We start from the raw sequence: 117,624 nt of genomic DNA on the forward strand, positions 1-117,624 counted from the left end.
TGTTATGCACAGTGTGCTAATGGCTAGCTGAATGTCGGTTTGGTTGCTTCTTGGTTTAATTTTCCAATTGAACTTGAAAGCTTGCAGTGGCTAAAATGCTAGCCTCATGACAAAGTATTGAGCTTCAGGGTTAATGAGATCCCTTATCAGTGTTGTATGAGCGGATACCCCTTGAATGATGGATGAATAATAATATTTTGCAAATGTTCATAGCATAATGAACATTATCTCATATCAAGCCATATGAATGTGGCTATTTCATAAAAACATTCCATAATGCTAAACATTTTATATAATACCTATATCAAGTATTTTCACAGTGCATTTTTCTGCAACAAAAAAATTGCAAAGTATAAACTTATTTTGCCTTGCACACCTTGTGTTAGCCATCTGACTTGTAAGACAAACTGAAATTTAGAGACTATTTTTTTGTAAATAAGATCATGTTAAACTAAAAAATGCACTTAATTGCTATAAAGAAACATTTTAAAAAATCCTGTAGCATTAAACAAGCTCAGTCTTACACTTTTGTATTCAATAAATAAACCAGGATATGTGCCAAAGACAACTGAAAAGAAATCACAGATAGCATAGATTTTGATAAATTCAACTTTAATTGAATGGGAGACATAATAATGTATTTAATGTATAAATCCAGTCTGGATACAAGTGCAAGTGTTGATATGTTTATACAAAATAAAGGAGTGTACAGTGTAAATTGGTTCTTTATCATGTGCACAGTTATTTTTTAAAAACATTTGTACAGCTTTGTTATTGCTAGAGAAGAAAAATGTCCATAATCAAATATGCTTAGTCTTATGTTTGCAGCTTTCTTTTTGAAGCTAGTCCCTTTGTACATGTTTCCTTTCTTTCATTCCAATAAATGTCTTGTTCATCCAGTCCTCAACCAATGCCTGTTCCACATCTGTATGTAGGTTTGTGCCCAAGAACAGTTATACCATGTGGGCATTTAGTGCATCCCTTTAAGCTCTGAAGATAGAACAGCCTAGTGAACGGCTGAAATCCATGATCCAGTTTTGCCAGACTTGTCCTACTAATGTTGTTGGACTACTCCAGAGTAATTAGCTTATGGTTGCAACTTGAATTGCCTTTTATCATGATTTATTATTAAGTCCATTAAACACAGCAGACTCACCTATATTACGGCAAATGCTTATCTCCAAAGGTTCCATGATTGACCAGTTCTGAGGCTTGTGACAAAAACCTGAAGAGAGACCTGTTTTGAACAGGAGGGGGGTTGCTCAGGCAAATTATTGTACTATCCAAAATTTGCTTTGATTGTAGCAAACGCAAGCAATCGGCCTATAGCTAGCGCTGCTAAGTATACAAGGGACAGCAGCATTAGCCATGTAATATGTGTATTGCAATCTAAGTGGATTGATTTTTTTTAAATTGTACTTAGTTTATGTGAAATGCTTTGAGGATCAAAAGGCAAGATAGAAATTAATAATGCTGCTATATCTGTTATTCTTCTAGATTTCTCATTGTTTTGTCCATGTGAAATAAATCATATACAGATTCATCAAGTGTGACCGGCATGTGTATTTTCATTATTCCTGCTAATTGCAGCACACATAATGGGTGGCACATATAGTCATTGGTCCTGTGATAAAGAAGCATGCAGCAAAATCGACATGACCAGTAGAACTTTTAGGGTCCGCTTTTATCCTAGGTTGTATGCCAGCGTATTGTGAGGTCTGCTGCTGCAGTGGCCACTCTGCCTATCTGTACAGTGTTCCCACTAGTGCAAGGACCAGGAGCCCGCTGGCAGAATTCTACAGGCGGGGTGGTGCAGATCTTGAAGGCACTAATGCCTGCCGTTTTTCCAAACCTTCATCCTGGGCCTGGCACACCCCCCTCAAGCTCAGATCTACACCAGCAAAAGAGCTAGCAAAGATCTGAAAAGTCCTTTAGGGGAGCAGGCAGCAGCCGGGTAGATAAGCAAGGTAAGTTTTCCTTTTCTTATCTCAAAGTCCATCATATTGAATTTTCCTTCTGCATTTGGATGCAACAATAACTAATAAAGTAAAGTTAATTTTGCTGTTCAAGGACTATCATACAGAAATTAGTGTCAACAATGGAACCCTTCCAGAGGAAGTTCTCCAGTGATATCTCCATGTTCTGGTTAGTCCTCCAGAGGGGTAGCTCCTTACTCTCAGGTAGGCAGGTCAGAGTTTAAACTTCCTGACAGGGAGGGGCTGCCTGGACTTCCCCCAGTCTGGCCTAGCCTTTCAGCCAAGCAGGACAGAGTTGGGTCAGCTCCACTGACTCCCCACTGGAGAATGCAGAGGGGGCAAATTTTCTGCTTTGCCTTCCTTCCTCCCCCCCCCCTTCGCCTCCAGCCAGCACCCAGGCTGCTCACTGCCTGGTCTTCTAGCAGGCTCCTGCCTGCCTGGAACAATCTTGCTTCCTGGCTGCCTGCTCATCAGGGCAAGGCAGCCACCATTAGAATTAGGCGCTCTTCCACGCCTGAGCCCACGATTCCTCTGACCAGCAGAGGACTGGGCCCCAGGGCTGCCTTCCCCGACCTTAGGGGAACTCCAGGTAGCCCTTCTCCGCAGCGGGGCAGCTGCGCCTCCAGCCTCACACCTGCGCGCCTCAGCTGCTTACCCCCCTCCCCTGGCAGGGGGATACACAGTAAATACAAATCTCCCCATTTTAATGACTGGATCTTGAGAAGTGACTTATATGCCAAGATTAACTCTCAAAACCTCCAAGGCAAACATCCTCCTAACATTCCATTGCCCGGTCATTCTAATGCCTCCCCTGCTACGCACTTTCTGTTTCATATTTCAAGAACCATTTCCTATGGACTTCTAAGTGGATGGTATATACTGTAAAAGCCTGCACATGATGGCCCCCTCAGAGTGTGGTGCACCATTCATGTGCAACCATCAGCATGTGCAAAAGGAACTGTTGGCATGCCACTGAGCAAGCATTGTTTTTAAAGCACTCCCCATGCTAAATCTTATGTCTGACAACAGATGTTCCTGACTTGTTATGGCATTTCAAGTACTTTTCCCATGATGACCACAAATTCACAGGTTGTAAGAACAAACGCTTGAAAGCTCATCCTCTCCTTATTCTGCAGTGTGGCCTGCCAAGCCCGTATCAGTATGTGGAGTATTCCAGCACAATCCATGGAGCATCTGGAGCTACAACTGCACTCATAAATGGATCAGCTTGGATCTTGTAGAGAAGATCACAGAAAAAGCTATAGCACTGCACGTACCTTTGCACGTACTTTAAGAAAAAAATAAAATTCAGAGTATTTATGCCTCTATACCCCCTACATTTGATAGCATTCAAACCTGCAAATTTCAGAAAAGTCCATATTTTTAAAGCATTATGAGCAGTTAGTAGTCATGTTCCTTTCTTTTTTGCTTTCTTTTACATCTATGACGTTTTCCCCCAACATGGTGATAAGAAATATTGGTACATTATGCTTGAAGGAGCACATAAGTGTTAATTGGTCATAAGTACATATTTCAAGTTTGGCATAAATAGAATGGAAAAGTCTATAGCAGAGATGTCAAACTTGTGTCATACAAAGCCAAAATTTGCATTTATGGCACCTGCTGAGGGCCGGAAGTGACATTAAGCAGAAAGTTACATTGTTCAGCAGATGGTCAGAAAAAAGCGCTTTGTTCTCGTATAGATCACATTAGCTGCAAACGATAAGAGAAAATGTGCAAATCTTGTTCATACTTTCAAGACATGAGAGAGTCCAATGACCAAGCTGGGAGAGCCCAGTTATAATGGGGGCCAGATAAATTGCTTCCAGGGGCCACATTCGACCTGCGGGCCTCATGTTTGACACCCCTGGTCTATAGGGTTTTTGTTGCAGTACTCCCCCCCCCCTCCTTTTTTAATATGGAAGAAAAACGCATGGCACATTTACGCCAACAAACTAAGCTCCCTTGAAATATAAATAAATGCATCTTCTTGGAGAACTAGAGTAACATTCACATGTTACAGAATATACCAGGAGCATTGTTACAAGTTAACCTCAGTAATAAAAGCAGACTTCTGATTGATGGATTCTATTTATTTCCTGGCATTACTGTTTGCAATCAATAAACCATGAAATCACAGCGTCACATCCCACAGTTTTCAGAGACAAGCTAAAGAACAAAGACAGTAGCCTGATTCAATCACAGGTTTCCTTCCATACAGTTTTGCTCACAATTAATAACTCCCTAAACAAGAACACAAGCTTCTGTGATATCTGTATGTTTCCAGATGACTTGTTTTAAAAGGATAAATAATGATGTCCTATGCTGTTTTTTTTAAAGATTTTTAAAACATATTTTCTGCAAAGCTTTCATTTCTTTGCAGCTATTTTAAATCTCTGCAAATCAATGATAAAACTTATAGGACTATATTAATATATTTCAAAAACTCTTGTTACAACACAGTAACTATGAAGAAACATTGAAGTTGCAATCCTACACACACTTGCCCAGGAGTAAGCCACACTGAATACAGTGGAACTTCTGAGTAAATTTGCATAGGATTGTGCTGTAGGTTTGTTATGGCATAACTTACCATTCATTGTTGGAACATCATCACACAAAAGGGTTTTTTTTGCTTGTGGGTTCAGATGGGGGGGCTCGGCTGAAATGCTTGGGTGAATCTCTTGGAAATCTGCTTAGGTTATATCCAATAATACAGGCATGGAAGAGAGATAATATCTAATTGAATTATTACAGAGTGAATTGAACTGAAGATAAATGTGAATGGCTTTAACATATGACTGACTAGAAGTGTCTGGAATACAAAGATGAAGCAGACTAATTTAGGCTGTATTCCCATCCTCACTTTCCTGGGAGTAAGCCACTTTGACTATTATGGGGATTACTTCTGAGTAGACACGCACAGCATTGGGCACAAAATTACATATAGGAAATGAAGAGATCAATGGGTTTATTTTGGTAAAAGTGAATCATCATCAATATTTATGTACCACTTTTCAAGAAAAAGTTCACAAAGAGAAACCTATTATTTGTGAAACCATAGATGTAACCAAAAGAATTGTTTTTTAACTGCAGTTCGAACAGTTATATTCTTCATGCATATGTGATATTGAAATATGCTCAACAAACTTGAGGGGGGGATATGGAAAGGTGACTATAAAGGAAGATGCAGTAGAGTGGGTGACTTTACCTTCCCTTGCTGTATCTTCTCTGGCCCCTGCTTCATCCTGGGGACCTTCATCCCATTTCCCTGCTTTCATAGTTCTCCACTGCCATTCAAGGTCAAATTAGACGCGCACACAAATGCACGCTAAAGAGGTGTGCTGAGCTGAAAGTGCTTCTTCTTCCACAATATATAGCCATGGAGGTCCTGGTCTTGTTTGGGACCATGACACACAAGGAGGATAAACTCTTTCCCCCTGTGTTGTTTTCTTGCTGTAATGTTCTTCCAAGTGACTTTTTGCACCAAAAGTGGCCATTTCCTAAAGACAGTGACTCCTATGGCAAACAGCTGTTTGGGGGGAAGCGTGGAAGTGATCGGATCTTTCTGACTACTGTATAAGTGTGGTGGCAGCTACCATAAATCTGCACCAGCACATAAGTATTTGATAGAGGCTCCAGCAGCTAGAACAGACTGGCTTGGTTTGCTAGTCATTGGATCCTGCGTTAACTGCAGCAGTGCACATTGATCAGGTCAAGGCTATAGTAGCAAAATGGATGGAGTCACATAATGCCACCTAAGGAATGCTATAGAGACAAATCATCTATGGGGGGGGGAGTAGTATGAAATCACACAAATTTATGAACTGTTTTACAAGAGGACTGAAAACTCTCTACAACCAATGACTCCAAAGTAACGCCAAATATCTGTTAGCAATAATTCACTGATGGCATGGTTTTTATGCCCCTAGAATTGTCTTTTGTTGCTTTTCTAAACCAAGAGGTTGCTTCCGTTTTGCACATTCCGAGACACAAGAGGCAAGATAATTAGAAACTTTGATTTACTTGTTGCTGTTCGCTAACATTAAACAATCAGTAGCACCAGGGTAGAGAAAACAGATTTGTTTTTCAAATTTCATAGTGCTTATCCTGCTGTAATCCACCTTTGATGCAGAGAACCTTAAACAAAATGGAATACTCATGCAGTCCTACCTTACACATGTTTACTCAGAAGTAAGTCCACTGTAGGAATTGGGTTCTCTCCCAGATAAATCACACAAGACTACAACTTTAGTCATTTCAGTTGGCCTTGGAGAATATTTACTTGAAGGCAATTCCAACTAAGTTCAGTAAGGCTCACTTACTTATACGTAAAAATAAGATTGCGGCTTTAAATATGTTAAACTCCCTCTGAACCACAGAGTTACAGACTCTTTGCACTTGATGCCTGCAGACAGAAATGAGGTGTGTGTACATGAGTAGGATGACTGAACTAGAGCTATAACAAATCCAAAACCCACATCTTTTTGTGCTCTCCTTCCATCTTCAAAGTGTAGCAAGTAGGGGGCACACTTTGGTGGCCTGCTAAAGCAAAAAAAAAAACAAAAAAAACTTGCTTCCTCCCACTGCAAAGCTGGCAAAACAGGCAATTGGGTCAGGGTTAGATCTCTATCCAGATGGCTCAAGATGGGTCTTTTTCAGACACTGAATGAGAGATAACAACTAGCTAACAAAGAAGCTGCATCTTGTTGAAATGCCACCTTGAATATTTTCCTTTTTATTCTGTTGCAGTGCCCAAAGCAGACAAATGTGTCTTCAATTCATGGCCCCAGTGATAAAATTTGTCCTACCCTATTTAAAATTGTACCCTGCAGATGGGATAGTTAAAGCTGCTGCTCAGCTAGATGAAGCCTTGCCAGAGGAATGCCAATTCTTTACATTTGTGCTACCCTCAACCTGTGCACAGTTTTCTCAGTGGTTTACTGCTCCTGTTGCTGACATCTATTTCCAGGACAAAAATCTTACACTGGCAGGTAAGCAGGTAGGAAAAGATTTCAGATTTTTCTCTGAGCGGACTCTAGAAACCTAGGAGTGGCTCAAGAGCACCGCTGTGCTGTGTGGAATTTTACTTCTTCCAAGGTTAAATCACTTGACTGATTGAAATGAATGGGAAACTACAGCCCAATGTCTGTGCACTGTGGAGTATCCAAGCGGAAATAAAGAGCTCTGCCATTCGTTGCATTAAGGCTTCCATTTCTATAAATCACTTCCTACAAGGTGCTAAGGGTGGACAATCATTTAAAGTAGCAATTTTAAGAGAAAATTGCTTTGATCCTCTTCCAACTGTTGAGACATTACTTTGACTTAGCACATTGCAGTAAAGAATGCATAGAAGCAGCCCAAGGTCATCTTTTTTTTTTTCCCCTGAGCAAAAGCACCCAAAAGGTGCAAAATCAAGGTTAATTGTATCTTCTCATTAAAATATCACACTTCCTTTCCAGGAAGAATGTATGTTTATTTACTAAAACAGGATATACCAAACATTAACCCTTCCTGGAAGTTACACTTTCTGAATCTAGAAGCACTGTCATAGAATCCTGTCACAGAATCCCATAATGTGGGGCAGGTTGAAGTTAAAGGCAAGAAGGGAAATGCACTCTGAGCTTGCTCAGAGACACCATTGTTTACATGCTCAGAGACACTGTTCCTCTAAACAGTGTCCAGGTCTGAGTTTGGATCAGTTTCAACTCGGAGTCTAACCCTGCAACAGTTATGAAATTATCAGTTCTTGCCTCTGTCCTAGCAGACAATGAAGGTTGTTACTAGCCGGTTGCTGAAATTGAGGCCCCACGTAAGACAGAAGTGCAAGTTGGCTTGGAACGTGCATAATAAAAACTCTACAGGACACAGAGCATCTACAAATCTGAGATGGCAAGAAAACTAAGAAAACTAATTGTGGCAAGAAACCATTTCGTGACCTATCAAGCTTGTAACTTATGGGAAGGGATCATAGTTCAGTTGTTTACATGCTTTGCATGCATATGGTCTTAATTCTTAGCATCTCAGGCTTAAAAGATCTCAAGTAGCAAGGCTTGGCAAGACCACAGTCCAAGCCCTTGGAGAGGGCCCAGCAAAAATAACACTGGCCTAAGTAGACTAATGGTCTGAGTATATGGCAACTCCAGACAGTTATATGTGTTCACACTGAATGCAGATCACCAGCCACAGATGCAAGCCAGCCCATAGGAAATGGCACCAGAAGCCTGTGCCACCTCTGCATGGGGGAGCATGCACACACATGTGTACACCACCTTCCCCATTTCCATTTAGAAACAGAAGAGAAAAATGGCAGCAATTGTGTCGGCGGCAGCCCCCTGAGCTGAGCTACGTGCCTCCTCAAGGAGGAGGAGAGAAGACCAAGAAGTCAGCAGCGGGGAAAGCAGAACTGACATGGTGCTGTTCTCAGCTTCCTTGTTCTGCCTTCTGCCACTCCTGCTCTTGGAGTAGGTGCTGAAGGAAATTTGCTAGTACCTGTAGTGATGTGATGTCATCTTTAGTGTTCTCCGCTAGATGGCCACCAGCCTGCTGGTTAGAGGACTGCCACAGGAGAGATGCTACCCTGCGACTCTTGTGACTCAAGCCAGAGGGAGCCAAACAAGCAGCAGCTACTTTTTTAAAAACTTCATTTTCGTTTCCAAATAAATCAGATTCTTTTTTAGTAACTGAGGGGTTTTCAGAGATTTCTTGCAGGTGCAACAAACACATTCCCTTTTTTTCTGGATAGAGTTTCCATGACTTTAATCGTTGAAAGGCAAATCTTCAGCAGGTTAAGGTCTTCCTTGCACTGCATTTTCATGCTGCCCCTATTCAATTTCTAGCCTGTTGTGTAGCAGGGAAAGATAGTATAACCACGACAGAAAAAAGGTTTCACCTGGGATGAAAATAATTTTCCTAACTCAAAAGGAAATTTTCAGAGAGCACTTATTACAGTAGATTGGAAAGCAGCCAGCGTAAAGCCAACTTTTAAAAAGTGAATTAGGATAGAGTTAAGAAATTACAGTCTAATGCCTGTCCTGGATGAAGTGGTGGGAAGCATGATTAAGGTTAGAATTATTAAACATAAAAAGAACAAACCTTGTTGTTCTTGTTCTTCAAATAATTATGACTTCAGTAAAGGGAAGTTCTTAATTCACCAACCTTTAGGAGTTCTCAGAGAGTGTCAACAAGCAGGTAGAAAGGCATGACTCATCATGAATTATGTACTTGAACGTCTTTTGACAAAGCTTTTGACTTGAAGCTTTTGACAAAGTACCTTATGAAAGGCTCCTAAGAAAACTTAGCAGTCATGGGATTAGAAGACAGGTTCTCTTATGGATCTAAAACTGGTTAAGGAACAGGAAATAGATAAAAGGAATAGCTCTTGCAACAGAGGGAAATAAATCCTGGGGTGCCCCAAAAGGTTCCGCATTGGGAACAGTGCTATTTAACATTCATAAATAATCTAGAATCAAGAGTGAGTGGAGCATAGTCAAATTTATGGGCATCAGCAAATATTTCGTATGGAACCTAAACAGAACTCCAAAAGGACCCCTCCTAAATGGGTGAGTTGGCAGTCATACTGCAATTAGGTTCAAACTACGTGTAAAGCAATGTGCACAGGGGCAGATATTATTACTTTCCATGTTCACTGATCTGTGGGTAGTGGTGTATAGTTCGATGAAAGCTGGTGGATAATTCAGTGAGAGATAGCTGTGAAAAATGCAAATTCCATACCAGGAATTAGTAGGAATGGGGCTGAAAACAAAATAGCCAGTATCACAATGCTTTTATATAAATTACAACCACACTTGGATTTCTGTGTACAATTCCATGGAGTTGAAGCAAATTCCCAGTGAGCAAAGCTGAAAGTGTTTGGGGGTATTTTAGCATTTTAGCTTTTTAGCTTAGAGAAAAAAAAAACTAAGGGGGTACTTTATAGCACTTTATAGCAGTTTAAAAAACTGTGCATAGTGTAGAAGAGGATCATGTTTTTCTCTCTCATTACACCAGAACTTGGGGCTGCTAATGAAACTGATTAGCAGGAGATTTAGGAGTCACAAGGAAAACCTCCACTCACACAACAAGAGTAATTAACTTACGGAATTTAGGGCACAATCCTAACCAGGTCTACTCAGAAGTAAGTCCTATTTTTTCAATGTGGTTTACTCTCAGGAAAGTGTGGTTAGGATTGCAGCCTTACTTCTCACAGTGTGGTGATGATATCTGGTGGCTAAGGCAGCTTTAAGAAGGCATTAGACAAATTCATGGCAAAGTAGTCTATCAATAACTACTGACCACGAAATGAAAGTAAATGAAAATGAAACCTCCAGGTTTAGAGAAAGTATACCTCTGAACATTAGTTGCTGGACAGTGGGCAATAGCAGAAGAAAGCTCTTGCCTTCATGCCCAGCTTGAAGAGGCTTCTGATTGGCCACTGGAGGAACCTTTCATCTGGTCAACCAGAGCTGATCTTACATTCTTGGAGAGAAAATGAAGCAGGCAAAAAAAAAATCACATATGTCAACTCAACCATTTCAGCTTTGCCAATATACCTGATTTGAGAATGAGAGAGAGAGAGAGAGATCAATAAATGAAACTGGACTCACTGTCAGGGCAACACTCACATGGTTGAAACCTTGGACTGCCTGTGGGTTCCACTCTTTCCATGTGACCAATTCATAGTAATGACTTATCTTTAAATCCCCCCCCCCCCCACTGCATGAATTGGCCCCAGTTCTAGTGCATTTGCACAGCAGCATCTGCTACCCCCGGGAATATGTGGCTCTGGTGTGTGAACACTGCATGTATGCACTGGCACATACAATGAAGGCATTTAAACTCCCCAACCAGGTGCTTTGCTGGTACGTGTCAGTGCTTTTGAGCAAGAACCACAGGGAGTAAGGTACACTTAAACTGGCCTTTTCTGCACGGTTAAAACAAACATTCCTATTTCAAATTGTTCAGTATGTCTGAGGAAAGAGCTGGATGTCAATTACTACTAGCAGATGTCAAGTGGTAATGAGCTCATGGCAACAGAAAAAAAGATTGCTCTGACTTTTGAGTAACTCTTGAGTAACTTACGAATTGCTTTTCAAATTACTGAGTTTTTTTATGACTTCTGTGTTTTCTTTTGTTTTTGAAAGAAAAGGCCCTATAAAACAAAGGGAGATCAGAAATGTCTCTTTTAGAGAACTAGCATACCTACAAGTGACCTAGAGATGAAGGCACACAATTTTAAATCCTCCAGTGGCAGAATGCCTTTACCTTGCCAGTCTGAAATTACGGCTGGCACCATTTCAACAAGACAGGGACTGTGTTTTTATCAGCTGCAAGTTGGACACAAATTCAGCAGGTGCAGCTTTCCTTGGAAAAGAGAAGCTGTTTAATAAACACTTCTGTTTATTAAATAGGAATCCAGGTTTAAAAAGCCTTCACACTGCTTATATCATAACACATGAGATCCCACAAACACTTATCTGAACAAGATTAACTATCATATTAGTACTCTTCCACAAAGCATGAGGGTTGTCATATATTTAGTTTTACTACACTGAGCAGATATTTAGGGGGGCTGGGGCAGGGAGAAGGTTGATTTCATGGGTTATTTCAAAGTCATGTGTTATTGACTTCATGCATTATTTTAAAAGAGCACCTATGTATATGCCCAGCCCTCTAGTTCTACATATTGGTTATTGTTGCCATAACTAAGTAAACGGGTGTGTGTGCCAGTTATGCATACCAAAAAGTACCCCCAAAATAAATGGGTTAACTGTCTTGTATTGATAGCTGCATTACAGTTATAAGTAACCACAACAACTGCTTTAAAATGCACTTATTTTTGCAGTTTAATCTTGAATATAAAGAGTGGGCTTGTGAAACTTGTCGTCTCCCCCACATACGGCTGAAATTTTCCAGCTTCACTAAAATTCAAAATGGCGCCCTTGATTGTGAGCCACTCCATTCACTGCAAAGTTGCTTAAACTAAGCACCGTCATAAGACTTTGCAAAGCAAAAACCTTAAGAAAAAGAGAATTTCAAGTTGATTTTTTTAGCAAAAAGCATTTTCAGCCATCAAAGTCCAGGATATACAGCACCACCAGCATTATTATTGCTTCAGTCCTTATTGAACTGACATGCTTGCACTCCTATGAAAATATATAAATCAGCCATTTAATCAAGATCTCTTTCTCAGCACAAACATAAAATACCAAGATTTGTTTTCAAACCAGTTTAGAGATAACATCACACAGAAAATGAACTATCCATGAGTCTACTCTAGAATGGAGATGTCGCCAGTAATGGTTCTCTGAGCCTATTTCCCAAGGCATTACCTCTGCAATTGTATCAGCTGTCAGAAGAGAAAGGAAAAAAACGGACTAACTACTTTTTATATTTGTTGAAATCCTGCATTCAAACAAATCTACAGATCTTTGTAAGAGTAAAGACTGCATGGCAAAACCCATTATCATTCTAGCTGCCTAATATACTATTTCAGCCTAACATCTTTGGGTAGAAGAAGCTGGATCTGGCATATTTTCTCTTAATCCTCACATTTTCTAGGAATGGAAGCACCATCAGGATCTAGAGAAGAAAACAACCTTAATGATCCACCCCGGTTGACATTTTAATTTTATGTTGGTCTTGAAGAGCTGATAATAGCAGAATGATAAATAAGAATCCCATGGTTGAAGTCCCTGACAGAAGAGAAAACACACAAGTCTTGACCATATTTTCAAGATATGGGAGAGCCCAATTACCATGCAGACTGCCCTTTCAGCAGCACTGCTTCTGCTGAGGCAGCTCAGCAGCTGAGATGTGCTCTGCAAAGTTATGCTTTGGCAGAAGCAGTTCTGCTGAACGGGTGGCCCATGTGATAATTGGCTATCCTAGCACCTCAGCAGCATCTCCTTTCTCCCTCTCTTGTCCCTCTTGGTCTGCCTCCTCCCCCTGTTCCATTCCCAACTTCTGAGACCTCCTTCTGAGTGGGCTCTCCCAGCACTACCCTTCCAGCAGAGCTGCGTCTGCTGTGGTGTAATTTTGAAGCCCAGCATATGAAAGCAGCTGAGGGTGGTGCTGGAAGAGCCCAATTATCACAGGGGGTGGAAAAAGAGATTCTGCAGGCCGCATCCACCCCATGGGTCTTATGTTTGACACCCCTGTTCTAGGTGATTGAAAAACTTCTTGGGTCTTTTTTATTTTATTTTAACCTTGTGAGCTATACTGTTCCAGTAAGTTGAAAGACAGAGAGAGAGAGAGAGAGAGAAGGAGTCAAGCAGCATACCTTGCCAATGACAGCTATGAACAGTATCTTTCTTCCAGTGAGTCACACAGTGGGGAACTCCTCAAAGAGATGGACCTTCTTTCAAGGACATCATCAATTTCAAAATCAGTGGGTCCCTACAAAATACTTGTCCTATTAACCTGGACTATTTATTATCATCAGCAATACCAAATGTACTCAAGTAAAAACAAATATATCAGCTGCTCTAGGAGAATTAAAACAGCTTATTACTACACATCCAGGAACAACTTGATGTATGATCCTGTCCCCTGTTCTTTCCACCTTTGTCTGTCACAGTCCCTTTCTATTAAAGTTCATTAGAAGAACGTATCATTTTCGAGAGACAACAGCAAGTCACGTTTGAGTTAACTTGCATGGATCTGTGTCTCCATCACAGGTTTTTTTAAATTAGTAAGCAAAAGCAGTTTCTGGTTTAAACAAAAACAAAAGTCAGAAAAAATGTATGAGCAGAAAACAGCCTTTCAAAGAGCCTAAGTTAAGAGTTAAAGGGATAATGCACTCAAATGGGGAAAAGTATATCTCTCATCCTACATAAGGCTTTCCAGGCTTATGGTTTATCTTGACTCTGTTGTTACTTGGGGAAGGAAGCCCCACTGAATGACTAGTTGCAGTGGGACTACTTCTGAGTAGACCTGCAAGGATCAGGTCAGTGGCGTAGCTAATGATTGCGTAGCCCAGTGCAAAGCTCAAAATGATGCCCCAGAAGTGATGTCACAACCAGAAGTGATGTCACACTCAGGCTTTTTAAAAAGTGAAAATCAGAAAAAAACCCTGACTCCTCCTCCCAGAAGCTCCCCGCCTACTTGCTCTGCTGCTTCCCCCCAGCCAGTGGCATAGCTAAGGCATCTATCTGCTACCTGAGGTCAAAGAAGATTTTGTAGCCCCCCACAACAAAATCAAAGTTAATTAAGTAAATAAAAGTGTGCCCATTATTGGTTAGAGACACTGTGCTGTGCTGAAGAGGGACAGTTATTCTCCCCCTGCTAAATATAAGAGGAGCACCACTTGAAAAAGTACCTCTTTACTCATTTAGCGGGGTAACTGTATTATGATACATAGAAATGATAGGTGACTCATATTAACACCCTATTGGTTCCATGTTGTATTATAACATCTCATTGGTTCTCAGAAAAATCAGTTTCATAGGTCAGCTTTAACTTAAGAAAATCCACTTTTTGTTCTATAAGGCAGTTGTGTTTTCATTCTCTGGTTAATTGGCCATAACATTTGATAGAATACAGATATTCCATGAGGTTTGTTTCATTGAATTCTGCATTAAATTACCTTTCCAATGATATATAACATGATGGTATTATTCCTACATACCAATTTTTTCACAATTTTAGTCACTAGTGTTAAGCTCGGCTTGTTGCCCCCCTAAAGCTTGTTGCCCGGTGCAACTGCTACCCCCTGCACCCCCTTAGCTATGCCACTGGATCGGGTTGTCCTGGTAAGCCTCCCAGCTGCTGGGGTCCTTGTATATTTCCCCCCATGTGGGAAAAAAGCAGCATGGAGCACTTTAATTAGAAATATGGCCTGCAGAATAAAGTTAAACAGCAACACAACAGCAACAAAATTTGTACGCACACACATACATCCTGGGACTGCATTTCCAGCTGAAAGATAAATGTATCAAGAGACCACTCACACATCTCCCACACCCAGCCTAGGTGGGTTCTAACAACTAGGTTTTAGTTCTGTAAAAGTGTTCCATGCCTTTTCTTTACCACACAGATTGCTTGCTAAGGAACACTGAAAACCCTTCTGGAATATAAGAACATAAGAACAGCCCCACTGGATCAGGTCATAGGCCCATCTAGTCCAGCTTCCTGTATCTCACAGCGGCCCACCAAATGCCCCAGGGAGCATACCAGATAACAAGAGACCTCATCCTGGTGCCCTCCCTTGCATCTGGCATTCTGACATAACCCATTTCTAAAATCAGGAGGTTGCGCATACACATCATGGCTTGTACCCCGTAATGGATTTTTCCTCCAGAAACTTGTCCAATCCCCTTTTAAAGGCATCCAGGCCAGATGCCGTCACATCCTGTGGTAAGGAGTTCCACAGACCGACCACACGCTGAGTAAAGAATTGGCCTTCTTTACTGCCGCCACACATTGGGTTGACATTTCCATCGACCTGTCCACCACCACCCCAAGATCTCTCTCCTGATCTGTCACAGACAGCTCAGAACCCATTAGTCTATATGTGAAGTTTTGATTTTTTGCCCCAATGTGCATGACTTTACACTTACTGACATTGAACATTTGTGGACAGTTAGAAATAAGTGCGAGAAGAAAGGTCAGTTCATTGAAAGCGTTCAACAAAACTTCTGTCAACAACAACTCTTGAAATGGATCATACTCACATTGGAAAGTCTTTGCCTGGCCTCATCTGAGGTTAGCAGATTTCTTACTCTCTCATTTATCTCTTCCCAGCTGGAACTGGGGCTGGAGTAAAACCTAAAAAATGTCAGCAGACTCAAGTCACTTTATACTCATTCTTTTAATTTCCACACAGACAGCCCCATCAGGTAACAAAGAAAAAATGTCAGTTACTTGAAGCATTTTCTACATATCACCACTCTAAGCCAATGAGTGACCTAAGACTCTGGCTTGCAGGTATCACCAAGTGACATTAATAAGATGTACTCCTGTAAAAGTGCACAACTTATTCAGCTGAATTAATTACCAATATCCCAAAGTTCCAGATGCATACTACACTACTGTATCAGATTCCATTGTAGCTTGTTCTTGGTACTAACTTAAGAACATAAGGGCTGCTTTGCTTGGTCAGACCAAAGATTCATACAACTGGGAGTTCTGTTCTAGCCACTTAGACAGCTCTAGACACATACAAGCATGGCATGAAGATTACCAATTATTATTTAAAAAATTTGTACACTGCTTTCCAACACAAATAGTTCACAAAGTGGCTTGCATAATAGAAAGCATACCATTTTTAACATATAATTGTGAAAAGGTTTGGTCTGGTGGTTAAGCAAGTGCCTGCCTGAAGAAAGCTAAGCAGGTGTGAAAGCTTGAAAGTGCAGAGCACAACCAAGTTGATGGCTACACTTGGACAGAAACAGTTAGGGAACTGAGGGTTCAGTGAGTTCCTGTCACAGAACAATACTGTAAAAACCCCAATGGAAAAAAAAAAAAGGATTTAGGACTAGCCTGCCTGTGTAAACCGCTTTGAATGCTGTGTAAAAAGAGAGAAAGGTATATATAAAAGGTGTATATAAAATAAAAAAAATGATTCCCTGGCTCAATGTCTCTCATTCTGAAAAAGATACAAACCAGCAAACAGCCACTGGAAAATACGCTATGCTGAGGTGAACAGGGACAGTTTCTCTCCCCATACTAAGAGAAACACTACTTAAAAGTGCCTCTTAGTCTAGTTAGTAGGAGCAAAATCATGGCTTATTGTTCGTTGCTAGAATCTGGGGGATAAACTACATGTTATGTTAAGGACAGCATTGACCTTTGGTGCAAATTGAGAGGTTTTTCCCCCCTAAATATCAGTATTTAAGGCATGCAGGAGTGGGATCAAGATCAGGGTTGTGGCAGGGGTTTTTTTCCTCACTACGGTCCTGATCCATATCAGACTCCCCTATTCTCCCTGGTAATGGTTGCTATTTGCAGAGATGAAGCTGCCATTGGCAACAATGGCAGCTTCTGTCCTGGGATTATTGATAGTCATGGAGAGGGCAACACCAACCAGGAACACAGTGAGGACAAAGGGTTAAATCCCCACATCCTTCCCACTTCCCTCCCAATCTGGGTGCCCCCACCATGCTAGTATTAGGGTTAAAAGCACCTAAACAAGTGTCAGTAACATGCTGTTAAATGTGATTGCCAAACAACTGTTTCAACCACCGACCTCTGTTCTCTGCAATGTAGGAACAGGAGACACCAGCAAAACTGCTCTTCCTGAAATGAGGAACAACAAATTCTGCTGCAGGGATCAATTTCTGCCAAAATGCTGATGATGAACCCAAAGTTCCTCTTTTCTAAAGCAATGACAAAGGAATTCAAATGTGGAATTCTCTCAGATCTTCTGAGCTATTTATACCACAAGGTCAGGATTGTTTATGGGATCGGCCCAGAACTTTGTTCCCTATTTTTCATTAACTCTGCAGCTCAGCATCAGTCTATTGCATCCAGTCAGCAGGACAGAGAAGGAAGCCCAGAACTGTCACTTTAACTTGTCACTAGGAGAGAACTCTGGATATTTGCAATCCTCTACAAAGTTTCAAGACATCAAAGAAAAGAACATGAAAGACAGATTTGCAGCTTCTGCATTTACAGCACAATCCTACACATGTTTAGTCAGAAGCCTATGTTCAAAGGAAGTTCCTAGTAACCTAGGAAGTAAACTAGGAACCTTACCTACTAGTAAGTAGTTCCTAGTAAGTGCGCTTAGGATGGCAGTCTTACAGCCCAATCCTGAGCTGCCTGGTGCATTGGCAGTGGCGTCACTAGGATTCATGTCACCTGGTGCAGGATGCCAGCATGTCACCCCCCCCATGCCATGGGTGGGCAATACCCCAGGTGGTGGGCGTGGTGATGTACCATCACTCCTCCCCCACGGGTTTTTTGGCTGTATCTTTTGATAGAACAAAGATAGAATACATTCTGCATGAAATTACGCATTGATTGATATATAACATGATGATATTATTCCTGCAAACTGTGATTTTAGTGATTTTGGTCACTAGTGGTGTCACACACACCCCCAGGGTGTCAACTTACTAACACCTTATTGCAGCAGTTCTCAAACTTTTAGTCCTGGGACCCACTTCTTAGAATTACAATCTGTTCAAAACCCACCAGAAGTGTTGTCATGGTGGAAGTGACATCATCAGGCAAATTGAAATAAATAAGTATAAATAATTAAAGTAAAACAAATAATTAAATAAGCAGAAGCTAGCCCTAGTCCACCAAGTGAATTTCCTCTGTAGCCTGCCTGCAATAACACCCCCCCCCCTCCAAAATCAGTAAGGTTTTCAGCACTACCCACTGCCCAGTTCAATTTAAGAACTTCTATTTAAACCAGATCACTGTCAGGCTTTGCAAGTCTCAAAAAAGTTCACCTTATCAGCTGAAGCTTCTGTTTTGATCCTTTTTAGTGGGGGGGGGGCTGCCTTCTGGAGCATTTGTTGAGCTCCAGTTCCATCAGATCAGGACCAGTCTGGTGGTTTCACATTCCCCTTTGCCTGGCCTGACCACCAGCCAAGGCACATTTGCTTACTCGCAAGTAAACGCAACCATGGGGCTTGGTTTCGCTTTTCATAGGGCTCAATACATATATCTGCTTGGAGGGAGGTACTTCCTTCTCAGGTATTTTTGGGAACTGCATTCATTGGATCAGGACCATTCTGGTGTCATTGGATTCCTCTCAGCCTGCCCTTTCCAACATACTAAGGCAAGTTTGCCTACTCACAAGTAAACGCACGATACAGCTCAGTTTCACTTTCTATAGGACTCCACGCATTTTTTGTTCCCTGGTTTTTCTGGCCATAACTTTTAATAGAAATGAGATATTTCACTCTGGTTTATTGCATTTCATTCTGCTGGAAATTCCACATCCAACGGTATATAACATGATGGGGTTACTCCTAACCACTGCGATTTTAGCGTGTCACCCCCCCCGTGCGCGTCACCCGGTGCAGCCCACACCACCCGCACCCACCTAGCGACGCCACTGTGCGTGGGGCTGCAGCAGTGCTGAAAATTGCTGCCGCTGCATCCAGCATTCCCCAGGCAGCCACAGCTGCTGCCTCCTTGGGAGAAGGGGACTTTTGTCCCCCTCCCCCTGGGTAAGGCGAGTACTTGGGGCTACTCAATTCTACAGCAACCCAAGGATCAATACAGAATCAAGACCCTTCATGTCAGACAGGCAGCCCAATACAGAGGCTCAGGATCCAGTAGAGCTTTGCTTCACCAGTCCCACCTCCCACCTGCCCCGCTCCCACTCCCCAGCACACCTCCTCCCTGCCCTCTCCCTGCCCTCCCTCTGCCTCCTCCTGCCCTGGAATGCCTCCTCCCATCCTCCCCCCACACCGCCACCTACCTCTCTGCTACCCAGCAGTCTGCGTGACCACTGAGCAGCAGAGCTCTGGTGCTCCACTGGCACTCCAGACTGCAAACGTGCCTTACAGCACATTTGCGACAGTGTGCACTAGCAGTGAGCCGGCATGCACTGCGTAGGATTGGGCCCTCAGTCATTAGAACATTTATTTATTTATTTATTTATTTATTTATATATTAAAGTCATCTTTCTACGTAGCAAATCTGTTCATTTTTTAAATTTATGATAAAAATAATAGAGTCATGATACAAATGCGTAAAACCAGCAAAGGATGACACGAAGGATAACTGATCAATTACCAGAGGCCTTGGTAAATAAGAATTTTTCATGTCTAACTGTTAATACTGTGGGCACATCATTCTTATAAGGGCTGTTCACTCCTATGTAGCAATGGAGGAGGAAGCACTGGCCCAGTGGCACAGGTGATTGGTGGGTCCTCTTGTTACCATCACACAGTACAGCAGCCATCACTGGCCTCATGGCCAAAGTGACAGGGACAGCCTCCATTGCCTTGCTTGGTGTGGGATCATGCATCCATTGCCCTTCTAACACGCCAATTGATTATTGATAAATTGGCAACGTTGAAGAACATCTGCGCACAACCAAGCTGGCAGTTACTGCCCCATGACTGTGCAGTGACCCTCTCCTCTCAATCTTTTCCTTGTCTGCTTAATCTTCCCTGCTTCCCCATGGAGATGACTGCTGATCCTGGCGGTGACAAGGAGGAGCAACAACAGCAACCTGTCCAAGAGCAATGAAGTAATGGGGGAAGGTAGCACTGATTCAGTTGCACTGGTCCAGAGCTGATTCCTGTGGGCAGTAGATCAGGCAGCACAAAACCTGCTGACTAGTAATGCTGAGCCTAACACTTAAGTGTCTCAAAAAAAATAACCTGTATGCGGGAGATGCCCATCTTCCTCTCGGACTTGGTGACCGGTAACGCTGTGGGGAGGCAAACGAAGTTTGGTGGCAACGAGTGGGAGAGATGGATGAGTAATTGATAGGTTTCCTGGTTTCAAGAGGTGATGAATCTTGATTACATGTGCAGTGTTCATCTGGCTCTCTGATAACCTGTGAAACAAGTAAAAATGTTCCAAAGGTTAGAACTCTGGAGGAAGAAATGATGACCTCTGCACATAATGCCTATGAATGGGCACAGCGAAAGATTCCCAGGGCCACTTCTTCAGGCACAACTATCAGGACAAAGATAGGTTCCTACCTGTCAAATAGATACTTGACGTTTTCCAGAAAACACACACTTGCCTTAGGGCAATTGTATCCAATTTTCTAGTGCTGATGCAGCTTCAATGCAGCCCCCAGGCAAGGGAACAAATGTTCCATTATCTTGATGAGGGCTTTGTAACTCTCCCCCCACCACAGGATGCAGCACACATCCCATTGGAACAGCTGCATCAGCCCCAGAAAGTTGGATAGGATTGGGCCCTTAGAGCCCAATCCTGAGCTCAGCATGCTGGCTCACCGCCAGCATGCACTGTTGCAAATGTGCCATGTTTGCAGGCCCTAGCACTGGTGCTAGCCCAACGTTGGGCTAGCATGTTTGTGGACCCTAGCACTGGTGCTAGCCCAACATTGGCCGGTGCTGGGCTAGCACTGGAGCTCCACTGATTGGCAATCGCATGGATCATCGAGCCCCGGAAAGGTAGGTGGAGGGTGGGAGGAGGCAGCGGGGCAGGAGGGAGGCGGGACCAGTGGAGCTTTGCTTGGTGCCTGACACGGAGGCTCTTGATTCTGTGCTGACCTTTGGGTTGCCATAGAATTGAGTAGCCCCATTGCGGGGCTACTTGCTTTACCCAGGGGAAGGGGACGAAAGTTCCCTTCTTTCGAGGAGCCACTGGCAGCTGCCTGGAAAGTGCTGGATGCAGAAGCAGCCATTTTCCGCGCCACTGCAGCCCTGCATGCTGGGCAGCTCAGGACTGGGCTGCCTGTCAGTCCAGATAGAAAATACAGACATATACTAACAATGTGCATTCCCCACTATCAGGATCAACCAATCTCAGCATACCACAGTAGGGATCATAAAGAAGAAGGTATTATCTAAGCAGGTAACCTAGGTCAAGGCCATTGAGAGCTGTAAATCCAGCACTTTGAACTGTGCTCCAAGACAAACTGGAAACCACTGCAGCATGGGTGCTATTTATTTAATTAAAATATTTCTACCCTGCCTTTCCCCTTACAATGAAGGTGTCCAAGCAGCTTACAGTACAATATCAAAAACAGTACAAACAGTCAAAAAATTAAAAGCATTAAAACATGTAATAATTCAATAAAATAACAGCAGCATGAAACCATACCAATAACAAGAACAAAAGGAGTTAAGCAACAACAAAAGAGAAAAGGCAAGGCAAAAGAAAAGAGACTTCCATCCCCATCAAAAAGAGAACAGGGAGGGTGTACTTCTTAGCTCAAGTGAGAGGGAATTCCAAAGCTGTGGAACTGCCACAGAGAAAGCCCTCCCATTTGTTGCCATCTTTTTAGCCTCAAGCAGGGGCAGCATGCTTATGAGTGACTTCAGGGGATGGGCTGTCTCATATGGGAGCTGCTATCCCCAAAGTTACAATAAATCTGGCTCCCAAGCTTTGCCACACATGGTTCTACAAGATGCCAACATATTCATCACTGATTTAGAGAAAACATGCCTGTTGCTCCTGAACCCAAAGGCCTCTCCTCTACCTGAAATACATGGAGAATATCTTTACAGTCCAGACTCTTGGGCAGGAGGCCCTTGAGAAGTTCCACCACGTGTTCAACAACTTTCGCTCCACCTGAATCTCAGTCTGAACTACACCACTGAGCTGTTTCACTTTCTGGATATTAATGTACAGCCACATGATGGACTTATAAGCACCATCCTATACTGGAAACTCACTCCTACATATACCTACATATTTCCAGTTCTTACTCAAAACATACCACACAATTCATTTACAGCAAGCCCTAGGTATTTGTTGTTTCCTACCCACATACACTACCACAGGGAGCATTCACTCACTGCTTTAGAACCAGTGGTAGGTTGTCAAATTAGGACCTGGTTCAATTTGCCACTCAGTCATGAAGCTCACTGGATGCTCTTGGGCCAATCACTAAACTCTCAGTCTCACTTACTCGCAGAGTTGTTGTGAGGATAAAGGTGGGGAGAATAATGTGCACCACTCTAAACTTCCTGGAGGAAGGGCACAACATAAATAAAACAAATATACAAAATAATGAGAAATCATTCATATTTTATTTCATATCAAGTAGCCTCCTGTCTTACATACCCTACTTCTTACATTACCTTAGCTGTGGGACATGATGCTTTCCAGCTATCAACCGATAATGCTGCCAAAAAAATTAATTAAATAATGATTATACTACATATTTCTCACATGGAAAGAGGACTAAGAAAAGATCATATGATGGTTTAATGTTCCCTTTACATGAGAATGTAGGTACTTTGCCAGGTTACCTGAACCTACTATTAGCTTCACAAGTGTTAGGTGCCAAACAATATTCCAGTTGTACCATTGTGCAACCCCTTCGCTGAGTGCATAGGAGTTCCTCATCATTTGCAGTGATGATGTCAAGCATCCTCACTGGACTTCAGGGAATGCCGAGCTCCAAGCTGCACAGAGCTCGGCTTTGAGCTGTGTGGCCATGCAGCTTAAAGGGAACCATGGTGCCAAGTGCTGAAATCCAGCATATTCTGATTAGAGACTAGGGATGGAGCCTGTTAAATATGGAGGCAATGTCAGAGGTGATAGCCTATTCACCGTTTGGGAAGGGTGAGTAGGTGGGTCAGCAGCTTCAGAAAAATCTGAAAATGGGACTTAAGAGCTGTCAGTTTACAAACTGCACAGCTTCAAAGAATCAGCTAGCGCTGTGGTTCCCAAACGTTTTAGCATCGGGACCCACTTTTTAAAATGACACTCTCTTGGGACCCACCTAGCATTAGCAGACTTGCAAAAAGAAGTTTCACCTTATCAGTTGGTCAAGCCTCTGTTTTTATCCTTTTTACCATGAGGATGTGGATGGGGCGCTTTCTGGAGCATCTGTTGAGCTTAGTTGTCATTGGATCAGGACCAATCTGGGGGCCTTGTGTTCCCCTTTGCCTGGCATTCAACAGGAGCCAAGGCACTGTTGCCTACTTGTGAGTAAATGTGCACATGCTGCTCTGTTTCAGTCTACACAGGGCTCAATTCATTTTTCTTATCAGCTTGGAGGGTGGGGACCTCCTTCTGCAGTGTTGTTTGGGCATCCATTCATCAAATCGGGGCCATCCTGGTAGCGTTGCAGGCCTCTCAGTCTGCCTTTCAAAGCTGACTGAGGCAGGGTTGCTGTACATGAGTAAATACACAAGTGCAGCTCCATCTCCTTTGGGTTCAATACAGTTTCCTTGTCAACTTGGGGGGGGGGGAGACTTCCTTCTCAAGTGTTTTTTGGGACCTGCATTCATTGGATCAAGATGATTCCAGTGGCAGTCCTCTCGGCCTGCCCTTCAAACTGGACTGAGGCACAGTCATCTACTCTCAAGTAAATGTGCACGTGCAGCTCAATTTCATTTTCCAAAGGGCTCAATACATTTTCCTGGTTAGCTATCAGCTATCAGCTATCAGCTATCAGCTATCAGCTTGTCAATTTCATGACCCAAACACCGACCTAGCATGTTGCTTTTCTGGCAATTGGCCCAAAAGCAAAACTGAAGAGGTTCTAGCCTGCCTTATAAGCAGAGGCTGTGTTGAGGTCAATACAGAGAAGAACAATATACTAAGTCCCCTGCTTACCTAGAGGTTAGGTTCAGGAGGTCTGTTCATAACTTGAAATCAACATAGGTCAGAACGGGCTCTTGTCAGTTCAGAGCTATCATGCCTGAGCAGAAGTACCAACAAAGGGCAAATTGCACCTGTGTGAAAGGGCCAAGGGAGCTGCCCATAGCTTGGACATCTGTAAGTCAAGCAGCATCAGCATATGACATGTTGTGGTCAGAATTTGCTCTTATACATGTTGTGCTTTGGGCAAAAGATTTTATGGCCTTCAGGATTTGAGAAGATGGATAAGTGTCAAGCTGGTTTTTCTCTGTTTCATGAAGCAGCACTTAAAATTAAAAAAAAAAAGACTCTGCAAGTAAAAACAGATCCCCTCTGCAATTCCAACTTAATGTGTGCCTTCCAAAGGGTCTCATGCTGTACTGTGAACGTGCACAAGTAAAGAATGTATGTGATATAATGACATTTATTTTAATAACCAGTTAAGCACCATGGTTGACCAGAATTCAGAACGCAATCCAAACAGCGTTCTCAGCAGGTGCAGACCCCTGTACCTGCTCCCAAGTGCTGCAAATGTGCCATAAGACATGTTTGCACTGACATGGGACTTGATTGGGCCAGTGTAGAGGCTTCTGCTGACCCAAGAGGACCAGATCCAGACCCTGTGCTGGCCCAATAGGGTACGTTTGTGCCTGGTGGCACAGGAGGTGGGAGAGGGTGGCAGAAGAGCCTGGGATGGTGGCAGGATCAGTCACAGCAGAAGTGCAGGCTGCATCTTATCCCTTAGCCTGAGCAGCCTTACATGAGCTGCTTGAATTTGCGCCAGCTAAATAGCTGCCATGGATTCAATAGCCCCATAGGGCAGGCTAGAGCTTGACATGGGGTAAGGAGAAAAACATCGCCCAAGGTGACCTCCAGACTGCACCAGGCCACTGTAGCCTGCATATTCCATGCAGGTTAGGATTGTGCTGCCTATAGCTCAGGAAGTACATAAATTATCTATGACTGTCAACACGGAATACCTACACTTCAAGTGTACATTGGCTTCATACTAATTTGACTGTCATAGCTTTCCCAAGGAATTTTGGGAGATGTACTTTGGCAAGTCCACGTATAAGACACTTATGTGACTCTTGCTGGCCAGATATACCTGACCCCTCCAAGCAATTTCAGAATTAGGTTTCAGGATTCCTTGGGGAGAAGAAATGACTATTATACCAGTTTAATTTGGAGGTATAAATCCACCCTAAGGATGGAAGGACCCAAATTCATTCTTCAAAGGGCTGAATTATTTGAGTTCACTTTGTACAGCAGCTTTAGGCCTCTCCAGACAATGAAAAAAAACTCTTAAATGTATTTTTGGTGCTTTCAACAGTAAAAATAATGTGATTGTTTCATGAAGGAAGGCTACACACTGAGAAGAGAAAGCTTAAATATACCTTTCCACCTTTTCATACATTATAAGAGAGGTGAAGTGACAGTCAGAAGTGGACAATGTTGAAAGAACTAAAACGAGGGAGGAAAACAGGCCCACAGAAAACGGGAACCAGCTTTGGGCCCAATCCTATCCAACTTTCCAGCTTCGGTGTAACCACAATGCAGCCCAGTGGAAGGAGAACACATCTTCCCATACTTTAAGAAGGTCCAATTGATTCAACACGGGATGCAGCGCACACCCCACTGGCACAACTGCACCAGCAACGGAAAATTGGACCCTCAGGTCGCAATCCTAACCAACTTTCTAGCACTGACATAAAGGCAATGCAACTCCAAGGTAAAGGAACAAATATTGCCCTACCTTGAGGAAGCTTCCATGACTGCCTCCCAACTGCAGGATGCAGCACATGCTCCACTGGCACAACTATGCCAGTACTGGAAAATTGGTTAGGATTGCGACCTCAGTCTAGTAAAGTTCTAAAACTTCTCTCTGTAGTAAATAAGTCTTTAGCATCAAGTTGAAGAATTTCTTTACTTCAATGGCAGATGCATGGCAAGGTGTGAGACTTGCAGCTGACCACCCAGATTTGAAACACATCACTTGGAGGTTAAGTCCTACTAATCTCAGTGGGACTGACTTATGTCATGGTTCAGGATCTAAGTGCAAGGCATACTGGACATTGCTTTGAATTGGGGGACAATCCTACTTTCCACTGAAATCAATGGAGCGAAGTGTACAACACATTAATCTAAAGGAGCAAGCAGAGAGAACAAGATTCATGGAGTACAGTACAATGATATCACAAGTTCCTCTGCTATGGTCTTCACATTCTTAGTTGTATACAACCAAGTACCTCGTTTCAACTGAAATGGACGAGAATTCCTCAATGGACTATTTTGCCTTGCATTTCGAGAGGTTACCTCTAATGGAGTTTGTTCAAACATTTTAGAAGTATCTACCTAAAAAAATGAAGAAATGGTATAAATATTCTTAACATAACAGCTATATTCCTCCCCAACATTGTGAGGGGAAAATGGTAACTGGATGTGGGTGTTGCACATATAGTAATAAATCCTGTGGCCCTTTTAAGCATTACAGGCACAGAATCAGGAAGTAGCGTTCTTGGGCAGCTGCTAGGGAACAGCATCCTGGCAGGGCCCACTACTGACAGAAGGGACAGGATTTGGCACACGCCATCACCACTAGATTGACCCCCTCCCGCAGCCTCCCTGCCCCATTCCTCCCTCCTCTCCGTTCAGTTAAGCCCCTGTCCCTGCCCCCATAGCTGCTTTACCTGCTCCGGCAGCCAACAGTGGGATCTGGCAACAAATGGGGAGTGCTGCTGCCTCTTGCAGCACCACTCACAAAATGGCCACCAATGGAGCACTCTGTAGCAAAGCACTCCAGCCAGCAGCCCAAACTTACACAAGATTGGGCTGAAACAGTATTGAAAAATTAAAATGCTACAGAACATAAAAAGCAGAATTTTCTCAGGACATTGAGGCTCTTCTCAGGTAAAATACTGATGTTTCACCAGTGCCTTCCCTTAGGGCACACATACTACTATTCCGTGACATGGGGGGGGGGGTGGACACCCCATAAAAAAATGGCAGACATCAGAGCAAGTGACCACTTTTCTCACAATGCCCCATAATAGCATTCTGTGGAGGTATTGTAGGGAGTGGGTGGGGGTGGCAGCTTCTAGCCAGCAGTTGCTAAGAGAAGTTTCATTTCTGCTGCCAGTAGCAATAGCAAAAAGGGGAAGAAATTAAAAAAAAATGAACTACCACCAAAGCAAGCCCCCTCACCTTCACAGGGGAGCTCATACATATAGAAGGGGGCCACCAAAGAGCACAAACCACCCCCTTCAAACCTGGAGTTCACCCTTAACCATTACCATAAAATGTATGGAAGGAATAGTCACTTATTATGGTGTCTCTCCCTATGCCTATACCCACCATGGGTCAAAAGGTACCAAAGTGATTATGCAGCTTGTTAGAGCTGCTTCACATATTGTGACTACATTTCTCTTAAAATCATAACGTCTGAACTACCTTAATGCATTTTTCTTATCTCATACACACTGTAGAAACATGTAGAGCTGGGACCACCTGAAGCTCTCCATTTCCACATTATATACATTATAAGAAAAAGATGGACACATGCTTCAAATAGTACAGTTTTACCAGGTATGAAACAGACACGAACCCAGTTAGTTAGAACGTGTGAAGGTGCCTCAAGTGCACTTCCCATGATGCCCAGAGACCTATGCATGAGCAGTGAAATCCAAGGCCTTAAAGGCAGCCATGCACAAAGGGATGTGCCTCTTCTTGCCAACACCCTGCTCCCCTGAGGATTCTACCAGGACAGTCAGGAGGATCTGATCTCCACCATGAAGATCAAGGTCTGCTTAGAGGTTTTTAGGTCCTGCCATATCCCAGTGATATTACCAGCGCACATTAGAACTATTTGTAATCAGTTTGGACTTGGCACTGATATCCAAATTACTTGCAAACTGGAGCCCATCATTAACTCCAAAACTGAACTGTTATGGATCAAAACTGGCAGGTTCTATCCAACTCTACCAAAGAGCAATTATATGCTCCATAAATAGAAGAGTATACACACAACACTGTTTTTGCACAGCGTTCACACTATGGAACTTTAATTTTCCTAACACTTCTGTTCATTTTGTAGTAGAAGAAAGGACACAATGCCCACTTTAATCGACAGAACAATTTCTAAAAGTTACCTTCATTATTAGTGTTATCAGTGAGGACTTACATGTCTAACTACAAAAGGTGGCCTGGTGGTTGTTTCTGCTTTCTGCTTAGTAGATCTCAAGCTCAGAGGAGATGTCTGTTGCTGGTCATCTTTAGATAAGTCAAGGAGGTGCTTTGTCTGGTCTGGAGATGGGGATCGCAAGGATCTTGAAAATCTTCTGTAGCTCTTATTCTTTCTTGTCCGTGCTGGCGAGATGCTCCTTCGCCGGGGTGATGCAGAAGAAGTTCTTCTTACCCGGATTTTATTCCTCTCCTGAAAAATACATTCATATTGGCACCCCCTATTTAGAAACCTAGGTATAGGAGCAATAGGTGTAGCAATACAGTAGTAGGCAGCCATATCAATGGCTGGTTTACCTTTCCCCAGAACAGCCCCATGCCAACAGTATGGGGATTTCACAGGTCACAATCCTCCCTGTTGTTTATCGGAATAGACTGGGGATGTTACCGAACTCCCCTGCATATAGCATGCATGAAGCACATCTTCTGACCCAGGGTCAATGCCAGGAGAGCACACAGCCCCAGCATGGTTTAAAAGTCATTTTCATCCAACCTTTGTTCCGTCCCACCTCATGAAAACTTAGATGGAGGCTGGAATTTTCCATAGGTAACTGCAGCTTATCCCTATCTGAACCCAAAAGACATAGCACATCCTGTTATCAAAACTAAATTCAGTCTGTTTGGACAAACAACAGAATAGAGCATCCTGACCCCAGGATGTCCCTGCCAACAGAGACCCATATCATCCCATCCTCATCTTAGTTTCAGAAGTTGCAGTAATAACCCCCTTATCAGGCTCTAGACATCTGCTGTCTCCTCTATCTAAATCCCACTGTCCCTTCTCAACCAAGGGATTTGGTTTGACCTGTTGTGATGTGGGAAAATGGGAAGGTTCCTGGAAGGATCTATACTTCAAAGTGGTGGGCAACCACACAAACAAGATTCACCTACCCTCTGTGCAAAGGAATGCAGTTGTTATAAAGTCCCTAATTCCAATTCTCAGTTCACTCTGATGTGAAAGATTTCCAGTGTGTGCGATTATCACTGTGTAGTGTTAGCACAGTGTTCTTGGTGACCATGCCAGTCAGTCAGTGCATGGAAAAATATCTGCATATTTCTACTAACTTTGCCTTCTTAGACTGTCTGTACATATATCTCTTCTTTTAACATCTCCTCCCTCTCTCAAAGCATAAGCGTTTGTATTTTTCTTATATTGTACAATTCTGCAGAAAGTTAGTTTCAGTTGCCTCTCCATAGTTTGGCTGGCATCTTAATCCCCCTTAATTTGACAGCAAATTGAAGCTCCCCTCCAAGCTCTCAATCTTTTTCCACCAACACTCCCCCACCACCACATGCCTCCTGGATAAGCAGGCTAGTGTCCATAGCACTATTTCTCTTTTTTGTCCTCATTCCCCTGCCTCTATAAAAAGGCTAAAGTCAGATTCAGAAGAACAGTGGTCTTTCTCTTGCCCTCCCTTATTTCTTCCTCTCAGATCTAGTAAGTTTCAATATAGCTTCTGCCTATTCAATTGAAAACACAGTATTTCTAGAGCCTTGGCTTGATTTTATTGCTCTAATATTGGAATTAATTCTTCAATAAACTGGCATTGGGTCATTTCAATAACTCTTAACTCTTGCCTCCTCTTTTATTTCCTTAAATGCCAATGCATAATGTGGGTATGAATGAGCCTGTGGTCTTAGTTCCCTCAGATGCATGCCTGAGGAAGCATGTACTTATTAATACAGGACTCCTAGATTGGCAGCTCTCGCACTCTCTTTCTGCAAATCAAAGGCATAAAGAAAGATAGTGTAAACCATGGGGCCATATGCAAGAGATAATATCTCTAACAATTATACATAAAAGCTTAAACGTATATAATAGATCTCTAAGTTTCAGAAATGAGGTTGTTCAGAATTGCTAAAAATATGTAACAATATGAGAGATCTGCCTGCATGCAAAATTCGTGTGTTTATTGTGTCATATTAACAGCACAATCCTATTCATGCCTACTCAGAAGTAAGTCTCATTGTGTTGAATGGAGTTAACTCCCATAAAAATGTATACAGGTCTGCAGCCTAAGTGCATCTGTGTAATGAAGAATAGAAAATTTGTCTGAAAAATTTATAGCCCTCTTTTTATAGGTTGTTCAGAATATCCTAAAACTTATAAAACAACATAATTGAAAAACGAAAAAGTTCAACAACTAATCAAATGATAAAATACATTTCCCTTCATATTTGACTCAAGCAGCTAACATACGTACACGATACCATCTTCTGGACTGAAGTGGAAGTTGTGTAATAGTTGTTCTTGTGGAAAACTCTAATTTTGGTGCAATGCCCTTAGAGATTTTAAGAGAAGGGGGGAAAACAGTGTAAAGAAACATGGTGAGTAGTCACACATAAAAACAGCATAGAAAATGATACAACTGCACATTTTCATTGTCATCACATCTCATCTTGGTTTGAAAGGCCACCAGCAGCCCTAAGACTTCACTGTTAAAGGAGTTCAAACTGCCAGTTGACAGAGCACTTAATACATGCAAGTGTACTTAATGCTTCCAACGGAAAGTACATAAAGGTGTTAAACGATCATTGAAGTTATCTCAAGCACATATTTTGAAGCTACAAGCACTACCGAAAATCTCATTAGCAGGTTGCTTCGCTAGTTCTGTTTTGCTATCCTGATTGTAAAGTCCTGTGGAATTAATTTGTATTTTCTGAATCAGATTCTATTTTGAGGAGTAAGAAACAGGTGCCATTTCAGCCTACTCATGTGTTTGCACAGGTTGCTGGCAGCACTGACCTGTGTCAGCATACAAAGTGTGTATATAGTCAGATCCAGTCATTGCCACAAGGACTGCCAAGCTTTACACCAGATACACTGCCACCAAAAAGAAGAAGAAAAGAAAAAGTGGTCACTCACCTTGTTCCTTCCCATGTGTCCTTTTAGTCAAAACAGGAAGTGCGAGTCATGCTGGGAACTCTCAGCGTGCACTGCACTTTCCGCTATCCTTAAAGAGACTTCAAGGAAGGAGCTGGGTAAGTGGCTGCTCCCCCAGTCCCCCTTTACCTTCCTTTTTCCTTGTGTGGCTCCTTTAAGTTTGGAGGGAGGAAAGAGCAAGGTGAGTCAAGCAGATGACCACTGTCTGCATTGTTTTTTCAGGTGCAGGTAGCAACAATCCATTTCCTTCCTTGCATGAGAAGCAAAATGAGTGGATAGGGAAGCAGAAGCAGATTGATGTGACTCAGTCTGCAGCAAGCTGGAGAGAGGTGGTGGCAGACTCGGGGTGAATGGGAATCTGCTGGTCCCCCCACAATCTGCTGCTTCATGACTAAGCTGGCTCTGCATTGCCGCCGCCACCACCTCTATGAAATGGGGACCAAACAATCCACAGCCCAATCCTATGCATATCTATTCAAAAGTTCCACTGAGTTCATTGGGGCTTCCTCCTGGGAAAGGATACAAAGGATTGTATCCCTAATCCTCATAGCAAATTATTATGCATGAAAAAATTGCCACATAGAGGTAGCACATGGGGAACAATTTAAACCAGTATCCAAATGGTGATAGACTCAAAGTCTATATAGGAACAAGATCAAAAATTACAGGTCATGCCTCGTTAGCCACTGGATATCTGTTCCAGAACCATCAGTAGATACCAGATCTGTGGAAAAACAGCTTTAAAGACCTACTTCCATGTTTCCCACTCCTCTGTTGTCGCCCCAGAATGCATCAGTATAGATACTATACCACTTTCAGCCACTGGATGTGGAGAACAATGGAATTTAATGTAATAATTTGATTCTATTATTCACCCCATCTAGTGGCTGAATGAGGTATAGCATTTATACAATGCATTCTGGGGCAACAATGGAGGCACAAAAAAACCCAGAAATGAATCTTTAAAGCTATATTTAACCCCAAGAAGCTTGTAACCACTGCGGTTTAACAGTGTAAAGGTGGGAAATTGGATTTTGGGACTTTATTTTCCTTGTTACAAGGCATTTAAAGGAAGGCCCAGGTATCAGTGGTGAGTCATATCAGTGAACACCAAATCCATAGATACTGAGGTCCCACTTGTATATTCAATAAGCGTGTACTCAATGAGATATAAATAAACCATAGTAACTCTGTAGCACTGGTTTTAAAAAAAAAATAACTTGGATGCCTGTTCAGGACTGAATTAAAATAAGAATGGGAAACAATTTGGTTATCATTACTTAAACATTCAGGCTGTAATCCTAAACTCACCTACATGGGAATAAACTTACCTACATTCAGCAAGATTTTGTTTTGAGTAAACATACACATAATAGGAACAAACTGAGAGTCTGCTAGGCATAAACTGACAATAGTAAACAGAAAATTTTCCTTAGTAAATATGCACTAGCATTTACCAACACAAATTTTAATTTTTTAAAAAGAACAGTTTCACTACTTCATGGACATTAGGATAAATGTACATTTTCACTATGGAACACAAAGAAGTGCCCACCATTTTTGTCAAGCTATAGTAAAGTTGGATTATCAAATACTTTGAGAGTGCCAGTGTATTTATTCATGTCAAATACTCAAGTCAACAGTCATGATTATTCTTGTCAAAAATGGTATCTACCACTGAACTTGGGAGATCAAAACCAGCTGCCACTGGCTAGTAGATCTGTAGTACAGTCCCACAAATGCAGACAAATTATCTGACACATGGTTCTCACCTGAAAAGTGATCCACACTCACGTTAAAAATTAAACACTTTGTAGAACACTGAAATTAACAATTAACTTCCTTGCACCACTAACATACTGAAGTCCACATCTTAGGAGGTCCTGCTTAGGAAAAAGTATGATTGTTCCATTAGAAAATACCACTGTGGCACTGTGCAACAGCAGCTATTATAAGGAGTGGCTGAAAAGGCAGCAGGACATGAGTTTTGACCAACTCATAGTTAGCTACATAGTGTGTCACAACTGTCCTAGAACATTTTATAATGAGATTGCATAGCTGGACTTGAAGCTATACACAGGTGCATGGACTGCCAAATCAATGCACTACAGCCTCACAGACATACCTACAAAACATTTTTGGCAAGTGGAGTAAGTCAGCTGGTTGCAACCATAACTGCAAGTCCTGAGATATATCAGAAATTTACAACAAAACACTATACACTTATTCAGAAATTGCCCCATGTACAGTGGAGTCTTACTCACAGGTAAGTAAATATAGGCCTGCAGCCTTATTTACTGCATTTATATATAGTACTACTCTTCTCCCCAAACACTTCAGTAGGATATGCTCATGGATTCATAGCACATGCTCCCATTTAGGTACAGCTATATTGGTTTTATTTATTTTTCTAAGGCCTTTATTTCCTATCTTTCCATTATCAAAATAATGCCCAAGGTGGCTTACAACAATTAAGATTATTATTATTAAACAGTAAGACCACAGCAGAAAAATAGAAGTTACAGAACCTTCTCACTTTGGTATATTCACAAACAATCACATCATAACAACTTACAGGAAAAGAAGGATTTGTTTTCATTAGTAACTCTCTGTCCACTCCGGCATATGTAGGAGTCAGTTTGGGTTCTGGGAACAGAAAATCACGAGTATTCTCCTCATAAAATGCAATATCTTCTTCCTCTGAAATATTAAAAGATAAAGATTGAGTGGGAGGAAGATTGGGTGGAAGGAAGATGCAGTCATTACAACCAGCCTCCCAAATGGAACACACTATCTCTTCATACCTCAAAAGAAACCCTTCTTGGAATTAGTGCACTCTCCTCCAAGAACATTCTGTCACCTTGTGTATAACCTTGTTGAATCATGTGGGAGACTAACGGTTGCAATTAGAAAACTAAGAAAAGCACCTGCTTGAGAAAAACAAAATCTGGAATGACTAAACATTAAAGACCAAATGAGATGTAACTTTAATCATGCCATAGGCTTCTGGAAATAGCACTGATTGGAGAGTAATCAGGAGGACCATGGCAAAGGTTGGTATAAAGCCGCCCCCCAAAATCCCACTGTGGTCCTAATCCAGACTGCCTTCTCCCAGCCCATACTATTTACAGAGAAAAAGCAAGCATGCCAGGGCTGATTAAAGTCACATCTTGTTTGGTCATTCCAGAATTTGTCAGGGAAGTCTCCAAAAAGGTCACTCTTGCCTAATCTCAAAAGCCATGAACATGCCTCAAAACCAAGTTACTGCCTAAGTTCATTTTCCACTGCTCAGGCTGCTTACAGCTAAGAAAAGCAAAATGAAGGAGAAAAGTTCATTGAGGCTTTCTTCTGAAATGAAAGCCTGGGCTTAGGTTAGCCAAAGTAGAGCATGATGCCATCTTTAGTCCTCAGTCAGACAAGTGCCCAATTCTGTTCTGAGACAGGAATTCTATAAACAAACTGTACAGCTGATTTAGGCAATGTCCGAATTTAGGCAATGTCCGAAATTATGTGGCGTCAGGGATACATAGCATTAAAACCACATTCCTACTTCTCCTTTTATTATCTGTTTTTAGTTAACTGTTTGTGGGGAGATGATATGTGGCTAATGCTATAAACATCAAAGACAAATAGGTAGGATGATGCTTGGGGTTTTCTACCATAATTATGGGGGGGGGCTGTTTCTTTGCATTTAAGTCTTCAGCATTTTGAGGAACTAGTCTAGATTTATGTGCAATATATGGCCTTTACTGCTGTAGCTCCAACTGAATATCTTCCTCCTCTGAACTCTTAAAGAGACATCTAATATTTAGATTTTGCTGGGCAAAAATTTAGATATTATATTCTCTTCTTTTTCGTTCTCACACTCACCAAGCTCTTAAAGGGTCAACACTGTAATTACAGGATGATCAATTCTGGCATTGTTGTTGTAATTAGTTGGAATAGTAGGTAGAGGAAATCCCAACCTCTTGCCTGCTTCACTTGCCTCCCTGCTTCAGCATTCATTTCTGCTGCCACTTCCTATAATGGCTGCCTAGGGGAATGCTGGGCTCCCAGCATTTTCTCCACCACTGGCCTTTAGAGGAGGAAAAGGAAAGAAACTGCAGCAGCACTGGACATGATGAGGAAAGGAAAGGAGGATACTCTCTCCCTGCTCTCACCACCACCACCTCCTCCTCCTCTAATGGCCAAAGGAAGGAATGTTTGGAATGCAGCATTCCTTCTGCAGCCTTCAGCAGAAGTGGTGGTGAAAGCACTGGACATCAAAGGAGAGGGGTGAGCCCCCATTGACCTCTCTCCTGTGGTGCCATCTAACCACTTCCTTCAATGGTCATTGTGGGAATTCTGCGTTCACAGGTTGAGAACCACTGGACAAAACAACTGTGCTTCTACTTCTTTCAGCTTGCTTTAAAAAAAAAAAAGTTAAAACTGTCAATATGTTCTCTCTTCTTACTATTTAGCTATATTTGCTGGCCCATTTCACTTTTCTTCTCATGCTTTGCCTGATGGATCTTTATGTACATAATGTCCAAAACAGATCTCAGAAGGACTCTGAAGTCAAATCTTACAGAAGTTTTATCCTGCCACCCTGTGTTCATTTCTCAGAATGCCACAACACACATTTTTCCCATTATGAATTACATTTGATTCCACAAACTTGAAATTATGTACTGTATGTACAATAGTTTCTATAGCAGGTGGTTTTCTCCAGAATCTCCTCCTCATTGGTGATAATCAATAATGGAAGCAAACACACTTGCAGCCTTCTGGTCCTGTCCCCACACAACACTATTGTGGACAATAGTGGGGAATAGGACCTGGCTGTCATTGATCTTGTAGGTCACTTCCAACTCGAGATCCTAAGATGTGGGGGAGCGGGGTTAGGGTTAGGCACATTATGCATAATAAATTATCAGGAGACCAGATAGTCATTCTTTCTCTCTTGCATTGACAGTAACAGCAAAGAATATTTGTTTCCCCCCTTACCTGAAGATATTAGTTCAGATAACTGAAACTTGGTTACATTCTCTAAAGAAAAAAAAAAGATGAACAATGTCATTCATGACATCTGAAGTCCATTCATTTAAGCTATATTTTCAATTAGGGCCAAATTTCTAGAGCTTATGAATAGAGGTGTTTGTTTCTGGTGAGTAAGATGGGTTTACTGAACAAAATGGGCTTACTTCTGAGTAAAATAAATAACACCATTTTCAAACACCTCTAGTTATGAGACATAACACAAGCATCTTCATTTGACTGAGAGTCACAAGACACGAGATCAAAACTGATATAACATTACAACATACGTATTTTTGCCTTCTATTTTTGCTTTCGTTTTTCAAAAAATTGCAGTTGTGGGACCATTAACCTGGATCAGGATCACAATCTGCAGAGAAGAAAGAATTTAGTCCAGGAGTGGCCAACCTTTCAATTTCAGGGCTCCTGGATCTTTAGCAATTGTGTAGAGGAGGGAATTTCAGCAGGTGCTGTTTATCAGATGACAAGTTACATGTGCTGAAATTCCCTCCTCTACATAATTGTTAAAGATCCAGGAGTCCTAAAGCTGAAAGATTGGCCACCCCTGGTTTAACCCTTTCCCACATGTCATATACCTAATGAAAATTAAGTTTCTGTTTTTCTTTGGAAGAGAAAATGCTATGAGTATAAACAGCAACTTCCCTCTTAGGGCAAGTAGCATGTGGCCTAGTCCCCATCTAGATCAGAAGATCTGTAACTCCTATTTTGAAAAAAACAAACATGGAAAAGCATAGACATAGTGAACAAAATGTCCAGTTTGAGCCAGGAACTTTCCTTTTTGACAGTGATCTATTTTCTTTATTCCTGTTCTATAGACACAACAATCTCAGTCCAGTTTGTTGGCTAACCTGAATTAAAAGAGTGGCGATACCAATGCTATCCAAATAAGAAGGACTCTGCCTTTTTCCTGTCTATCACATCTTCTCAGTCTGTTACTTTAGGAAGAAAGACGAGATCTCTATTGAATGGCTCTGAAGCCCACAAGCTTCTGTTTAGGCACTGCAAATGAGGCTGCTTAAGAGAGACACACTGCCTGGCACAATCAAATACAGATCTGGAATAATGGCAGAATTACCACTTCAGGAAACAGGTTTTGGAAAACTTACTCTCTAGCAGTTCTACCACAGCAACAGGGTCTGTAGCCTTTTCAAATACCTACAGAATAGAAGCAATGGCAAGAACTTAAATAAAATGACCCATTAGAATCAACCTAGTAAAAACATCTTTCTTTGTAAATTATCTCTTTTAATCAATGATGTTGATTAATCAACTGATGACACATAAACAGTCACATGGTCAAAGCTTCAACATAGGTGCCTTTTGTGATATCAAGGGAAGTTTAATATCTTATAAAATAAAATGACTGTTCGACAGGAACACCCTCTTTACTATTATATTTATTATATTAACACAACAGAACTAAGACAATCTCAGAATTAAACAAGTCTGCTTTTAGTCTGCAGTTGTTTGAAACCTTTAGCTAAAGGATGATTACTACTAAGCAAATCAAGTAACAGCCCAATCTTAACCTGCCCTGAAGCAGGTCAGGCTGGCTGGCTTGCGCTGCATCCAGAGCAGGGCTGGGCCAAGTTGCAGCACAACTCGGAGTAAGGGGAATTCATTCATTCATGTTGTGTGGTAGCTACCCCATGGGGCTACTTGGATCTGTGCCACCTAAAGAGGCTAGGCTGCCTGGGTGGGGAGCTTTGATTCAATCTGCTCTCTCTAGATCCTGCTCTCCTCCTAGGCTCGGTCTTCCCACTGGCCCACCCCCACCCATCTGCCCCCCACCCCAGAACGTCTCCAATCCATCCTTCCCCTGCCCTTCCCAGACAGAGCAGGCTTTAAGGCAATTGGGGAGATTTCACCCAATTGGGCCCTGTGCAATTATATCAGTGTCATAAAACAAACCTTCTTAATTCCACAAAAACCATGTCCTTGGTACCTAGTAACCTGACAAAAACAAACCCTTTCAAAACAGGGGAGCTGATACATTTTCCACAAATTAAAGTGGATGGGCTGCAATCAGATAAATCCAAAGCAAATCATAGGCTGCAATCCTATGCGCACTTACTTGGAAGTAAGCTCCATTGACTACAGTAGGATTTACTTCTGAGTAAACATACGTAGGATTGTGCCGTTAATGACCTTTTCATACGCTGAAGCACTGTCTATTTTGATTGGCCAGAATAATTCTTGAGTTGCCATATTTCAGCAACAATTTCAGTAACATTGCTGATTGCCACAATCAGCAAATCTCAGCGCTCCCAATGCTGCACCTTTAGAAGGATGCCTGCAGAATGGATTAAAAGTTTAAAAAAAATTCCTTCCTTTGATATTCATCATGTGTAGATGTGCATGAGTACACAAGACTGTTGTATTGGTGTTCTGCTTGTTTGTTTTATTGGACATTATATCGTGGACATTATATATCTGGACTTTCAGAAGGCGTTTGACACGGTCCCTCACCAAAGGCTACTGAAAAAACTCCACAGTCAGGGAATTAGAGGACAGGTCCTCTCGTGGATTGAGAACTGGTTGGAGGCCAGGAAGCAGAGAGTGGGTGTCAATGGGCAATTTTCACAATGGAGAGAGGTGAAAAGTGGTGTGCCCCAAGGATCTGTCCTGGGACCGGTGCTTTTCAACCTCTTCATAAATGACCTGGTGCTGGCGTCTAGCCTAGACACCTTTAAAAAGGGATTGGACAAGTTTCTGGAGGAAAAATCCATTATGGGGTACAAGCCATGATGTGTATGCGGAACCTCCTGATTTTAGAAATGGGTTATGTCAGAATGCCAGATGCAGGGGAGGGCACCAGGATGAGGTCTCTTGTTATCTGGTGTGCTCCCTGGGGCATTTGGTGGGCCGCTGTGAGATACAGGAAGCTGGACTAGATGGGCCTGTGGCCTGATCCAGTGGGGCTGTTCTTATGTTCTTATGTTTTCTAGAGGCATATGGCAGTCATTTTTGGAAAATGAGTGCAGGGCCTGAAAACAGACAAGACCAACTTTAATAAAATCTTACATTACCTTTTCAAACCACAATTTCTCACGAAATAGGAGAGGGAATATGGGAGGACGACAATCAGTCTCTTTGCACTGACCCAGGATGCTCACATGGAGATAAACATCATTCTTCTCCATCAAGTACACACCAGGACAAGTGACCTTTAAGGAGAGAGAGGGAGCAAAAGAAAAGCTCATCATCACTTGAAAGTAATAAGCAGTAGAGTTTGCAACATAAGGTCATACAACTATAAGTAGTATTTCCTACAATTTCTGCTACATGAGTCCTGTTCTCAGGCTATACAAAAAGTTGGTATACTTTTAAAAAGATTACATTTCATTTATTGTCACTTCTCTCCTTCATCACTGAGTTTTGGAAGAGTAAGGAAAATAATTCCTTGGCTTTGCAAAGTTGTTGATACATCATCCTGTTGGCCCATTTTGAAACTATCACCAATGGTCCGGTTCTGCTCACAAAATAACAACATTAACAGCTAAAATAAGAGAGTGTGCAGAAGGCCAGCACCATCCCCCACCAGTCAGGGCAAGACTTCAAAGGCAGATCTCAGAAATTTGCTTTCAGGTTGGAGCCCTGAGTATCTCCTCTGGGAAATTAGCTCTAGTTTTGCTGAGAACCAGGGCTTGGGGGTGGGGGGTATAGGATGCAGCTGGGGATGGAGGGGGGGCATAGGTTGCATCTATTGTTGCCTGCCCCCTTCCAATGTGGACAGTGAGAGCTGTAGTCCTAAACACACTTACAGCCCAATCCTATGCATGTCTACTCAGAAGTAAGCCCCATTGATTCTAATGGGACTTACTCCCAGGAAAGTGTGGATAGGATTGGGCTGCCAGGCTCCAATCCTGTGCACGCTGACCTGGGAGTAAAGTTCATTTAACACAGTGAGACTTACTTCTGAGTAAACATGGTTAGGATTGCACAGTTGTGCAGAGAAAGTCCCACTAAGCACACTTGGGTTTACTCCAGAGCAATCGTGGACAGGTTTGCATGCTGGAACTGCAAGAAGCAAGAGCATCACCACCTGCCCGTGAGAAGTACACACGTGTGAATGAAGGCATGACACGTGCCAACAGCTACTGTGGTGGGGGAGCCTTGCATAACCCCCTGCCCTGCCCTGCCCTGCCCTGCCCTGCCCTGCCTCTCTCTCACCGCATGGATCTGCAGCTCCACCACGACCTTCAGCGGCATCCCTGCCTTCTGCCAGCCCCGGGGTGGGGGGCCCTCCAAGCGCTAGAGATGGGGCTCTGCCACTCTGCACGCCCGCCGGGGCCACCACACCTGTTCCCAGGGAAGCGTCCGGTTGCCATGGAGACGCCAATGTGCCAACATTCCAAGCTTGGGCAGGGAGGGAGGGGCGTCGTCTGAGGCGGCCGCCTCTGTTGAAGCAGGAGTGAGGCTCAGTGGGCGCCTATATACCCACAGAGGGTAGCCTGGGAAGCAAACCTGGGAGCGTCCTCACCTCCAGGGTGGTCCCTCTGCCTTTGACAGGCAGCAGTCCAACAGCTGGGGCTGTGGGGTCCCATCAGCCCCGCCTCTGCCTGCCTGGACAAGACCTCTTTCTGTCAGGCAGCTGCATTCAAGGCATGCCCTGCTAGCTGGGGAGAGAGGCACTTCTGCAAGTGATGCTCCTCTGATATTGAGCAGGGGGAGAGCAGCTGTCCCTCTGCACCCCAGCACAAGGTCTGGCCTAGGGGCTGTTTGCTGGTCTTCTTCTGCATCTTCTTAGATTGGGGACAGGGAACCATTGAGGGCCCAATCCTATGCAACTTTCCAGCACCAGTGTAGCTGCAATGCAGCCCCCCAGGTAAGGGAACAAATGTTCCTATACCTTACAGAGGCCTCTGTGACTGCCTTCCCACCACAGGATCCAGCGCATGCCCCACTGGCACAGCTGCACCAGCACTGGAAAATTGGATAGTATTTGACCCTAAGGCTGCAATCCTAAACACACTTTCCTTTGAGTAAACCTTCCCATTGACTATAATGGGACTTACTTTTGAGTAGGCATGCATAGGATTGGGCTCTAGTGGCCAAATCCTATCCACTTTTCCAGTACCAATGGGGCATGCATTGCATCCTGTGGTGGGGAGGCAGTCACAGAGGCCTCCTCAAGGTATGGGAACATGTGTTGCCTTACCTCAGGCCTGCATGTGGCTGCACCAGTGCTGGAAAGTTGGAGAGGATTGGGCCCTAAGACTGCAAGCTTATAGGCATTTTCCTGGAAGTAGGCACCATTAAACCATTAAAGTAGGTTTAAAGGCACCATTAAAGTGCCATTAAAGGCACCATTAAAGTAGGAGACATTACTTCTGAGGAGACATGCATAGGATTTGGCTGCTATTTGTTTTTGTTTTTCTGTAAACTGCTTTGTGAATTTTTTTGTTGCAAAGTGGTGTAAAAATATTTATTTTATTTATTTAAAAGATTTTTATACCACTTTTCTGAAAATCCAAAGTGGTTTACAACAAAGCATGAACACATCAGAGTAAAGTATTAAAATAAAAAATAATAATAGTGTTTATTAGTAGTAATAGTAGTAGTAGTAGTAATAGTATTGTTGTTATTATTGATACTAATAATATTTTATGCAGTGCCAAGCACAGGGTTGCTCACTTAATCCTCACTCCAATATCCAGGTATTTGAATTCTCCTTAAGGAGTCTGATTTCTTCCATCCAAAGCCATCAAGGGCCCAATCCTATCCAGTGCTGGTACAGTTGCACCAGTGGGGTGTGTGCTGCATCCTATGGTGGAGGGGCAGTCACTGGGTGGTGGTGCATCCTGTGGTGGAGGGGCAGTCACTGGGGCCTTCTTAAGGTATGGGAACATTTGTTCCCTTACCAGGGGGCTGCTTTGTGAATATGATTGTTGGATAGGATTGTTGCATTGTTGGATATGATTGGGCCCCAAGTCTGGTTTAAAGGTTAACCCGTTAGGACTCCTGTATAACACTTACCTGAAAGTAAGTCCAACTGAATTGAATGGGATTTCTGAATAGACATGCATAGGGTTGTGCTGTGACTGTGGCATTGGCTAGGCATGTCAAAATAAGGTTGCAATCCTATGCACAATTTCCTAGGAGTAAGTTCCATTGAATATTATGGGGCTTACTTCTAAGTAGACATGGCTACAGCCTCTGAGGGCCCAATCCTATCCAACTTTCCAGCACTGGTGCAGCTACAGGGTAAAGTTCCCATAACTTGAGGAGGCCTCTGTGACTGCCCCCCCACCACAAGATGCAGCACATGCCTCATTGGAAAACTGGAAAACTGGATAGGATTGGGCCCTGAGGCTGTAATCACCAAGCATGACGATGTGGAAGTGCCAGATGGCCCATTGGGCTCTTACGCTGGATGAACAAGCACTATGTCTGCTCAGTGGTCAGTCCCACTAAACTCAATGGAACTGACCACGGAAGACCACGCATGCGCGCGGCTTCCTCCCTCCCTCCACGGAGCCCTTCCCGTCTCCTAGCAACCGCCGGAGCGGCTTTCTTCTTGTCACGTGACCACGCCCGTGGCGACGACGCGATGAACTCATAAGCAGAGGACGTGCTGTTGTTGCCGGAAGTGAGTCACTGTTCCATTTCCGGTGGGACCCATAACGGCCTCGGGTAGGAGCGCAAGGCAGAGCCAGAGGAGCCGATCTTGTTTGCTCGAAGGAGGGGTGATGGCGCTGTGGCCGCCGCGCTCCTGTGACCTGCGGCCGAGTCGGGAAGAAGGGCCGTCCGAGCCCAGCGCGCAGGTACCGTAACTCTCCGTGTGGGAACGCCGCTTCTTTCCCCGAAGTAGTGTTTATCTGCCCCTGCTCCTCAACTACCGTCTTCTCTGTAATAGAGGCACACATACAAATGGAGGGGTCCCAGTGGTAGTCGTGGGAGCCCCAGTCCCTGGCTGTGCTGGGGAGGCACCCAGTGGAGGGAGGGCAGGGCACAGCTTCGTCTTGAGGTCAGTGTGTTGGGTGGCTGTTGCCCTTGTCTTACCTCCCCTCTGCCTTGCTGTTGAAGAGGCCATTCAGCAGAGAGAAGAAGAGGCTGAGGGTCTGGCTGCCTCAGAGCTGCTGTTTAGAGGGCTTCCTGAACTCTGTGGGGGAGCTTGGCAGACAGTGGCGTCTTACCTTGTGGTGTGAACCAGGGACGTGTGGTGAGTGGGGAGGCAGGTGAGGCAGAACCTCTCCGGCAGAGTCCTTCGAAAGGCGTTGTTGTTGTGGGAGGCACCCAAGCACCCAAAACCCTCGTGCAGAGTCTCCCATGACGTGCAGAGTCTCCCATGACGGCGGTGCCTTTCAAAGGACTCTGCCAGAGAGGCTCTGCCTCCCCACCCACCTCACGTCCCTGGTTCACACCAGTGCTCTTCAACCTTTTATGTGCAAGGACCCCAATATATGACTAAAGTATTAGACTGGAATTCCTACTATTGATTCTGCACCCCCTCCTCGGACCTTATCAGCCCTGTTGATGCCCACCCACTCCCTGTCCTCATAATGCCTTCCAGCCCTGTTCACTGTAACCAAATACAGGCATGCCCCGCTTAACAATGGTCCACTTAATGACAGGCTGTGTATGCAATGGTGGTCAAAGCACAACAAAGAGGCTCTTAATGAGGCACTTCAGACTCTCATAGCCTGCAGCAGTGTCTGTTTACACAATAAAGAGGCTCTTATTGCAAAGAAGAGGCTATCTGTATCTGCTGTGCAGCCAGTGGGTGTCTGTTTGCACAACAAAGGCAATAGATTGGGCTGAATGTTTGCTTACCAACCTAATCTCTTAACCATGGGGATTGGAGAATGTATCCTCATTGTTAAGTGGTGCTCATCTGTATTCTTATTGAAGAGAGCAGAAAAAGTTACTGTAAACCCTGGCCCTAGTGAAAGCTATTTTAGCATAGTTGCTAAGAACCTGAGCAGGACTAGAACACCATCTCCTGAAGGGGTACTCCAGATGCCTCACCCTTTACCTGGTAATGTTGTAGTCCAGGGGTCTCCAAACTATGACCTGGGGGCCAAATCCAGCCCACCTCAAGGTTTTATCTGGCCCGCAGAAACTTTTTTTTCTCAGGGCATGTTTCTCATATATTTCTCAGTTTAAGCAGGGCATTGTTTCTTTGTAATTGTCACACATCTCTTTTGTTCTGAATCATATCATGCTGATTACATAAAAGATCTAAGTAAAACTTATTTGTTCATTTAAATTTCATTCATTTATAAAACTGATTTTTTTTGGCCTGTGAAAATGTGTGAAATATATGGTGTGTTCCACATACTGAAAAGTTTGAAGTTCACTGTTCTATTCCAGTGGTCTTCAACCTTTTTCATTCCTGTAAGTTACCATGACGCCACAACTGAGGCATCACAATCCCATTGGGGTCCCGACCCCACAGTTAAAGAACACTTGGTTACACAAAAGGGGAGGGGGGATGAGGGATGGAAATATCACTTTTTAGGTGTTTCAGGCACGGAATTCTTCACCTTTTTTCTTTTCATACGCTTGTATTGCTTCTATTGCTGCAGAAGAGTGAAGGACATTTACCGTGATGTTACCTAAGGCTACAAATTGTAGCTAGTGCACCTCAAAATTATCACTTTATTGTTTTGTGTGGGTATAGAATCAAAAAAGTAAATACTGCATCCGGTAATCCCACTGCCTGATTATATGTATTTTCTATCTTCTCAATTTCTGTTATGCCTAAAATGAGATCAAATGTTCCTTAGGAATACCTGTGCCAAAATAAACCAGTTACAACCTAACCCTGTACATGTTTGCTTATACATGTCCCACTTAAGAACTACTTCCATGAAACTGTGTAGGCTTGAAGCCATCCAGTTCATTCCTGTGTATGTTTGCTTGGAAGTAAACCTGACTGTGTTCATGGTGTTTACTACTAGCTAAGTGTGCATAACAACAACCTGAATCTTATGGCACTAATTGCATAATTGTATACACATCTACTCATAAGTAAATCCCATTGTGTTCGATGGGTTTACTCCCAGAAAATTGTGGATAGGATTGCTGCCTTAAACTTGGTTGATTGAATTTGTAGTTACCCTGTGTACCACCCTATTTTTATTCGTACATGTACTTACATAAAATTGAGATTCTAATTCTATTAATGGTTGGGACAGTTTGGATGATATTTTACACTGACCCCATGCAGAAAAAGATGTGCACTCTAAAGGTGGATGCGTGTGCAGGCCTGTGCCGGTGGACTGCATATATGAGGACAGTGGTCAAAGCACAATATATGAGGACAGTGGTCAAAGCACGATAAAGATACTCTTAATGAGGCAATCAAGTCTCCTATAGCCTGCAGCCAAGTGTCTGTTTACACAACAGACTCTTAATGCAGAGAAGAGGCAATCTATCTCCAGCAGCCTGTGCAGTTAGTGTCTGGCAGGGATTGTCTGTTTATACAACAAAGGCAATAGATTGGGCTGAATGTTCACTTAATGCCCTAATTACATAATGGGGATAGGAGAACATATCCTATTGTTAAGTGGTGCGCACCTATATTTTTCCCCTCCCTTTGTATCCAGGGAAATTCAGGCTAGGTCTCTTAACCCGAATTCCCCTGGACACAGAGAAAGAAGCCAGAACTCACATAACTGTGCTCATTCTTTATCATGCAGGAATGATCTGGAGGGTAAACTATCTAAATTGGCCTATTGTGTGTATGATGCTAGGGAATTTCTTTAGTTTAACTTGAGGTGTAAGAATGTGGATATAGTGTAGATGCTATTTTTCCTATATATTGCTGGAATAAGTATTTTTGGAGGGAAAGTTGCAGTGTATTTCAGAAGCATAGCAATTATAATTTGTAGTCACCCAAGAGACAGTGACATCCAACATACATGCACAAATTCACTTTCTTGCACCTTAGCTTAAGAAAAGAAAATCATGGTAGAGAATCTTAATTTTTCAAAAGGCTGTATCCTAGAGGTTCCCTCCCACTTCGGTTTTGTGTTGCAAAGTTTTGTGTTGATATTGGACTAAGATCAGATAATTGTCAGGTCACTTATAGTACTATATTCTATTTTAAATTATCTCTTTCCTCTGAATGAGGTTAGCCTTGTTCCCATCAAAGAAAGTTTCTTATTTTTATTTATATTTGTGTTCTCCATAAACCAAATCAGAGAACTCTTGCACAATTAAAAGATAAGTCAAAACATAAAATAAAAAAACACAATACAAAACTCCGCAAACATGAGTGGTGAATATGTGCATGTATCTACCTAGAGAACAAGGTGTACCTAGAGTACACCTTGAGTGATGAGTGATGAATATGTGCATGTATCTACCTAGAGAACAAGGTGTACCTAGAGTACACCTTGAGTGATGAGTGATGAATATGAGTGATGAATATGTGCATGTATCTACCTAGAGTACAAGGTGGGTACTGTAAGCCAAGTTACATTTGTCAGTGTAAGTTTTTGAACCTCAGTTTGTGATATTAGTAAGTAGATAGTAAGTATTATGTAACTGTTTGGTGTATAATCTCTTGAGTAAACAATGAGATAATTATTTGGCAGTGTTATGTGAATTCTGCTTGTTTTATTCCCAAGTAATTAAAAAGTGTCTTCTCAATGTGTAGATTTATAATGATGGCATTGAATTGGCTTGCCAGCAGCAGAAGGAGTTTGTAAAGAGTTCTGTGGAATGCAAGTGGAATTTAGCAGAAGCCCAGCAGAAACTTGGCAGTTTGGCATTGCACAACTCTGAATCCCTGGACCAGGAACATGCCAAAGCACAGACTGAAGTTGCAGAGTTGAGGTGGAGGGAAGAAGAATGGCGCCGGAAAGAGGAGGCATTAAGAGAAAGGGAAAGACAAGATCTGTGGAATGCAGAGTCTGTTAGTAAAGAGGTATTTAATAAGGTATGGAATAATCCAGATTTCATAAAACCATGAGCACAGCACATGAGTCACAGAGGTGACCATTTTTTTAGACCAAGTATATGCAACCTGCTACTGCTATATTTGAAGTGCTGTCCTATGCCCACACTTCTGACACTATTATTTTGGTGGCCATAAGCACATCTAATTTTGCATAAGGTGGGTTGCTTAAAGTCTGGTCTTCCTGGCTTTAACAGAGAATGCTGAAGTGGGAATAGTATTTCAAACCTTAAGTTCAGATCTGTGACTATGATCCAAAGACAGCTTCGATTTAACCTGATTCATGTCATTTACTTCAGCAAAGTGAAAATGATTAAATCAAAGGCTGCTTCCACACCAAGACCCTTTAGTGCACACCAGGACCCTTTAGTGCTGATGAGCTAAAAACTAAATTAAAACGGTTTCATGTGGCTTTTAGTATAGTGGTCCTCCATAAAATCTGGTAATGCTAATTTAGCTATTGTGCTCATTAAAAAGTTAATGAACTGTCTACTTGACTTCAATTACTAGTTCATTTTTTACAGCTGTCATTCCTCCCTCCCAAGATACAGAAACTAATTAAAGTAATTCAAGAATGCTGCATCCTCTGGGATTAAACAAGCAACTGAGCAGAGTATAAGGGTCAAGAGAGAGCTACTAATTAAAGAGAGGACAGTTTTGCATATTCTCTGTAATAGCCATTCTTGATGGGAACCGTATTGCCCACGGGGAGAGCCCTGGCACATTTGAAAGGGGCCAGAAAACTGAGGAGAGCCCAACTAAAAGAGAAATTCATTTGTGGGTTCTCAAGCCACTTTCAAGAAGTCTGAAAAATTTCTCAACATTGGAGAGCCCAACATTGGAGTAGGTACAGCTTATTCGTTCTGACGGGGAGATGGGGACTCTGGAACCTGAGGAGAACTGCAAAGGAGCCATAGGCAAAAAGAATTGAGGAATGGCTGCTCTCTAGCACGTCATCTATTCAGAGTGGACTGGCAGGTGCTGCTGTCACATTTTTAACACACACAAATCACAAGTTAAGTCTGAAAATGAATAAAACAACACTGAGAATATTTTATATACCGCTTCTCAATAAAAAAGTTCACAAAGTGGTTTACAAACAAATGTCTAAATGTAGAAAACAATGGAATGTAACAGGTTAACCACAACTGTGCCTGGATTCACCATAACTGAGAATTTCCATTCGATGGCAAATGTAGAAACAGCCCTAGCTTCTTAATTAACGCATTGGACTGTTAGACACTTAAAAAAGAATCTCATTTGTATAATATAACACAATGTACAGACATCTCTTTATATAGGGGTTGTTTTCTTGGTGATTTGGGTATATATTACAAAAGCATAAATGAAAAATACTTTCCCCATAGGACCCAATTTAATGGTGTGGGTTAGGGGAAAAGTTATTGAACACTTACACTGGCCCAAGGTGGTATAAGCGGAGGATTGAAGAGGCAGCTAATGGGAGTGGCTACTGATTCTGAATCTGATGTTGATGGCTGAGAAAGCAATGAAAATCACCTTCTGCCTCTTGTACTTCTTTCTTGGGATTAGGTACTTTAGAACTTGCTCATTGGCTTCTAAAGTGAAGTTAAATGACTTTGGAATGACAGCTTTCAGTGTAAGATTGTCTGTCTTAAACATTGTTGTGATATGTAACGTTTCTGACATTTTGTTCACCAGAGTTTTATTAATCAGAAGAAAAGAAAAGAAGCAGAAGATGATGCATCTAAATCATTCATGCAGAGGCATGAGCAGAAGATTAGGCATTTTGGTAAGTTCAGAATCTGATTCCCCCCCCCCCCAAACTTTTCATGTACTGTGGTGCATTAAAAACAATGGAAATAGTTCAGATGGGTTAATAATCCATGGTTGGTTGGGTCATAAATACAGCTTCTAATCCTCGCAAGCCCACTAACTTCCTCTTCTGCTTATGCACTGGAGGGATTGTGATTTGTGAAACCATGGCTCCGTGGCAATTTTGCTGCTGTTCTGTGGTTTGCAAGCCATGAGTAAATCAGGATGTGCAACCAAGATTCAGTTATGGTTTCACATCCTGGTTTAATAATAACTTGCAAACCATAGTTAAGCAGCATCTCCAGGTTTAAACAAGCGGTAGGGCCATGGTTTTAACAAATCACAACGCCCGTGTCAGAGCCCTGTACTGAGACTCCATAGGTAAGGTGAGGAGAATGTGTGGGCTCAGAATAGTTAGAACAACCATTTTGTTGATCATGTGAATCGGTCCATTGTATTGGTTCTCAGTTGACATTTGACCCAAACCCTATAGATAGGCCTCTGATATTTATCTTATATGTCCATCATAATGATCCTGAACTAAAAATTGGAGACATCAGACTTTGGTTAAATTAATGTCCTGGGCTTTTGCAGAGAAGTTGCAATAGTTAAAGTTTTTCACCCATTGTGTGATGCTTCTTGAGCCACTTTGGGTCTTTGGCCACAAGACAGAATTTCCTTTTTCTGCTTCACTTTTTGGTTGCATCTCATTGGTTTTCCAGGCATGCTGAGCAGATGGTTTGACAGTCAGAGATTCCTCTCTGACCACCCGTACCTTGTCTGTGAAGAGACAGCTAGATTTCTTCTCTTATGGTGTTTCCATTTAGAAGCAGAACAGGTATTTAAATTTTCTCCTGCTTTGAACTGGAGGAAGTTTGTCCTTCCACATTACGCTGTTTATGCTACAGTATTATCAGTCTTATAATTTGATTTTATTCCATCTTACTCTAGACATCTTCCTAGTGTAGAGCAAAAACATAAGAGAATCCATACAATACTGAAACCTGGATGCTCTAAGGCAGGGGGTCTCCAAACTTTTTGGCCAGAGGGCCACATCAAATATCTGGCGCAGTGCTGAGGGTCAGAAAAAAATTTAAATATAAAATTTAAATAAAATTAAAGATGGAACTTAGATGAATGAATAAATGAATGAGTGGGCTCATTCACTCAGCCTCTCCGGCCCTCAGAACACCCTCCAGATGCAATCAGAGCACAGCTCTGGTCATGTTCAGTCGAGTGGGCCAGAGGCTTTCAGGGGACAAGAGGCTGGCCGCGGGCTGGATAGAGGCTTGCTGCGGGTTGCATCTGGCCCCAGGGCCAGGGTTTGGAGATCCCTGCTCTAAGATCAGAGCAGCCTATTGCCATGTGATTTAGCCTGAACTATTGTGAAAAATCGGCAGTGGGTGACATGAAGGCTAGATTTTGAAAGATATGCTTTAGTGCTTGGTATAGCCACAAACTATTAATTTGCTTACTTTAAACTGAGGATAGGTGTGCCATTAGATTATAAGTCTATATCTCAAAATCAGTTATAAATGTTTATAAGAATCAAGGGCACTGAGGGAGGTGAGTAGGCCTATGTTTATGGAGCACGGCTACTCATTTTGTTTGCCTCCCCTGCTGTGTCTCCATACTTAGTTTTACAAAACAAGGCATATTATAATTTTAATCTATGTAACACACCAGTCTTGGCTTTTTGTGGTGTATAATTTATTTAATTACCCTATGCCTTGCTGTTCTTCCAAATGGCTTGGAGTGGCTTACATTGGTTCTCAGCTGGTCTGCTTGTCTAACAACTTGCAGGCTCAAACCAGCCTCGCTGCATCAGTAAATACAGCCTTGTGTGGCCTTGAATCATTCTCATCAAACAGTTTATTTAAAATACAGGTTGAGACTCATTATATGCAAGGACTTGTTATTTGTATAGTTGGCAAAAAACACAGTATAGCAAATCATTTTAAAAAACAAAGTCTCTTTCCTCCAGTGATTTAAAAACAGCCTTGCTGACCTTTTGAAATGCACACAGAGTCAATCAGTCTCTCTCCAGGAGCTTAGACTTCACTAGGAGGCAGCAATCCCTCCCTTCACCAGGAGCCCCAGCAAGGGGGAGAGAATGCAGAAGGTGATAACGGCTGCCATTTAGCCTTCTTTCATGTGCTCAGGGGGAAGGGAGGAGTGAAGCCTGCAGAGAGAATGATTGATGGATTGTCAGCAGGTTGCCCTCTCTGACTTTAATAAAGGACAGTTTTCCTTTAATTTAAAGGGCCCTTCTCATCATCTTTGAGATAGAAAATCTGTGGATACTTATGTTATACCTGTAATCACTTGCATGACTCTCTCTGCAACAGTAAAAAGCAGTTTTTTAACTGTGATTTTAAAGGGGTGCATTTTTCCCCTTCTCCAGGGATCAGCACATTCCTTCTCATTTGCAGGGGGCCATTAGTGTTGAGTCAAATCCGTGTATAAAAAATCAGTGTATAACAAGGCTAGACCTGCATGTCTATCCTGGAACTATAGATTAAGACAGCCATTTTCAACCTTTTTCATGCTATGTCTGTCCCTAATCCTCTGGTTCTCACCGATATAAACTGTATAGGAGGATTTGCATCATTTCCACAGGTAGATCCTGTATAGGATGTATCATTTATTGTGATTGGTTAGTAGAAGCTTCTGCCATTCTTAGGCACACTGAAGGCACACTGACAAGGCACTAAAATTGTCAAAGCACACTACAGTTTTTTACTTACATTAAATTACTACATTACAATTAATCTTAAATTAATAAAATTAATACAATTAAATCATTACATGAAGAAATTCACAAGAAGCTTGGAGAAGGAAGTAGATGTGGTTTCTGAAAAGGAGGAAAAAATGTTTTGAAGTCATTGAAAACATTGAAAATGTTGAGAAGAGGAGAGAGAAGGGCCAATTGCCTGCTTGTGTATTGGAGAAAAAAGAGTGCAACCAAAAGCCCAATCCTATGCATGCATAGAAGTAAGCCCCATTATAGTCAATGACACTTACTCCCAGGAAAGTGTGGATGGGATAGCAGCCCCAGAGCCTGATCCTATGCATGCCTTCTCAGACGTAAGCCCCATTATAGTCAATGGGGCTTACTCCCAGGTAAGTGTGGATAGGATTGTGGCCCAGTGCCCTTCCTCTAAAAGCCCCAAGGTGCAGGGAAGGTTGCTTTGGGGAGTTTCAGGCAAACTGACAAGGAAAAGGTACTTTCAGGGACCCTTTTCAGCCAGCCAGTCCTTAGGTTGGGGGCCTCAGCAGACCTGCTCGCTATCTATATGCTTGCCCGCTTCTGTCTCCCTCTTCTCACTCACTGCGCAGCTCCTACCTCCTGGCTCCTCCAGTCTTCTCTGGTTGCCCAGTCAGCATGCACTCAAGGAGGCAGGCAACAACTGCCTTTGTGCCCAACCCTATGCATGTCTACTCAGAAGTAAGCCCTATAATAGCCAATGGGGCTTACTCCCAGGAAATTGAGGGTAAGGTTGCAGCCTGAGTCTTGCAGGAGCACGCTCCAAGTGGACTCCTCAGCTGCTGTGTAGGATGCAAAGCAGCCAGGAGCAGCCCCTTAGCTGGCTGCTCCGTTGCTTGTGCTGCCTGCCGTGTGAGACTCAGAGCAGCTGCTTCTCCCGCAGGCGGGTGCACTGCTGCTGCCTGCCTCTTATCCCGTGGCACACCTGAGGCAGCCTCACGGCACACCACTGTACTGTGGCACAGCGGTTGAAAACCGCTGGATCAAGACTTGATAAGCCCTGGAGCTACATACTGACTTCATATATCTTTGCTTGCCTTGTGTGTCTGTGTGACTTTTGCAGATCTCTATACTACATTGAGTTGATGCTGACAGCCATGAATACTGATTTATGTACTGTATGTAGAAGTAGGAATTATCAAGAGTTGAGAATATTTGGGTAGGAAGCTTGTGTTTCTTATCCTTGGAAATGACCTCCTTACTGGTTATATGGAGAGGTCCTTCCTCTCCAAGGTGGGTTTGTATGTCATGCATGAGGTTTAACTTAGCTATGCTAATCTCTTACTTGGGCCAACTTTTCATCTATATCTGTTCACCTACTGCCACTAGGGAGCTACTGGTTGCTTACAGATTGTCATTATTTTCAGAAAGGAGCTCTGATGGAACAAGTAGCTCACCAAGCTGTGGTAATGCAGTTTATTATAGAAATGGCCAAAAGTTGTAACGTAGATCCACGAGGATGTTTTCGTCTATTTTTCCAAAGAGCTAAAGTAAGTTATATTTTCAATCACAAAATACTTTGAAAGATTTGTGTATGATTCCCTACATAAGAACTTTGATATTTATGAAATATTATGCTAAATGTTACATTTAATGTATGAAATTAAATGCGAAAATTAAAAGCTGCTCTTATAGCAAACTACTATTATTATCCTTGAAGAATCGACTTTGCAGGAAATGGAATCCTGCCCTTCGGTGTCTAGTTCTGTAAAACCATTGTCCTGAACCTGTTTACTTGGAAACAAGTTCCATTTATTTGATTAGACATTAACCTAGTTTAAAACAAAACAAGGACTGGCTATTGCACAGGTCACAAAATTCAACTCTTCTTGGTTGCCTGGGGTTGCCTGGGGGCACATTTTTAATTGTGATTTTTTTTTTAACCACAGGGTACACAAAAACATAAGCATAAAACTGGAGAACTATTTAATTACTTATGACTTCCTGTTTTGTTTGACAGGCAGGGGAAGAAGGATATTTGGAAGCTTTTAAAAACGAACTTGAAGCATTCAAATCCAGAGTCAGAATTTGTTCACAATCGCAGAACTTCCATGCTATGTCTGTCCCTAATCCTCTGGTTCTCACCGATATGAACTGTATAGGAGGATTTGCATCATTTCCACAGGTAGATCCTGTATAGGATGTATCATTTATTGTGATTGGGTAGCTAGTTGGTAGTAGCTTCTGCCATTCTTATACTTAAAAACATCTTCCTGGGAAAATATTTACTTTGATTGCATTTTCATCCTGCCCTTCCTAAGCAGCTCAGGATGGCATGCTCCCTCTTAGTCCTATCACCATAACTGTTTAAGGTAGCCTACAAGATAGTAACTGGCCCAAGGCTACCCAGGGGACCATGACTGAGTGGGAATTTGAACTCAGTCCTCTGGGTCCTATGTTGTGTGTTGCTTTGTTTTTTCCTCTTCTTGCCTTCCTTAGGAATGGGTGAGATAGTTTACCCCTGAGGGCTAAGTATGGCTCAGTCAAGTGCATTTAACTATATGAACAGCAAGTAATTGCCAGAGGTGTTTGTTTCCAGTGAGTAAGATAGGTTTACACTGCAAATCTTACTGAACACAATGGGCTTACTTCTGAGTAAGTAACACCATTTTCAAACACCTCTAGTAATTGCATACCAAGACTGCTTCTTCTCTCGTGCTGTAATAAAACCAGGCACATATCCAGCAAAAGAGTTAAGGCATAGGACAGTGTGCCTATGCCTTTAATCATTGTGTAGAAGGGGAATTTTGGCAGGTGCAGCTTTTTAAATGCTTTCATGTTGAGTTGTACCTGCAAAAATACCCTCCTATGCAATAGTTAAATGTATAGGCACTCTGTCCTCCATTGTATCTGGTCACCCTGTATGTAACCTATGAGCAGAGCATGGGGATCATACTGGCTATATGGGAAGGGCATTCCACAATGTTGTCTTCACCAAAAAGGCCTTGCTCCTACTAGTTGCTTGCCATACTTCAGACAGTAAGAGCAAATGGGCTGAAGCAGAGCCTCAAGTTAAAATTAAATAGGCACATATGGGTGAAAGCAATCTTTAAGATGCTCAAACTGCCTTGGTCTTCAAAAATAATCACTGGCATCTTGAATTAAATTTGGATGTTTGTTTGCAACCCAGTCTTGAGAAGGGATATTTGCTTGAAACAACTTGTTTGTTTTCTTCTTGTTGCAGAATGCAGAGTCGCTTCAAGGCTGCAGTTTAAACGCCAAGGTCCACAGAGATGAGGAAGAATCCAAAATGATGGATACAGTATAGTACTTCCAAGATAGAGCCCATGTCCTCTTATTACAGAGAAGAAACTTGGCAACTTTCTTGAGACTTATTTTTATGGGTGCTGCACTTTATTTTGGGTGTATGTTTTTTGGAGAGAGGGTAATCCAGAAACACACTTGTTTTTGTTTGGAAAATGTGCTGCTACAATTTTTTTTAGGAATGAATTCTTGTATGTTGCTGAATGTGAAACTGGATGTTTTTTCTGCTACTTCTAAACTTTGCCTTTTTAAATTTTAGGAATCAAAGTATGAAAACAAAATCTGAAGAATTGCAATGTTTACAAGTGGTTAATTCTAGGAGGAATCTGCTTTAAACTTATCAGTCTTGCCTGTGTCTCACTCCGGATACTAAAGAATGCATTATTAAGCATTCTTTCCTTGTGTAGTAAGCACTTGAATATGATTTTATCATGAATAGCAATAAATTAGTGGTTGCTATCAATATTTCTGATAAGGGGGGCTCAGATAAAAGCACTGGCCTTTTGACTCTACAGGGATAAAAAAAATCTGCTTTTGGACAAAGGCATTTATATATTCTTTTGACACCTTCATGTATATGTGTGTGCATAAGTGGCCACAGTTGCCTAGAATGGAATCATAAACAGTATTTTCTAGAGGAGTGCTCGCAGAGAAACTAGCTTTCTCAACTTTCAGCAGAGGGAACTGTATGGCAGCCACCAATGAACAATTGGGCATGAAGAGAAATTGGTACTATTTGTTACCATAGAATCATATTCTTTAAAATGAGCATTTACAGAAACTCAAGTGCCAAACATTCACTGAATTTCTGTTTTTTTAGTTAAATCTTGTGGTATGAGGATTAAGATCTCTGGTTTAGGTAAGTGGTTGAATACCGTGGGATACATAATCGGTTTGCAATTTAAAACCAAAACACTTCAAATAGCCAAGAAATGACATTCTCCAGCTCTTGATCTCATTATGTTTTCAGTGCAGGCCAAACTGATGGTTTTTCTCCTAGATATTGGTCATGAGATAACAAACATATAGGAACTGCCATCTTCCATGCAGTTGTCATGCCATAGTCTGCGCTGCCTCCACTTAGTCACCCTTGATGTAGGAGCATGTTGAAAAATGTGTGTGCTGTTTTCTGCGATTGCATGGCCATGTCCATTAAGTGCATTTTAACCCCTTTAGCATCATGGGTTGAATATGTCCCAGAATCAAGAAGATACTGTAGATCTTGGTTTGTTTTTTTAAAGGATCTCCTGCTTGCCCCTCTTTCTGTGTACCTAGTTGGCAGGATAGAAAATTAAGTCTATAGCCAAGTTCCAAAGAAGTAATACATATACATGGGGATAGAATTTCATGTGCACAATCAAGGCTTTTTCTGTGGTCCTTGCCCTGCCTGAGAGTGGGGTATGTTGAGTTTTAAAGAGGTTGTTGATTTGCAGTTGGGACTGCTGTAGGAAAAAGCATCCACACTAGAGCCTCTGTACACAGTTCTCTTGGGACTTGCATCTTTTCTTTGGATCCTGGCTTGTATTTGGAATGTTATAACTTGATCTTGAAGGATTTCTGGCTTAAAAATCCAAACTGTTATTCTTTTGGAGGTTCATCTGCTAGAATGGCCTAGAATTTGCAGCTAAAGGTGCGAAAGGAACAGTTACTTCCTTACGTATTAACAGCTGTTTAATCCATGTACCATTATGAAAGTTTGTGAGGGTAATTCAGATTGCTGATGAGTGAGAATCATGAATACAATTATTTAACATTTTGTGTAGGAAATGGCAGACTCCTCAATGCCTGCACCATTGAGACTCCTCAATGCCTGCACCAGAAAAGATGCTCAAGAAGCATGGATGAGTCTTTGGGGTCTCCATATTTAATAACATTGAGTGACTGCTTGCATGTAGAAGCCTTCTTCCATGTAAAGAATATTTTGAATGGTAGCTCCCTTGAATAATCTTATGTATGTTGTATAAAACTTCTTAAATCCTATATTGCAAAATTTTAGACTTCAGAGTCCATGGAGTGTTCTGTGCAGGAGCGGAAAACCCGCAACATGGGATTAACCGTACTGGAATGCCACTCCTGCCAGTGGATCATATGCTGGTGCAAAAGACAAGATCCAGTGGGCCTTGACAATACCCAGTTCTGTTGTTTAGCTGCAGCTTGTTATGATGGCTCAATTCCTGCATATTAAAAATTCCAGTTTGTACACCTAGCCTAAATAATAGAAAAAGGAATAAATTATGTCTTAGATGAGTTTATACAACTTATTTTTTGAAATCTGTTCTAATATTTTAGCCATTGACTGAGGATGGGAAGTTGATGCTTATGGAATAATGGAGGGCAGTAAGTGTGTTGAGGTACAGGACAGAATGGAGGCCCCTTCTTGACTTTCTCTATAATCATGAGTTTAACAAAACATGCTTTCATATTAAAGTGCGGGTTGGCCACTACCAAGTTCTCTTAGGTGTCATTTTTTTTACAGTTTTCAAATCTTTAGCTGCTGCATTTATTTCTAGCTTTTGTGCATGGTCATAATTTTCCAGATTTCAAAAGATTTAAGAGGTCTATGAGGTTACCAAAACATCCAGGTGAGCTGCTGCTGCCTAGTTAGAAGGGACCTTGGAGATAATCTACTTGCTATTCAGTTCTGACTACAGCATCCTCTATTGTGGTGACCATCCAGGATGCTCTAAGCAGCCATCTATGGCATGAAGCAGACAGTTACTATATTGGACAGCTCTTAGGAAATTCTTTCTCATGCCTAGTTTACATCTATTTCCCTATAGTTTAGACATATTGGTTCTAGTCCTGCCCTCAGGACCCATCAAAAGAAAACTGTGCAACAGCCCTTCAGTTACTTAAAGATGGCTATTGTATCTTTTCTTGGTCTTCTCTTTTTTTTCCTGTGCAACTTAATCCACACAGTTTAGACCACACAGTATTGTAAGCAAAGAACTGTTATGAACAGGTGCCTCCAGATGAGGAAGCCCTGATGACCCAAGTACATGACAAAAATTCCTTGTGTCATTAGCCAAACTGTCTCGTGTTCCCAAAGGGAGAGTCATAGGATGGCTATAAAGCTTAAAGAAACAGGCAGCAAAATGATTATGTCATGGATTATTGCTCTGTATTTTTTGTTCACTTGAATAGGGATCCCTGTGCAAACCTCATTGAAATAAATCTGATTCTGATTATCACAGCAGGTAAATGTTTGAGGGGTTGCATTTGTAAGGCCTATGATCCTAGACATAATAAAAATCAGGCATACTTAGTACCAAGTCTAACTGAAATCATTTTCAGATAAACATAGCTAGATTTGGCTATAGGTTTTAAAAGCAAGTGGCAAATGTCAGGGTTTTTCTGATGATTCACTTGCAATTGGTGTGAAATAAAGGAATTTCATTTTTCATAAACTGATGTATGGATGTCAAGATGATGGTTTGGAAAATGGCAGAAGAAATGCAAGATATCCTTTTTTGAGTAATAATCTGATTGTCAAGGCATCTTGACAGCTTTAGCTGTTTGAAGAATGAAGCAATCCATCATTGATGTGTACTCTGTATGGTTTAATGCTTCTCTGGTTATATTTTCAGATGAGACACTGAGTTGGACTGATACTGATGTTGCCACTACAACATTTTTATACTTTGCATTGTTCCCCTATGGATGGATTAATACCACTTGTGCTAAGCTTGTAAATTTCAAACTTGCCATAGGGCCCTCTATTGCGTGCAAACAGGGAAAATAAAAGCTGAAAAACTCCTACCAACTGGTAGCATGAAACTGCGCTATGTTCTCATCAATGAGGGGAAAGAAAGGCTGACTTTAAATTAATGATGGAAATCAAAATTTTTCATGTATTTAGATACTTTCTTAATAAAAGTACACACTAATTGTCTGCTATATTCATAAAAACATTACTTTATTCTGATATCCAGGCTTTGCCTCTTTGTTGCAATGTTGACATCTGTCAGACTTGCCACATTTAATCACTAAAGAGATTTCACCATATTTTCAAATACTATATAACCCTGGTCACCTGTCACTATGACAGGTTTTTTTTGTGTACACAGGTGCTGGTTGGAATTGATACTAGATAATGCTGTTTCTTTCTAGTTTTTTGCTTCTCTCTGATAACTGCCCATGCTAACACTGCACTTCCACCCATCCTCATACCTGTAAAAGTAATTGCAAGGTAGATCTGTCTTTTTCATGTGATGAAAGGTGTTTATCATTGTTTTTTGATTGGTAGGTAGAGCCATAAAATTATTTATTGGCATACTAATTCTGGCCCAGTTGAGGCAATTGGATGCTTAGTAGACATAATAAAAGTTCACCCAGATGAATCAGTGGATGATGCTGTGTAAACTTGGCAGTAGTCCCTGGCACCCAGTATTGATCCATAATATAAGTACTTGAACTATTATGGTATAAAATGACTCGTGAAGCTGCTTCTCCCATAAGTTTCTTGTGGAAAGCACCCCTGAGGACATTCAATTTGTATGTTTAAGTTCAGACTTCATTTCAAACCAGTTTGTTTTTAAAAAGAGAAACTAATAGTTTAAACTTTAAGTTGGAGTTGAAATTTTTTAAAAATGAAAATCTTATTTTCTAAAATTTATTGATTTTCTGAAGCTGCATATTGTTTACAAATGATCGTAATTGGTCTGATGTTTCAAATATGTTCATCAGTCAGCAGGATTTGCCATTCCTAGCTTCTTGGAGAAATTGTAGGTAGGCTGGGCCACAAGTCAGTTGTTGTTGTTGCTGGTTATTTCATACATTACACATACCTGGATTGTCATTCGGGGCCAAAATGATGTCTTGATGTGTACAAGTATGTTGTAGGGCAGGGGTAGGCAGTCTACAGGCCAGATCCGCCCCCCCCCCACCCAAAATCATCTGACCCAAAGTCCAGAAAAGAGATCCATCCTGCCCATGGTGATTCTAAAAAAAATTCAAGTTTGTAATTCTATCTCTGTTAAGGTTTACATTGTAAGCAGACCAAGGGCAGATGCTTCCTTTGAGCATCATTCTCCAGGCATGCTTCACTCCATGCTGTGCTCATCTTTTTTTTTTTTCCCCTTGGCTCTCTGTCTCAATAGGTTAGCTGCTAGCACATGCATTCTTACTATTGATGGACTCAATGCCTGGCACCTATGCAGAAGGTTGCTGACCCTTGCTATATAGCCTTGCAAGCATGTCTGTAACATTCACACTTTGTCTTTAGGTACGTACCATGAAATGGGCTTCAGTCACTTGTCAGTGTTGCAGCATTCTTCCTAAGTCACAAAATCAGTAGGCAAGATGGAGCCATACTAGACATGAGAAGACAGTCATCCATATCTTATTCATATGTCTGCCCTTTTCATGCATAAACAGGGCAGTGGGTTGAGTTTACATAAGATGGAGCACACAAGTGAGGGGAACAACCCTCTTTCCTCCTCCTCCTCCTACTTTGCTTCACTGCACTCACATGCTTCAATCAATATTCTCCCCATCCCAGCTTTGGGCTGGGAAGAAAATTGCTTTGAAGCAGCAGGCTTGTATTGGATGTTTTTCTCAGGCATATGATCCATTTTTATACAAAAACCAATGCACCACTCCCCAACTATATGACTCAAATACACCAAGGTCTCCCATGTCCCATCTATCTTTGGTCCAATTTTCTTGATACTATTGTGTCGGGGATTGTAGACATGATCATGTCTGGGAGGGGGGGACAACAGGAACAAATAGTAAAATTCCTCCAGCTGTTATAAACAGTTTTCCTGTTGTCAAAAAGGGAAAACAATGAAGTGATTAATCTTGCAAAGATATAGTTGATCGAAGAATGAAACTGCTAAGAAGCATCTGGTTTGTCTAATCTGGCAACATGTTTTGCATGAAACAGCAGCCTAGGACTACAGCATTTACCTTAAAATGCTGGGATATGCTATGTATTCTCATCACTTCTTGCTGTATTCAGTCATAGAACCTATTCTACCCATCTCCAAACTTTATCTTAAGAGATTGTTCGAGGTATGACTGCATTTTACTGTACTGGCCATGTTCTCCTTTCTTGGAGATGGTTTATTGGAAAAGTGCTTTTTTAAAATATAGCTGTGAACTCTAGAGTTCATAGCCAAGGCAGGCTGTTTTGTAACTTCATTAAAACAAGTGGAGTCTCTAAAAACTTAAGAAAATAATGTGCCAAGCTTAGCTGTACTGAGCTGCACAGTAAGGTTTAGCTATCTCATCTTGAGTTTTGGAAACAGTATTGCTAGCTGTTGTTAAAATGTACTATACTGTATTCTTAATCATAGGAGAGTGTTTCAGTTCAGAAATATTAGTGGGTGCAGAATTTGGACCATTTACCCCATTTAGGAGGTGGTGTGGCATGGAAGCATATTTCTTCAGCCTCTCATATTAGTTGCTGCTAGTAATCCACTTTGCTTTTTTGATGTCTGAAAACCTAGAGGTAAACATCTCTAAGAAACACAAACCCATCACAATTAAGTCTGATCTGCTTTGAGTATATCACTTTCCCCCAGGTTAAGTCTGCATTGTCCATATAGGGACACTCCTTATGTCCTTCAAACCCCATCCCACTCCACCCTCTTTTGCCTTGTGTGATGTTCTCTTGCACTACCACCTCTTGCTGAGCCAACTGGCAAGAAGGCCAAGAAAAAAAAAACAGGCCCTAGAAGCACAATGACATTTTTAAATTCTGAACTAACTTCTGTCTTAAAAGAGTACAGAAGTTCCCCCAACATGTAAACTGATCACTATAAAGGGTTACTTTTCTTTCCTGGAAGCCACAGAACACATACCATGGTACAGAATAGGCCACTTTAAAACATTACTTCTGGACCTCTTGGATCCTATTTGACTAGTCCCAAATGCATGTGTTGTGTAAAACTTTGTCCTTGATGTATTAACAGAGGTGATGATCAGGGAGCTTTCATATCAATTCCTCCATCTAACATACAGGCTTGGTAGATCAATACCCATCCTAGACAAAATTCACAGATACTTTCTGCACTTGGTTAAACAAATCAGTTTAATATTTAATTTTTACAAAATTCAGATACTTATACAAAAATTGCACTTTAGAATCCATCTACCAGGGAACAACAAAATACTAGATTACTGCACAGTGTTAAAACGTGACCATTTTTAGAAATCTGTTGATTGATGGTTCATTAGTATGGTACATGATTTTGTAACAACCCTCACCCTCCAAAACTCTCCATTGTTTTGGTACTTGTTAGAAAAAATTTACTAGCAGCTTTGCCAAAAGCTTTGCCAAAAGCCTCTGCTTTCAGTACAGTATTGGATCCTGCTTCAGGTGTGGGTAGCAGCTTCCTTCTGGTTCACCTCGGGTAGCTTGGTTTGAAGGAAGCTATGAACACGGGGCCAGATTTTGTTGGTTTCAGTTCCAGAGAAAGATTCCAACACACCTTTCCGCCTACAGAGAAAACAAGAGAGATTACAGTAATGCTTGTCTGCTGTTGTTTCAGATACCTTGACAGATAAGCAGAATAACTCCCTCTACCTGGGAGCTCAACTTCCACAAATAAACCAAGAAAAATTGGATTATTGGAAATCATACACAAGTCCATAATTTTGCTTATTTTTGTACAGTTCTATGGATGGAGAGCATGTAGGTCACGCAACCCTTTCCACCTGAAATCCTGCTCACCTTTGCAGTTGGCTTTTGCCATTTCACTAACTGTCATGTTCTCAGTTCCTGGAATGGGTCAGCATGACAAAGAGTGAGACCTTGACCCTAAGGTAACTTGCCTTACCATATTCCTGTTCTAAACTGGACAGTGTTTCAGTCTCAAGAACACTTCTGATGTAATGCATCTAGAGGTGTTTGTTTCCAGTAAGATAAGATCACAGCCTAAGTCTTACTGAACATAACAGGTTTACTTCTGAGCAAAATAGCTTCCTCTTTCACTGTTTCTATACAACAACTGAAACAGTCCTATGCTGCTGTGAGGCTTTTAAAGAGAAAAGAGTTATCTTTAAAAGTAGTGTACCCTGAAATTAATTAAGAACCTTACCGGTAGTATTCCAGAACAGGCTTGGTTTCTGCTTCATAAGATTTCAGCCTCTTCATAACAGTTTCTGGTTTATCATCATCCCGCTGAACAAGGGGTTCTCCAGTAATATCATCAGTGCCCTGATTATGGTAAAAGACAGGCATACACATGATAAAAATTGCAGGCTAATCTGAGTATTACTGTATTTTACCCACCTGATGAAATTTGTTTGAAGGGCTCTGAAGAACTACCTGATTTTGAAAGACATGTTATGCTTTTACTGTCCTTGTTACATTCCTTCTTCGGCACTTCTTAGCCTTGAAAGTTAGTAACTAAAAAAAGAAATACAAACTTTCCTATGGAGGTCCCTTTATACAGTATTTAAAAATAATTTCCCTCTTCTTTCTCAGTCCATCACAAAGGAAGAGTTAAAAGGTGGGGTAATCTCACTATTCTTTGATTTTCTTTTTTAGAAAAAAATTAAGACACTAAGTTTCAATTTAAAACATTCACAACATTCCTTATTCCATATCTAGGCAGGCTTTTGTACCAATCAGCTTTGGTGATGGTGGTTTGTTTGTAGAGGCAGCATAGATTCAGTGCCCCAACCGCCTCAGGCTGCAACTCTATGCACAGTATACTGAGTATACTGAACTCAGTGGGGTTTAGTTCTAGGATTGCATTGGTAGGCACTAGGTATCTTACAATATTTTAAAATAAGCACAATGCAATAATGAGAACATTACCAATATACAAATAAAAACACGTCCCAACTAATGCAACTGAATTTGGTACAAAGAGCAGGGGGAAAAACACACACTACAAATGGGTGCAAAACAAAACTCGTCTATAAGAAAAGTTTCTACCAGGCAACAAAAAATCACTAGAAGGGGAACCATAACCCCAACTGCCCTGCCATAAGTCCCTCCTCCCAACCAAACCTCAGACAATGGGTGTGACATGATAAGGGTCCCTGATGTTTAGCAAAGTAGAAAGGTGCCTTCATATGGCAAGAGACAGCCCTTTTAAGTATCCTGGTAGCAGGCTTGAAAGGTGAGAATGCATAATATGTTTTTTTCCTCCTAAAGCAGAACAGTATTACAATCAGCACCCAACTCTCAGGTGAGCTACACATCTATGTTATTTTTATTAACAACAACAGGAAAAGTACTCTTTGCAAATCATCCATTTTAGAGTAGGCTGATAAAAGACACCTATTAAGGAAAGGTACAATGAGCGATTTTCAGGTACAATTTAAATACTACTTTTATGTCCTCAGATTCTACAGATCACAGATCTGCTTAGCTCCAGTCTCTTGTTTCTGGCTGGAATGACTGTTCTGCCCTCAACTGTGCACAGACAGTAGAATGACTTAAAACTAAGGCATCTCAACCCCAGCATTATCATAATCACAGTAAATAGCGGAAGCTACTTGTCCATTTGCAAGACAACGTGTGATGAGTCAACTGTTTCATATCACCACACAGAAAGATGTGCATCACTCACAGGGACTTTGGGAGGATTGAAATCAAGATTGTAAACTCTGCCACTGGCAGGATGGATCCAACGTGCAGTCAGGCGTTCTCTGATGGTCTCAAAAGGCACATCTAAGTCAATAACAGTGTCTATTGGACACACTTTATCCAGAGCTTCTGCCTGTGGAACAGTCCTAGGGAAGCCTGTGAAAAGGCAATGATCAGAGTCTAAAAACATAGAAAGGAACTTTCAAGGCGATGGAGCCCTGTTCTAGTGCCAGTAATACTGTTGCTCTCCCCCTGTAACTTAGTTTGCTTAACTTGGTACCTATTTTCTGGGAGCGGGACCCTGGGGTTTGGTTGTGTGTGTTTATTAATGGTAGGAGAGCGGTCTTGCCTTGTAGTTGGGACAGTACTACATGGCACTGTAGTCATTTTCAGTTTTATTATTTGGTCATCAGTTCAGAGCTTATAGTTGAGTTACAAATCAGAGGCAAGCAGATCAGAAAACCAAGCGCTCATCACTTATGATGCTATGAGTGTTCTGGATTATCTCCCCATGCCCAGCATGTTTTATTCGGCCTCCCTTGAGAACAGTAAAATCGAAGTACTGTACAGCAGTCATAGGACTCTGACTGCAAATAACTGGAATAATTCAATTATAAGTGACTATAACTGTAATTACGTAGGAATTGGAAACTTTTTAAAAAGGTTTTAACAGCTACTTCATTGGACTTTCCTTTACCAAATACTGGTCAGCCCAATCCTAACTTGCGGTGGAACAGGCAGGCTGAGTGGCCTGCACAGTATCCACTGCAAGATAGGGGCTAGCTGGAGTGCAACTCTGGGTAGTATTTTTCCCCTTACTCCATGTCACATGCCAGCCACCCCTATGGGGCTACTCTGATCTGCACCAGCAAATTTGCTGGCACAAATCTGAGCAGCCTGAGTAAGGGCACTCAGGCTGGAAGTGGGGGGTTAGGATTTGGCCTGTGCTGCTATAGTATATCCCAGCCCCTTCCCTGGTCTGATCAGTCTCCCAGTCCACCCACCATCACTGCAAAATACCCCTTTGCTGCTTTCATTATGCCCTTCCACCTCCCGTGCTAGCCTACCTCAACAGGCACAAACTTACCCCATCCAAGTCCACATCTGACATGGGGAGGCCAGCACATGTCCTTGTGCTGGCCCAGCCTTGTATGGAGGCTTTACAGCACTTTCGCAATACTATTTTGCCAGTGCAGGGGACTTGCACCAGCCAAAGTCTAGGTAAGGACTATGCTCTTAGTTTGATAGCTCATTAGTTTACTTTTCCTCAATGCCCAACCACTCTTTCCTAATACATATTCATGTATATAACAATAACAATAACAACAACAGGTATTTATATACCGCCTTTCGTGGTCTTTATGCAAGACTTTATTCAAGGCGGTTTACATAGGCAGGCTTTATTTAAATCCCTAGGGATTTTTACAATTTGAAAGAAGGTTCTTTCTTTCAAGAACCACTACATTCAGGTGTTTCATTCTGATCTGGCTTCACATTCTGGCCTCCATCTTCCCATGCTCAGAGCAGATGGAATTGCTCAGCTTCAGCTTGTCAGCTGCTCCAAGGTCGCACGGTACCGGTGGCCTCGAACTGGCAACCTTGTGGATGTTATCTTCAGGCAGACGGAGGCTCTACCCTCTAGACCAGACCTCCTGCTTATACTTAAGCTGCCCTTGCATACATAAAACTGCTGGTTTTCAATCTGTATTTAGGAGTACCTGGGATTCCCTGGAAACTTATCAGGGTTTTCTCCATAAGTCAGTGGCAGTAATAGTGGGCATTACACTACAAGTGGACTCTTGGCTGGCCAGTTGCTATGGAACCTAGAAAGGTGCCAAAGGTTGGCCAACTCAGACACTGGTGGCACCCAATGGGTTATTCGGGGTGAGCGAGGGCATCATGGGGCCCCAATAACCTGGAACCCAATACTGGATAAAACTTACCATCCAGCAGCACATGGTACTGGTCTGCATTTTTCAGCTCACTTAGCATCAGCTGTGTCATAACACCATCAGGAATCAGTCGCCCTTGATCAATATACGACTTAACAAGGATACCAACTTCTGTGGAAGCAAAACCAAACAGAGCACCTCTTTAGAGTCTATGTGAAAATACACAACGAGCCCCTCCCGATTGTTTCTGAACTTTCTGCTTTTCATTAAATATTTCTGCCTCTGCATGAGAAAGATTCAGGAAGTGAACAGTCACTTCTTTAAGGAAGTGACGTCTTCTGTAATAAGGCTAGGCTTAGTAGCCCACTGCGTGTGGCCTTGGCACATCATGTTCGACAGGGGTGCAGTTGCTGAGCAATGAAGGACAATGACAAAAACCAAAACTACATACTGTGTTCAACATACTGTTAGTATTCCACAAACTATTATTAATGCTTCTGTGCATCAGTTCAGTCATCAAAGATTTTTTAAAATTAAACATTTTAGAATGAAGGTTGGATATTTTTCACTTTATTCTTAATGACCTCTTCTTATGGAGGGAATAAGACAACAGGTAGTCCTTCCCTATTTTCCGGACAGTTGGTCAACTCCAGTGACATAGATAGAGGGGGTACAAAGTACTACGTTTTGCAGGGTATCTCACCATGATGTGCAAGCGGTCCCTTCCCCTGCGGTTGCTCTTTCAGCACTGCCTTTGACAGCTCCTCATTTCTGTAGCCATTTTGTAATACTTTGCATCTTTATTCTAAATATGCTAAATTGGAATCAAGTCTGACTATGTTCAGTTAGGTATCCTTGGAGCATCCACACCTATGACTAGGAGAGCCTTAAGGATTTATCTGGATTCTGTTTTTTCACATTCTGCATCACTTGGCCAGGGAACAATTCTTGGCCTTTTCTTCAGAAGCTTCCTTTACTGATGGTCTCCATCTCTTGCGATCCCTTTGCCCCAGTTTCTTCTTTGATAGCATGGCTGACAGAGAAACATACCCCTTAGTGCAAATATAAGGCCCGTGGGCCGAATGCAGCCCCCGGAAGCAATTTATCCAGCCCCTGTTATAATTGAACTCTCCCAGCATGATAATTGGGCTCCCTCATATCTTGGAAAAATGAACAAGATTTTTACATTTTCTCTTCTGTCATTTGCAGCTAATGAATTTCTATACAAGAATAAAGTGCTTATTTCTAGCCATCATCCACTTCATGATGTCACTTTCTGCTTCATGATGTCAGTTCAGACCTTCAGCAAGCACCATGAATGCTAAATTCAGCCCTCTGTTCCTGCATCCTTTTCTATTTTATTATTTTAAAAAGTCACATTTGGACTGGGTCATTGCAGGCACAATTTTTGTGGTTCCCAAGCCACTTTCCATTCAGGAAACTGCTCTTTCTTTCACAGCACACTTCCACCCTAGATGGTCAGCACACTATTCAAGTTGCAATACTATATTTCTTAGCCTATATTCCCACTGAGGTGTCATCACAACTGCTGAATGGTAGCATAGTGACCTTTTCCATCATTCAGCTATAACATCATAAATCTTTGCCAACTTCCGGTTCAGCCAAGCTCCAAGCTGGGTGGAGTTTGGCCTTGAGATGTGGGGCTCTACAGCTTACCAGGAACACTGATCATAGCCTCCTCTCCACCTACAATGTGTTTTTGACCTCATTTTTTTCAGTTGTGACCTCCTAGGGTAGATGATTTAATGTTGGTCTTTAAACAATAATGTACACTAGCACCACTGTCAGACATTTCAGCCTTGCAAGTGTCAACTCAAGTGAATGTTTAACTGAAATGAACTTATGGCTACTGCAGGGTGTGTTTAAACTGGCTAGATGCCTGATTCCATATCACAGGAGATACGTGCAATGTAGAGCAGTAAAACAATGTAACAGAGAACCACTGACTGTGCCTAACCTATCCTTATTCAAGGATCTTGTAGCAAGTACAGTTTTTCTGAATCAAGTAAATGAAATTTAAATGTATATAGATTGATGTTTTCCTACAGGGCCCTCAAACTAATTTCCAAAAAATCAATTAAAACACACATCACTCAATTAAAAAACACATCACTCAAAACACATGCAATAACTAGTGCAGAAGCAACATGTTACAGAAAGAAACATTTCCCAGACTCAGAAGGCCTTGGCAGAGCAACAGTGTTTCACGACATGCCAAATGCTTCTTTGTCAAGCACAACACCAATCCAATCCAAAATTGTCCTCCACAGTACCACTTCACATGATCCACTTACTGAAAGTACCACTAGAAGTAACAGGCAATGACATCAATGCCCATGACTTCTGGGCTGGGGGGCCAGATGCAATGTGACAAACACCAGCAAGAAAATCAGGGTGGTCTGGGGGTCTTTTTGATTGTGGAAAAGTATGCTTTGGAGCTCTGCCCACCAAACTGAGCCTCCTACCACTGTTGGTTGGATCACGTTCCTGGCCTTGCTACTGGGTGGCAGTTGCCCAGGGGTTCAGCAAGTACCAGCAGACACTACCTCAAGTACCACTGGTGCTACCTGTACCACTGGTTGGAGAAACACTGCTCTAGGGAGCATATTCCGATTTCTTCCACCCAATCAGGTCTGCTTTTATCTTTAATCTGTCAAGCCAGGAAGCTGCACAGGGCTGTTTCTGCACCAAAAGCAGAACAGACCCCTACACTCCAGGCCAGGATATGCCATGAATTGCCTGCGGCAGGGCTGCTGCAGACCGGCTGCCCATGTGCACAGCTTGTCATTTTGATACTCCAATGACACAAGAGGCCTTAAGAAAGGAGGCAAATACAACAGACGGCCAGGTAAGGCGGGCTGCAATTCAGAATCTCCAAACATACTCCATGGTCAGAGTTTCACTTCTTGTCCAGCAGAACCAGCAGCAGAAATTTCACAAGGATGCTTCCCCCCCCCCCCATTGCAGCATGAGGTCAGAAGAAAAAGTGCCTGTTTTCATGTGCTGCACCACCTTGTGCACCTGTTTAAGGCACTGGAGTCCTGTTAGGGGAAAAGTGGGGGGAACCTGCCTCTGACTCCCTGGATCCTCCATCCAAAGGTCTGCAGCCTCTGGAAAGGGGGTGACTCCCAAAAGTGGTCCATGCCCAGCCCCCCCCCTTCCCACCTGTCCTTTTGTTCATGTTGTCCCTGAGCAGATCCCCGCTGGAGAGATGCTTCAGGGCGAAGTGCTTGACGATGCGGGCGGAGACGGTGCCTTTCCCGGAGCCCGGGGGCCCCATGATCACGGCCCGCAGCAGCAGCGCCCGCGGCCCCACCATCTCGCTGCGGGAGGAAGGAACCGTTCCGCGGGGCGGAGAGGCGAGGCGTCCGCTCTGCTTGCAAGCTCAAGAGGGGACGTGGCGCCCCCGGAGCATTCTCCTCCTCCGAAGCCGAGCGCGGAGCGCACCCCACAAGGAGCTCGCTGGGGAACAGCCAGGTGCTGCGGCTCGGCTCGGCTCGCAGGGCAGGAAATGGATGCCCAGCTCCAGACGCTCCTCCTCCTGCCTTAGCCCAGCCCAGCCCAGCCCAGCCCAGCTGGGCCGCGCCTCCTGGCACAGACCCCAGGCAGGCCTGCTGCCGGCCTGGAGCTGCTGGAAGAACAGAAGAGCCCCGCTGGATCAGGCCAAAGACCCATCTAGTCCAGCTTCCTGCATCTCACAGTGGCCACCAGATGCATCAGAGAGCACACGAGACCTGCCCCCTAGTGCCCTCCCTCGCATTCTGAGACTCCCTACTTCTAAAACCAGGGCATTGCACAAACCCATCACGGCTTGTAACCTGTAATGGACTTTTCCTCCGGAAATTGGTCCCATCCCTTTTTAAAGGCATCCAGGCCAGATGCCATCACCTCATCCCCTGACAAGGAGTTCCACAGACTAATCACACACTGGGTAAATAAATATTTTCCAATATTTTGCTTTGCCACAGGATTTCTCACTCAGACGTTACTTCTTGACCTGAGTGTTCCTTTCAAAGGTGCAAATGCAGTCACACCTCTTTGTTCACTTTCATTCATCCAGAAGAACAATCACCCACCTCCTCCCCCCCCCCCCGCTGTCCACACAAGATTGCACATTGGTGCGATGTTTGACTACATCTGGTTTAACCGAAGCCAGAGCAGGGGTTTCTTTCTCCCCAAGACTTCTCTTTCCAGAGTGCCTCCCTGGAAGTTCACAAACAGAGCGTGAAAAAAGCATGCCAGGCTTCTCTCGTTCTGGTGCTCAGTGATATTCTGGCTCTGGAGGTTTCCATTAAGCTGTGATCATGGCTAATCTCGGATGATAGATTTGCTCCCCATGAATTTGTCTTTAAAAAAAATCTAAACTAGTGGCCACTTCCAATCCTGGCCTTTAACCACTCTGATTGTGCTAAAGTACAAAAGGATAGTTAAATGCTGTGTGTGCAGTGCATGGTTCTTCTGTCAGTGGAGTTTACTCCCAGTTGAGCATGCACAGAATTATCACAGCTCTATAACCAGGAGTAAGCAGCATCCTTGCATCTCCCTTCTTTTCTACTAGGCATTCACAAGATTGCCTTTCCAGCAGTTCTTCAGCAGCATAGCTGTGCAAGGCCCTAGTCGAACCATTGGAAGGGTGAGCCAGTTGTCCTCACAGATCTGTAGGTCATCAAGAACTCAATGTGCCATTGGGGAAAAGAGCTTTGTGGAAACTAGAGAACGTAACGTTTGTAGGAGGAAATTAAATATACATTTACATGCAACAGTTTGACCTACAGGTTCCCCTCACAGCTAATGACATAGAAACATACACCACTCTTTAGAACACTGGGGCAGCATATCAAATTTCAGTGCCAAGATGTTATTAGCCATCATTGCTGCAGTGAAGGAAAAATTTCCTTCTTTGTGCTGTAATCCACGCATCATTTAATCTAAAGTAGTCCAATTATAGTCAAAGAGATTATTTACTACAAGTAAATGGTTTGCAGGATGCAGTCACTGCCCTTTTGCCTTCCAGATTATCTTGATGCAGTGGAACAGTGTGTAACTGGTAGTGTCGAGTTAGCTGCAGATTAGGTCAGGAAACGTGGCAGCATCAATTTCAGGTTTCTATTTTTGGCAATGCCTCTGCCCAGTCCTGTAATAAATTGGACAAGTTATGCAACTTCTCAGTGTCTCTTTAATCCATCACAATCACTCAGTCATCATTTTACCTTTCATCAAATAAGTTATTTTAAACCTCTCTCCATACTTTCAGCCACATCAAATCCAGACAGTGTTTTTTTCCCTGCTCTTGGGTTGTTTTATTTTCCTTTCAGTCTTGTTACTTTAGTTAAGAATCAAAGGCTGAGTAAAAAAGAAATGCCATCTGATAAAATGCCTAAAACATTTTAGGCAGATATTATTTGCCTAAAATAATAAGACAGATATTAAAGATAGATATTATCTGCACACAGTGTTTGATATTTGAGAGCCAGAGTGGTGTAGGGGTTTGGGAGGTGGACTTAGACCTGGATGATGCAGGTTCAAATCCCCACTCAGCCACAAAGCTTCCTGGGTGACCTTGGGCCAGTCACTTTCTCTCTACCTCACAGGGTTGTTGTGAGGACAAGAAAGAGGGGAGGAGCCGCTGTGTAAACCACCCTGAGCTCTTTGGAGGAAGGGCGGTATAAAAATGTGAAAAATAAATAAATATTTTAAATATCAGGAGTTCCTTGTTCCGAACATCCATCCACTGTGTTGGCATTTCTACCCTATCACTGCATACTCCAAATAGTGGCTCTTTGCCACTGGACAATGGATCTTGTTACTCTCCGGGCAAGGTCAATTCCTCTTGTGTCATGTAGCAGAAAACACCTTTTATCATTCAATGTACATACATAATGCACACGTTTGAAAACAGTACAGGTGGTATGTGTGTTGCAGTTTCACACAGGGCCAGCCCAGGATCTCCTGATGTCCTAAGGCAGCATGCCAAATGCTGCCCCTCCTTACCTGATGCTGCGCCAGACCAACCTTGGCCTCTCCCACTCCCTGGATTGGAAAAGGAAGAGGGAAACAGAGCAGAAGAAAGACATTTTATAGCAGCATGCCAATGAGCCTTGAGATTTGGCTTGCCCTAAACCGAGGCCTTGAGAATTGACTGTCATTGTCTGAGCACCCCATGTAACCATTAACTAAAATCTAACACGTGTCACATGGCACCCTCGCCATCACCGGACCTCGTCCTGCCGGTTTCCTTCAACTGTGTAACATTTGTGGCATTGGCCTTGCAGTTTGGCAGACACCTCAGCTGTATAAAGATGCAACCTGGCATTTTTGGACTGCCCTGGTTAACGTTTTACCAGCCACTCTCTATTCTAATCAATGGATAAAAGCTGTGCATATTATTATATATAAAATGAATGAAAGTAATTCCACATTCACCCTCTGCAAGAGATGCAGCCACATCTCTTGATTTGGCACTACTGTATGGAAAATGAGCCATCAAGATGATATGGCTTCTCAAATGATGTACTGAGGTAGTGATATAATTCTCTTTTAACAGTGCAATCCTATGCATGTTTACTAAGAAGTAAGCCTTGTTGTTGGAATGTGCTGGAATCCCTAGCATGTATGCACTGCTGAAACAGAGAGCGTTGGCTCGGTCATGTCGTGAGAATGGATGATGGCCGGATCCCAAAGGATCTCCTCTATGGAGAACTTGTGCAAGGAAAGCGCCCTACAGGTAGACCACAGCTGCGATACAAGGACATCTGCAAGAGGGATCTGAAGGCCTTAGGAGTGGACCTCAACAGGTGGGAAACCCTGGCCTCTGAGCGGCCCGCTCGGAGGCAGGCTGTACAGCATGGCCTTTCCCAGTTTGAAGAGACACTTGGCCAGCAGTATGAGGCAAAGAGGCAAAGAAGGAAGGCCCATAGCCAGGGAGACAGACCAGGGACAGACTGCACTTGCTCCCAGTGTGGAAGGGATTGTCACTTCCGAATCGGCCTTTTCAGCCACACTAGATGCTGTTCCAGAACCACCATTCAGAGCGTGATACCATAGTCTTTCGAGATTGAAGGTTGCCTACAAAAAACAAAGCCTTGTTGCCAGTAGTGTAGCTAAAGCTGGGTCAGGGGTACAGAGCCCCAGGTAACACACCTGAGGGTGTGTCAAGCCACCCCCCCCCTTTTGCAGGCACTTGGAGTGGTTGTGTGCTGCTCTGAATGGCTGACTGCTTTTTCACCTTTCCTCCCTCCTTTCCAGAAAAATGGGTGAAAAAAGCAGTTGCCCACTCAAAATGGCATGTAACCTCTCCAGAATGCCGTAACCCAGAAGCAATTGAGGGTGACATTATCATGTCTCTGCAATTACTTCTGAATCATGTTTGGAGTCATGACCCCCAGGTGCCAAAGGGGCCAGCTATGCCAACTGATGGGGTTGCTTTTCACTGCAATACTTGCCCAGTCCAGAATTTCTGCTTTGCTGCAGAATTTAAGTGGCATGTAATACAACATAAGTGCACTGGAAGCACATGGGTGAAATAAAAAGAAACAACCCTACATATTTTTGCAGAGGTAAGAATTTATTTCAGAGTTGACTTGGGCATTGCATGATATCATAAAACTGTACTCCAGTTTCAACTACAACTTCTTTTCAGAGAGACTGTTATCTTTTTTAGGCAACTTTATTCAGTATAAAATTTCCTATGCTTGGACTAAATTAAGGTGAGAATTTAAACAAACATTTATGCTATCATTCTAAGCAGAGTTAGATATACGTAGTTAGGCAAAGTTAAATCTTAGGCAGAGTCAGGCACCTAAACGATCCTCACTGTAAGGGAGTGTCTTACTATATGGCATCATGACCACATCATGACACTATCTCCAGACCCTCAGCAATGATGTCATGCGTCATCACTGAACTTCCAGCTTATGGAGCTCCGTGCAATTGAGCTGGCTTTGAGCTGCATAGCTACACAGCTCAGTAGGAACCTGCACCGAAGCCCATTAAAATCAATGTATGTACCTGAAGGATTGTGTCCTCTTGTATATCCCAGCTGTCCTGGAAGAACTATCTCTGCACCAAATAAGGAAATCAAGGGTACATAATAAGCCATCTCTTCTCCTATCAGGACTCAACTACTCGTATAAACCAACTTCTTCGGTTCAGGCTTGCAAGTGGTGGATGGAAATGAGCAAGTCCATTCTTTGTTATTACTTCACATATTCCATGACTTGGCACTGATACTGGAAGCAGATATGCACTGCTTTATGGGATATGCACTGGCACAAAATCAACTCCAAAGGAGAAAGACACGAAATGCCTCCTGCACTGAGCTCATAAAAAAGACTGTATTTTGAGGTTTTGTTTTTTCCTATTGCTATACTGTCTCTAGCCAATAGATGTCACTAATTCTCTGTGCCAGAAACATAATTTTCTGTTTTCATACAGAAGGCTTTTCTTATCTTTTTAAATTGCAGACTGTAGACCTGAAGGTATGGACTCAAAATGTACACTTCCAAATGTAAAGTGAAAAGGTGGTGGTGCAGTGACAGAGCAGATGCTTTGATACATACGGTTCCAGTATCTCTACAGAAAGATAGGAATACATTGTACAAGACGTATGCCAGCTCATTATTGCTTGCACCATGGACTGGGTAAATGCCATCAACAAACAACATAAAGAATTTATGAACTGTGAAGGATGCTAAGAGCACAATGTCCTTGTGCAGACAGTGCTTGACACCATTTGCCACTGCAGATGACAGTGTGCAGTAACTTGGCTGGACCTCTCCAACACCTTTGGTTCCATTGCACACAGCTGTATCTTCACTGCTTGCTGAAGAAGACTTTTTCAATCTGGTCCACAAGCCATACAATGGCTGCTCCAGAGGCAGTGGAAGGTGAAACCACAGAGGCGAGAATGTGCTCAGGAGTCAAACAGCGGCCCCCACTGAGCACAATCATCTTTCAACCTAACCATGGAGACTGGAAGGAAGCAGAGGCATGCACTGAGTGCTCAGGCTGATACATTGTGCACAGTGATTGGTTTGGTCAGTGGGTTGCAGCTGTGAAACCCCAACTTCACAATTCTTGGGAAACATCCTTGCAAGAAATGAGGGTTGGGAAACACATCCTATCAAGAAGTGTTTTCTGTTAAGGGAACCCCACTTGAAAATCAGAGGTGCAGAACATGGGAAAGAACTCTCCTGTGAAAGTTGGAGTGGGGAATCATATGATATGGGCACACCAGTTGGTTTCCTGCCCTCAGAGGGGCAAAGCCTCTGAGGAAAGCTCTCATAAAGGGCTTCTGGGATTCCTACAGAGTCAGGAAGTCTGCCAGAGTTTGACTGGCAGTGCAGGAAAAGGGGCTAATGTGGCTTCCACTATGATGAAAGACCTGGACTGTAGAGAGTGTGCTTCTCTTGTTTGCTTCCTTGCCCCTTGTCAGGAGCTCCCTAACTAAAAATGTGCTGTGCCTGCCACAACTGAGGAAAGATGTGCACAGGTGTGACCAAGGTCAGTGCTATCATTAGGACAAGTAGGCAGCTGCCTAGGGCGCAGACCTCAGCAGGCACAGGACTGACCTTTGAGGGGCACAGTTTTATACAGATTAGCTTTTTTAACCCATGCAAAAAGTTCACCTGCAATAAATGCAACTGCAAAAATGCAATAAAAATAATTTTTTTAAAATTTTAAGATCAATACCACAATATATATAAAACATGTCATGTATGTGAATTTACTAGAGAAGCCAGTGATGTTAGGAACTTTTAGTGGAATAAGAAGTGGCTGGCAAAGAACGTACTGGCTTGATACCATCAAAACAGATACGAAGATGGTCCAACAATTGAAAGAAGCATTCCTTAACAGGGTTACATGGAGAGCTCTCGCCTATAAAATCACCCAGAGTCAGACATGACTGAATGGATAAAACACACACAAAAATAACGTACAGGTGGGTCTCTGTATCTGCAGATCAGGTATCCGCAGAGTCAATTATCCGTGGATCGGGGGGGGGGGCCTGAGCCGATTCCATTTCCTTAGTGTTTGTGTACTAGTGCTGGAAGCGCTAATGTTTCTTCCTTAAACAAAGCAAAATCATTGCTGAAATGAAGAGCAACTGAACCAGTCCGTATGCTAGATGGAACCTAACTGAACATTAACAGGAAGTGCTTCCTGTTAACGTTGAGTTACAGCCCAGTCCCGAGCTTCTCAGTGCCCATGGAGCAGCGGTGCCAAAACAGCTACTGACTGACTAAGCGAGAGGTGCTCACCAGTCCATGTCTCTTTCTTCATTGAGTGCCTGGTTGTGGGGCTATGAGCCTGTTACACAAATGGGGAAAGAATAAAACATTGAGGATGTGTGAGGAAGCAGGATATCTGGTCTTCATTTCTTCTGAATTCATATATTGTTGTTTTCCAGTTACAGATTGCCACACACATTCTGCTGCTGCTTGATTCTTAAGGGATTCCCCAGATTTGGGGGCTACTTTCCATTTGGGGGAGGTTTTCTCAAGGAAGATTCCTTCCATGTAGGGACTCTAACTTTGGGTGGTGGCAGTGTCTCTCACCCCTTCTTTTGACTTCAGTAACCTGCACATCCACCTGAAAGGCATATAATGGGCATGCCAGAATATCTGGCCCTAACCTAAGAGAAACAGTGGGACAGGCAGAAACCACTGGAACCCTGCTGGATTTTGGTCACATCTGTGTATTGGACAAGTTCATCCACTTGACTATGGCCATGCTTATAGGGCTGACCCAGGGTTTCCCACATTTGAATCAGGCAATCAGAAGGGTAAAATTTTGAGCCCTCCAAATTCCATAAAAGAAACTGACTAGTTTGAACTACTGCATGTGCTATCCCAGCACTCTTGTACATTGCCTACTGCCAACTGCCCCTAAAGTGCAGAGAAGGAACTACAGTGAAGTAAGTGCATTCTAGGCAGGCTTGTCTAGCTAGTTGCATTAGGATTTATTATTTTCATTTGCCTTTAAGTTCAAGTATCTGTTTTTGCCTATTTTACATTTTCCAATTCTCCTTTTTGTTTTTGTCTCATTAAATAAACTCTTGTTATTGTTACAGATATTATTTCTTATCTTTATTTTGTTCTGTTCAGAGCTGAGAGCCACTGCCCCTTACTTCTGGACAGGTTGCTTAGGGTTAATGGTACACAGGGCAAGAATGTGTGCAGAGAGTGGCACCAGCCAAATTAGCTGACTTCCTGGATTGCTCATTTAGCAGCCAGCTTCTGTGCTAGGGGTACAGCAGTAATCAGGCTGCCTTCCTTAGACAGAAGGTGGGATGAGGAAGGACACCCCCTTTGCGGGGGCATTTCCCTTTCTGGTGGTAGCACACACCCTTTTTCAGATGACTCCTAACCGCCAGGGATATACTTGAGGGTATGTGGGAAGGTAAGGTCAGGTGTACAGGCTGTGGGTATGCATTTCCCCCCACCTCTGCAAATTGGGTTACAGCAGCCTCATATAGATCACTATAGCTGCAAAGGCAGGAAACCTATAAATGTATCCAATTGTTTCAAACTAAGTCCAAATGATCTTAGTGGGGCTTACTGTCAAGTAAGTGTATACAGGTGGGACCTTGGTATTCACTGATTTGACCTACCACTGATACTGGGGTCCACTTTGAAATGCCTTGTAACAAGGAAAGAAGCACCAAAATTCCATTTCCTACCTTCGCGCTGTTAAATATTTATAATTTCATTGCATTAGATTCCATTATTCACCCCATCTAATTTCTGAATGCGGTATACCACGGAGTCTATACCACTGCATTCTGAGATGACAATGGATGAGCAAGAAACCTACATAAGAACATAAGAAGAGCCCCACAGGATCAGGCCAAAGGCCCATCTTGTCCAACTTCCCGTATCTCATAGAGGCCCACCAAATGCTTCAGGGAACACATAAGACAACAAGACACAACCTGTGTCCTGGTGCCCTCCCCTGCATCTGGCACTCTGAGGTAGCCTACCTCTAAAACAGCGATTTTCAAACTTTTTCATTTCACTGCACACTGACAAGTCACTAAAATTGTCAAGGCACGCCATCAGGTTTTTGACAATTGACAAGGCACACCATGCTGCCATTGGGGGGCTCACCCCTTCCCAATGGCTCTACTAATAAATGACCTTTCCCCAAATTCCTGTGGCACACCTGTGGACCACTCACGGCACACCAGTGTGCCACAGCACAGTGGTTGAAAAGAGCTGTTCTAAAATCAGGAGCTTGCACATACCTATCATGACTTGAAACCCATGATGAACTTTTCCTCCAGAAATTTGTCCAATTCCCTTTTAAAGGCATCTAGGCAAGATGCCATCACCATATCCTGTGGCAAGGAGTTCCACAGACCAATTACACACTGGGTAAAGAAATATTTTCCTTTGTCCTAACTCTCCCAACGTTCAATTTTAGCAGATGTCCCCTGGTTCTGGTGTTATGTGAGAGGGAAAAGAGCATCTCTCTATCCACCCCCTGGATAAACGAACCTGGAAGTGGGTCTTAAAGGCTATTTTTCCACTGATTTTTGTTTTAAATCCACAAGGGGTTTCAGAACAGAAACCCCGCACAACCTGTATATGGCTGCAGCCCTAACAAGGATCAGGTGTATTGGAGCACTAGCCTGCAACCCAACCCACATCATCAGATGCATGCAAGCATCCATGTGCGGCTGGAACTCCTGGGGTCGACGCTGTGATTTCCTACTATGAGCAGTCATTTCCACAGTTCTCCACAGAGACTACGCCTTGCAAGTCTCCCAGCCCAATCCTATGCATGTCTACTCAGACGTAAGCCCCATTACAGTCAGTGGGGCTTACTCCCAGGAAAGTGTGGATAGGATTGGGCTGTCCCTTTGCTCCCACCCTCTCCCACAAGCCCTCCTGGTGCTCCAGAACCCCTTGGCCAAATCAGCTGCTGGAGGAGGGGCGCCCTTCCGCAAGCCCCGCCCTCGTTCCCTTTCACCCTGCTGATGTCTCAGCGTTCCATCTTCCTGTTGCAAACCACGTGGATGCGCGCTGGGCGCTGCGGGCACCAGAACGTGCGGTGGCTGAGCTGCCTCCCCAGCCAGCCAGCCAGGTAGCAAGCAAGGCTGCTTGATCGGCGTGTGGAGCGCAGCAGCAGCAGCAGCAACATGGCGAGCCAGTCTCAGTCCCTCAGCTACGTTGGGTGCAACTTTTTACGGCAGAGGCTGGTGCTCTCCACGCTGAGCGGCCGGCCGGTGAAAATCCGCAGGATCCGGGCCAAGGATGACAACCCCGGCCTGAGAGGTGCGTGTGAATTGGGACGCAGGTGGCTGAGAGGAGGGTGGGCAAGGAGGGAGGTGGTGCTGAGGTTGGCAAGCTGCTGGAGGTGGCAGGGCGGGAGGAGGGGCGGGTGGGTTGAATTCCTAGGGAGGCAACAGCTGCAGTGAACCTGGGAATCCGTGCTGAGAGGGTAGATCAGTGGCTTTCAACCTTTTTCATCTCATGGCACACTGATAAGGTGCAGGAATGGTCAAGGCACACATCAGTTTTCTGACCATTGACAAGGCACACCACATGCTGGCAGGGGGCTCACATCCCCCAATGGCCCTACTAATAAATGACCCTTCCCCAAACTCCCACGGCACACCTGTGGACCATTCACAGCACACCAGTGTGCCACGGCAAACTGGTTGAAAATCGCTGGGGTAGATGGTTGGGACCTACACAGTAGTGCTGCTTCATTTTGTTGGTATGAAGCTGGGTGAGGAAAGAGTATGGCTGTGTTGTAAGGAGAATGAGGCTTCAATCCTATCCACACTTTCCTGGGAGTAAACCCCATTAACTGTAATGGGATGTACTTCTGAGTAGTCATGCATAGGATTGGGCTCTAACTCATCCGCAAAGGGTTTGTGTGTTGCTCTCAGAGTTTGTAGCTGACCTCTTTGCAACAAGCTCCGGATCAGAATTTCACCACCCCTCTGTAACTTCATGAGCTGATCCCTCCTGCCTCTCTCTTTCTGTCTCTCATAGTGTATCCAGTGCAGGGTGACCAAATCCAATGGAGGACAGAGTGCCTATACCTTTAACCGCTGTAGAGATGAGGTAATTTTGGCAGGCACAGCTCAGCATGGAAGGGTTTAAAAAGCAGCACCTGCCAAAATCCTCTCTTCTATGCTATGGTTAAAGGTATAGGCACTCTGTCCTCCATTGTATCTGGTCACCCTGATCCAATGTGGTGTATATTTCTTTTTATAATAATAATAATAATGGTGTTGTCAGTCATTCACTGGACAGTCACTGTGTCAGCAGGCCGTAGCAAGATGTGATCTCTGAACTTGTATATTTAGCCAACCTTTTCTGGGAACAAATTAAAGTCATTTCTGCCCAACGTTGCAGATACACAACAGGGATCAAATGTGTGCACCTGTGGGCTGAGCAGAAATGGGGTTAAAAACACTGTGATTTCACAAAACCGAATTGAAGGAAGCAATCAAGAGTCATACAGATGAGATGACTACTTTTAAAATCGATTATAACATTTTTCCTTGGGAAGCAGAAGATAATTTATATTCACCTTAGGGTGCTGTCACCCATGTTCTCTAAAATAATTTTAAAATTTAAGTGTGCTCGTGGATTATTCAGGGCATATGCAGCACTGACCAATGCATGAATGCTCAGAAAGAAGGCTCACTTTGTCCAGTGGGGCTTCTCCCTTAACAAATGTGTTTCAGATGCAGCCACAGTGATTCTTGAACATGTCTTTCGAATACAGTGCCAACTCTGGAGGTGTTGAAATCTTGTTATAAACATCTTCTGTGTGGAGTTGACCTCCCCCACTAGTACTGTACTATAACGTTTCTGGCACTTCCTTCTGTTGTGCTACTTGTTTTTGTCTTTCAGACAGTCTAGCTTTTTTCTTCTTCTTTGGTCCAGACTGAGCAGACTTCCACAGCCAACTTTGTTGGCTGAGCTGCAGTTCCACTCCCCAGTGCAAACTGCTTTGTCATGACCTGGAGAATACAGTTCACAGTAGTGGGCCTTAGAGGGCATCTCTGTCACAGCAGAAAGCTGTTTGAGCACATGGGTCTTCTCCAGGTACTGCAGCCCCATGCAGTGTGGTTGGTGGTAGGTCTGCTTTTAAACATCGCATCTTCTCATTTGCTGTCCTGCCACTAGAATTTTGTCCACCTCTGAGCAAACTGTTGGTTCGAAACCTTGATTTCAAAGTAGATCTCTCCTTCTGCTGCATTGTCCATAGGGCTCTGCTGGTACCTTGGCAACCCAGTTGCAAAGTTTCCACAACCTGCCAGCATCCTCTGATCCACCATTTCAGGTTTTAAGTAGAAGCAAATCTACTCTGTATTGCATCCTACAACTGCTGCTGTCCCTGTCCTTTTACAATATGATCTTTAATTTTGTTCCACCCCGCTATGGGGGAGACCATCATTTGAAGAGTGGAGACAACAGGGTGATCTGGTGCAAAAAGAAGACAGGTTTTGTGAGCGTATCACTAACAGAGTAACGTAGAACAGGTTGTTTCACCAGAAGAAGCTTGCCATACAAGGATGAGAAAATGATACCTATTGAAATTCTCTCTCCTGGAGCTGCATGGCCTTTTATGGTGGTGGCCCAGGATTGTAGAATGACTGGCTGCCTCAAGAAAGTCTGTCAAAGCATATCGTTGATGCACTTTAGCCTTTCAGATCAGAAAATCTTTGGGGAGCTGAGGATAGCTGGATAGGCCTGGATACTAAATTTTCTCCTGTCTTAGGATGTCTTCCTTGTTTGCAACTTTGTTTTTAGTAATGGGAATGCTGTGACATCAGATATGGCTGTAAACCTCCTTGAGCATAGGATGAAGCAGCATAGAAATACTTCAAAGAAATACAGGATGCTTGTCCTCTTTTTCCCTCTGGTTACTTTAAACCATTTCTGCCCAGCATTGCGTATACACAACAGGGACCAAATGTGTGCACCTGTGGTCTGGGTAAAAATGAGTTAAGAACTTGGAATTATACAAATCCTTTTCATTATAACTCAGAGCAGTTTACAAGTAAAACATAAAAACAATTTACAATAAGCACAGTTGTAATATAAATATTGCAGAAGCAGCAGCGAAACAAAAGCCAGTAGCTAAAAACATAGACCCCTAGAAATGTAATTTAGGGAGATAAACTTTGAGAAATAAAAACATTTTTAAAGTTCTTTTTACAAGCAGCAAGCAGGGGGCCATTGGATCTCCCTAGGGTGGTGGTATTATTTCTGAAGGCCTGCCAAACATTAGTGACTCTCTTGATAATAAAGTGGAAACAAATCTTACTTGCAAAGCAGTTGTGGTGCTGACTGCTCAAGGCTTAAATGAGAACAAGATTTTAAGTCTATGGCACTGCATGTTGTTGGGTTTCATGAAGGCTGCCATGGTTCTTGACATAACTTCTAAATGCTGTGAATATACAGTAATGTGCTTTTTGTTTTCTGACAGATTTTGAAGCAAACTTTATAAGGCTGATTGACAAAATAACTAACGGCTCTAGGATTGAAATAAACCAAACAGGTAATTGTGTCTGTCTTATTGTTTTATGGACTTGAAACTTATTTGTTGTTTTATTTACACCTTGTGTTTCACCAGCAAAGTGCTAAAGATCAATTTGCTGAAAATAATCCAGTCTGATCAGTGCTGGGGGGAATCAAATGTTCTCTTCTGCTTCAGATACATCATATAGTAATTCTTCCCAGTCTTATTGTGTGTTGCTGGGGAAGAAAACAAACACAAACAGTGAGAAGTTAGTTACTGTACACAAAACACTTGTACAGCTGAGCAAATAATCAAATACAATGTGTGTGTTTTTGAATTGCACAAAATTCTACCTTGCTTGTCAGGTGCACGCTTTTCATTGGCTTTGCTTGCTTCTGTGCCAGCTGCCTGACACATAGAAAACTGGGAGGTGAAACTTTAGCCTTGGTATGAAGAGAAGTGGTAAAGTAAGCTGCATTTCTGTGTCAAGCCAAAGTAGCTCCAGTAAAAACATCAGACCTAAATGCCCAGCCCCAAAACAACCTTTTTCCGGTTGGATTGCCATTCTGTTGCGCAATATCCAGTTTGTTGTTGAAATGTAGCAGTAGTTGTGGAAACGCTGATTTTAATATTAAATATGATGTTGCACACAGTAATAATAATAATAATAATAACTATTTATATACCACTTTTTAACAAAAAGTTCCCAAAGCGGTTTACAGAAGAAAAAAAATCAAATAACTAATGGCTCCCTGTCCCAAAAGGGCTCACAATCTAAAAATATGCAAAAGAACACCAGCAGACAGCCACTAGAAAAGACACTGCTGGGGGGAGGTGGGCCAGTTACTCTCCCCCTGCTGAATAAAAGAGGAGCACCCACTTGAAAAAGTGCCTCTTACTAGTTAGCAGGGGTGACTAGTAATGTGCATGTGTGCACATTTAGTTGTGAGTAGGAAAACATTCCTCGGTCCACTGTGAAAGGGAATGCAAGCCCACTGGAATGGTCCCAATTCGTGGAATATGGAGCTCAACAAACACTCCAGAAGGTTGTTTCCGATAAAGTGTCATTTATCGGTTTATAGGTGGGTCCCAATAAAGTGTCGTTTTAAAAAGTGGGTCCCAGTGCTAAAAAGTTTGGGAACCACTGCTGTATGCAGCAGGTATATATCTGAGTACACGTTACCATGTGAATGACTGTTCCTGGGTTCAGATGTACTGATCAGTCATCTTTGTACACAGATAGTACCACATTGAAAGGAATGTGTGAATAACTGTAGCCAGGCAGAGACTAACGAAGTTTCTGCCTGGATACACAGATTTACCTGGGTATGAATTAAGTGTAAACAACCTTATAAACTGCTAACAAGGCCAATGTCGGCATTAGTTTTGTTTGTAACAAGATTTTTTTCCTGGTTTTTCAAAAAAGGTACAACTTTATACTATCAGCCTGGCCTGCTCTATGGGGGCTCATTGGAACATGACTGTAGTCCCAGCCGCAGTATTGGGTATTACTTGGAGAGCCTTCTCTGCTTGGCACCATTCATGAAACACTCATTAAGAATTGTTCTCCGGGGCATAACAAATGATCAGGTAGATCCATCGGTAAGTAGCAAAGTATCCTTCTTCCCCAGCCTTTTTCCTCCTGTGGAAATGCCCCCATATAGTCAAAAGGATATAGTGGGGGGTGGAGCATGCTTTTAAGAAGTATGTAACATACCCTACAGGGAAATCTATTACTAGTTTTTTTCTGAGTCCCTCATAGAAGCATTACCAGGAGAAGCCTGCCTGGCTTTCTTTTAGAACCATGGAGGAAAGGAGTCTAGCACTTTCCCTTGGTAGCTTATAATAGATAAAATCAAGATACAGAGCACAGGAATATACTTTTCCCCTTGTCCAGGCTTGTTTAGTGGACCAGAAGTGTTGCTGTGTTAAGAGTGCTAGCCTTGGGTGTGTTGGAAAGAGATGAGTTAAGCTGCTTTTCTCAGTCCCAAAAAAGCTTGCTAACATTTCAAGCAAATGAAGTAGCAAGCATTGAATCGGTACCCTGATCTGCTGCAGCTGTCATCCAGCCAAATCCTGTTCCTGTTACCTCTCAAGTAAATCCCACTTAATTGGACAGGTCTTACTCTTGGGTAAATGTGCGTAGGATTGCAGCCATAGAGTTTTGAAAACAGATGATGGTTTTGGGACAATAATATGCTAAATTGGAGGTTCTGGGGGTGTTAATGGCTGAAAGTTCTGTCAGCTGCATGCCAGCATGAAAACAAGCTCTCAGTTGGGAAGCAATTAAAAATAAGCCCTCTGCTTTACTTCTACAGTTGGTTTTCATAAGGCCTACATAGAGACATAAAAATTGAATCATTTTCCTGCTGGCTCTTCTCTTGTCTACTTTTGTTTGCTAAAAGCTGTATTTCCTCAAGAGCCAGCTTTACTTTTGGTCAGTAGGTTAACTTTACCTGCGTCAAATGGAGATGAGCCATGTCTGAGGAGATATTGCTGGTCAGTGGTTGGGGACTAAAGTAGAAGGAATACATTTTGTAGCAACAAAGCTACATGGCTTGCCTTTGACTGTAAAGGAGAAAAGGCATTTATCTCAGAGCCCCCCTCATAACCATGAGCAGAATAGTAGGCAAGACGGTATATATGCAGCAGCTTTATAAGAAAACTGGGAGGGGCCACAGAATGTTGGGGGGGGGGACAGAATTCAGCTTATTGAAAATATCTCTTTTTTCTCTTCAAAGAAAGCTAAATTTTTAGTCTTTCTGGCTGTGAGGATGTCTCAGAAGCCAGAGAGAGAGAGAGAGAGTTGAATAAGATTTCTTGTGGTTGGTTTTTGATGTCCTTCTCTCACCCACGATAGGCAAAAACCAGAATAAGTTAAGCCACATAAGAAAACCTCCATTTCTGGCATTTTGCGCAGGTTGCAGAATTCAACTTGCTTTGAAGTGCAGAATTTAGATTGGGTGCAGGATTTTGTTTATTCGTTGTGCCGTGCCCTGGCTATAAACAGTTGATGTTGGTAGTCATTTTTTTCACAGTTGTCTATAAAAGGAAATTACACTTGGAAAGGCCTCAGATCAAGGTAGAGACTTGGGTCACTGAATCCTGTTTTCATGGAAGTAGTTCTCTGTGGTCCATCCAGGGATGTATCTGGACCAGAACAACTGTAAAGTTGAATATACTATCTAGTTAACTGGTGTACATGTGCTTACGTACCCTGCACATGCAGGGATACAAGCGCCAGCTTCTACATTTCTTTACAGCACAATTCTATTCATTCCCCCCCCCCCCAATGCAGCAGCACTGAAATGGGTACCACTGCATCCTGGGGTGGCGGGGCAGAGCTGGAGGTCTCCTCTGGAAGCAAATGTTCCCTTACCTAGGTGTAAGCCTCTGCCACACCAGTGCGGGGAGGGTCCTACTTGAACCTGCACTAACTAAATAGCTGGTGACGACCAGTACAATGAGATTGGGCACGGAAATTGGGTTAGGATTCAGTGGCCGCTAACGAACATGCTCCCTTCCCAGACCCTATCTGCCCATCCCCGGCCCCCTCCCTACCCTGTGTCACCTCATCACTGCCGCATTCTGTTCTTCCCCCACAATCTCCCGCCTTTCCCGCTGACTTACCTGCTCTGGTGGGTGGCAGGAGAGCTGACGATGCAGGTGGAAAGGCTCTACATTGTGGCAGTCAGTACCAGCAGAAGAGGTGCGACAACAACGGCCTGTGCTTATAGGATTGGGCCATTAGTGTGATTCTAAGCAAGCTCATCTACTCTAACTGCTTAGTTACTTACAACCTTTGTCTTATGTTTCTCCCGTTCCATCCCTGCCTTTCTCTTCTCCTTCTGCAATCAGTAGATAATAGGTGTAGTTAGCATCAGTTGATGCACCTTGTGTGGTTGCTAGTCTGGGCTGTTTCCTTTACCCACAAAATCTATTATAATTGAAAACTCCTCCTCAAAATGAACTCTTCCTGTTGAATATCTTTTAGGTGGATGTTCTTAAGGCCACTGCTTTACCTTTATTGAAAAGGTTTGGAATTGATGGTGAAGAGTTGGAATTGAAGGTAAAAACTTTTTTTAAAAAATATTTTATTTATTTATTACAGATACAAGTAAGGAAAATGGGTTATACTTAGGGCTGGTACGACACAGGTTACACATGAGGGTATTGGCCCTAGATTACAACATGCATCGTTCAGTTTTAAAAAAACCAACACAATAATCATCAGTACAAAGGCTATCATATTTAACAGTATAAAAATTTGAATTTACCGAAACACTCAATATTGTTTAACTAAGATTATCTATCCAAGGAATTGAAGGTAAAAACTTAATTGTTGTTGCTGCGTATTCTCATTCTGCTGTAAGGTCCTTTCGTCAGCACTGTAAAACAGAAGGAATGCTCACTGAAATTGAAATGAGGCAGAGTTTAAACTAGACTCATAGCTAGAAGTGAGTAAGATAGTATTGCAGCCTTACTGAACATGAATGGCTTAATTCTGAGTAAAATAAGTAATGCCATTTTCAAACACCTCTACTCGTAGCATAATCCTGTTGGTGTATACTCAGAAGTAAGTGCAGTGCGGCTTACAGTGTGCCGTGTGGCTTGTTCCCAGCTTAAGTGTACATAAGAAGCTTCCTTATGTGGAGTTCAATCAATTGGGCCATCCAGCTCAGTACTATACACAGACTGGCCATACTCCAGAATCTCATACAGGAGTCTTTCTCAGTCTTACCGGGAGATGCCTGGGTTTGAACTTGGACTTCCTACTAGCAAGGCATGTAGCAAGCTCTGCCACCAAGCTATAGCCCAGGATTGCCTGGGATTGTAGCCTCAGTTAACCTGTTCTGTTCAGTCTGTGGTGCTTGAACAAGGAAAAAAGAAAGCTTTGGGATATTTATCTACTGCTGTATTTCTCTGCATGACCGTCTGCAGGGCTCCCTGAAGCTTAGAAAGCAAAAGTGGAGTAATCGCGCCCCGCCTCCGCAAAACCAGAAGTGGAGTGTGATCGTTCCACTTTCATTTCTTAAATGAAAGCTTCTGGGAGCCCTGCAGACAGTTGCACAGGGCTCCCCGCACCCCCCGGGAGGCTGCAGGAGGCTTTGGTAAGTCTAGCCAAGCCCCTGCAGCCCCCTGAGCAATGTGATCCTGGGGATCGCGTTGCTGCCTCCCCCCTGCCTCCGCAAGGACTTAGAGAGGTTCAGACTCTCCAAGAGAGTTTGAAAATCGCTGTCTTAGCCAAATGAATAGCCAGGAATAATGAGACCACAGAGTGATTGAACTGAAAAGTGGATTAGAGTCTTGGCTCTAAAAAATGCCTAGTTATCTAGGTTCTGTTGGTTGGGAAAAGTCTGTTCTAGATCTTGAGTGTTAAGAGGAACTTGGGAATGTCTATTTTTTCTTCTCCCTACCCCATTCATTATTAACTGTGTTTGCCCCATAACAGAATTCCTGAGTGTCCTTAATCCATTTTTGCCTCACCCACAGGTGTACACATTTTGTCCCTGTTGCGTATATGCAACATTGGGCTGGATTGGTTATCCCAAGCATTGATTTGGGTATGGTTCAAGGCATCTATAAATATTGCCTGCTTATTTTATCAGGCAGTTTAATACTGAGACAGGTTTTTGTTTGCCATCTTCTTCTCCAGGGGGCCATGGTAACTTCCTTAACTGGTGTTGAATGGATTCTAATCTATATGGATCTCCGTCTTAAACATTTTTTGTATATGCTGGTCCATAGTCATGAATGATGCAGTTTTGTAGGCCAGTTCTGTAGGCTTGCCGCTGTTTTCCACCTATGGTGTGCTTTCCACCTTTTATAGGGGCATCTTCATGCATGCCAACCCACACTCAGTTGGCATTTGTACATTTTTACTGGGACATGTGCATTTAGTGACACAGGGGTAACCTTTACATTGGGAGTCCAGTAGAAAGACCAATGCCCTTGGAGTGTGAAGCATAGTATAATCTTTGGGAATTTTGGTTTGGATTTCCTTCCGTCTCTATTTTTGTGGTTGTTACATTACTGAATACTGTTAATAATATGCGAGTCCTCTGGATGTTTAGAAAATTTGAGGCTGTTCCATAAACGTAAATTTGGATTTGATTATTTTCAGATCAACAGGAGAGGCATGCCTCCCAAAGGAGGAGGAGAAGTGATGTTTGTATGTCCTATTAAGAAAGCTTTAAAACCTATCCAGTTTGTTGACCCTGGCAAAATTAAGCGTATCAGAGGTGTGGCGTATCCTTCTTTAAAATTAACACCTTTGCTTATGTCTTTAGTCACTGAAACCTGTGCTGTACTTTTCTTGTAATTGGAGCCATTCCATCATGTAAGCCATGCAGTGGTTTGTGCAGCTCTGTGGTCCGATTCAAATGATTTGAACAGCAATACATGATTTGCTACTTTCCACAGGAGCCATAGCAAGCTTCAGACTTGCACCTGCCCCTCCCCTTCCCTCCTTCCTTCTAATCACACATGAAGAAGCTTGGCTTGTTATGTCTGAACTAAGACTGTGCAGGAGAGTACTTCTGGCTTAAGGGGCTTGCTTTCCTAACAACCATTTAAACCTATACTGCTCAAAGGAATTAACTATTAAGTAGTTTTCACCAGCCTTGGAAAAAAAGGCTACTAAGGTTACTAACCTGCTAACAGTTTTACTAGTCTACCTCTGCCATTTTTAGCCATTCCTGGCTTTAAAAAGGGGAAAAAAAGAATTGTGAAGCTTCCCTCATTTGGAGCCAATTCTTAAATTGTCAGAGGAAACACAGGTGTTCATTTGAAAGCCCGGTTCTCACTGTATAAATGCTTTCCTGTTGAGTTGCAGCATGAATTGCATACTCTGAGCTTCTCTCCAACTTCCATTTTTATGATTCTACAAACCTACTTTATAAGCTAGACTCCTAGCCTTCTCTCACATTCTCACCCCCCCAGCTTTTTAAAAAAGTGAAATCTAAAATACTATGTCATATAGGCATTCCTAAATCTTTCCTTATTCTGCATAATTTATGCATGGATTAAAATATCTGCTTTGCTAATGAAACAGTCATGTTCAGCTGATACAGAATAAAATAGCCAGCCCCTGGAAACAAACACTGCAGGAAAAAATGCCCCTTCCCCACCCTTCTCTGTCCCGTTATACCCCCTCCCTGCCTTGCCCTTACCCTCCATGGCCTGGCATACAGTCTACCTTCACGTGTCAAGGCCCATCACTGGCACCAGTGGGATAGCTCAGGCCTTCCCACCAGCACTACTGTCTTCTGCTGTGTTGCAACATCACAGCATGTTTGCAATGGCGCATGTATGCTCCACTGACATAAGGTGAGTATAGGATTGCGCTGAGTTGCTCCAGTGTCACTACTTTTTCTAAGTTTCATAGTTCAGCTGTTGACTGGTTTATGCAGAGCTTCTGAAGGGAAGTGCACAGGCCTTAGTGAAATGGCACTGTAACTTTCTATAGGCATGCATATGCTCTGAATCTGCATTCAGGTTTGACCTCCCAAACGAGGGAGTGCAAGTGTGCCTTGCAAACAAAAGCATTTCTGGGTTGTCATACAGAGTGTATGCTGCTCCTCTTTCTTTTTTCTTTTACAATTTCTTAACAAGAAATTTCTTAACTTCATAAATTAGCTATTCTGTCAGAGTATCACCCCAGATAGCAAACCGAATTGTGGATTCTACAAGAAGCATCTTAAATAAATTCCTGCCTGATATTTACATTTACACAGATCACATGAAGGGAACCAGCTCCGGGAAGTAAGTTTTCAAACAATTCTCTACATAGTATGCACTTGTGGTTTGCTAAAAGCAATGATGGGGGGGGGGGGAGCAGCAGAGAATTTGAAATGACCAAGCTATTGTCTAGTAATAGTAATACTTAGAATCCATAGAGCATATTTGGACTTGTAAATGTACCTGACACTGCATTATCTCAGTAATAAGGTGAATCAGAGTCATTATCCCCATGTTGCAGGTGGGGATTGGTGAAACTATTAGGAGAGTGTCTTGTCAAAGTCTAGGCTCGTGGATTTGGGGCTGAAGTGAAATTCCAGATGTGGACTTCCTAATTGACACTCTTATCCATAGCACTATATTCTAGCTGAGCTAGAGTACCTTCTGATCAAGGCATGCCTGTGTGAGGAAAAAGGCCATACTGCACAATGGATGGATCTCAAAAGAGGGATTTAGACACATTTGTCTGCCCCCTTATGCTACAGATGGCACTCTTCTCATTCTTGCCACCTCATGGGCTTGGAAGGTTCTTAAGTCACAGCACACCCAGAATACTAGCAGTCTTTTTTTCCCCCCAGTTCAGCTGATCTACCCATTTTATGGGTCTGTAATTAAGTGCACTTCTGACTTAGTACTGTCCTCTCATTAGCCTAGTCAGAAATGTCTGTTTCTCAACATTTCCACTGTAGTTCTTCCCCCCCCCCCCCCGAACAGGAATTGAGAGTTGCAACCTGGTCTCATCCTTTGGCTTCCCAGGACTTTACAATAGTTCTGGGTTGTTGACCTGCTTTTTGTCCCTGCCAGTCTCTCGATTTTCCATGGCTAGCTCACAATTTGTTTAGGACGTAATGACTGAACAGGTTGACCAATATGGGGAGCCAGAATGGTATAGTGTTTCTGAAGTTGGACTGAGACCTGGAAGAACTAAGTTCAAGTCCCTGCTCAGTCATGAAGCTTCTTCTCTCTCAGCCTCACCTATTTTACAGGATTCTTGTTGTGAGGACAAAAGGAGGGAAGGAACCATGTACACCGCCCTGAGATCCTTGGTGGAAGGGTGACATAAAAATGTGGAAAATAAATAATACTATGTTGCATTTCTAAACTTAACCCTAAACTCATCTGTATGCTTGTGTTTCATTACACCAGTGTTTCTCAAACTGTGGGTCGGGATCCACTAAGTGGGTTTCCATTCAATATTTTATTTTTAATATATTAGGCTTGATGCGACCATGGTATGTGACTGCATTTGTCACAGATCTGTAGTTTTAACATGCTACTATGTATATTCTTTTTACAATGTTAGTAAATGGGACTCACTCCTGGGTATGTGTGGGTAGAATTGTTAAAACTCTTCCTGCTTGATGATATCACTTCCGATCATGACCACTTCTGGTGGGTCCTGACAGATTCTCGTTCCAAAAAGTGGGTCCCGGTGCTAAATGTGTGAGAACCACTGCATTTCACTATAATTAGAGGTGTTTGTTTCTGGTAAGATAGAATTACAGCCTGCCTTACTAAAAACAATGGGCTTACTTCTGAGTAAAATAAAGAATGCTGTTTTCAAACACTTCTTGCCATACTCTTTTAATATGGAGACTTCTATGAGGGGTTCTTTGTAGAGATACATATGGGTGCACCTTTGCATGAGTCAGTTGGAGGGGGGTATAAATATTTCCTTGCTAGGCCATACCATGCTGCAAGTCTAGCCTTCAGGATGAATGTAAACATTTAGGTGGAAAGAAAACTTGCCTGGTCCAGTACAATGGAATGGGGTTGGGGCACATATTTGGGACTGGCTTTTTATGTCCTTGTGTTAATTATAGTGCTGTGAGGGAAGAAGCCTTCTCCCTGAGAGTTAGCAATGGGCATCCTTATCAGACAGCTAAACACGCATACATATTTCAGTCTCTCCCTGTCTTCTTTCAGGTCTCCAGGTTTTGGTCTGTCTCTTGTGGCAGAGACTACTAATGGTACGTTTCTTAGTGCTGAGCTGGCCTCTAACCCCCAAGGAGAAGGTGCTGCTGTACTCCCAGAAGACCTTGGCACCAACTGCGCAAAGTTACTACTTGAAGAGATTTACAGAGTAAGTGGCTGCTTGCATCTGAAGCGTTTATATGTTGCTCTTCAGGTGACAGGGATCCCAGTCCAACTTTACACAAGATTGGTAAAAATAGCAAAAAAAACTAAAGAGCCTAGGGGTGGAGTGGACAGCGGTCACCTCACTGGCTGCTTCTCCTTCTCCTCAAAGGGCAGTTAGTGGCTCTTCTGGCCTCTGTGAAGGGAGGAAGGACCTACGTATTTCCATCTGGAGAAGCAGCAGCAAAGGGTGATAGTGACACTTTGCTTTGCTGCAGACCATGCATGAAGGTATTCCATTCCCAAGTCTGTCTTCAGATCTCCTTATATTTTTATATGATGATATGATATATGTGATAATATTACATATATGAAGCATCATTTTCTATGATTACATTCATGATTTGAATTTTATTCTGTTGCCTGTATTGTACTGCCACACGTCCTTCTCCTTCTGCAGCTGTTGAAAGTGAGAGCTGCACAACTAACACTTTGCCATAATGAGGTAAATAATTTTTTGTCAGAAACAGGACTTTGCTTTAACGTGCAGTCGAAACCATCCATACTCTAAAAGCCTCGCTTGTTCGATTAGGAGATCAATGTGGAAAGTTGTGGGCATCACTTTGTGCCTGCTGCAGATTCAGTCACCAGGAAATGGGTTCCCGCTCCACTAGTGGTCCAGTCAAGTCATGTTTCCTGATGAAAGTCAGAGAAACAGATGGGCCTTAACCATGCTGGGTTAATAGTCTGTAAGGCTCTGGATGGAGTTGGATAATCAGTGCTGGTTTCCGTGTTTGCCCAGCCTTGATTGTATTGGAGGTAAAAAAAACCCCAACACATATCACAGGGTCAGGATGTCGCTAAAAGGCAGTTCCCCTCTTGGCATGTCATAAAATTTGTTTGCTTGAATCATCTACCTTGCTAAGTTATTGCTTGCCCTTTAGATACCATTTGGGGTGGCTTGCTTGCAAAAACAAATGAATGGAAGATAGCCTCATGAGGCTTAGGAACCTATTTAGATTCACTGCCTTTTGATACAGAATAACAGTTTTTAACTTGCAATTGACAGTGTGCATTAACAAAAAATGTTTAGGAAGCCTGAGTAGCAATTTCCAACTTTCTGCCCTCTCCAGTTCAGAATGTAGATAGCATCCAAATTGATGTTTTCAGCATTTTGATCTAACAAGCATTTGTGAAAGGAGAAGGTGCTTCCACCTATACAAGGGAGGGGCCCCTTTTTAGCAATTCTTTCTCGTCATCTGCCCATGTTATATCCCCCTGCTGTTCCGGAGGTTCCTCAACTTTTGGGAATAGATTTTGTTTGGGGGGGGGGGAGTTGAAGGAGGAGGTGGAAAGCCCTGTTTTGAAAGCAGAACTCTGTTGGAAGAAGTTAGAATCCAAGCCATGTCAAATTTTTGGAGACTGCAGTCTGGCTTTAACTAATCATGCTCACTGAATATTTCTGTGTAAATAGGAAAAGCTAATAATTCTGGTCTGGCTGTTCCTCTGACCTTCTGTGCCCCACAAAGAAAGCAATGCCACTTTTATCTATATTTCTCTTCTTTGCTATATCTCCTTCCTTTTTCCTCTGCTTTCCAAGGCCAGAGCCCCAGATGTGTTCGGAAATAACCTAAAATATCACCTCCTACCTCTAATGCCATGTATGACTTGTTTGTATTCTAAATGGTACAGTAATTAAATGCATGTGCCTTACCCTGTGTTTTATACACTTCATCCACCCAGCCATTTATTCTGAAGGGGCTATAGCAGTGGTATTCAAACTGGGGCGTTGGCGACGCCCCAGCCTGTGGGTCCTGGCCTCTGCCCCCTTAAGGGGCAGGGGCAGCCAGGAGACAGGGGAAAGGTAGCAGCGCAATCCGCAGGATTGCGCCGCTCAGGGGGGCTGCAGGTTTTTGGGTGCACTTGCCCAAGCCTCATGCAGCCTCCTGGGGGTGCGGGGAGCCCTGCGCAACCTTCGGCAGGGCTCCCCAGGTCAGGAAAAGTGAAAGCAGAGCGATTGCGCCCTGCTCCACAAAACTGGAAGTGGAGCACGATCTCTCCGCTTTCCCTTCTGACAGGGCTGCAGGGACTGGGGTGCACCCTCCAGTCCCTGCAGCAGCGGTCCTTGTATGTGGGGAGCCCTGCGCAAGCGCCTGCAGGGCTCCCCAGGTCAGGAAAAGTGAAAGCAGAGCGATTGCGCCCCGCTCTGCAAAACTGGAAGTTGAGCACGATTGCTCCGCTTTCCCTTCTGACGGGGCTGCAGGGACTGGGATGCACCCTCCAGTTCCCGCAGCAGCTGTCCCTGTGTGTGCGCCTGCAGGGCTCCCCAGGTCAGGGAAAGGGAAAGTGGGGCGATCGCGCTCCGCTTCCGATTTTGCGGAGGCAGAGCAGATCGCTCCACTATCCCTTTCCCTGACCTGGGGAGCCCTGCAGGCGCTTGCGCAGGGCTTCCTGCACACAGGGGCGGCTGCTGCAGGGACTGGTGAGTGCATCCCAGTCCCTGCAGCCCCCTGAGCAACGGGATCCTGGGGATCGTGTCGCTGCCTCCCCCCCACCCCCGCAAAGACTTACTGCGGGTTTCAAACTCCTGGAGAGTTTGAAAACCGCAGGGCTATAGTAATGCTTTCTACTGGAAATTGGTTTTCCCCCAAATTCCTCTCTGTTTTAAGTGACTGAACAGGAAGAAGAGAGTCACAAGTTTTGAAAGATGTGTGTTGCGTAGTTATTCCATCAGATAGCTCCATGTAATGAAATCAGTTATGGGGACGTGTCTTTTTCAAGAGTTCGTTTGCATCAACAAGTCAATATAGAACAAGACACACATAAACTGAGGTCTGTAAATGAAGGATGAGGCTATGGTCTGGTGAAAAGGAGACATTTGGTGGTGGTTGTCAAACACCTGGCACTAATGCAACCTTCATTGAATTGATGAGGCTGCTCTCAAGTTGGAGACTTAAGCGTATCTTGGTTCACCTTCTGATATATCAATTTACTCAGTCCTTAAAAAGCCTACTGTGTCTTGAGCCCCTTGTATGCCATGTTAATTCCTAGTTGATAAATTGAAATGTTGCTATAGTTTGGCATGGGGGGGCACAGTTCTGTTTAATCCCTCAGAAAAATCTCCCAGGTTGCAGCAGGAGTAAACTTTGTGTTGTAGACAGATTGGTGTGAACTCATTTCAATTGCTAAACTCTGGGCCCAGTCCTAACCAACTTTCCGGCACAGATGCAGCCCCAAGGTAAGAGAATGAATGTTCCCTTACCTTGAGGAGGCCCCCACCTCAGAAATGCAGTGCGTGCCCCATTGGCACGGCTGCATCATTGTTGGAAAGTTGGATGGGATTGGGTCCTTGGAGTCTCTTTCTCTACTTGGAAATGTATGAAAGCTGTCAGAAAAGCTCTCCCACTGTCGCACAGAGGGAAAACATGTGCAGTGGGCAAGGCCCTTGTTGTCTTTTTGACATCCTCTCTGCACCAGGTTTTACATAGTTCCATTTGTGTGTATGAAACAGCATACCATGCAGTTGCCTCCCTCATTGCAACCCTCCTTTGCTGGGGTTTGAGATGACGGATGGACCTTGCGGCAGCTAGAACCTAATGGACATGAATGGCTTGCCATGTAGAATTGCATCCATGCTGTTTGGTTTCAGGCAGCAATCGTAAATAAACGGAGACTCATATCAAACATCTTCTGCACAGTTGGGTTTGTTAAATGTTACAAAATCTCTGTGTTATCTTCTGACCCTTGAAACGCAAAAGCTTCTGTCCTGTGCCTTACCAAATGTCCCCCTCTCCCTCCCACTGCTCCTTTCTGCCCCATATATGCTGGTTAGTACAAAGCTTAATTATTAAAATGTTTGTGTTTGCAGGGGGGCTGTGTGGATTCAACAAACCAGAGCCTTGTTCTGCTCCTCATGACCCTTGGACAGCAGGATGTTTCCAAAGTCCTACTGGGACCATTGTCGCCATATACGTAAGTTCTTTTTTTCCTTCCAGAAAGCAAATTACTCAGTCCTGATAACTGCACTGAATAACAGATGATTGCTGCTCTGAATATTGCATGCTCTGAATATTTTTAAATGGAAAAGGAATTACTAGTACTTTTTGTTAAAGAAAGCACTATATGTTACCTGGTATCTCTTTTTATGCACCTTGCCAAATGACTTTCTTACTCAACAATGCTTTCCAGTTTCAGAGCAATTAAACTTGCTGTGACAGGTAATTTGTATTTAGGTATTTGTCCCCTGGAGTAATCTCTTGGCCCATGTTTTGAGCAGCTACGGTATAGAATAGCAAGTCCTTTGACAGTTAATATTAAAGTTCCTGGATGAACTTGTTCTGTGAACATTCAGAAGAAATGATCAGGGATCCACTTGTGTATTTGCAGAGCGAGTGAGTGAGGGGTGGAAGGAGAAATGTCTGTGATGTTGTTTTTAAACAATTCGGCTGAAGCAGTCTGACATGATTGAGATGTGACTATCAGGATACATGCCTTATTTGTAAGTGGCTTTTTAATCCAGGCCCAGGAAAAACAGCTTGGCTTCATTTTTAGATGTTCTTCAGATTGCATGTTTGTTTCAGTACGATACTAAACAACTAGACCGTGAACTGTCCTTTTTCGGTTATCATGGTACGGGTGCTGTATACGTGAAAGGTACAGTACTGTGATAACTGAAGAATGATGGGGCCATCACGATGAGATGTACTGGAAAAGTACAGGTGAACTTTGCCACCTGACCTTAAAAACCCATGGAGAGATCTTGGGGTGTGGTGTGGCTGTGTGGTGTACTGACGGGTAGTAATACAGGGACTTGAAACATGGCAATCAAAGGCACACACAAACAACCTTGTATGTAATCTTCAAGGAACCAACCTCAGGGTTCCTGAAAATATCATGCTCCTACTTGGATTGTTGAAATGATGGCAATAGAAGTGTAAATCCTGGAGTTCAGTTGCCACAGGCTGAAGATCAAGTAGCATGGGAGAAGACATAAATAGGAGCTGGATGTGTATGAAATTAGCACTGTGTTTGGTGCTGGGCTGGGGGAGATGTAGGAATGAAAAGGGAGTATAGGAATTACTCAGTGAAGTCTCTACCATAAAGGGCTGTAGAAGAGCTAGGAAACTTGAAAAGGGGATACTGAAGTTTTTTACCACAGACCTGAGGATTTGAAACTTCCTTTAAAACAAAAAATAACTTGCAAATGCAAGATCATAAACTTAATACCAGTTATTTGCATTAATTGATCTGTGGCTATAAAGAACGAGAGAGGCATTGGTTACATGCTTATCATTTTAAAAATATAGATCTAAGGAGTTCTGTCATTTACAGTCTTGTAGTGTCAGTGCAAATACACAATAAATGGTTTCTGCTTGTCATTTAAAAATTCTACTTCTATATATTCTTTGTTGTTTTAATAGGTTACTTTCATTTAACTAACTAGCCTTTGACTTAACACTGAGCCTGCTATTTAAACATTCTATTAATGTGGAGTTAAAGTCCTATACCTGCATTTCTGCAAGCCAGTTTACCGATAATAGGATTTGGGGGGGGAGTGGGGGGGGGTCTGTAACTGCTGCAGCAAAGCAGAATGTGGACTTTTCCTTTGTCTAGGCAACCCTAAATAAAAATGGAGCTGAATGGCTTCTGGATCCTGATCAACGAAGGACCACATCAGATATATTTTACCTATTTGCTTATTATACTATGAAAGGGAGGTGAATGAAAAGCTACACAAGGCTTTAATCCAGTCCCCTCATGAATGTCCTGTGGTAGCCCATTGTTTCTATCAACTAATAATTCTCCTAATTCCTTAATAATATAGTTTGTATATGTGGGAAGAGGAGAAAGCAAGAGTAACGTACCTGTTTAGGGAAGGTGTTCGCTGTTGTTGCCAACAGTGCCAGCAGTTGTCACTGGGCCTCACTTGGTTTCAAAATTGAAGCTGCCCAATAGAGCTCCTATGATCTCATGGACCAGTGTTTCTCAAACTGTGGGTCGGAACCCATTAGGTGTGTCGCAAGCCAATTTCTGGTGTGTCCCCATTCATTTCAATATTTTATTTTCAATATATTAGACTTGGTGCTACTATGGTGTGTAACTGCATTTGGGGAAACTACAGATCTGTACTTTTAACAGGCTACTATGTATATGTTTTTAACAATTATAGTCAAAGGGGCTTACTACTGAATAAGTGTGAATAGGCTAGCAGCCTAGAATTGTTAAAAATTTTCCTGCTTCCTGATGTCACTTCTGTCCATGTCATCACTTCCACTGGGTCATTATCATTCTAAAAAGTGGGTCCCTATGCTAAAACATTTGAGAACCACTGCCATGGACAAATCCTTTGGAAATTTCTTTTCTAGTTTATAAAGCTGCAGCAATTAGGAGTCATGTGGAAGGGCACTGATCTATGCTAAGTGAAAACCCATCTCATTTAGTTAAAAAACAAAAAAATCATAGCTGTCTATGTTCTTTTCCTACAGCCATAAAGGCCAAGAGCCTTTTCAGTCACACGTTTAGGTGTATATCTAAGATTTTTTTGCTAACAATTCACCTAATGTGTAGATGAGCCTAGAACACGCAGGAAACACGTGTCAAAAAAAGGTACACTCATTGGAAAGCCTGGTTTGGCTGCAGCTCCCCATCTAGCATAGGTTTGCTGCCACAGCACTGCACATTTAGACTTCCCCAGTTCAAATCTTACCTGTGCCATTATCTCACTAGGTAGTGGGTTTGACAAACTGCATCCTCTCCGCCTCAGCTCTCTAGCTGCAATATGGGAATTCTAATACTTACTTACTTGCACTCTGACAGCACCATGAAAAATGTTATTCTTATTATGTGAAAAGATGACAAGGAACTTGTGTTTCTTAACAGATACGGTTCCCGAGTTTTCACATTATATGAACACAGTGAACAAGTAAATATAAGCTATCTTGTATGTGGAACATATTGAACTGGGTTTCCTCTTTTTTTTTATTGAGGGGGGACTAGGAAAGGCACGCGCACATGATAATTATTCTTCACTGCCCTCTACTGTCTGGAATAGAGGTTTCTATCAGACTCTTTTAAAGTACTGCTTGTTGATCTTGTCATTTTTCTTGCATTCAGATGTCTGAACACTGGTGCAATTAAGGTCTTATTTTCCAAGATGGGTTTTTCAGGCAAAACTGACAGCACTAATGGGTCAATGAAGCCCCTCAGGATTCTTTTCATCCATTATTTCCCATCAGTCTTGTTGCTTCATAGCTGTTAAGCATATGGCAAGATTTTAGTTTCAATAGGTTTTTCCCCACCTCTGCTCTTGGAAGTGACAGAGGGTGCTTGCTCCGTTTCAAGGCATTGAGCATCTCCCGGCTGTTCTCAGTGCCATGTATAGTGCAGTCTCTGTCCAAGTCCTGTGATTATGGCTGTTGATCCTATGCATTCTGGGACCCGCTGAAAAATATGCATAGTCGGGGCTAAACAAGATCAGATGGTAAAGGTGTTGTTGTCTGGTTTGAGGTTTATGTAAGTAAAAATAGCCATGCAGGGACCTGATCTGCAAGATGGAAATGTTCAACCTTTTTCTCCATGCCATTTTCCTACCAAAAATCCCCTCTCCCACTGAAGCTGCAGTGGATCCCCAAAGCAGCCATCTTGACCAAACCGCTTGCAGCTGCTATTTTTATTTTAAAGTAAAATCCAGAGTAGACAATTGTAAAAACTACAATAGTACAGAAAGGAAGTGTGCAGTCCTAATTCTGCTCTCTGTCACATTGTTGTGCCTGCATGCTTCTGAACTACTGTTTTGAGGTACTCATTTCTTTTCTTTACATCAGTGTGCATTTATTGTTTAAACAAATGACAATTAACTGTTGCAGAAGGCGATGTAAAGAAAGTGTATTGTAATTCTTCATCATTCATTTGTACAGTTTTACTATCTCGAATTGTAGTATAAACATTGAAAATGAAGAAAATGGTCTTCTCTAAACATGTAACTGTTAGAACTATGCTGACATTGCTTGGTCCTAAATATTCAACCTTCTGGAACTTTTCACATCCAACATATACTCTGTCTTTGAATTTGTAGTATGAAGCAGCATTTCAATTTTTATAGTAATCTTCCAGGTATTTGGGCTCAATCCTATCTAACATTCCAATGCCAATGCAGCCCCAAGGTTAGGGAACAAATATTTCCTTACCCTGAGGAGGCTTCCGTGACTGTCTTCCACTGCAGAATGCTGTTTACGCCCTGTTGGCATGGGTGAATTGGGGCTGGAAAGCTGGATGGGATTGGGCCTTTTGCCAATAAAGCTTTTTCAGTTCTACCAACCTGTCACTCTAAGTCAGGGCTTTTCAAACTGGGATGGTGCGACGCCCCAGCCTGAGGGCCCTGGCCTCTGCCCCCTTAAGGGGCAGGACAGAGGGGAGGATACTGGGGATCACGTTGCTAAGGGGGTTGCAGGGATTGGGATATACTCACCAGTCCGTGAGGCAGCCTTCCCAGGGTGCAGAGAGCCCTGCGTGACCCTCCACAGGGCTCCCCAGCCTTCTAAAAGTGAAAGCGCAGCGATCGTGCTCCACTTCCAGTTTTGTGGAGGTGGCGCACAATAGCTGTGCTTTCAGGTCGCGCAGGGCTCCTTGCACCTCCAGGAGGCTACTGCAGGGACTGGTGAGCACATCCCAGTCACTGCAGCCCCCTTAAGCCCCATCCCCCTAGCCCCAGCAAGAAATTACAGGCTCTCAAACTCTCCCTGAGAGTTGAGAACCACTGCTCTAAGTAAATGTTTGCTTGTGATTTTTATTTCCTATGCCTTACTTTGGGGTAGACTTGAAAAGCAATTGATACATTTTATAAATCATCAGGCAAGCGTTTTTGTTGAAAAATCTTGGATTGGATCCAAACAAATGCAAGTGAAATTCTTCTTGAACAACCGGGCTTTTCTTACCCCTCTTCTCTACCTATGTCCTTAAAGAGCCACTTTTGGGGGCATGCTTCAATAACAGCATGGGATGGGGCACCATAACAGGAAGGGTGAGGGCTGTGTTCCTGCAAGGCATATCTGAATTCAGCTTATTGCTGCATATTGGAATACAGTATACAGTAGTTGTTGTCTAAGGGCCACACTAGACATGCACAATAATGTGGTCATTTTTGTCCCAGGTGGTTGTTGTTTTAACCCTTAAAGAATACTGCTCAGTGTGTGTGCATGTGTTTGGGAAACGGTTGTGGGGAATAGGAGGCATTTAGCACCTTACTTCCATAGCCATTCCAAATCTCATCGCAAACACATACATCCTGGTGTGACTTTATAAACTTCAGTTGAAAGCCAATTGAAACGTTTATTCTATTTAACATGGCATGAGGAGGATGTTCAGTTGGAATTGGAACCACTGCAGGAGCAAAATCTTAGTCCCCCTATTCCTGTCACACTTTTGCCCTGTTTCATTTTTGCATATCTTGTTTGGCCCTAAATTTTGTACAGCTTGAGCTTTTTGGACTTCTACCCTCATCTTTGCTGTCTCTTCTTTTTTCAGAATTGAATTTCTGCGGCACTTGAGAAGCTATTTCCAAGTTATGTTTAAAATTGAAACCCAGTCATCTGAAGAGCGGAAAGGTGGTGAAAAAGTCTTAATGACATGTGTTGGTATTGGATTTTCCAATCTTAGCAAGACAGTAAAATGATAAAATTTCTGTAGATTTTAATTATGTGAATTGACATCTGTGTACAGAAAAAAGTGAATTAACTTTAATGTAGATGATATTCTGTTGATAAACTTTTTTGTACAAGTTCAGTTTGTGCTCATTAAAAATGTGAATTTTGTTTGTCTAGTTTTGTTTTTGTCAAACTAATCACTCTGAAGGTTTTATAAAAATGTTTGGCAACCTTCAGTCTCGAAAGACTATGGTATAAGTCTACAGCACCCAGTATTCCCAGGTGGTCTCCCATCCAAGTACTAACCAGGCCTGACCCTGCTTAGCTTCCAAGATCAGACGAGATTGGGCATGTGCAGGGTAACAGTTGCTGCTAGGTTTTATAAAACATTTTTAAAAATTAGCACATAAGTATATTTGCATTATGCATCAGAGCTGCTTGAGGTACCCTTGAAAAAACTATACAAAAGGGCACAAGCAAATCTTTATAAATGCCATAATAGAATAAGCCTCAAGCCTTCTCTGGGTAGCCTGCAAGACTGAGTAAAGCAACAGAGACAGGATGTCAGTTGCTCTGTGAGTTAAAAGCACTACACAGGCTTGTTTTAATCAAATCAAAGGGAAATATTTATTGGGGATTAAGATGGAACGAAGGGAAAAAAACAACAACAAATGAGACAACCACATTTTGTAGCTGAGGCTTTCTTCCCCCAAGGCATCCACTTAACAATTCAGCATCCTCATTGCATGGAAGTTAACTATTTCCTAGCTGGACAGCATTATGGCTTGCATTTTGCAAAGTACGCTGTACATCTTGTTCTCTTGACCCAAGTGAGCAGCTCTCTTTTATCCCAATTTAAGGAGCCTAACCCCCAAGATCTAATAGGCTAGTCTGAAATTAATCATTGTTCAAATTTCCCACTCCCAGTAAGCCGTAACTTGGATCAAAGTTTCAGCCAGCACTTTTGGTCTTTGGTGATACCCTGCAGTCATGGATCCCCAGTTTACATTTGAAAGAGAGGCAATGTCCAATTCCTGACTTAGAGTTCTGGTCAGCTTGAAGAATGCGACTGGCTGCTCCCTAGGTCAGCCTTGGTATACACAGAGCTGTGTTTTAAGGAAAAAGGGATTTCTCAGAAGAAAGGTGCTTGCTCATGGCAGTATCTTAGCAGAAACAGGTACAGTAGTTCCATTCCTACTTTAAAATGTTGGAAAAATCTGAATATATTAAAGCAGAATAATCTATTCTAACAGTTGATCAAAGTTTACAAACGTCTTTAACAGGGACCCTACAGTTACATCCTCCTATAAACTCATTTTTGGATATTTCAGTGTTGGGGCTTGTTGCAGCTGCTCCCCACTATAGCATCAGTTCTATACGGAATGACATTTGGGTACCAGGGTTGCACCTCTGTTAAATCTGATGGAAATTCCTGTCTCTGTAGGATGTTCTATACATGGTATTCAAGCATGGGATATCATTCAACTTGATTCAATAATATAAGAGATCTCACCATTCTGAGCCAATCCTAGTTTTACTCCTCATTAACCAGGTAAATAGTCCTTTCCCCGCTTCCCACTTCAGACAGAGTTAATTCTTTGGTGAAAAGACATTTTGTTCATACTGAGCAGGATTGATGGTTTTGCCATTTGGCTTATATCTGGCTCCCCCACATGTTGAGCCATTGCTTGTTGCTGCCTTTCCAAGTCCCATGTTGTTTGTATTTTTTCAGACTATTGCTCTGTCATGTCTTGGACCAGAGGAAAAGCCTGGGCTTTGAGAGCTCTAATGTTTATGTCACTGTATCATTTGTCAGCAACTTCCTTCCCTGGCTGAGCATCAGATGCTTCTGTTAGATTTTTTCTGCCTGTACTGCTGCTAGATTCAGGACTGTGTTTAACAACTGTAGAGCTAGCAAGTGCTTTGGAATCTTGCTGTGCTTCTCTTTTTAACTTTTTGCACAGTTTGAGTAGGAAACCCCACACTTCTTCCTGTAGTCATTGTGGGTTTTTAAGGCCCCTTCAGCAAATTGGAAGCTGGCTTTCCCATAGTCACAGCCTTGACGGTTAGCTAGAAATGCTACTTCTTTAAATGCTGTTTTTGCTTTACTGAGAGCTGCCTGCAATTTCCTGGTAGTGCTCAGTGCCCATTGTTTGTTTTCTGAGAATTGTCCTTCTCAAAGAAAAAGTCTCTCTTCTCATCCTAGCAGAATTCCCTAGTAATCTATGAATATAGGACAGCCCACACAGCATTCCGTTTCCACAGTGGCTATTCAGATAGGGTTGGGAAGTTTCATCCATTAGCAGACAACAAGGACAATCTGCCCCAAATGCCTAGTACTCTATCTCAGGCTGCCTCTGAAACAATCATTGTTTACTCAAAAAGCTGTGATGGAAAATCATTGGCCAAATGAGTAATAGCTTTAGTAGAAAGTACTTCAAATGATTACGCTTAGCTTAGCACTGCAGCCTATGCATTGCAGGTACAGTATGTAACCCATAATCCACATACTTTACTTGCACAGCCAGCATGTGATGAACCTTGTTCTAAAAACACTACACTTTTAAATGCACTTGAAAGAAATGTTATGATTGCACTGGAAAGCAAAACAACTAGATGGGATTTTTTTCCGCAGGCTCTTATGCATATGGTAATTGAACATAAGAAGAGCACCGCTGGATCAGGCCAAAGGCTCATGTAGTCCAGCTTCCTGTATCTCATAGTGGCCCACCAAATGCTTCAAGGAACACAGAAGGCAACAACCTGCATCCTGGTGTCCTCCCCTGCATCTGCCACTCTGAGGTAGCCTACCTCTAAAACCAGGAGCTTGTGATGCACCAGCCAGCTCTGAAAGCCCAACACCAAGAGCCCACCATCACAGTGAAGGGACAAAAGCTGCAAGCAGTGGACCAGTTTACATACCTTGGCAGCACCCTCTCTTGTGCAGTGACAATTGACATTGAGGTCAGCTGCAGAATTGCCAAGGCAAGCACTGCATTCAGCGGACTGCTGACCAATGTGAGGGATTGCCGTGGAATAAGTCTTGCTACAAAGCTTAAAGTCTACGAGCAGTAGTGCTAACTACCCTGATGTATGCCAGTAAGACTTGGACTGTATACAGGAGGCACGCTAGGCAACTGAACCACTTTCACACGACTTACCTCCGCAGACTTCTGAGGATTCGGTGGCAGGACAAGGTGCCAGATACGGAAGTCCTCTCCAGAGCAGGACTGCTGTCAGTTTACACCCTGCTGATGAAAGCCCAGACACGCTGGGCAGGTCATGTTGCAAGGATGCTAGACCATCGCATCCCCAAACAGCTCTTATATGGTGAGCTGTCTCAAGGAAAGCGATCGCACGGCGGACAAAAGAAAAGATACAAAAACACGCTGAAAGCCTCTCTCAAGTCCCTGGATATTGACACCACCACCTGGGAAATCCTGGCACAAGACCGATTGACATGGTGCACGCTGATCCACCAAGGCTGCCAGACATCTGAAGCCAGAAGGACAACCATAGCCCAAGAGAAGCGTGCACTCCATAAAGACAGAGCTGCAAATGCTGCAACAGTGGTGCCTACACATGTCTGCCCGACATGTAGCAGAACATTCCATGCCCGTATCGGCCTTATCAGTCACCTGCGGACACACCGTGGACAGTCCTCAACTTGTTAGATGTCAAGGTCTTCTGCGAAAACAATGGACGAACATCTTCATCATCATCATCAAGACTTGTAACCTGTTTTCCTCCAGAAATCTGACTTTCCTCAGAAATGGACTTTTCCTCCAGAAATCTGTCCAATCCCCTCTTAAAGGCATCTAGGCAAGATGCCATCACTACTTCCTGTGGCAAGGAGTTCCACAAACTAATTACACGCTGGGTAAAGAAATATTTTCTTTTGTGTGTCCCAACTCTCCCAACACTCAATTTTAGTGGCTTTCCCCTGATTCTGGTGTTGTGTGAGAGGGAAAAGAGTGTCTCTCTATCACAGCCATTTTCAACCACTGTGCCATGGCACACAGGTGTACCGCAAACGGTCTGCAGGTGTGCCGCAAGAGTTGGGGGGAGGGGCGTTTGTTAATAGGGTCAATGGGGTTGTGCGCTCCCCACCAGCAGTCTGGTGTGCCTTGACAATTTTAGTACCTTGTCAGTGTACCGTGAGATGAAAAAGGTTGAAAATCATTGCTCTTTCAGCTCTATCTAAACTGAAGAGCCCCAAGCTCTGTAATCTTTCCTGGTAAGGGACTTGCCCCAGCCCAGTAATCATTTTGGTTGCTTTCTTCTGCACATTTTCCATTTCCACTATATCCTTTTTGAGATGTGGCGAGCAGAATAGGACCCAATACTCCAGGTGTAGCCTTACCATCAATTTGTACAATGGCAAATTCTTATTCTCAATACCTTTTCTAAGGATCCCAAGCAAGGAATTAGCCTTCTTCACTGCCACTGCACATTGGGTTGGCACTTTCATTGTGCTGTCCACCACCACCCCAAGATCTCTCTCGTGATCTGTCACAGACAGCTCAGAACCCATTAGCCCAGTGGTTCTCAAACTGGTGGGTCGTGATCCACCAGCTTGTGTTAGGATGTCCCTTTCCCTTTAAGGGGTGGGGGCAGGGGGAAAGCAGCAAAGTGATCCTCAGGATCATGCCCCTGTGGGGGGAGGGGGTCTATTTTTTAACTACCCATACATGCTCCCACGGTCCAGGGGTGTGGGGAGCCCTGTGGAGCACTTGCAGGGCTACCCGCAGCTTCTATACAGTGAAAGTTGCAAGCACGATTAAACCAGAAGTGGAATTTAATCCTGGGGATCGCTTTGCTGCCCCCGCCCCCGCAAAGACCTACCCCAAGAGTAAATCTCCCAGGAAGTTTGAGAACCACTGCATTAGCCTACATGTAAAGTTTTGATTCTTTGCCCCAATGTGTATGACTTTACACTTACTTATATTGAAACGCATCTGCCATTTTGCTGCCCAGTCTCCCAGTTTGGAGAGATAATAATAATAATATAGGTATTTATATACCACCTTTCTTGGTCATCAGATTTCTCCTCAGACTTTAATTCAAGGTGGTTTACATAGGCAGGCTGTTTAAATCCCCATAGGGATTTTTACAATTAAAGAAAGGTTCTATCTTTCAAGAACCACACAACATTTCAGATGGAACTTTTGCGGTCTGTTATCACTTTCTGGCCTCCTCCCACACAGGCTGACAAGCAGCTCCCTCCGAAGAGCAGGTGGAATAACTCGGCTCAGCTATTCACAATCGCTTCTGGTCTTCACCACTTGGAAAAGTTTGGTGTCATTGGCAAACCTGGCCACTTCAGGTCATTTATGAATAGGTTGAAAATTGCCATCATCTCGTATGCACTTGTTATCTGATACTTGTTTCATCCAGTGAAGACACAAATCTGTAAGAATGGTGTGTGGCATTGGTTGCATGACAAAACAGAGCTCACTAGGGCAGTGTTTCTCAACCATTGGTACATGTACCACTAGCAGTAGTTGAGGTGGTGTCTGGTGGTAGTTGCAGGACCCCTGCTGCTCCACAATGAGACCAGGAACATGACACAACAAACAGCGGTAGGAGGCTCCAAAGCATGCTTTTCTAGACTCAAAAAAGTGCTCCCATCCACCCTGAGCCACTTACTGGTGTTTGTTGCATTGCATCTGGCCTCCCAACCCAGAAGTAACTGACAATGATGTCATCACCAGTTGCTTCTGGTGGTACTTTGAATAGGTGGACCATGTGAAGTGGTACAGCGGAGGACAAACACTGAGAAACACTGGGCTAGGGTAAATGAAGAGTTGCTATCCAGCTCCATCTCAGCCTCCACTCTTCCTAAGAAGCAGGAATCCTGACATGTTGTTAGATGGGATACTATGGTACAAAAGCCCGCAAGCCAAGTGGTGTGGAACTCGTCGCTCTGGCACTGCAACAGGCCTAGCAGTCCTTGGCCTCCAAAGCAGTAGTTGTTGCAAGGAAGATCTCGTTGGCCATGATAGTCCAGATGGCTTTTCCCTTACAAGCACTTGATAATGAAGTGATGATGTTGTAGAGACTGAATGCTCTACAAAAATACATGCAAACTTAATCCATACCACCATATTTAACAAAACTTCTCTGTTATTTCCATATTCAACATACCATACAGCCCCTCACATTTTGTGTATAGCCACCTTGTGGCAAGGAGGTAGAGGCCACAATGTGTGAGCACCTTTTTTTTTTTCCTGTTGAGGCATCACTAAAGATATGAGGGTTTGCAACAGGTGAAAAATGTGCAAACAATAGGGGATAATGGGACATTGTCACCACAGGATTATCATGTACCTGGCTAACACTATAAACAAGGTGACTGAAAGAGGGAACAGTGAATTGCTGCTTCCTGTGTATGGCACAAGTTCTAACATTAATACATCTGCCTGCAGAATTGAGAAAGTATCAACCCTCTGGATTGCAGCCATATTATCTGTTAAGCATGCGTTGGGTTCAATTACTCTATAAACTGGGCAATTTGAAACCCTTGAAACAGTACAGAACTTGGTTGCTAGGCTGTTGGTAAAGTAGCTCCCGAGAGATTAAACTACTACTATTCTTCCCACATCACATACTCTTTTTGAACACAATTGAAATGTTGGTGGCTATATTTCTTGTTTTGTTCTTTAGTTATATGGTTGTTTTATTATCTTAATTTTATGATACTTACGGCCCAATTCTATGGCTGCTGTAGGTCTCAGGGGTAAGGGAACACTGGTTTCCTGAAGCCCGGATGGGTCTACTCAGATCTGCACCTGTTCAATTGCTGAGAGCAGCATTTTGCAATCTGTAAAGCAGCATACAAATTCACACATCTGATAAAGTGGACATTCATGAAAGCTTATGCTGAAATAAATGTCATAGGCTTGAAGGTGGTATAAGACTCTTTGTTCTTTTTGCTGCAACCAGCAACCCTTCTATAAGTTCTTAAATAAGCAAACACAGCAGAAATAACGCCAATCTCTCAAACACTATTGCCTTATCTTGAGCTTTAATATAAGAGGTCCCCAAACTATGACCCATGGGCCATGTCAGGCCCACCAATACATTTTCATTGACCCACTGAACCTAGCAGCATAATAATTACATGCATCCCTCCAACACCTTCCTCTGTGCCCCACTCACCACCAAATACCTTCCTTCTGCTGGGTTTAGTGACTGCTTGGCTAGGTCACTGCTCGGCGCTTGGCTAGGTCATTCTCACTGAAAGCCCAGTTGAGAGAGAGAGATAGCAAGTACCCAAGCAGCTGCCTTCCCCCCCCCTTGTGAAAATTCTTAGTTATCTACAAAATGTCTACTGTAGAGATGTATCTTACCAGAGTTAGGTTCTAAAGTCAGCACATAAGGTGAAAATAACATATAGTCAAAATCACCCTTGAAAGCCCTTTCAATTGCTTGCATTTAGGGGCCATGTTGCACAAAAAATGTACTTTATCTTTAAAACTAGAATCACACTATGAGAGACACAAGGGAACTGAGACTAAGAAAACAGGAGATTCTCGTCTCCCATCTCATTCTAACTCCCGGGTTGAATTGAATGGCAGGTGGAATCATTGGTACTGTGTGCCAAGCTGAACTTGCCTAAGGGCACAAGCCTATGCAATTCTACTCAGAAGTAAATCCCATTATAATCAATGGGGCTTACTCCCAGGAAAGTGTGGATAGGATTGCAGCCTAAGTTGAATGCATGTACGAGTTGAATCATATACGAGTTGATCGAGTTGATGCATTATACGTAAATCGTAATCGATTAATCATAATCGAGTTGATGCATTATACGAGTTGAATTGTATAATGCAATGCTACTATATATTATTTTCTGGAATTGTCTCAGTCTGGTTCTCCTTATGAACATATGATGTAGCCCTGGCAGCTGAAAGTTTGGGGACCCCATTTAACAAGTCAGAACATGGAAAATAACTTGCAGCAACTTTTTGCACAGATGTCATTCCACTGACTTCATTTGAAAAGGCAAGGCAGACACAAAATGGCCTATGAATTGAGAAAAAGTGTGCTCTTTTTTGATGTACAGGCTTATTGATGTACTAAGCCTGCTTAGTACAAAATAAAGAGGGTGGGCTGTTCTTTCTCTTCACTGATATTTAAACTCACAAGTTTAAATTTATGGCCCTATCCACTGCAAGCTCTGTGTCAGCACAGCATGTGGTGCACTGGTGCTAGTCATTGTGAAAGTGCCATAAAGCATCCCAATGGCACAGCATTGCCAGCACTGATGTAAAGACCCATGCCAGCCTGCGCACACTGGCAGAAGACCAAGTGCATGCCGGAAGCACTGCATTTTTCAGCAAGCAGGGTGGGGGCGGAGGAAGGGCAGGTGGTGGGGAGGAGGTTAACAAAGTGGGGGAGGGCAGCAACAGAGATGGGCAGATTAGGCCCAGGAGATGGCGGGATAAGCAGCAGTGGCATGCGCCAACACAGATGCCATATGGCTTGTGCAGGTCCAAGTAGATCCATTGCTCAGGCTTGGGCTTTCCCCAGGGCAAGGGGATGAGTGTACCCTTACCTTGCAGAGACCTCCATCCTACAAAATTCCCATGTAGGATACAGCATAGCTTATGCTGGCTCAGTACAGCATTGTGTGGGAATTTACATTGGATTGGGCTGCCCACCATGCATTTTATTTCATTCCTGAGGCACATGCTCTAGGACTTGGCATTATGTCATTGCTGTAGAAAATTTATGATACTGGAATGCTACATGCATGTTGTTTAGTCACATGCATGCCAGCTAACCAGCATGTGTTCCTATGAAGACAGATTTATTTTTTATTCTTGTGTGTTTGTAGTAGTTTGTTCCCCATAATTGTTTGTGGAGTATCTTCTGAGAAGGGCTTCCACTATAGTCAAGTACTTTTTCAGATGGGCTGTTTGTTGTTCTGATTCCAAGAAGTGTCATGAAATAAGAACAAGACACTTAAAGTGCACATGAAAAGTATATCATATGGTCTTTCCGGGAAACTGATTCAGGAAATAATATAAAGAGCTGTTATCCTTTTGCTGTAGTGGATCTAGATATCTTTCCTGAAAGTTGTGCTTCAGTTGTGAGCCTAACTACAATCTGAACTGAAATGATAACTGTTACTGGAAAAAAAAGTGATTCCTGTTACCCTCTCTCTTACTTCCAAGGTCATAAGCTCCTTAGGACAGAAACTGAGCCTTCCCATGTACTAATGCCACATCAAATGCTTATATAGGACTACCGTTAACTCAATTTGAAAGTTTAGCATCATATGTTTCCCTATTAATCAAACACATATAATTATCTTTGTATTTACACTTTGGTAGATATTGAATTTTCAGTTATGGAGTTCCAGAGCAAGGGTTTTTTTCTGAATCAAATGATGGTGTATAGAAGGAGTAGTAGATTATGCTGAATGACCAAGTCAAATTCCTTATTCATCTAAATTCAGTTTACTATTTTACATCATGTGTACATATTAAGGGCTCCATGCACTTCTGAAAAAGTTGAGCAAGACCCTTTGGGGGTTTTTTGTCTGTTGCACTGCAGTCATTAGAAGAGAATTGTGTAATATTAAAATTTATTTGCCTAGCAAAATATTTGTTGCAGAGGACAAGTACATAGTTCATGCAAATTTTGGACTAATATCAGATGGAGTTTTGCAAATAACTGTTTCACTAGAGAAGAGGAATTGTGGGTTGTTCAGCTGCAGTAGAACTCAAATTGAACAGCCTGGAAGATGCCCCAAATATGAATCAGCTGTGAAAGGGCAACTTTCCACTTAGTACTTACTGGTAGTACTTTCCTACTTAGTAGAAAGGCTACTTATACTTGACTAATCCACACAGAAAGCTGGGCAACTAAGTGCTAGGCACACTTCAGAATAAAACTAAATTAGTGACAACCTCTTAGTAGATATAGGCAGGATCAGGTTTAGGGTGGCCAGCCCTTCAGGATTGGCTTGGTGCCTCCAGAGATCACCATCAAGGACACGGCTGACAGTGATGAAGATGCATCCAAGATGGAGGCTGAAGATCTTGCCTGGGATTGTGAAGAGGAGCCCAAGCAGCCTCAGACATGGTCTAGGGAGAAGATTAAACCACCCAGCTTCCTCCTCCCAGGTATCAAAGGCAGCCACCCTCATAGAGCAGATGCCTGTCTTTTACTGAGATCCTCTTGGCTGCTGGGGAATCCTTATATACAAGCATGTTGGTCTCCACCCTGCCCCTTCCTGCCCTTGCCCTGGTGTAAGTATTCACAGGCCCTGATCCTGAAGGGAGCTGTCGCTCCTTGCCTGGTTGTCCTGCCACCTGGCAGGCCACTGAGACTGAGGCTGCACGATCATCCTGTTAACTAAAAGAAGTGGGGCTGTCTGTGACCCAGGTACCTTGCAGCAAGCCTGGGGGTGGCTGCTGTGTCAGGCACCAATTGTGTTAACTGGCTGGGCTTGTCCCAGCAGACCCAACAGCAACTGTGTTGCTGTTCCAGGGGGGACACTGTGCCTGGGCCCTCCACCAACTATCAGGGACTCCGCATTGTGCTTCTGAGGGCAGGAGGTGAGGACCATCCTGGACACCCAACATTATGCTATGCTGCAGGGGAAAAATGCCTCCAGGAATAACTTCAGTCAGTCCAAACAATGATAAATGTATGCCAACCTATCTATTAAATTAACCTGGACACATTTTCTTTTTAAATTACCTAATCTTTCTGCTCAGAAGTCTAAGGGCTTCACAGCAATTAAAACAATGAAAACAATAAGAAGCAATGAAAGTGAAAACTAAGGCCCAAATCCTAACTAACTTTCCAGCACTGATACAGCTGTGACAATGGGGCATGTGCCGCATCCTGCAGTTGTGTGGCAGTCATGGAAACCTCCTCAAGGTAAGGGATTTATTTGTACCCTTTCCTTAGAGCCTGCAGTGCCCTTACCTTACTGTTGGAAAGTTGGTTAGGATTGTGCTCTAAACGTAGTAAAACAGACCATTCATCACAAATACTAGGAACATAAAAACACCTTGTCTCTTTTAAAGGAAGTTGTCTTGGTGCCATTCAACTCTGTCTGGGAGGGAATTCAAAAAACAGTGTCACCCCAAAACAGCCATTTTCAACCACTGTGCTGTGGCACGCTGGTGTGTCACGAATGGTCTGCAGGTGTGCAGTAGGAGTTTGGGGGAGGGTCATTTATTAGTAGGGCCATTAGGGATGTGAGCTCCCTACCAATAGCATGGTGTACCTTGTCAATTGTCAAAAAACTGGTGGTGTGCCATTATAATTTTAGTACTTTGTCAGTGTGCCATGAAATGAAAAAGGTTGAAAACCACTGCCCCAGAAGATGGCCTTAGTGGCAGTTATTACCTGCCTAAATTTTTAGGGCAGGGGCACTTGGAGCAGATCCTCCTAAGATCTTGAGGACAGGGCGATTTCATATATACAAAACTAGATATTCCTTCAAGTCTGAGATTCCTGATATAGTTTGTAGCAGCCTGACCTAGAGCCCATAGAAATCATTTTCACAGGATGATCCCTGCAGCAACCATTTCTAGGTCTTGAATTATGTCTGAATAAAGCAGTTTGAAAGCTTTTTGTCAATTAATTGCCTGACTTTTAATTTAAGACACAAACTCATTAATATCATGTCACCAGCCTTTCCAAGCAAGTTTGGGACCTTCTACTTAATTCAAATGAAGGTACTGTTAGCAGGCAGAATTGCTAATATGGGAGTAATCACTCAGCCTGTTCTGGATGGGGTTGTCCTCCTGGAAAGGCAAGTGCATAGCTTAGGAGTGCTCCTGGGTGGACATTTGTGGCCAGGAATGCAGATGTCCATCTTAGGCTGGTCAACCAACTTCCCAGGGCACTCTGGGGAAGGCAGCCATCTTTGCAACCAGCACCATCTTTAAGTTGGATCACTGCAAAGTCTAAACAGATGCTTATTTGCCCATCTGAATATCTTTGATTACTATGTCTATCTGCAGAATTACAAATGCCTTTTTTCAAAAGATTTTTTGAAAACGTTGGACACAAAGTCCATGCATTGTGTTGCCTCTTCAAAATCCTGTGCCTATTCCATTAACTTTGTTCCACATAGCAGAAGAGTTCAGTCCTAGCCAGAATAGATAACTGAACAGGAGATACCTTTTGCCCAGTTAAATTGTCAGCTGCCGATTTAATATAAAAGGCTAACATTGTTTAAATGGTCACTAAAAATATGAGGAAATGGTTGGACAATCCTTCAGCTCTTTGTAACTTCATTAGTATATGTTGCCAAGGGGGTGTTGTAGCAATCAACTAGTTTGAGAACACACACACACCCAGTTAAAGCACACCCCATCATGTCAGCCTTCATTCCAAGTTTGTTACTGTAGCGAAGTTGTTCCCAAACTTTTCTGACTGGTGGCTCCCTTGACCTACTGGCCATTGGCTGCAGCTGCCCATTAGGGCTAGAATCCTATACACTGTATATGTTGGTAGCTTTTTTGTGAGGATACCATGGCTCCCCTGGTTGGATTCTGCAGCTCCCTGGGGAGCCATGACTCCCAGTTTGTGAACCACTGTTGTAGCAAAACAAAAGCATCACTTTGCTGAAGGAAAGGAAAGGCCATGAAACTATAAAATGTGTACATTAATATGCTTGTTTTGGTCATTCTACATACAGACAAATTTGTCCAAATGTAACTCAAAATCTTTACTGCAGAGCTCTGGAAAGGTAAATGGGTCAGGTAGATGAACCAGACCAAAGTACTGATTGCATTATTCTTTGCTGGGAAAGATGTCAAGGGAGGAAACCAAACAAACACAGTTTCTGGTAAAGCTGAGACACCTGTCTGCAGGCAGGGCTGAGGAGAAGGGAGTAAAGGGGGTAATTTGTACCCAGGCCCAGGGTAAGAAAGGGGGCCCAGGAGCCAAAGGAGGGGGCACAGAAATTTCCTGGGATCTTACATTTTCCAATCTCACCCAGACTCACTGCCCATGCGGGATGAGGGGCATTACCATGGGCACATGGCAGTAACTACTGCCACAAGCCATACACACCAGGCCCAGGAATGCATACATTGCCCAATGTTGCATATATGCAACAGGGACCAAATGAGTGCACTTGTGGGTTGTTAACAGTGTCACATCTGGAAGGAAACAGACCTGCTACAGGTCTTTGGCTTGTGAATCTGCTTACCATGAAGGAATGTATAGGAGCTCAGGGCACAGCTGCAGGACTATAACTGCTGAAGAAGTCCGTTTTGGTGTACATAGGACACTTTCCATTCTAGTTTGAGCCTAAATCAGCCAGCCAGTTGGCAACCTTCAGTCTTGAAAGACTATGGTATCGTGCTCTGAAAGGAACAGCATCTAGTGTGGCTGAAAAGGCCAATTCGGGAGTGACAATCCCTTCCACACTGGGAGCAAGTGCAGTCTGTCCCTGGTCTGTCTCCCTGGCTATGGGCCTTCCTTCTTTGCCTCTTAGCCTCAGACTGTTGGCCAAGTGTCTCTTCAAACTGGGAAAGGCCCTGCTGCATAGCCTGCCTCCAAGCGGGCTGCTCAGAGGCCAGGGTTTCCCACTTGTTGAGGTCCACTCCTAAGGCCTTCAGATCCCTCTTGCAGATGTCCTTGTATCGCAGCTGTGGTCTACCTGTAGGGCGCTTTCCTTGCATGAGTTCTCCATAGAGGAGATCCTTTGGGATCCAGCCATCATCCATTCTCACGACATGACCAAGCCAACGCAGGCGTCTCTGTTTCAGCAGTGCGTACATGCTAGGGATTCCAGCACGTTCCAGTGATACTAATCTCCTGCAATGATTTTCTATTTTGAAATATTTTAGAGAGACTTGGGGCGTAATTCTCCCCTGCACTGGAACAGGCAAGCCAAGAGGCTTGCACTGTATCCAGCGCAGGATAGGGGCCCAAGGTGGCTCAGCCAGAGACAAGGGGAAACTTTTACCCCTGGGTAAGATGCCCTTGCCCCAATGGGTCTCCTCTGATTTGCACCATCTCCTGAGGTGGTGCAAGTCTGAGGAGAGCAAAGCGGCTTCAAAGCGCTCCAATCTCCCTGGGAACAGGGGTTTGGATCTGGCATAACTGGATCCAGCATCCCCACCTGCCTGCCCCGCCCAGGAATGCCTCCCTCCCACCCACTCCAGAGCCTTGCATCAGCCCAGCCAGGCCAACGCAAGGCTCACAGAATAACCACCATGGAGGCTGGATTCAGCCTCTATGTGTCAGTGACCTCTGTGTGCCAATGTGGCTTACTTCCGAGGAGGTGCAAACATGCTTTATGGCACATTTGGAACCTTCCTGGGCCGGCACAAGGGACTTGCGCTGGCCCAACTCATTCTCAGGATTGTGTCCTTAGGACTGTGTTTGGTTTTCCATTTACTGTATCTAGCTGCCAACGCCGGGCAGGCAAGTAGATCTGAGCTCTGCATTGGGAAGACTGATAGACCTGGGATCCAAAGACTATTCTGCCTGTTGCCTCTTTTCCTCTGCTTGTTTTGGCATTCTGGACACCCCCTTTTCCAATTCCCCCCACTCTGTTTCACCCCCTCCCTCTTTGGAAAGGGGCCCAAAATAAACTTTGTACCCCCTGATAAAATTCCTCTCAGAGGCCCTGTCTGCAGGTTGTGCCATACTCTGTCATTGAACTTCCTGAGAGCTTCCTTTAGGCTACAATCACTTTCCTGTGAGTAAACTCCATAGACTATAATGGGGTGTACTTTTCAGTAGACATGCATAGGATTGGGCTCTTAGGGCCCAATCCTATCAAATTTTCCAGCACTGGTGCATTCACAATTCAGCCCCAAGGTAAAGGAACAAATGTTCCCATACTCCCAGGAGGCCTCTGTGATTGCTGCCCCACCACAAGATGCAGTGCATGCCCTATTGGCACAGCAGCACCAGCACTAGAAAATTGGATAGGATTGGGCCCTTAATTATGTAAAACATCTGGTCTAGACTCTGAAGGGTTCAGGATGAGCAGAAGAGGGAGAAATAGGCTGTCTAATTCTTTCATTCACAGTCATTTGCCTACTCAAAAATGGCACCTCTAAGTCTCTCTTCTACCCCAAAGAACCTGTATCTTTGGGCGCATTTGATAAATGGCCAGAAAGTAAAGGGATAATATTAACCATTCCCTC

The 117,624-nt window shown here is 43.1% G+C and overlaps 4 protein-coding genes and 1 pseudogene across 4 annotated transcripts; 2 read left to right on the forward strand and 3 right to left on the reverse strand.

The window, feature by feature from the left end:
• Positions 1-13,271: 13,271 nt before the first annotated feature.
• SPATA6L (spermatogenesis associated 6 like) lies at positions 13,272-40,554 on the reverse strand. Its single transcript, XM_066612580.1, has 12 exons — positions 40,516-40,554; positions 39,372-39,509; positions 37,449-37,497; positions 36,292-36,333; positions 33,881-34,005; positions 30,626-30,703; positions 28,363-28,614; positions 26,432-26,537; positions 22,673-22,716; positions 20,270-20,448; positions 15,650-15,743; positions 13,272-13,373 (listed from the first exon to the last, which is right to left on the reverse strand). The coding sequence occupies exons 1-12, from the start codon at positions 40,552-40,554 to the stop codon at positions 13,272-13,274; spliced, it is 1,248 nt and encodes a 415-aa protein (XP_066468677.1).
• Positions 40,555-42,967: 2,413 nt separating this feature from the next.
• On the forward strand, positions 42,968-57,524 carry CDC37L1 (cell division cycle 37 like 1, HSP90 cochaperone). Its single transcript, XM_066618184.1, has 7 exons — positions 42,968-43,109; positions 46,952-47,233; positions 48,932-49,022; positions 49,768-49,883; positions 53,180-53,302; positions 53,773-53,937; positions 54,997-57,524. Exons 1-7 carry the CDS (start codon positions 43,035-43,037, stop codon positions 55,078-55,080), a joined length of 936 nt encoding a protein of 311 aa, XP_066474281.1. The 5' UTR covers positions 42,968-43,034; the 3' UTR covers positions 55,081-57,524.
• Positions 57,525-62,085: 4,561 nt separating this feature from the next.
• Positions 62,086-70,053, reverse strand: AK3 (adenylate kinase 3). Its single transcript, XM_066617094.1, has 5 exons — positions 69,702-70,053; positions 66,567-66,686; positions 64,607-64,779; positions 63,122-63,240; positions 62,086-62,520 (listed from the first exon to the last, which is right to left on the reverse strand). The coding sequence occupies exons 1-5, from the start codon at positions 69,853-69,855 to the stop codon at positions 62,397-62,399; spliced, it is 690 nt and encodes a 229-aa protein (XP_066473191.1). The 5' UTR covers positions 69,856-70,053; the 3' UTR covers positions 62,086-62,396.
• A 9,509-nt stretch (positions 70,054-79,562) lies between these two features.
• Positions 79,563-102,590, forward strand: RCL1 (RNA terminal phosphate cyclase like 1). The gene is made up of 9 exons (XM_066616895.1): positions 79,563-79,813; positions 82,992-83,063; positions 84,451-84,626; positions 87,019-87,093; positions 89,149-89,273; positions 90,663-90,788; positions 92,691-92,847; positions 96,709-96,812; positions 102,363-102,590. The coding sequence occupies exons 1-9, from the start codon at positions 79,678-79,680 to the stop codon at positions 102,508-102,510; spliced, it is 1,119 nt and encodes a 372-aa protein (XP_066472992.1). The 5' UTR covers positions 79,563-79,677; the 3' UTR covers positions 102,511-102,590.
• Positions 102,591-102,738: 148 nt separating this feature from the next.
• LOC136642487 (5S ribosomal RNA) lies at positions 102,739-102,858 on the reverse strand (annotated as a pseudogene).
• Positions 102,859-117,624: the final 14,766 nt, after the last annotated feature.

This window comes from Tiliqua scincoides, chromosome 2, assembly GCF_035046505.1.
Source record: "Tiliqua scincoides isolate rTilSci1 chromosome 2, rTilSci1.hap2, whole genome shotgun sequence".
Lineage (NCBI taxonomy): Eukaryota > Metazoa > Chordata > Lepidosauria > Squamata > Scincidae > Tiliqua > Tiliqua scincoides.

Coding starts and splice junctions, on each gene's coding strand:
- SPATA6L (XM_066612580.1), bottom strand. CDS start 40,554: ATGCCGCTGAAGGTCGTGGTGGAGCTGCAGATCCATGCG. Junction 37,498..39,371: donor AGAAATTGTGGTTTGAAAAG/GTAATGTAAGAT, acceptor TCTATTCTGTAG/GTATTTGAAAAGGCTACAGA. Junction 36,334..37,448: donor TGTGGTAGAACTGCTAGAGA/GTAAGTTTTCCA, acceptor TTTTTTCTTTAG/AGAATGTAACCAAGTTTCAG.
- CDC37L1 (XM_066618184.1), top strand. CDS start 43,035: ATGGCGCTGTGGCCGCCGCGCTCCTGTGACCTGCGGCCGAGTCGGGAA. Junction 47,234..48,931: donor GTAAAGAGGTATTTAATAAG/GTATGGAATAAT, acceptor TTTGTTCACCAG/AGTTTTATTAATCAGAAGAA. Junction 53,938..54,996: donor GATTTGCATCATTTCCACAG/GTAGATCCTGTA, acceptor TTCTTGTTGCAG/AATGCAGAGTCGCTTCAAGG.
- AK3 (XM_066617094.1), bottom strand. CDS start 69,855: ATGGTGGGGCCGCGGGCGCTGCTGCTGCGGGCCGTGATCATGGGGCCC. Junction 66,687..69,701: donor CAACATGAACAAAAGGACAG/GTGGGAAGGGGG, acceptor TTGCTTCCACAG/AAGTTGGTATCCTTGTTAAG. Junction 64,780..66,566: donor GTACCATGTGCTGCTGGATG/GTAAGTTTTATC, acceptor GCCTTTTCACAG/GCTTCCCTAGGACTGTTCCA.
- RCL1 (XM_066616895.1), top strand. CDS start 79,678: ATGGCGAGCCAGTCTCAGTCCCTCAGCTACGTTGGGTGCAACTTTTTA. Junction 87,094..89,148: donor GTGAAGAGTTGGAATTGAAG/GTAAAAACTTTT, acceptor GATTATTTTCAG/ATCAACAGGAGAGGCATGCC. Junction 96,813..102,362: donor GGACCATTGTCGCCATATAC/GTAAGTTCTTTT, acceptor TTCTTTTTTCAG/AATTGAATTTCTGCGGCACT.